This window comes from Trachurus trachurus (assembly GCF_905171665.1).
Source record: "Trachurus trachurus genome assembly, chromosome: 2".
In the NCBI taxonomy this organism is placed as follows: Eukaryota; Metazoa; Chordata; class Actinopteri; order Carangiformes; family Carangidae; genus Trachurus; species Trachurus trachurus.
In genome coordinates, this window is record NC_139914.1 from 8,187,685 (window position 1) to 8,323,946 (window position 136,262).

The 136,262-nt window shown below is 43.4% G+C and overlaps 1 protein-coding gene across 1 annotated transcript; it reads right to left on the minus strand.

The window, feature by feature from the left end:
* Positions 1-410: 410 nt before the first annotated feature.
* On the minus strand, positions 411-73,857 carry LOC311000293 (voltage-gated inwardly rectifying potassium channel KCNH7-like; the record flags this gene model as incomplete). The annotated part of the gene is made up of 16 exons (XM_083990971.1): positions 411-683; positions 1,506-1,698; positions 4,422-4,581; positions 6,555-6,839; positions 8,980-9,064; positions 9,782-9,987; positions 12,225-12,477; positions 16,468-16,667; positions 17,628-17,795; positions 17,891-18,122; positions 24,034-24,459; positions 29,918-30,132; positions 34,082-34,561; positions 49,088-49,243; positions 72,847-73,077; positions 73,782-73,857. 16 exons carry the CDS (start codon positions 73,855-73,857, stop codon positions 411-413), a joined length of 3,639 nt encoding a protein of 1,212 aa, XP_083847097.1.
* Between the last annotated feature and the right edge of the window lie 62,405 nt (positions 73,858-136,262).

Consider the following 136,262-nt stretch of genomic DNA (forward strand, 5'->3'; position numbering starts at 1 on the left):
AGAAAAGAAAAAAGATGGGAAACAAGATCATGCATATCTCTTTTAGAAAAAGCACATCAGGTGCCTGGAGCTGCTGGCAGTGTTTCTATTAGAAGTATGTACACAGTAGTAGATGACCATTTACACATGTTAATAATATAGTGTATAAATACCTCTGTATAAATGGACTTTATACATCTAAATCAGAGTAGCAGGGGGAGGGGAGGGGGGGTCAGGGGGGCTGGAAGGAATGGAAGAAAGTCTACAGTTTGTTTTTGTTTCCTTTGCATATTCAGTCTCTTTCTTAGACCCTGAGTCAAGCTGGAGAGAAAAACCTTCAGTCAGTGTCGAAGGGTTGGGGAGAAGTGTGTGTGTGTGTGTGTGTGTGTTTGGGGAGGGGGGGCAGGGCAGGGCAGCAGGGGGGTCTACTTTCATGGAAGCCCCGGGTAAGAAACTGGCCTGTGGAGTCCCAACGTCCCTGAGCTGCTGGGGACGTCGGGCAGCGAGGCCTGGCGGCCTGAAGGGAACCTCGCCGGCTGTTGCTGCTCTGTTGTGGTGTGTGCGTTGTCGTCGTGGTGCTGCGTCTGTGTGTGTCTCTGCTCCGCGTCGCTCTCCATTAGTCCAGCTAGGTCCCCGTCTGGAAGAGTCTCTGTGTGAACGAGGACCGGGGACGGCTCTTTGGGTTTGTTGTCTGGACCGGGGCTCTGAGGGAGACGGAGGGGGACACACACACAGATACACCACAAAACCAAGTCTTAAAGGGGACATATTATGGAGATATCACTTTTTGAAGGCTCTTTCACATATATTTGGGTGTTTGTCTTGCCTTCCAGCCCCTAAAATGTGGGAATTGACAAAAAATGTGTAATTTTCAGGCTCCTGAGGTTGAAATCCACGTGGTTTTACGAGCTGTTCCCTCAGTTTTCTTCCAGTGATGTAACTAGGATTCAAATTTGCATAATACCACCCCTACCTGGGACCGGTAGAAGGGGCGGCAAGCTTGCCGCTTGCCGCTTGCCGTTCAAAAGAGCTGTGATGATTGATCCTTGGGGTATTTTGTCTTTAAGACACCTGGGAACTATTTTAATTTGTGGGAAAGGGCATAATATGTCTCCTTTAAAGGTCCCACACAGAATAAAGGCAGTTGTCCATGTGTTTTTATTCATTTTAAAGCAGGTCTAGGTTCTATATTGACAACAATAATATTTTACCACTGTTTGAATAAAGCTGTTAATTTATTCAGCCTACTGTGTCCATGTCTGCATTTGGGTCTATATAATCTCTAAAACATAACACTTGTGGTATAAAACATAAGAATATAATCTAATATGTTCATTGACAACTTTAGATATTCAGCAGACAGAAATTAATCAGATCAAAAAAAGCTACAGTTGTGTTTCATTATGTTTCTCCTGATTCAATACAAATGTTTGTTTATTAATAACTTGCGTCATCTAAAAGGAGTCCATCCATCCATCCATCCATCCATGTGTATGAGTGTGTATATGAGTGTGTGTGTGTTGCACCTGTGGCTGAGCCGGAGCGGGACCGAGGCTGAGCTCCGTCTGCAGCGCCGCCGGCTGGAGCCTGACGGTGGGTCTGTGGTACTCGGGGCTGGAGGTGACGGTGCTGTAGGCCGGGGGGCCGGCGGCGGCGGTGGTCTGCCTCTGGAGGAGCTGCAGGATGGCCTGGATGTCTGCCGTCATCTGGGACTCCAGTCTGACACACACACACACACACACACACACACACACACACACACACACACACACACACACACACACACACACACACACACACACACACACACACACACACACACACACACACACACACACACACACACAAAGAAACAAACACCACAACATGAAAAAACAAAACTCATCAGTAACATCTGGTGTTGATAGTAACTACAGACCGAATGACGATGACTATTTTTATGATTATGCTCCGATTAGAGTCAAATCAGGGACTCTAATAGTCCAGTGTTGGCATTATGGGATGCTGGGTGGCTGGATGGCTGGTCAGTCTAACACCAACCACTAGAGGGAGACTCAAACCTTCCAACTGCAGATAGTTGAGTGCTGCAGCAGGAAATGTGGCTCCTCTGCTCCTATCCACTTCCTGTAAACCCAGTAATAGTCTTAAATTCATAAAATGTCCCTTAACTGATGTTTTATTGTATATCATTGTTTATATTGACTGCAACAGTGCATCCGTTGAGAAAATAAATGATTTTAATGATGTTGCTAATTATCACACATATAAATCCTTTGTCAATATGAAGATTTAAGTCGAAATCATAAAGGAAATCACCTGCAGTGAAGTCTACAGGTGCATTCATTTATATAATGTGCTGCAACCACAAACAATATATTCAATTAACAGGTTTAAAGAAAACAACATACATAGAAAATGATGTATGCTTCTCTATATTTTGGGATTATTGTCTCAGACTCTTTAAACTTTCACTTTATTGTTTCATCTTCCAGCGGTGACTGTTTAGATCCTGAAACTTGAGCTCATGTCAACTTAAAATAGAGGTAAACTAAAATACCAAATACCTGCAACTGTGTGTCATCGTCACGTAATGCAGCAAGTTACATCACATCATAGAGTCTGAAGGTGGTGAATCACCTTTTCTCCCCACACACTCCCTTTTTTTTTCAGCTCATCAGCAAAAAACAGTCAAGGAGGAGAGCCTCCTTGTCGCTCCGCCAGGCGCCTGTTCTGCTCTTTACGGGGGATTCAGTCTGAATCAACACTTTGTCTGTGTATAATAAGGAGTAAGGTGTGTCGTGGCCACTGGCGCCATCCCACAGTTCCACTCAAACACAAATTCCCCCTTTTTCCTCTGTAAATGCACCAAAAACTCGTGGTGCAACTTCACCGTCGACTCCACCGCTGCTCCGACCTCGCGGCGTGACGTCAAGACTCTTTGCAACTCAACGGCGCTATAAATAGACGCCCACTGACTGTCTGCCTGCCTGCCTCCCCCTCATCTGTATCAGTGCACCAGCAGAGAATCACACGGTCCGCTCCTCTGCATCACGCCGCTGTCTGCCCTCACGTGTCTCTGTGTGAGTCCTCAGCCAATTATAGGCACCGTGGCAGCGGCTGGTGTGGCGGGCTCTTACAAGACGACTGTTGAGATGAAGTTGGAGAAAATAAAAAGATCCCAGAGGTGTCTTTAGTTATCTAAAGGTCAACAGCAGCCTCATCTTTAGAAGAACACACCAGGGCTCTTTCTTTTCTTTTATTATGATTTATTCTACATTAAAGGTGCCATATTGTAATAAAGTGAGATGTCCATGTCATTTTGGCTCATGATCAGCTCTAGTGTCGATTATCAAAGCCTCAGTCCACAGAAAGAAACTGAGCCTCACAACCAGGCGTCAGCACTTCCTGTGACTTTGTGATGTCACAACACAACAGTAACCGTTCACATGCTGCACATGGAGCCACCACCACCCAACCAACAGAGAGAGGAGATCTAAAACTGACCTGATTTTATTCATTAAAATAATAATAATTATAGTTACACAATGGTTGATTTATTTTGAATTTTCAAAGTTTTGAAATTTAGAGGCGTGCTGTAACCCCACCTTTCAAGATGTTCTCAAAAATTCAATTTTTGAGATAAAATTCATAAAACTTCATCAACCACGACTCCAAAATATTCAATTCTTTTCAGGAAGATTGAAAATGTTATTTGCATGCACTGTAGGCTCAATTTTCAATAAATCAAAAATCTGTGTGGATTGTTTGTGGAGGACAGTCTGAAGATGCTCTCTAGCAAGTTTTGGTTAATTTGTAATGAGTTTCAGTGGACAAAGGTTTCAGCAGTATTGGGGCGATATTTTGGTGAAAGTTTCGAAACTGTAGCATGTACTGTTGAATTTTCAAAGCTTTTACATTTAAACGCTAATTGACATTGACATTTTTTCACTGATTATGCATGGGAAGTAGGATAGGATTTCCTCGGAAGAAGAAAGAATAAGAAGAACATTGAGGAAAACAATACCCTGCCTGGACCCTTATAATTATTTTAGTAATTATATAGCACCTTTAAAAACAAGGGTTTACAAAGTGTTTTGACATTTGCAACAACAGTTACACATAAGCCCTAAAAGCCAAAAAAAACCACCAAATCTGGTTCTTAAAAACCCACAAGACATACAGGAAGAGTAAGCAACATGGAGCCTGGCCTCTGTAACTCCCAGTAGCTCATTTGTTTCATGTTCAGTTCAACTTGTTATCACAGCACTCAGCTCCCTCTGGAGACGTTAAAAGCTTCATTAAGTGCTGCAGCAACATGTGGAAACACACTGTGATGTGTGACGTCAGTGGGCTTCCCCTCTCTGAAGGATCCAACAAAACCCCCCAGCCCCTCCTTTAAAGGGAATATCGGAAAATCCTCCTCCTAAGCGGACGTGTCCCACCTGTTGAGGTGCTGCTGCAGCAGGTCCAGCCGTTGCTCCACCTCTCCGTAGGTGAGGTCCGTGTCGCTGTCGTCCTCCCCGGCCGGCGTCTCCTGACACTGGGCCGACTCCTCTGCGCTCTGGCTGGGACGCTGACGCACCCACTCATCTGCATGGTGCTCTGAGAGGGAGACACACACACACACACATATACACACACACACAGGGGGAAAATGATGTGTGTTATTAGAGCATCTCCTCCAGGGAAGCCTCTTCCTGTGTTGTGCCTGCTCATCATTTAGCCTCACTGAGCTGTGATCAGTTTCCACCACGGAGAGAAGAACACATGCTGTGACCCCGGCTGCTGGTTGCTCCCTCGCCTTTTTACAGTTTGTGGGTAGAAGTCGAGGAAGATTAAATTAAATTGGCGTTTCCTGTTTGCAGCTCTCTCTCTCTCTCTCTCGCCAGGAATCAATATCTGCTCTCTCGCTCTAGGAGAGAAATCCTCTTATGACTGCAACAGCTGAATTATGGGATATCGCGATCAAATCAACACGCTGACACAGCTCCTCCAGTCTCATACTGAATTTAACTTGGCGGACAGAATAAAAGGGAATCCTGCAGTAAAGGTTGTTGTGTGTATGTGTATGTGAACTGCTGGTTGATTATATGGAGGATTTAAATCCCCGACACCGGGTCATGTGAGGTCAAGCTGTAGAGACAAGCTGGTGTCTGCTCAACATGCGGAGACGGAGGAAGCTCTCAGACGACCCACATGAAGCTGCTGGCTGCTCCGTCTGTCTAAACTGCGCTGGGATCAGCAGGGATCCAGATTTCAGACCTCGCGCTGCTCTGCTGTGTTGCGTTCAAATTTCACGCCAACTGAGCAAATAATTAAACCTCATCCCTCTGATTTCCTAAAAAGATTTAACGACACAACACGTTATTTTACCTCATGTTTTCACTAAACCCGTCACTTGGTCATGACCTACGATCAAAGTGTGTGTGTGTGTGTGTGTGTGTGTGTGTGTGTGTGTGACCCCCCAGGGCTGGCTGCTGCGTATAATCCTCTTACGTTTTTATTACTGAGGGGGGTTTTAGGTTTCACTATAATGACACATAATCCTTGTTTGGACTTTTAATAGGTGTGACATTCCTCCTCTGAGGCTTAGGGAGCCAATTACTATTAAGTAAAAGTTTAGAGGACACATTTACAGTCATGGAGATCCAATTAAATCAGAATGAAAACAGTTGAATTCTACAAAATCATTTGTTTTTTCATGTTTTGACAAAATAAAAAGTCTTATTTGAGTGACAGCGGGGGAAGAAAAGAAAAGCATCCAGCTATTACAGTTGTTCTCCATTAGTTTGGCTCATTTCTTGAAACAACATGGACAAACCTCCAAACCACTTGACAATTGTATTTCTCATTAATTTCATCAAATTAGTTCATCTTTGCAAATAATTAAGTACAGGTAGCTACAGTTAGCACAGTGAATAGATGTAGACAGAACGTCTAAACATTTTGACTTGCAGTGCTCACACAATGCCAAAGGGATGATGCATTTTGGAGGCACTGACTATTAATATGAGAAAGGAATTTAGTTTTGACACATGAGTGAACCGTTTTGCAAGAGATATCAGCTTTTGCAAGTGATCTATGGTGTTGTGCTGAACTATAAGACTGTTTTGCCAAATGATCTTAAGAGTTTTGAGAATGTAATTCAGGGTTACTAACTACACATTTGACATTACAAAATTCCAGACCTTAATTTTTCAGACAAATAATTTGTGACATTTGAGTAATTAGATGTGTATCATGTAAATAAATTATGCAATTAATCATTTTTTGTTTTCATTATTCTGAATGTGTATGCCATTATGTCATCAAATAATTTCCAGGACATTGTAACTAGGTACAATAGAGCATACAAAATCATTTTCTCAAATAACTTTAGATAAAACCAAACCCATATTTCCATACAATAGTTTCCATTTTCCATACTACCTGGAAATGTATAAAATCAAATTTCATACTTGCGTAGGAACCCTGGTGATTTCTGTTTCAACAAATGAGCCAAACCCAACGGAGAAAACAAACAAAACAAAAGAGCAACGTAGCAACAGCGACTGTAGGGCGGATGTTTCCATCACCTTTATACGCCTGGTCCTGTGTGTCGTCTGCGGCCTGCGCGTCGGGAGCGCCGCTCAGCCCGAAGCCCAGGGAGTTGTCCCTCACCACCGGGTAGCCCAGCACGCCAGAACACAGGGGCCTCTGCTCCTCTTCCTCCTCTCTGCCCTCCTCCTCCTCCTCCTCGTCCTCATCCTCCCCCTCCTCCGCAGCCGACTCCCTCCTCTCCTCGGTTGCCGGGGCGGCGTAGATCTGCCTCCCCTGCTTGGCGTCGCAGTAGGTGGCTGCCGGCTCCTTGTTGTGGGAACCTACGGGGAGAGAGACGAGAGATCAGGAGGAGCGCTGAGGGGACACGGAGACTTCCTCCGGGGACGTCTGGGCTGTCTCATTATCTTCCGACAACACAGAGCCGGAGCTTTGCTTCGGGGGTTGAAGTGAGGACAAACAATGTTAAAGGAGCATTTCACAGTGTCCCGACCTAATCGTGTTATGTAACCGACAGATACCGTCCATGTGTTTTTTTGACCGACAACAAGAACAACGCTGTTCGTGGCCGCATTCTCCATTTTTGCTTGCGTTAAAGGGATAGTTCAACATTTTGGGAAATTGGCCCATTGCCATAATTCCTATAGTTTTAGGGGTACAGTAGGTTCGTTACCTTTAATTGTCGGTGCAAGCTATTTTTAGAACGGCGGAGCAGAGCTGCGAGCTGCTCAGAGCTACGCTACGGAGGCTCATTGGATTTCTTGGTTTCCCTCATCAAACTCATCAAATACACAATCCAACAGCTCCAAAACGCTCTGGTGGACAAGTTGTGACCTGCACATTCATACATGCATGCACACATGCTATGAGATAATAATAGAATTAGCCTCCGTAGCGTAGCTCTGAGCAGCTCGCGGCCCTGCTCCACCGTTCTAAAAATAGCTTGCACCGACAATTAAAGGTAACGAACCTACTGCTAAAACTATAGGGATTATGACAATGGGTCAATTTGCCAAAATGTTGAACTATCCCTTTAAATCTGGAGATGGTGATACTGTATTCACATGGTCCGTAACCATGGTGACCAATTAGATTTGCCTGAATCAAAGCCAAAACGCTGAGTGCTGCTGTGTGGAGGCTCAGCAGCCCAAGTCCTCCAAGTCCCAAACCTCCCGGCTGTTAGAAGTCAAATTTCGGGGGCCGCTTCTCGCTTCTCGCTCGCTCCACGCATTCATCTGGAAGCTGCCCGGCGGTCTGAGGGCCAAGGGGGGGGGCTACTGCTGTGATTTATCTGCACTGGAACTGATCTAAAGAGTGAGTTTCTCACAGGGGGGGGTGGGGGGGGCACATCAGGATTAAACTGTTTCATATAACTGACTGAAGACGAGCAGAGGTTAAACTAGAGGTTTAAGAGGAAAGGTTTTATCCAGTCAGGTTGGGGATAGGCTGGTGCAGAGATCTCTACTTCACCATGGCAGCAGCACTCTGTAAATACTCATCATTAGTTAACTCAGAAAACATGTTTTTAATCAACTTGTGTCAACGTGCTGCAGACTGAACGAGCCTCCGTATGGTAAAGAGACGATGTGTAATTAAAAATGTGAGAGAGTCTGCAGAGCCGTTTAGTCATATGTGCACTGCAATTAAAATACAACTAATTAACAACACTGAGCCATGACATTGTCCTTGTAATGGCATTTTCACCAATTTGTTCTGTCTTTAAATGTCATTTAAATAAAATGTGAATTTGACAGACACCCATAAAAAACAGGAACAGAGACAGCGTGAAAATGTATAAATATTGTTTTCTCCCTGTGGCAGTGAACACACCTAAAACAGCTCATTGTGAATAAAAGGTGATCTGTTCCTCAGGTCCTGGTCTTAGCTTTATGCAACAGTTTAATCCTGGCTCATTTGAGACTGACTTTTCACTTTAAGCCCTGCTTCTCTGAACCTTCTTAATCAAACACCTCTCAGGCTAATTAAAGTTTCCCCTGGTATCCTTGGATCAGACTTGATTTAAACCCGCTTTTCCTTAAAAATAACAGTGGTTTGCTCCAGTAAGCCCGGTAATCTCGCTTTATGAAACACTTATGAAACACGCATCAGGCACATTTCACAAAGCAAAAAGAAAAACATACACAAACATGAGCCACAGAGTTCAGATAATTACATCCCACTGCTTAGATTGGTAACACTTTATAATAAGTCCACACTATTAAGCATTAGTTAAGCATTAAATACTGAATTCATCATGAAGACTCATTAGCATGTAGTTTATAAACAGTTAAAAATGTTTTACTCATCATTGATAAGCACTAACTTTATTTATACACTACATACTAATGAGTATTAATGCGTTATAAATGAAGAATTTAGTATTTATTAATGCTTAACTAATTCTTAATAGTGTGTATTTATTATGAAGTGTTGCCCTTAGATTACATGATTGTTGTCTCTGACCTGTGGAGGACTTCCTCTTGTAGGACACCCGTCTTCGACAGTTGACGTCGTCCATGTTGGAATCCGTTGCCTGTGGGTATGTCGACTGTAAAACGTAAAAAGGTCAGTATATGATCAGACTGAATCATGTCACATATGATGACACACACATGTAGCGTGTAAAAAAAAAAACTGGTTGACTTTCCTTGAAGAACAAAACTAATAGTAGCTGCTAGGATTAGAAAATATATAAAATGTAATATCGCTGTCCAAATATGGCCATAAAAATGGAGGGAAACAGTATTTCAGTGTTTCCTTAACTAAGCAACACAACCTGCTGCTTGTATCTGTGTTTTTGTGGGGTAATCCTCCCAGAAGCTTCTCGTGTGTCTGCACACTTACACTTTGAAGGAGATGAATAAAACAGCTGACTGGTGTCCGTTCTTGCTAACACGATGCCGCGGGGCCGGGAGCCGTGCGCATCTTTCCGCTACACCCGATTCGTCATAATTACCGCCGGCGACATCATGCCCTCAGTACGTAACGTCTGCCACTGATACGCTCTATCTCTCACTCTTTCCCCTTCCAGTGAAAGGCAGCTGAGAGAGAAATGTCTGAAATAGCCCTCGTGCTTTTATTCCCACTACCACAGATAAATGAAGTGAATTGATAATAAAGCTATTCATCCAACTTAAATGGACATGGGAGATATATGTCTCATGAATAGACTTTTTATTCTAAGTTAACGCTCTCTCTTACTATAACTGATTTATTCTGAAAGTCTTCAGTCCGTCTCGCTGCCTCTGTGCCGTTCTCTGGTTACCTTGGCGCTTTCGTCGCGGAGGTCAAACGTCAGCTCCAGGTTTGTGAGGAAGTGGTCATGGAACTCTGGATACATGTCCAGCACCTCCAGGATCTCCTCCCTCTGGATGGTGTGCAGGTCGCAGTAGCTCAGCGCCCGCACGTCCGCGCACGACTTCCCCGGCTTGGCGAACAGGTGGATCATCTCGCCGAAGATGTCGTTCTTGCCTACAGGAGAAAGACAGACAGAGGTGTACATTGAGTTAAAGGGATACTTCACCCAAAAGGCTAAAAACAGATCAAATGTTTTTTTCAGAACAACTTTTCCATGTGGCGGCTTCAGGACACTTGGGTCAGTACAGACGAGCAGTATGGAGGTATTTGGATGTTTCATAGTGTGTGTTTTGGACGATTCAAAAGTGAACTCTATCCGCCACTATTACATGAAAATCCGTTGCCGGACCCCCCCTGGAACTCCTAAAGCGTTTTGATGACTCTGAAACTTCTCCAAACCCTTCCTTGGCATGACGATTTTGGGTGAAGTATCCCTTTAAAAGTTAAATATTGAGCACCTGGTGGAGTTGCATAATGTGAATACACCAGCATGGATCCTACATGGGACTGAATCAGATGACTGAAGTGGAATATGGAGGAGGCCTAAATATTCCAAATTAAAGGAATATGACGACAAAAATAAATAAATTATAAGTGTAAAACATTAAAATGAAACTGCAGTTTCTTAAAAAATGATCAAAACCCAACTCCCAGCGTTAATATTTTATCCTTTTCTATTCTAACAAATGAATAAAACTTTATATCTAAATGTTACAATAACCTTGAGTTATGGTAATTCACACATTTTCACCACCAACGACTGAGTCTGTTCAGGCGCAGTGTTACATCATGTTATACATTCAAAACAGTGCATCAACAAGGTGGTATATGGAAATGCAGGAATCAGCACTTCTCCTGCTGGAGCAGAGGAAATGTGCTGAGTTGTGTGTAACCTGGTTCTCCCTCATCATGACCCTATTATGTCACCTGTTTTCTCTACACCTCTGTATGAAAAAACAGCCATTTAAAGACGAACCACAGCAGTAGGAAGGAAGCAACCTGCCAGATGCTGAAACTGACTGAGAGGGGGGGTTTATTTTAATTATACTTGGATGCCGTCGCCATATTCGCCTCTTCTCTCCCTCTGTCACTTCACTTTCCTCCTGGATTCCCGTCTTTCCTAAACTCTCATCGTCTTTCTCCCCCCTGGTCTTTTCCTCCCCCTCCATCCCTTCCTGCTTCTACTGTCATCCATCTCTATTTGAAAGCAATCATGTCCTCTTTTTTTCTTTTTTCATCAGCACATATCCTCTGTGTCCTCCCCCTCTCTCTCTCCTGTCCTCTCCCTTCATCTGCGGCTGGCTCGGGGGCCGTGAGGCAGCAATCACCGACTTCTTTGAAGTAAGTTATTACAACGCACCCAACAGGGATCTCAGCTGCCGACCGGCCACATCACAGCTCAGCGGAGCCGTCTTTATTCAGCCAGCCCACCCGCGTCAGGTGAAGCTAGAGTCCTGGTCTTCTGTGTCATCAGCAGGAATCACAATGAGGTTTTGAGATCTTTTTTTAAATACATTACCAGACTGATAAGCTGCTACAATCTTCCTCTGACTGCTCTTTCCATCTCACCATGGTGTTCACTCTCACTTCAACAGTCAGGAGCATCGTACCAAACTAAATGTCTGAGGTTTAAATCGGGAAAAAAATCTGAGTAACAACGTTCAGATCATGTGCACCTGATGTGATTCAACTAATTCAATTAATCAAGAACGAAAGTGAGAGGGTGGAAACCAGGAAACCAGGTAATCCTGGGCAAGTCGACCACTAAATAATAATATCAAAATAACTATAAAGACAAAACAATATTTTTTAGCAAAAATGGACCCATTAACAACTATGAGTAATGTAGATTCAGTTTTTAATGCAGCTAAATGCCAGGCTAATTAGAAAGAAACAGCATAACCCTTTTTTCTTTTTTATCTCCCACACGCAGATGTCCATCTAAGTTTGCCGTCCTATATAAACGGTGCATTCAGACACATCTGTAACCGACGCCATCAGTTTGTTCTGCAACATAAGTTTCATCATGAGATGCCTTCAATGTACTAAAGCAGCTGATATTACTTTACACTGATAAGAGACAGGACGACTTTCTAAATACTGACAGACTCCAGCTGCTCTCTTGTCTTTCCAAACCTTTTTGCACCTCCTGTTCAATAGCCTACTTATTCCCTACATCATTTCACTTTTACTTAATTTATGGACATAAATGTTTGGATTTCTTTGAATATATATAGAATATAAACACAGATAACAGCATGATCTACCTCCATAAATAATGGAGGTATTAGGTCATTTTTAAAGTAGCTTTCAAGCCGAAAAACGTTTGTGCATCCCTGTGGTAAACTCACCGAGGATGGCCACGACCACGTCATCTTTGAGGATCTCGATGGAGCCGCGGGAGACGAAGTAAAGCGCGGTGAGGACGTCTCCGCCGTGGACCAAGGTGTCTCCGGGCGGCGCGTGCGTGGTCTTGAACCTCATGGCCAGCGCCCGCAGGCAGCCCTTGGTGGCGCCGCGGAACGCCTTGCAGCCCTGCAGGAGGCTCTGGTTGAGGTGGAGGCAGATGTCCGCCTGCAGACACTCTGGGAAACCCTTCAGCACCTGAGTGAGGAAGACGGGGCCAACGCACACACAGGATCATGGTGACTACATGGTCTAAAGAATCTCTCAGTGTTTTTAATAATGTGAGTTTTGGTTTTCGAGGTGAAGTTGGAGGTCGAATTGTCTGGATTTCCAGAGAGATTTGCTACAATTGCCACGTGTGTTCTTTCCTTCTTCTCAAAACCTCAAAATCATATCCTGCAGTAAAAATAGCCTGCAATGTTCTTCTTTCTCCTTATGCTTCAAAACTTACAATTTAGTCTTCTACTGGGTCTTTCAGCAACTTTTGATGAGAGACGGGACAGAACATTCAGAGACTGAGAAGCTGCAGATAATTGACAGCTCCAAACTCCAAACACGGGGCTCGGTGTTTGCTGTGTCTGCTCTCTGTTTGAGATGCTTTGGCACAAGTTTCACTGCCTTTACTGTATGTACTGCCATGATGAAACTACCTGGAATATGCAAAAACCACAAAATTCAGTCTAGTTTCCTACAACAGAGCGCCGCAGGAACGAGTCCTGAAGCCCTAGAGGTAAGTTTACATTTCACCACTTCCTGTTCCCTCATCCTCAAATCTCTGTTTTGTTTTTTTAAAAATCAGTTTTGGTTCGTGACTAAACAAAAGTGACTAGGAGACAACAGAGGGACGTTACTTCAACTTTAAAGCCTCGCACTCTCACTACGCTTTTTTTTAATACAACACAAGTTTAAATTTATATATATTAGGGCTGTCAATCGATTTAAAAAAAATTAACTAATTAATTTAGCAACAAATTAAGCCTGAAGCCAATAACGAATATTTATTTATGTTAAATCAGCAAATAAATGTAGAATAAACACAAAGAAAGTATATTTAAAGTCAAAGACAAATTTTAATGGCTTTCTTTAGACTCTGAACACAGTTTCTCACGTTAATTGCGTTAAATGTTTAAAATTAATCGCCAAAATGAACGCATTAACTTTGACAGCACTAATATATGACTTCACTGCACTGGAAGATGGTGATGCTAGTTCCTGGTTGGCCTATAAACATACGTCTTCCCTCTGGCAGTCGACACTCTGACCCTCATTTTGCTTTGTTGTTCTCAAGAAACAGAGAATTAAAATATCATTAATATTAAAACGTGACCCAACCTTATATATATATATGTATATATAAGATATAAGAGACATTTTAACATTTTATTTCTATATATATAAAAAAACAAACTTACCCTTTGAAAGACAAATAAACACAGACCACTGACGAAACTAATGATGGATCGACAACATAAAAGCGATTGTTAATATCATTTTCTTTTCAAACCGTGACACAACAGACACTAGAAGGCAGGGAAAAGGCTTCGAGGACACATTAGGGAGAGTCGAAACAAGAAAACACAAATCTTATCTTTTGTCATTTACACATGAAACACAATGTGTTGATGACAAGAGGATTGCAGGGAGGGGAGGGGGAAGGGGGGTAGGTGGTGCAGCCTGAACTGCTTTTCTGGCTCTGACAGGCTTTTTTTTTTTTTTTTTTTCTTTTTCAGAACAAAAACTGATCAGTAGATTTGGAAAGGAAAGACTGAACAACATTTGGCAAGCGCAGGTGCCACCACGGAGCGCGCAGCCAAGCCTCCCAGTCGTGGGAGGGAAACCTGGCAGCGCCCGGCGAGGCTGTGCCCACTCTCACAACAGGCGTGATTCACTCTGTCTCTGGTACCAGATGAATATCATGGGGTTTGTGTTTGAATACACAGATTTCATGCAAAAGAAAGGGGCACCTCGAGGCAGGCCACATGCAAGTCTCTCCACTGGTGGACTATTACTGTGGCCTGCTAGGGAGCGTTCAGTCACTGTTAATGCATGTTTGTCTTCTGGGCATGCAAAAGTTGATCCTGCAAATCTAGGCTGTGGCGTCATGTCCATGTGAGTAGAGTAGAGTAGAGTAGAGTAGAGTAGAGTAGAGTAGAGTAAAGTAAAGTAGAGTAGAGTAGAGTAGGGGTTGCATGAATTCAGAGTTTTTAAAGTCGACTCTAATGTTATGAAAGTCGAGTCCACGTCAACTAGTCGCTGATGACATCATTCATATTTTTCCTGTCATAAATAAAATCACAGGAGGAGGGAAATGCTTTGCAACAATCTGTATTCACTGTTTTTTAGGTGATGGGCACCTGTTTTTACCTGAAATTGCACTTTGTAATTTAATCATGGTGACTGTCTTTTAAAATCTTTAGTCTTATGATTGTTGTTATCATACCCTTAAAGCAGAAGTAAGCGATCCGGTCGTTTTGGCTAATGCTGCGTTCCAGGCAGGCTTTTGAAACCGTAAATTACAGCTTCAAGTCACAACTTAGGACTTTGTAGCGTTCCAGGCAACCCACTTGGGTTTTTCCGACCTGTTTTACCTGTGAAAGTCACTATAACGGCCACTGGTAACACGAGTTACGGGTTGCCTTGAATGCACCATAACAGTCCTCGTCCCTACGTCACCACATTCACGCGCATCCCTTGGCTGCACACACAGAGAGGACTGCCCCTTTATGCCATTCTCTCTCCTCATTGGATAAAACTTGTAGGATACGAGAAAAGTTTTCTCCTCGGCTCAGAGCAGAGCAGAGTGACTGACAGACCCGTGTTTCAGTCCAAACACTCTATGTACTGTAAGTGATTGCTGTCGGAAGATATAACTATTTAAGACTTATATTAACACAAAAATATCGCTTACTTCTGCTTTAACTGTGTATTTCAACCTGCACTTATAGTCTATTTATGTCAATGACTACAGATGGAAATTAACGTTCTTGCTAAATCTGCACGCTGCCCTGTTATAAACTAATTAAACTAAACTAAACTGACAGACAGCTCAAGCACAGAAATGAGTACACAGAACAGCAGCTATATAAACAACAAGCTGTAAATACACTCCTATATATAAGTGCAAAAGAAAATACAGTAGCTACTGTCCGTTAAACAATTAGGGAGGAAAAAACAACACGCAGTTTGTGTTTTTTTTTGTTGTTGTTGTACACGACATAAAGCTGCCTACGCAAGGTGAGTTTTTTTGTTTTTTTGTTTAATTGCCTGCTTATTCGACTGCGGTGGTGCGCTAGTGTTTCTTTTAATAAAGATAGAAGAAATAGAAGACAGTTTTAAGCGATTAGGGTGACAGACTAGTTTCATTCAGTCACTCAGCTGTTTTAAGCGTCTCTCCTCTTGAACTGCCAAAATAACATGATCAGCGACTAGTCAATGTCATGCTCAAAACGTCATTGTGGAGCAGTAAAGTCGACTAATTGATATAGTCTGTGCAACCCCTAGAGTAGAGTCGGTGGTGTGACAGATAAAACACTGTGAGAACGTGCTCTCTAATAACATGCATGTTTTGGACAATAATGAATCAATTACAGATTAAAGCTGTATCATATGTTCTGTCTTCTGCACATTAAAGCTAAAAAACAAATGACTCTGAGCATTTCAGACACAGCTAGATGAAGCTCTACCACCTAGGAACATGATGGACATTAGTTGTGTTAACACATGTACCTCCTGCTCTTACCAGAGTGGTGGGGGTCAGTCCATTTGACATGAGGCAGACATGGAAAAGACAAACTGATATAAGTACCATGAACAGTATCACGATGAGAAATGCAACAGTTCACTGTGTTCACGCAGTAACTGTAGCTTTCATTCAACTTGTGGCTATGACCAAACATCGCACATTATACTGTATATATATAAACCGTGATGAGAACAGTGCGCTATGCCGGCGACATAGTGAGTTTGCTTGACATCGATCGATGTGGTGTGAGCGTTTTTCATGGGGGGAAGGGGCTGAAACTCAGCAGACAAACGGCGATCGAGACATCAAACTCACACAAGTGAGTTTGTAAAGGAGAGAGGAAGCAACAGAAGAAAGCAACGATAAACTTAAAGTTAAACACATTTTCTTGAGCTATAAGTACTGCACAACACACACACACACACAGACACACACTCCTCTCGTACCATGTTCATGTCAATGCCGTTGGTGTAGCTCCAGGCGTGTTGGAAGTACTCCTCCAGCCTCTGCCTCAGCGGGTTGGGGATCTGGTGGAAGCGGATGAACTCTTTGACCCGCAGCATCTGGAGGTGATACCTGGCCGTACCTGAATACAACCTCTGGATGATGGCCGACACGTTCCCAAAGATGCTGGCGTACATTAGAGCTGGGAGAGAGGCCACACACTGATCACCCACCCAGAACACACACACACCTACCTGACTCAGGGCTGCATGAGACACTACAGGTGAATAGGGTAAAACATTTACTAACAGATATCACCATGAAACCTCCCATGTTTATCACTTACATTAAGACAAATATATTTTGTATTATAAGTTTTTTGTTTAAATATGTAAATGAGGCAATATCTAATTAAATATGCACTCATTTGCATACATTTCCAGAACAGAAGTCTGAACAATGGATAAAGCTACTTTCAAAATTCTTGTTTTACTTTGACATATGAAAGATTTTGGATTTTCATCTCTTTATTTCACTCTGTAAATGAGAAAGTACTGTCACCAGCCATGTTTTTAGGAATAAAATGTTGTATAAATCAGGTTGTGAATGATATATCACCAATCCCCGCTGTAAAAACCTTCAGAATATAGAAAGGAATCAATCTGGAAAGTTTGGTGTCTGTAAGTGCTGCTGAAGTGGAGATTTCTAGCTTCTAAACTCATTTTGAGGAGATTTGTATAGTAAAATCCAATAAATTGTTATTGTCAATCATACTTTTATGATCTAATGAGTAGAATCACTTCCTGATCATCTCCTGTATGCAACCTGGATTTTTAACATACACTACCGGTCAAAGGTTTTAGAACGCCCCCAATTTTTCCAGTTTTTATCGACGACAAGTGCCACACATTTATGGGAACTTAGTTGGGAAGAACCTTTGATTTCCATTGTAGAAAGAATGCCATTAGGTGTGTTCAGCTGTTATATCTGGACATTTTAGTTTATAAATTGACTCTTAATCACTTTCTAACTTCAATTTCATCATTTGCTCAATGCTTTCATTTCATTCAGAGTACAAAGAGACTGGAAACATGGGGGTGATCTCTAACTTTTGAGCGGTACTGTAGTAGTAGTAGTGAACTGTTGCCCTGCTGTGACTCACATCCAATGAGCATGACGCAGATGGAGAAGATCTTCTCAGAGTTGGTGTTGGGGGAGACGTTCCCGAAGCCCACGCTGGTCAGACTGCTGAAGGTGAAATAGAGCGCTGTGACGTACTTATCTTTGATGGAGGGGCCTGAGCTGGGGTCGCTGTAGTTGTACTTCTTTCCTACAACGAATCAAAAAAACAACACGAATGTCAATGAACAGCGGAAAAAAACATTGACAAACTGAACAACAGACAAGAAGAAGAGGATGGATCACCTATGGACACCCCCAGGTTGTCCAGCCAGCCGATCTTGTGCTCCAGATACGGCTTCTCCACGTTGCCGATGGCGTACCAGATGCAGGCCAGCCAGTGGGCGATGAGGGCGAAGATGCACATGAGCAGCATGAGGACGGCGGCTCCGTACTCAGAGTAGCGGTCCAGCTTGCGGGCGACGCGGACCAGACGCAGGAGACGCGCCGTCTTCAGCAGACCGATCAGAGTGGTGGTCTGGATGGAAGAGAGACAACAACCCGGCACGTCGGTACGTTTTAAAACTCGGAAGGTCGGACGCAAAGTGAACAAGATGTTTGTCGCCTCTCGGAGTCCGGGGGTCATGGATTAAGGTCACACAAACATGCGCAGCTTGGCTTTATTCACACACAACACAAACTGAACACGTCCTTCAAGGACTCAGCGTCCCTCACTGTCAGCAACAACAACAACACAACTTCACTGACAAAGACGTTGGACGCCGGCGGTGGCGGCGGCGGCTCTTCAAATCGAGTCTGGGCGTGGTGTGTAAACCCTCGTAGGAGAGTTTCAGCGTTTCATCTGCTGCCTGATGATAAGACGCTTCTCAACAACTGTGAAGTCTGTGATGACGGCAAAAATGGAAATATCAGCAGCTTGGATCCTTTGCCAGAGCGCTGACACACACATAGAGGACACAAACAGACTTGCATGCATACATTACAATGCACACACACACACACACACTTCCTTCTGTTCTGCTTAATTCGAAAGCACTTTAATCTTCCCGTCTCCATTTTCTAGCCAGACTAAATTAACACACAGGCAAGAGGAGGGAGGGTAGGGGGGTTAGTGCACAGCCATGACACAAGCTCCGATCTACTGTATTAGTGGCGCGCTATCTGTAAACACAATAAGAGAGACTTTGAGAATGCTAATAGGGCCTAGCTCTCCCTATCTTACCTGGCAATTATCCTAATATCCCGAGGGAAATCATGGCCTGCAGCCTCCTGTGTTAATTGTGCTTCGTCACGTCTCTGCTCTCATGCAGGTGAGAGTAAATACTACACAGGCTGTTCCAGGTAAGAGCATGAAAGAGAGTTGGTTGGTTAGAGGGTTTTTATGCCTTTGAAGAAGATTCATGAGGTGTGTGTCTCAGTGAGAGGGAGTGCTGTATCTGCTTCTGATGGGGCCATTAGAGAGCCTCCGTCTTCCCAATCTCGCCCCGAAATCACCGCCATCATTCACCGCCGCCCAGCTTGCTGCCTCGCCGCCGACTGTGAACGGTGAATAAATCGTATATATATGGCAGCGACGGGGGGAAGAAGGTTGTCTGTGTCTGTGAGAACGTGCAGGTGTAAAAGTGTGTGAGTGACCCGCACACGGATGACACAGTACACGTTGTACAGTATGAGGCCGACGCAGTGTGATGTTGATTAAAATCTGGGCTTACAGTAAGTCAGAGGCGTTTCTTTTTTTTTTTGAGCTGAGGGGTAAAGATAAAGCTTCCATTAGCAACCAGCTGTATAAAACATATCCGCTCAATATCCCTCTGGCCATCTGCCACGGTGGCCGTCCAGGCACGGCCACTTTAAAACACTGACAGTCCACCAAGGCTGTACTGTACCACTCCTTCTCCTTTAGTTGGATTTACAGTGGCATGTGCAAAAGTTTCTGTTCAAAATGTCTGTTAATGTGAACAGTTGAGCAAGTTGAAGATGAAACGATCTCCAAAAAGTTAAACATGTTAAACCAGAGGTATCAAACTCATTTTACTTCAGGGGCCAAATTAAGTGCAGTTTGATTTCAAGAGGGCCAGACTGGTAAAATAATAGCATAATATCCTATAAATAATAAGAACTCTAAACTTTTCTCTTTGTTTTAGTGCAAAGAAGCACATTATTAAGATGTTTACATTAAAGAACTATCCTATTACAAAATATATTATGACCAACCTGAAATTTCTTGAGAATAATACATGCAATTTCAACAACATAATGCCTCTTCTGTCTTCTATGTAATTTTTTACATCTGGTAAATTCATCCCACGGGCCGGATTGGACCCTCTGGCGGGCCGGTTTTGGCCCCCGGGCCACATGTTTGACACCCCTGTGTTAAACACTCTTTTGCAATAGTTTAATCACTATGTAAATGGAAATCGTATGTACAAAGCTATTGCTTCAGCCTACTGTACACCTTTTGGTTGCATGTATTACTGACCAATCTATGCATTTTAATCAATCAAATGAATAAATAAACTAAACTAAACTAAAATATCAACGTATTATTTTTGTTTTCTACAATTTTAGAGTGAAAAAGGGAAACAAAGCAGCAGCCTGCAAAAGAATGGGAAACCCAGGAGACTTGAGCTCTCAGATAACTTATCAGGTATCAGACAAGATATTTACGATTTACACACTGTGATAGTTTCCAAAGGGTGGGCTTCTTTTGAAAATGTAAAATTATATTGTTTTAAATGTAAAGGCAATGTGTCATCTGTAACTGTTCATCAACTGTTCACATTAACAGACATTTTGACCAGAGGTGCCCAAACTTTTGCATGATGACACTGCATACTGTAGCTGCACGCTGATGAGCTGCTGGAGAAATGAGCTAATTATATAGACAGCTGCTCTGTGTGCTCCACTAAAAATAGTTGAAAACTGCTTCTGCCAAAAATGACAAAATGCTGAAGTGTCCAGTGGTTGTTCTGAGGAGAAACAGAGCAGTGACCTCCACCGTGACCTACAACACACGTTCAATAAAACCACAAGAAGAAGCAAAACAGGATTTAAAATCTGAGCATCACATTTTCTCTCTCTGACTCATGGATTGTCCTTTCTTTGATTTCCTTTTAGTTTTTATTTACCTGGGCGTATCGTCACACAGGGGTATTAGACAGTGTAGAGCTGAGATCAAAACTGCAGTCTGTGACCAGAGTCCAATTCTGCTAGTCTGAAAATATAGATTAGTTCAGCTTTGACCACACTCCTCTCCCCCTGAAGCCTTTTTTTCCAGCTCTCTATGCACTGCACAGGTGAAGGAACAAGTCGACAACACTGCTCTGCTCTTTACTCTTAATCTGAAAAGACAGAAAACAAACTGCACACAGGGATGTCTTTGTTTGGGGAATAGTTGTACAACAAAAAAAACACAACTCTGACTGTGTGCAGCTGTTTGGTACAACGACCCTGCGTCCTCTTTCTTTGTTAAGCAGATTTTGCTGCAGGTTTTTTCGCAGCAGTGTATTTTTGCTCAGTCCGCTTTAACCAAAAAACGAGAGCAATGCACATTTTACTTGCTGATGTGTGTAGGGAAATCAGAACTGATTAAAAGCTGTTTTAATTATCTGTTTGTGCATCAAGCTTATATAATATTCATGATTTGTGGTTTCACTGACAGCCAATAAAAGCTTTCTACTCACATTAATGTCAATATGTGACTGAGTGCTGGTTTTTCCTCATGCACAAACATGCCTGACATTTGTTTAGGAGTGAGCCTGTCACAGAAATCAGATTTACATTCTGGTTTGGAGCAGTGAACCTACATAATTTGCAATAACCTCAGATTTCAAAGCCGTGTCCATGTGAGCGCGGTCCTCACAGGCAAATCTCCTCATCGTCTAGTAACAACAGGCCATTGATATGAAAATGACGGAGGAGCTCAAATGGCTTCCGTAGGTAAATTCGGCATCCTGCGGTGCTGACAGAGTGAGAATCAAACAACAAAAAGAAAAAGAAAGAAAGAAAGAAAGAAAGGAGCTCTCAGGGGAGATTTCAGCCTCAGCGAAATCAGCAAAAAAAAACTTAACATATTGTCAGAGATGGTTTCCAGGCAACAAAGGTGCACAAGATTAAGTCTAAAAATAGTCCCCGCCTCTGCAGCGAGAGCTAAAATACCACACCTTGAAGACGGCGAGCTAAAACTGTGCGTGTGTGTGTTATTTTTACAGTTTCCTCTGAACGTCTTTTCTGCCGCTGCAGCAGCCATGTCGCCGTGTGATGATGATGATGATGATGATGATGAGGAAGAGGAGGAGGACGCGGCGCATCGTGCCACGGCGTCGCTCAGCTGTCGGCTCTTTTTCCTCCACCTGCCACTCACTCCCTGCCGGAGGCCACGGAGCCCCGCACTCCCAACAACACACACCTAATGGTTAATAACGACCAACACACATCAATCTGGGTGTGTGTGTGTGTGTGTGTGTGTGTGTGTGTGTGTGTGTGTGTGTGTGTGTGTGTGTGTGTGTGTGTGTGTGTGTGTGTGTGTGTGTGTGTGTGTTACGTCACATATCCTGGCATCTGGCATCTTTACACATATCAGAAGAAGTGTGCATCTGCTCTTAGTTTTAAAAGTTATTCAGAAATCACAGCAGTGTTGGCTCACGCTGAGATTTATGTTCCCCCCTCTGTTTGCTCAGTTGTTATTGCTCCATATCTCTCTCTCTATATATAATATATATATACTGCTCTCTTGCTCAGCCCATCTCCTTCAGATGTACATGAACAAATTAGTTTCTCCCAGGCAGAGTGGTGAGGGAGGCTGAGACCTTTTCAACAGATTTGGACGGCCCGGGGGCTCCAGTCTGGACGGCCGAGGGAGCAGATGTGACAAGCAGCGAGCGTCAGATGAGTTTAGCCGTCCAAACATTCAAGACGAAAAAAAAAAAACAGCTCAGGACGACGACTGCCAGAGCCGTGTGGCCTCGTGTTGTGACGCAGCAGCGAATGATGCTTTAAAGTTTAAACGCCTCTGCAATTAAGATGCTACCTACTCCCTAATGCAGCAGCGCAAAGTAAACAGTTAATCTTCTGAGGGCTGGGGCCACGAAACTGAAATCTAGGAACAAATTCTGATCAGTGTAATTTATTGTATGAATAACTCAAATCTACCACAGTGTAGTTAAACCCTCACATGCCGTTACAGTCTCTCTCATTGAAATGTATCGACCTATTTCATATCTTGTTGGAATTCCTGCGCAGGTGAATAATTTATTTTGCTCGAGTTCAAGAAATTCAACAAGAAACTACACAGAATACGGAGGAAACTGATCGTCCTCTGGTTGGTCGAGCTGCCAAAACCCACGGTGGCTTCGGGAAATATTGAGACTGCTTCAGCGAGATTGTACTGAAGATTTTTTTATCACAAATGGTTAATATTGAATTTTTCTCACTTCTCTCCACTCTTAAAAATCAAACACTGCTTCTCATTAACAAAAGCGTTCAGATCCTTTATCCAGCTCTCTGTAGAGAAACTCCACAAGCTTCATCCAGGGGACATTTTATTCTACTCCTCCATCATGTTGGATGTGCAGCATCTGTAAAGCGTCTCTGCAGATCTTCTATGGGGTTGAACGTCTGGGCCGCTCAAGGACGGTCAGAGACTTGTCAGCGTGTCCCAGACTCCAGGTCTGGAGCACAAACCTCTTTGTATTTGGCTGCTTCCATCACTTCTAACCCCGTCCGTCCCCTGCCAGGTAACATTTGGAGCTCTGCCCGACGACGGGTTCAGTTTCTGTCTCGTCAGACCTGCAGAATCCTTTTCCTCCTGGTCTCCGTCGTCTTTTGCTGTTTGGCAAACTCCGAGCCTGGCTGTTCCGGCGCCGTCTGTCTCGCCACTCCACCACAGAGACCCGATTGAGGGGACGCTTGTCCTTTCGGCAGGTTCTCTTCTGAAGCTCGGTGACATCTGTACTATCCCCGGCCAAGTTCCTGTGTTTGCCTCGTTACTCAGTTCTCTGCAAAGAGTCCTGCTTCTGCACGTCGTCCATTTCACAATTAATGAGACCTCTGTGCTCCAGGGAAAAGGCTTTAGAAATTATAACCTCTCCTTTTCTCAACTTCCTTGGATTTCATGTCGTCTTCTTTGTCCTTGGACACAGTATCAACTATGAGACCTTGTATATATATTTATAGATGTGTGAACCTGCCAAATGAGTCAATATATTTTTCCATAGTCAGGTTTTAGCCCCATCTCAGGGATAATTAGAGGATTAATAATAATAAAAACATACTGCACCACTGCAGGAACGTGTCTGAATAGGTTTGTTAATGAAAAGTTTTGTGAAAAGTGTGAAAACGTTCAACTTTATATCGTTCTCTGAGGTTCGGTTTAGTCTTTCTGCTTATTTCTGTCGAATTCAAATCGATTAACTCATTTGTTGACTCACCTCATCTGATCCGGAGCCGAAGATGAGCAGGTCGAAGGGGATGGCGGCCACCATGTCTATGAGGAACCAGCCTTTGAAGTAGTGGATGGCGATCTTGGCCGGGTGGCTGACCACCTCCTCGTTGATGTTGACGTACGTGGTCCTGAAGTTGATGAGGATGTCCACGATGAACATGATGTCCACGATCAGGTCCACCACGTTGAGCGGCGAGCACGAGTAGCCGCACTCCCGCCGCCGCTGCTCCTCGATGTCGTTGAGGAGGAAGGCGGCCGAGTAGGGCGTGAAGATGGCCGTGTAGATGACCAGCAGCAGGATGAGCCAGTCCCACACCGCTTTGAAGGGGCTGTAGTGAAGGATGGTCCACTTGTCCATGCGCGGCGTCTGCAGCTTGTACTCGGGCAACACGTCGGCCCCCAGAGACAGAACCTGGAGAGGAGGAGGACGGAGAATTTGTCACTTGTTACTCAGTGAGATGTTGGAGGATTCATTTCACTGCTTCATATCTTAGAGAGGAGAGAGTGTCATCTCACCTTTTTTAAAATTTTTAATTTCAATCACAATTCTTATTCACTGCCAAGGTTACTGGTATAAAGGGATAGTTCAACATTTTTGGCAAATTGGCCCATTGCCGTAATCCCTATAGTTTTAGTAGTAGGTTTGTTACCTTTAATTGTCGGTACAAGCTATTTTTAGAACGGCGGAACAGAGCCGCGAGCTGCTCAGAGCTACGCTATGGAGGTTAATGGGATTTCTTGGTTTCCCTCATCAAACTCATCAAATACACAATCCAACAACTCCAAAATGCTCTGGTGGACAAGTTGTGACCTGCACATTCACCACGCTATGAGATAATAACAGAACGTTACCAGACAGAGTTGTTTTAGAGGTAAATGCAGAGACTGTTTGCCGAAAAACTGCCCCCGACGGGAATGCGCATCGGTGGTTTTGCATGAATTTACCTCTAAAACAACTCTGTCTGGTAACGTTCTGTTATTATCTCATAGCGTGGTGAATGTGCAAGTCACAACTTGTCCACCAGAGCATTTTGGAGTTGTTGGATTGTGTATTTGATGAGTTTGATGAGCCTCCATAGCATAGCTCTGAGCAGCTCGCAACTCTGCTCCACCGATCTAAAAATAGTTTGCACCGACAATTAAAGGTAACGAACCTACTGCTAAAACTATAGGGATTTGCCAAAATGTTGAACTATCCCTTTAAAGAAGCACTTTGCCAAGTTTGCATAATGAGGATTAGTTTACTCATTATCATGAAAGAGGAGTGCTACAAGGATCAATACTAATACAGCCACCAATACACTCACACTGCTTACAGACCTGAGAAGGTTTTAAATCAGTGAAATTCAGTGAAATGTAAATGCAGGTCAACATGAGCAAACATGAACTGGCGTATCTGTGCTTTTGCATTGTTAATAAGCAGAATGACATTTGTGGCACATGGTTAGGTAATGGTGTGTAATAAAGGTCATGCTTGTTGATATATGCTGCAGCATTGTGCCTACTGTACGTACTGTACAATCCTAATGCATTTCATTGTTGCTGAAACAGAGAAGCAGGTGACCTGAGGCAGCGATTCTGCTCTCCTCAGATATAAATCATTCATGTGGTAGGTGAGGGATGAGAAAACTGCTTCTAGTCTAATAATTTCAGAATTTAAACTATGCATTAAATCTATTTTTTTTATTCAGGACCAGGCAGAAAGTCCTGAGATTACAGCGATTTATCGTGATGGGATATGTGGGAAGTTGTGTGAGGAACTGTTCAGGAGTCTGCACCGACTGTCTGCAGAAAATCACGTTTAGCGTCGAGTGTGGAAGTCGCAGCCGTCGACGGAGCGACGACGAGCCTGTGTCACCGTCATTATCTCTGTTATTGCAGTTACCATATACACCCCGACGGCTTTTAACATCAGTATTACAGCAGCACCACGGACCATTTCGGATAAGAGTCTCAACGACTTGCAGGTAATTACAGGTGCGGGCAGAGGACACATCTATTCATCTAAGTGCCTGACACTTCAATAGGCAGTAAGCATTTTTTTTTCTTTTTTTTTTAAGGCCGTGGCTCCTTTGGCTGCTGATTATTGAAGCTCTGAGGAGGAAACCAAATAGAGAGAGAGAGAGAGGCAGGTAAAACGCATGAGCTGCAAGGGCAGAGAGACAATAACAATGTGGCAGGAGGAACTTCCACTACATTGGCATCCATCATCTATCTATTGTACTTTACCTATTTTATTCATTTATTATTATTATTATCTTTTTTTTATTCTATTCTAATTAATTCATTCTTACTCTATTTTATCCTATTACACCTATCTATTTGACTTCATTTTATCTACTCTAGTGTTTTCCCCATTGCAAGCGATTAAGTGTAAGATAGCGTTTCCTCGATGCCTCTAAATTCCAATGTTTTAAAAATGATTGTGTGAATGTGAATGTATGTGTGTCTCCCAATATGTGTCCCCTATGTTTATTGTTTTTATCATGTGAAGCACTTTGAGCTGCCTGATGGATTGACTGATTGATCACTCATTGCATTGCATTGTCTGTTTATCTCTGGCCTGTTTGCCTTCTCAACCCCTGTGACTGAGAGGAGACGACTGATGATGGGGATGAAGATGAAGATGATGCCGTTGGATGTTAACCTTGAAATCGACCGGAAACCACGAGCACAGGCAGAGGGGAACGTGTTTTTCATAATTCATTAAAAAGCGACTGCTTGTTTCGTTACAGTCACAAGTCGATTCGTAATCGCTATTGACTTTTAAATAAGTGTGCTTGCTTGGATTTCTTGTTTTCTCTAATGATTTCTGTTAGAAAAGACAAATTATGAGAGGAGAGAGACATCACGCTTCAGTCCACTGCAAGTTTAGCATCAATAGTGATGATACAAACAAAGATGGTCATTCTTGCTTTGCTCCAGCCTGAGGTGCATACATCAGCCCCTCGGCCTGCTGGGAAGCCTGCGAGGACTCGTTTGGTTGGCAGAGCGTCAGTCCTGGATTAACGTGTCGTAGCCAATGTGTGTCTGAATAAAAGATCCCCCGTCTTAATTATTTAACCGCCCTACTGTAGCTACGCGCGCCTGGCGCAAATGAACTCTCTGGTGGGATAATGCGAGGCTCATTCTGCGCTTGGCTCGGCTTCAGACGACATGCAAATGAGCGTTAGCTTTCTCCCCTTCTCCGGTTCTTCTCGCTCGGCCTGCATGGTCGGGGGCTAGGCTATTATTTATAAGAGTGGAGCTGTTTCATGTTTCTGCGCTCCGTCACGTGGCGTCCCCCCCCCTCATTAGATATGTGGTTCGCACTGATTCCTGATTCGGCTTTAGATAACGCAGAGATGTTTAGATTAAATGAGGACGTTCGTGGAAAGTAAGAGGGACGGCATCCAGAGGGAACAGCAGGTGAAGTCTGCTTTCTTTCTCAGTCGTCCAGCTCTCCGTCTGTTCGGCTCTCAGACGCCTCCATCTCAGCATCTGAGCTGATTTCAAGACATCTGCGTTCCTCACAGGCAGGTGTCTGTCTCCACACCCCCAAAAAACTGTGCAACACGGGATTACACGCAAATCATCCACGGATTATCTCTCTGTTGTTAGTTATCGTCGGTATAAATGCATCACAGTGTGCGTGAGCGTATATCCTCGGCAGCGTGTGTCTGACGCCGCTCCGCCTGACAATCTCCAAACAGAGCAGTAATTGTATACACAAGGAAGGAGGAGATAACAGTGTGACAGCACATTAAATGGTATATTAACAGACAGCGCAGAGTGACAGGAAACACGGTGGAGGAGGAGGAGGAGGAGGAGGAGGAGAGGAATGAAGCGAGTATCTGGCTGCTGTTTAACTGTTCAATTTGGGCGCAGTTCAGTGTCAGCTCTGATCCTGCTGCTTCTTATCGTTGGAAATAAAACTTTTGGACAGTCAACCAGTGACTTTCTACTTGTTTTTACTTTTATCTTGTTGTTCTACAAACAGCACAAATAATATTTAAAGCGGCAAACAATTCATTGCCTGGTTATATTCTGAAATGATTCATCAGAAGGGAAGGGGGTGTGCATAGAGCCCATTAAACTATAGAAAAGTTTGAATGTTCAAACATAATCCAGTTCAAAAAGAAGTACAAAGAAGATTTGGGTATTTACTTGCTCTGTTGGTGTTACCTTCAGTTTGTCTTTGTATATGTACATGTCTATATATTAGAGATAAGAGATAAAGATTAGTGATAATATATTAGAATAAATCCAGCTAAATTAACTTATTGTATAGATTATAATGACAAGGAAGCTTGATAGTTAATTTATGAATAGGGGGTGGGAGTTTTTTCAATTTTCAACTATTTTTATTTTTCATGTGTTGTCTTTGTAAAGTATTTATTGTTATGTCTGTCCATTGCTGTATTATTTCTTATTTCTTTTATTTCAGAAATAAACTGAAACTAACTAACTAACTATTCTGATTCCTGTGAAATTAACAGGATTGAATAAACTCACACCACCACCAGCAGCTGGTTTTCATTGCAGCTCCTCTGCTGCTGCCACATGCTCCAAAGTCCATTAAAAGCACATTAACGAGGCTGCCCCCTCTGCTGCTTAATAACTTTGACTTTCATGCTGTGCGGAGAGGTCGGTGCAGTCCGCTCCGTGTGTCTGTGTCTGTGCCTCTGGGTTCCTTCGGTCTAGGACCTTCACCTGCAGCTGCAAACAGGGGTCGACCTCCGCGCCCTCTCTCTGTTACACCGGTTAATGGGCAAAATGCAAAACCGAGACCTAATCAGCGGTTTGGGGCTTCGGCGTCGGCCCACCCCTGAGGATACATTAAACTTCCAGTCCCTACCCAGCATGCAGCGGCGGCGGCTCTCCGCCCTGACAGGGAAGGTGAGAATGACCTCTAACCTTGTCAGTAACTCTAGAGTTGGTGGCCTGAGCTCTGCTCTGATGCCGTCTGGCAGCAGTAAGAGGATCCCTGGTTATCCGCCGCGAGAGACAGACACCTCCGCCGTTTTACGTATCAGACCCCTTGAGTTTCAATTAATCATTCTGAGGCTCAAATGTGTGTGTGCGGTGTCACTGCGAGTGTGATTTGTGATGATAGTAATTGATACTACTGTATGATGATGAACACTGTCGCTCCTCTCCAGTCTGCGAAAAAACCGCAGATGGTCAATAAAACGGTGGAAAATGAATCATAAAGTAAATTCATGTTGAAGTTTTACTCCTGTTACTTTTTAATTATTTTCTATTTTTAGCTCCAGGGAACAGAAAAGTCTCCATCATAACTACGACGAGAAACTTTAATCCGCAAACAGATGGTCGGATAATGGGCTTTATGCAGCACTGATGATAATAATAATAAGAATAAGAATAATAATATCATGAGTGGTGTGAGGGATGTTTTTTCTGGGCTGGTGTTCATAGAGATGGAATATGCTTCATTTGCTTCTTTCCATTTATTTGAGAGCAGAACTGACTGACTGTGTCTGAGCTTGTCTAGTGCAGGTGGTGGGTGTTTGGGCTCCTCCTCCTATTTCTTCTTCCCTTCTCCCTCCACTTCCCCTGCCAGGTGCTGCTTTCAAGACATTTGTGATTACTTTAGAGAAAAACAAACAAGCCGGACGCAGCCAGACAACGCAGTGTGTCGGTAGCTTCTGTTGAGGGCTAAAGCACTAAAAAAATGTGTCAAAAAAAGAGACATAAATCTGTTTTGGTGAAATAATATGAAATATTTTCTTTCCTCCGCTTCAAAGTTGGAAGTATGACATCTGAAGTGCCTCATTTTTACATATTAAAGTCAGTATGTGAGTGTTTGCTAGTTGCTAGTGTATAAAGGGTTGAGTATGTCACTTAACACTGAGCACAGTGCTTTTTACCTGCGTGACCTTGTCGGCTACGATGTGTGTGCGGTCTTTGACTTTGGGGGCGATGATGGTTTTTTCCGAGGACGGAGGCGAGGGGCACTTCTTCTCGTTGTTGGCCTCGGAGAAATTGAGCGTGATGAGGGGGATCTTGTTGATGGTGCTGTACTTGTTGAGGTTGGAGTCGGAGGTGGAGCCCAGCAGGCTGGATTTGATCTGGCTGAGTGGCCCTGAAAAGAAGAGAGAGAGAAAGCGTCATTGTTTGAAGAAAGCTGCCGTGTCTCTCTCGCACCACGCTCGGGCTGCTGTTGATCTAACAGGCTTTGTCTGTGATTTGCCGACACCAGAGCACGGTGTGTGGTGTTCGTTCGATTGTTGTGACATGGCTCGTGAGGATGAGGTGGCCTTTACTGCTGGAGCGAGTTCAACCACAACACGACAACACTGAGAATAGCACAGATACTGAAATACAAACTCCACACCCGCTGGTTGACCCGTCTAGGATGAACAGGCCTTTTTACAGTTTCTCATTAAAAGATGATGAGGAACACCGTCGGTGGAAGAAAAGGAATGATTCAATGAATGCAAACGTCAACTCATCGATCTGCGTGATGGAGCCTGGACGTCGTCGTGAGTGACAGTGTTGTTGTTGTTGTTGTGCAAGTTCACAATTCACAAGAGCAGGATCTCGGTTCAGTTCACACTCATAGGTCACTATATTTTAAATTTAAATCTATTCCAGAAAATATGAAATACAGAACAATTTCATATTTTCTTATTTATTTATTATTTCAATAATTCTGCTTTCAAAAACATGCCCGTTAGACCCGTTGAATCAAAAACATCTCTGACATGACACATTTCATAAAAGTCTGCTGATTATTCCCTGAAATAAAAAGAGTTGCACAAAACAAAAAACCCTCAAACTGAGTATCCCTAACCTCTATCTTTAACTGCATAAGGAAAACGTTTATGGTAATAAATTCATTAGGAAAATCAAGCTTTTAGAAGATTCTGTAAAACACCCTTAAATAAATCCCTTAGCCCACAGACAGATTAAACCTGAAGTTTCAAGGTGTTTTATGCAACTGGGCCTTAGTCTTAAAATGTTGGTATGAAGGAGGGTTATTGTTCACTAAATCTAGCCGTGAAAAGATAATTTAGTATTAAATATTTAAAATGAATTGAAAGCTACAATGAACTATGCAAAACTAAATTAAAACTGAATTGCATTATTTTATTTGTACTGGTATTATAAGATTTAGGTAGATAAAAGTAGATATATCGTGATGAGGAGTGATGGGAAAAGGGAAAAGTTAATCGCTTTCTCTACAAATCAAGGCTTTCCTCAAATAAAACCAAACTAAAACGGCTTAATCACTTAATGAAATAAAAAAAGAAAAGCAAACTGAAAAACTAAATAAAAATAAAAACTAATGAAAACTTTAAAACTATAATAACCTTAGTATATGCAGTGACTGCAGTTGCACCAGTAGCTGCACTGTTTATACTTAAAGCTGGCTAGTGTGCTGCATAATTTCATGTTTTCAGGACAGTTGTTCCAGATGTTAACTCCTTTAACAGATACACAATGATTTATTTTTTTTTTACATTGGTTTGAGTCTTTGGTTTTTCTTTGGTTTTATCTGGTCTCCCTCATTTTAAACAGGTTTTGGACATGTGGAGGAAGAAGTTTGTTTATAGCTTTGTTCACAGTTTGCATTGTAATAATAATCAACTAAGTCCTTGAATTTTCAGATAAATAGTGGTAAGGTTTACTACTTGTGATTCTTTTGGCTTTCTTTTGCAATGAGCATTGTTCACTCTCACCGCAGTGAATAACACTCTACTAGTGCATTCATTCAGCATTCATGCACCACACTGATGAGTGTTAGAATAAAAAACGTGATGATCCCACGCAGGGCAGCATCATAAAATCTGACTCTGCCTGTTGTGAAAGCATTCAACACCGCAACACGTACGTGACAGCACTACAGACACTACACATGTGGCCTTAATTGAAGGTGATTAAAAGTGAAAAAAACAAAGAGAGATTTGCTGATTCAACCCCTCCTCTCCCCTTTCCTTCCTTTTCACAAAGTACAACACAGTGATTGAGAGTCAAGGACGGAGAAACAGACAGCTGAGGATGAGAGAGTGCATGCGCAGCGTCAATACATGCCACAGTAAAGAAACATCACTGCAGTGGTGAAAGAATAACTGAAAAGGAAAAGCTGAAGCCATACCCCCAGCCATCCAGGAGCGAGACACTGGCAAACCAGGAGAGAAAGAAATAGGAGGTAAAGGGGAGAGTGGGGCGGTTGGATTGCAGGGACAGTAATAATATCACATTTATGCATTTATCAGGAGGAGTCCACACACTTGTATCATCATTATTGGTCAGTTAGAGATAAAAAATGAAGAAGATCCCAGAGAGGAAGTGACCATATTTGGTTATCAGGAGATATAGGATGAGATGCATGCAGCGTAAGCTCTGCCACAGTTCCCCTGCATGTCAATACATAAATAAATAAAAGGAAAAAGATGAAGAGTGTGTAGTAGGATTTAAATGGAAATACAGTCGGGATTCTTTTTCATTCGCTAAGAGACGAAAAACAGAGGTTGCAGACAGTGGGAAGTTTCACGTTCATTGATTTTCTTCAACGAGCTAAAGCAAGAAAAGGGATTTAATGTGTGTTGCTCCATGCAAGCGCGTGCAGAGGTCAATGTTGTCATCGTTTGTTATTTTTTTTGGTTTTATTTATTTAGTTTTTTTTTCACTGAGCCTTTCCCCCCCGGGCGCCTGGCTGAGGTTCAGCAGGACACGTCGTGCACTGGGACTTAGTCATTTAGTGCTTTCGCGTGCGCTTCGAGGCTCCAAAACCAAAAGAACTTCACTAACACACATACACACACACGCTGTCAGTCATCCACCGGGGGAATCTGCATTCAACATAAACCTCAGTGACGCGGAGCAACTCATGCAGCAGGCAGGCTTCATATCTTATCCAACAGGCAGTCAACTCAAAATGCAGCAGGCAGCAGCTGTTGGTGTTGTTGCGTTACCTTTGATATTGCGGCCATTGTCTGCGACGACGACGGCAACACGGCATGGGGGAAGAAAGAAAAAACAAGAGGGAAGGGGGGAGTGGTAATGAGAGGAAAAAAATCTCTGGGTTTCTATCATGACAAATGGGGTCTGGCATTAAACTGCCACTAGTGTCCCCATGAAAAATTCATTACAGTGAAGTAGATGTATTACTCTGTCACCCACTGGGAGCTATCTGAATGAGGACGGGAGATAAGGGGGTGGTTGTAGGAGAAGCCAGGCCCGTCGGCGACACCTCTACCCTTCAACCAAAGGAAGGCCAAAAGGCTAATAAGTGATTTAGACTCAAGGGAAGATCGATAGCACCCAGTGCAGATGATCACTCATTAAAAAGCTGATTAAGACGCCATATCTCACATCTCCTATTCTTTTTTGGTCATTTACTTTTATAGATTTTTGATTTTGTATATAAACAAACAAGCAATCAATCAAACAATGAACACAAAGACCTATAGATAGGAAAAATATCAGGGGGAAAGTAAAAACGTACATAAAGAGACTGGTAAATACCTCCAGTCAAAAAAGTAAGCAATAAGAGTAAACAAAGTATATAAGTATTAAAGGGATAGTTCAACATTTTAGCAAATTGGCCCATTGCCATAATCCCTATAGTTTTAGGAGCAGGTTCGTTCGTTTTGCATGAATTTACCTCGAAAACAACTCTGTCTCGTATCGTTCTGTTATTATCTCATAGCGTGGTGAATGTGCAGGTCACAACTTGTCCACCAGAGCGTTTTGGAGTTGTTGGATTGTGTATTTGATGAGTTTGATGCAGGAAACCAAGAAATCCCATGAGCCTCCGTAGCGTAGCTCTGAGCAGCTCACGGCTCTGCTCCGCCGTTCTAAAAACAGCTTGCACCGACAATTAAAGGTAACGAACCTACTGCTAAGACTATAGGGATTAGGGCAATGGGCCAATTTGCCAAAATGTTGAACTATCCCTTTAATGATAGTACAATCAGAGACATATGTAGGCCTAATCCATTTTTTCAAAATTTTCAATAAATACCTCCTTTTTTTCTAAAGTAAAAGACGACATGTGGGTGTCACTGTCAGCGGGAGAGCCCTACCTTCACTCGCATGTCTGTCTCTGAACGCCGACTTCGAGTTGGACCCGAAGCCCTCTATGTCGTGTACCGACGAGGCTCTCCGAATGCTGCACACGCTCTCTCTGGAGGCGGTGGGAGTGAGGCCCGGGATCGACGGAGGAGCAACAAACGTGTCGTCCCGGCTCTGCTGTTGGGTCTGGTCAATGGCCTGGTCCGGGTATATCCTGTCCCAGGGCCCCTTGGGCGACGAGTGGTCCAGCGGCCCCGAGACGGGCGTGGAGCAGTGGCTGGGGCCGATGAGGGCGCGGGTGTCGTTAGCGTAGGAGGGGCTGCAGCTCTCGCGGGTGGTGGGGAGCTGGTAGTCGTGCGTGGCCACCGAGCCGTCGCTGTGGCGCGGCGAGTCCACCATGACGGCGTCCGGGTCCTCCTGGGGCAGGGACTGCTTGCTGATGCCCAGGAGAGGTAAGGCCGGGAAACGGAAACGAAAGAATCTCCCTTTCCCTGAAGAGCAGAAGAGAGAGAGAGAGAGATGAGAATGAGATTAAAAAGTGACACACTGAATATATTACTGTCATATTAATCCATACCAACGCCGCATCTGACAACAGTTTATGGTGACCAATAACACCGAGTGCGGAGCGCCCTTGAGCGACATCATCGTCACTCAATTATCATGAAATCATTTGGTAGCAGTGAGACCAAAAAAAAACAGTGCGCTGTGGTTTTTAATGAGCCACTGGGATCCACATAACCCCCACTGACCTTGTGTTGTGTTTTCCGTGGCGTGTGTTTGTACCACAGCTCGCTCGCAGTCTTAAACATCCCCGCTGATAACTCGCACTTGTTTGCCAATAGCACGGAAAAAGTCTGCCAATGCGGCTTTTTCTTTAAAAGACCCTGGCAGATCAAAACAAATGCCCACTCCGCCTCAGGCATGAGTTCAATCTTCAATTTCCCTCAATTATTCATGAAGGAGGACATTCGCTGAAATATTATAATGGGAAAGTGCACTGAGGAGTCAGACCTATAACGGAGTATGTGCCGGATTTTAATGAGTGATTGATAGCTCCTGGGGAGATGAAGGAAAGTGCAACGGAGACAAAGTGATATTTAAAAATACTGCTGGCTTTAACAGTCAGTTGTTAACGCAGAATATAAAAGTTAAAGCGTCTTTAAGTGAACACAACGGCTACATACGCACAGTATGCACAACGTTCACATTCTCCATTTGGCTGTATATGTGGCGATGTATGCAAACATGTCATGAGAGAGAGAGAGAGAGTCACGCTCACAGGATTTCACATATGGACGGCAAGCCATGGCCTGCATGTTGTGAATCATTTAGTTGCATGAACATATGTCCTACATATCAGAATCCTTTCACAGTCCTTCAATGCAAGGAAGCAAAAGGAAGAGCATATTTAAAGAATCTAAAGCTCCTTTAAAGGATGAAGTGAGATGTCAGTGTCTTTTTTTTAAATGTATCTATCATAAATAAGCTCTAGTTTCTATATTATTACTGTGAAAGTATCAAAACCTCAGTCCACAGAGAAATGCACACAGCCTGTATTCAGATACTGAGCCTTTAAAAAGGACTTCCTGTGACTTTGTGATGTCACAACAAAGTAGTGGCCACGCCCACACAGAGCCATCATCCAACCTTGCAGGATTTGGTTACTCTGATTTTCTTTTTTTCTTGCTTTACTTATAGATCTGTTCTGTTATATACACACCTGATCTGTGAGCCAATCAGAAGAGAGGCTCAGAGCCCTCGTCTCTTCTGATTGGCTCACTGACCCTCTACTTTGAGATGGCCTTTGCTCCTTAAAACCATCAATATATCGTTGTATGCATCACCACTTTAAATACAATTCTGGAAAAGAGAAAGATCTGGAGTCTGTACAAAACTATAGATGTAAAAAAGGCCAATCTACCTCATGTAATTTCTTACTCTTTTTGGTTAGCAGTTCCTTATTCGCTAACTCAGCTGTCAATCAGTTAGTACAGTCAACCAATCACGTTACACTCCTAGTTGTCTGTCCCCGCCCACCATTGCTGTCATCCATCTTGATCACGGAGACACACGGCGGCCATTACAGACATCAGAAGGGTTGAAAGTTTTCCAAAGTGTTGTGCGTGCATGAAAAATGTAAGTAATAAGTTTTGGATATTTATGTGCAATGTGATTGCAGCTTTATGTTATGTAAATGTAAGTTTTGTTGTTATCAGTGATAGTCACGTTTTTGCTAGCTTAATTGCTATGTTTAGCTTACTTTATGCTAATGCATCCACATGCTCAGTTCATGTTAAAGATTAAGGGTCTTATGTCATTTCTTTGCATTGTTAATTCGTTTCTTGCAATGTTTCATTGTATTTCAGAACCACATAAATCAATGCACTGTGGAAACTACCCTACATAAAAAAATTCTGAAACTCTACTCCAATCGTCTCTGTCTTTCACTGGACAACCGTCAGCGTGTCTGAGTTTGGCAATAATCAGCATTAAGTAACGGGTGAGAGCTACATAAGCTAACCGTACAGACGGGTGAGGGCTACAAAGGCTAACCGTATTTTTCATGGTCCTTCGAGCCGGATTCAGACTCACTGCGGATTGACATGGAGTATTCAGACGAAGAAGAACTTACTGCGTGCGCCGCGCCGCAGACATCGTTCGCCACATCACGGGACGACCGTGACCTAGGCCAGATGAAGCGTTCATCACCACCACCACGAAGTCACTACACTGAGGATGAAGACGAGTGGCAATATACAGCAGGCCGAGCACCATCATATCCTGTAAGCCAGGCCTCGTACTCACCACCACGATGGGTGACAAAGGATAGTTGGGACACCACCAGAGAAGAAATGAGGCAGGAGATGGAATATCTCCGTCGCCGGCAAGACGCCTTGCTGTTAGAAATGGCGAGGATGGAAATGGACCATGCTGATCATCGAACCCGGTCCAGATATGACAGAGAGGAGCCGTCATATCACTCTTGGTCCTCCTCCACACAACCAGTCCCAGCTCCTCGGCAAGGTAAGCAGGAGGCAAGGACAGAGCTAAGCCGACCTATTCCAGCCCCACGAACCAAGAGACCCAACGCTACCCCTGCACGCTCAGGCAGCCCCGTCTCAGAAATCGGACAACAGGAGCCGGTAAAGGATAGGTCATCCCACTACCATCGGGACTCCTCCAATTCTCGTCGATCCAGTGCTGATCGTTATAGGCAGGAAGCACCCAGACGGCGAGACTCCGCTCACCATCGCGACTCTCATCGCTCTTATCGCCAAGAACGTTCAGTGTCCCCCTCCCACCGTGGGTGTTCCCAGTATCGATCGCTAAGTCCCCCCTCCCAGAGTAGCCATTTGAGGCTGTATAAGGGACCCACTCCAAGCATACCGGACTTCACTCAACCAAATCCCAGAGAATTCTCACGGATGAAAATTGCCCTGGAAAACCTCCTCCCCGACGACGCCAATGAGAGATTCAAATTCCAGATCCTTATGGATCATCTCAAGGTAGAAGAAGCCTTATTGGTCGCTGACTCCTACTGTAACTCAAAGTATCCTTATTCTGATACGATGGCCGCTCTCGACAAGCAGTATGGGCAACCGCACCAGCTGGCCCTTCAGCGGATCGCTGAACTAATGGATGGTCCGAATATCGCCAGTGGTGACATCAAGGCCTTCAGGCTGTTCGCTCTGCGGGTGCGCTCACTAGTGGGACTGTTGGAGCAGCTGGGCAGGAAAGGTAAGGTGGAACTTGAGTGTGGATCACACGTCTCCAGACTCCTGGGAAAACTCCCCCATGACTTAAGATCCAGCTTCCGCCGTTTCATCCATCCACTCCGGACGCCCATTCCCACTCTGCTTGATCTGGCAGACTGGCTGGAATTTGAGATTCAGGTACAAGAGGATAACACAAGGTTCACTAACAGCTCGAGGAAGGAGCCCCAGGCAAAAGGTCGAGACCAGCGAAAGGAGCTCAAGCATGCTGTCCGGGCAACCACTGTACTCCTCGGCACAGAGACAAAGCCGCCAGGTGCACAATCGAAAGCTCCTGCCACTAAAGACAAAGTGAAAATGTACTGTCCCTACTGTGATAACGGGAACCACACGCTCAATACTTGCTCCAACTTTCAGCGGTTAACCCGTGAGCAGAAGGAGAGCTGGGTTAAGGAGAAGAACGGATGCTGGCGCTGTGGTCGAGACCATCACGCGCGGGAATGCAACCTTAAGATGCGATGCAAAACTTGCAACCGCCGACACTTAATGGTGCTCCACGAGGTTTCTGATAGAGTTCCTGAAAGGCCGGAGAAATCCCAGGATCCCATTGAGGCTGCCAACTCTGTCCTACTCAACACAACCAATGAAGTGCTGTACGTTGACAGGCCGGCTGCGGGTCGCAAGGTTCTCTTGAAGCTCAGTAAGGTCCTGCTGAGGGATGGAGACAGAACCATGGAGGCTTTTGCGATCCTGGACGATGGATCAGAACGCACAATCCTCCTCCATGCGGCTGCACAGCAACTTGGGCTCAAGGGACAGTCAGAAGACATAACCCTCCGCACAGTGCGACAGGAACTACAGGTACTTCATGGGGCGGCAGTCTCATTCACCATCTCTCCTGCTACAGAACCTAAGAGACTGTACCACATCCGGGGAGCGTTCACTGCGAAACAGTTGGGTCTTGCCAAGCACACTCACCCTGTTAGCGCCTTGCAACGCAAGTTTCGCCACCTGCAGGGACTGCCATTACAGCACTTTGTCGAGGCCCAGCCATTGTTACTCATCGGATCGGATTACCCCCACTTGATAACGCCAGTGGAACCAGTCCGTCTTGGACCACCTGGAGGGCCAGCCGCCATTAAGACGCGCCTTGGATGGACGCTGCAGGGCCCCGCGCAGGAGTTAAAGCATGGTTTCACTGAGCAGCAGTGCCTTTTTACATCCACTCTCCCCTCATCTGCGGACCTGTACAGTCAGGTTGAACGACTGTGGCAGATGGACGTGTTACCATGGCGTAGTGAGAAGGCTAGCGTCAGATCACGTCAAGACCAGGAGGCCATAGACCTTCTCGAGGCCAAGACTGTGAGGGTCGAGGTGGACAGAGTTCGACGATATGCAACCCCCCTCTTGCATGCCAAGAATATGCCTCAGTTACGAGCTCCAAAGGAAGCCGTGCTCCCACAGTTAAGAAGCATTGAGAAGAGGCTTGCTAAGGCACCTGATCAAGCAGAAGCCTACAAGGCTGAGATCCAGAAGCTGGAGCAAGCTGGCTATGTGGTCAAACTGGCACCTGGCGCTGAAGAGGATACAGCTACTAGCTGGTACGTCCCACACCATATGGTGCAACATAACGGCAAGAACCGCATAGTGTTCAATTGCTCATTCCAGTTCCGAGGAAATAACCTCAATGAGCTCTTGCTCCCTGGGCCTACCCTAAGTCCGTCTCTGCTCGCAGTTCTCCTCAGATTCAGAGAACATTCGGTTGGGATCAGCAGTGACATCCGTGGGATGTTTCATCAGGTGAGGCTCCTCCCTGAAGACAGGCCACTGTTAAGATTTCTCTGGAGAGATATGAACCGCGAAGAACCACCCAGCGTTTACGAGTGGCGTGTCCTCCCGTTTGGCACCACATCCAGTCCCTGCTGCGCAACATTCGCCCTTCAACAACATGCCAGGGACAGCAGCCACTCGGGGGATGCAGTCGTAGAGGTGGTCGAAAGGTCCTTCTATGTGGACAACTGCATGTTGAGTCTGACTTCTGAGGAGGAGGCCAAAGCGCTTGTGGATCAGCTTCGGAACCTCCTAGCTGAAGGAGGCTTTGACTTGCGTCAATGGGCGACCAATGTCCCCTCAGTGATCCATCATCTTCCTCCTGAGGCAAGGTCAGACAGTGCTGAACGCTGGATAGCGCAAGGGCAGGCAGACACTCAAGAATCGGCACTTGGGCTTCACTGGCACTGCCAGTCCGACACTCTGTCATACAAGTCCCGCTCTCCCGACTGCCCTGAGGTCACCATGCGCACCATCTACAAGGTCCTGGCTAGCCAGTATGACCCGCTGGGCTATATCGTTCCATATACCACCAGGGCCAAGATGATAGTCCAGCAGCTCTGGGCCAAGAAGAGAGACTGGGACGACCCCCAGTTACCCGAGGATCTCCTCCAGTCATGGAGAAGGTGGCAGAGTGAGCTGCCAGACCTGCAGCAGATAGCCCTTCCTAGGTGCTACAGCAGTCAGGAGATGGACTCTCCCACCAGTGCCAGAGATATACACGTGTTTTGTGATGCGTCGGAAAGAGCCTATGGCTCGGTGGCCTATCTCCGAACAGAGGACCCCAGCGGCAAGGTCGAGGTGGCATTCCTGACTGCTAGGTCGAGGGTAGCACCGAGGAAGCAGCAATCAATACCTCGCCTCGAGCTATGTGCTGCACTTACTGGGGCACAGTTAGCTAAGGTGCTTTGGACGGAGCTCTCTCTACCCATCCGCCAAACCATCTTTTGGTCCGACTCCACCACGGTCCTTACGTGGCTCCAGTCAGACTCATGCAGGTTTAAGGTATTCGTCGGCACAAGGGTAGCAGAGATCCAAGATCTGACGGACCGCGATGCTTGGCGCTACGTGGACACCTTGAGCAATCCCGCCGATGACATTACTCGTGGGAAAACTCTTGCTGAGCTGGGAAAGCAGAGTCGGTGGTACCAGGGTCCATCATTCCTACAAGGGACTCCTGAGCAGTGGGCTAAGAAGCCAGTCACTCCACCTGCAGAAGGAGATGAGTTCCGGAAAACCCTTGTCTGTGGCCTCACCACTACTGCATCGGCTCTGGACAACCAACCCAGTCAGTTCACCACCTTCGGCGACCTTCTGAAGGCTACGGCACGTTCTAGTCACGGGGCGGCTGAGGGAAGCCCCTCTGCCAGTGACTTCAAGGAGGCAGAGATATCTCTTCTCCAGCAAGCCCAACAGGATTGCTTTGCCACTGAAGTGGCACAACTGAGAGCAGGAAAGCCAGTACCCAGTAGCAGTCGCCTGGTCACCCTTGCCCCAGAGTTCGACGATACCACTCAATTGATCAGAGTGGGAGGTCGCCTGCGACACAGCACTCTGCTTGATCAGGACGCTATGCATCCGATCGTGCTTGACCCCCAGCACTGGATCACCAAGTTGATCATCAAAGACTTTGACGAGAAGTTATTGCACCCAGGTCCAGAGCGAGTATTCGCCGAAGTTCGTCGGAAGTACTGGGTCATCCATGGTAGAGAAGCTATACGACGTCATCAGCGAGGGTGTGCGGACTGTCGGAAATGGCGTGGAACCCCCCAAATTCCTAGAATGGCTGATCTGCCCCCTGCGAGACTGCGACTCCACAAGCCTGCATTTTACTCTACTGGAGTAGACTGTTTCGGCCCCTATGTAGTTAAGATCGGCCGCAGGAGCGAAAAAAGATGGGGCATCATCTTTAAATGTATGACGACGCGTGCAGTCTACATCGATCTCCTCACCAGCATAGACGCTGACTCTTACCTGATGGCACTCCGGCGTTTTGTGGCTCGGCGTGGGAAACCATTTGAGTTACTGTCCGACCAGGGGACGAATTTCAGGGGAGGAGAACGGGAGCTGAAGGAGGCTTTCGCCGCTCTCCAGCCCGAAGTTCAAGCCCAACTTGCCAGCCAACAAATCCAGTTCGCCTTCAACCCCCCAAGTGCGCCGCACTTTGGTGGTTGCTGGGAAAGGGAGATCCGCTCCCTCAAGCAAGCTCTGCGGGTAACCCTAGGCGCTCAGTCAGTGACAGAAGAGGTCCTGAGGACGGTCCTCATCGAGATTGAGGGGATCCTCAATTCAAAACCACTGGGCTATACCTCCTCGGACATCAGTGACCCGGACCCAGTAACCCCAAATTCGCTCCTGATGGGGCGGCCAGACGCGTCACTCCCACAGGTTGTGTATCCGGAGTCAGAAATGTTGAGTCGGAGGAGATGGAGGCACAGTCAGTTGTTGGCAGACCATTTCTGGAGACACTTTCTGAAGTACTACCTGCCCGGTCTCCAAGCACGTCAGAAATGGCAAACAGAAGCACCAGATCTCCAGGTCGGCACCCCGGTCATGATTGTAGACCCACAGTTGCCCCGAGCGCTCTGGCCCGTGGGACGGGTTTCGCAAGTCCTCCCTGGATCAGATGATCGGGTCCGGACTGTGAAAGTACAAGTTGGGGACCGCAGCTACATGCGCCCAGTGGCCCGGATCATTCACCTCCCTGCACTGCCTGATTAGGATCTCCCCTAATTATAGGGCCTTTATGATGATGTGCAGATTTCCATAAGAAATCTGGGGGCGGCTGTAAAAAAGGCCAATCTACCTCATGTAATTTCTTACTCTTTTTGGTTAGCAGTTCCTTATTCGCTAACTCAGCTGTCAATCAGTTAGTACAGTCAACCAATCACGTTACACTCCTAGTTGTCTGTCCCCGCCCACCATTGCTGTCATCCATCTTGATCACGGAGACACACGGCGGCCATTACAGACATCAGAAGGGTTGAAAGTTTTCCAAAGTGTTGTGCGTGCATGAAAAATGTAAGTAATAAGTTTTGGATATTTATGTGCAATGTGATTGCAGCTTTATGTTATGTAAATGTAAGTTTTGTTGTTATCAGTGATAGTCACGTTTTTGCTAGCTTAATTGCTATGTTTAGCTTACTTTATGCTAATGCATCCACATGCTCAGTTCATGTTAAAGATTAAGGGTCTTATGTCATTTCTTTGCATTGTTAATTCGTTTCTTGCAATGTTTCATTGTATTTCAGAACCACATAAATCAATGCACTGTGGAAACTACCCTACATAAAAAAATTCTGAAACTCTACTCCAATCGTCTCTGTCTTTCACTGGACAACCGTCAGCGTGTCTGAGTTTGGCAATAATCAGCATTAAGTAACGGGTGAGAGCTACATAAGCTAACCGTACAGACGGGTGAGGGCTACAAAGGCTAACCGTATTTTTCAATAGATATAATATGTTCTTTAGTAAACAAACATCAATTAGACTGTAGTTACACAACAACTTCGACACTTATTACATTTGCATTTATCAGGGTTTCTTTGTATAATACTGTAAGGCTGTGACCTTATTCTGCCTTGAGGTAAAATATGTTATGATTTAGTGCTACACAATAGAAATGAGGGTCATCACTAAAAGCTTCAGTGGAGTAGAAAACCTTGGTGTAAGTACTAAGTGCTTCATCTATTCATTAAGTGCAAAGAGATCAAGTGTGTTCGTATTAAGAGCCAGACAGGCATGTTAGGGTGTTTGAGGTGCTCTCAAAGAGGAGAGGAGAGGAGACTACAAGAGATTCTTGAAGACAGAGAGGGATCCTGCTCCTGCTCTGATCCAGCCTGCAGCTTGTTCAAAGTCAGTCTGGACTGAGACCGCTGCAGAGCCAGTGATGCCAGACCATGTTCCCCCCCGACTCGGTGTCTGAGCAGCAGCATCAGGCTGAGTGTTTTAACTAAATTAGACTGTGTAGAGCCAGAAGTCAGTCTAAATGCAGCATCATTGACTTGAATACAACTCAGGAGGGCAGCACAGGTTGTCCACTATCACCCCAGCTCCTGCATTCAACACCGAAGTGTCCAAAACACTCCACACTCCTCATTATCACCAGCTAGATATAACAGATGCAAAAGATGCAAGATATTTAACTACTGGGTGTCTGACTGAGCATCATTTGGTGTATATAAAGTATCTAAGGTTAATTTATTCTCTACTTCTAATTACAGCCTAAACTGATGTCTAATTAGTGCATGACTGTTTGTTTAGGTCGTCTAATTTGAAACAAAGAAGTTGGGCTATTTTAGCCCAACAAAGAAGTTGGGCTAAAATATAAACCAGCTTTCTCACACCTTTTGTATTAAAAAAAAAAAAAAAAAAACTACAGCAGACTGTATCTGATACTACAGTGTCTGCTGCTGAAGATGCATTCAGAGACACAATAGGCGATAAAAGAGAAAATAAACTAAATGTTGGTGCTCAGCGGGAGCAGCATCTTTATCTTTCTGTTTTCTGAGCCGCCTGCCTGACACATAGCAGAGAGAAAAAGACTAATTTTAGACAAAATGCTCCCAATCGGTTTGGGTCAGTGGAGTGTGTGTTTACAGAAAGTCTCCATTTGCATTTAACTGGTGGCTCAGTGCATGATCTGAACCTGCTGCTGCTGCTGCTGCTGCTGCTGCTGCTGCTGCTGCAGTGTGACCAAACCAATCATTTACCCTCTGAAACGAAGTTGTGTTGGTGTTCAAAGTTTGAAGTGAACAAAAACACCACCTGATGACTTCATTCCTTAAGCAGCAAACCCACTTTATATGCCAATGAGTCTGCACAATGCATCCGCCAGACCCTGTTTAGTGTGCAGTCTCATGTTCTCTGCAGCTCCGAAGAAAAGCCGCTCCCTCGTGCACCAACACTGACATTTATAACAAGTGCAGCTCTACAGCATTTCACATTCCTGACAGCTTCATTCAAACCACCACACCAGACCTGACTGTTCAAATTACAGTTTACCATAAAATGACTGGTAGCTGGTGAGCAATCACACGCCCCGAGCCCTGTGCCGACATATAATCATTTATTTATATATATATGTATATATATATATATATATATATAAACATATAAGCCATAAATCCTTTAATTAACTCATAATTCTGTCATGATTTCGTGGCGCAGAGAACATTGTACACATCTATATTTAGTCATGGTATTGAAAAGGCTAGTGCTGTTACTGGGCTGTGTGTTTGTGTGTGTGTTGCCTCTCGCTCACCTCACCCTCTCCAACCCTCTCATTCTTTCCCTGCAAAAACTCACCAGCAGCTTCTCACAGCCAATGGACGCACGCAGAGTGGCCCTTGTTGCTATGATACCGGGTAGTAATATTTGCATCGAATATTAATTGGGCCCCCTCAGATCCCCGTGTACCGTGGCGGCCGGGGAGCGAGATGTGCCTGCTTCCTGTAATGTGAGTGTGATGTGATTCAGATGTCATCAAGGGGGAAAAAGTAAGAGAGCGAGAACAATGAAACAATAAAGCTTCGTCCTCTGGTTAAAGGGGGACGAACACGGCTCTGTGTCCTTTTGTCTCAAAAAACAAAAACGCAATAGTGCAGTTAATGTGCTTACACACTGATTTGCATGAGGTGCTCTTTTACCTTAAGGAGTGTTTACCTGGGCTCCCAGTTCTCCTATTACTCACCGGCTCCAGAGAATAACACATGTAATCCTGCTGGGTCCCTACACTCAGAAAACTAAAGTGCGATTGCAAACCACAGTTAATAGCAGCTCGGCTGTTTTAGTGCATTTTGGGATCGAAACGGAGACAACAATCTTGTCAGCAATTAAAGACAAAACACACCAGCACTACTTCTTCTTTTATGTGTCTTGTGAAACAACATTTCAGCCTCTGCGTGGTTGAAACGCTGTCATGCTCTCCTCATAACACATCGCACAAATTTGGTGCGAAGGAGAAACAAGCAGGAGGCACAGTGACAGGTAACTCTGTCACTGTGCCACGCAATATATAATCACTTGAGGGGAAAATTAAAGCAATTATAATTTCTTTTTTTTCCCTGGTTTGACAGTGGAAAGCATTTCCAGCCTCTCTGCTGGTTACAGACACTAATAGATGTAGCACCATTAACTAAATGAGCTGACAGATCAGGCCCATTTGTAGCTTGTTTGGCCAAATGTCACAGAATATGAGTTTCTTTTTTTCTTTACAATGAACTCTATTTAGTCTTCACCAGTTTACATTTCAATTATGCTAACATCAACAATGCATGTTAACTCTGAACACTTTCATTTCATATTACTAGTGATCAACTCAAGACAGATAGGCTAAGTATCAGGTGTTGTCCACAGACTATTAATCAAAAGTTTAAAGGTTATAGCTACAACTTTTTCATCAAAATTATAATTTTTTTCAAAGATAATACATCCACAGAACATCTAGAGGGGTGCAGAATAAAAGTATTAAAAGGATACTTCACCCAAAACCGATAATTCACCAATTTTCTACTCAGCCGTCATTCTTTCTTTCTTTTGTTTGTTCGTTATAAAGCCCAAAACAAAAACTACAACTCATTGCTTTTAGCTGGTGATAGATAGACGGTTCAGTATCAACACTCGGGTTAAATCTGTGTATTATGCCTCTCTCGTCATTTTCTAATCCTCCACCTTCATGACTTGTTGATTAAAACACATTTCCACTTGCATAAGCATCAGGATGTTTATAAAGGAGAGTTATGATAGAATATCCTGCAGCCTCAGCTCAGAGCATCCCAGTTCCATAATAAAATATATAAAATGCGATGCATATCCTGGTGTTCCTTGTGAAATCAGTGAAACTTTTCACACTCCCCCCACCGAGCCCACTCATCTGGGCGCCCTCAGTTGAAACTATGAATTAAATTGCCTGCAAAAAAAGCCACATCAAAGCACAATGGGAGAGCTGTAGCCGGGTTCAGAATGAATGGATGGATGGTGGCTGAGCGACAAAAGCAATCAATAAGCAGCGGCTAATGCAGCGCGGCTCATTCCCCAGAAGGAGCTCAGATAATGCAACACATGGATCATCCACCGGCTCCATCTTTACCAGACTGTGGAGGTATTCCTTCAGAGTCGCAGCACTCCAGGTTTCACCGAGTTAAATTTACATCTGTACCAGTTTCTTGCTCTCTGATGTTCACTTTAATTATGCAGAGTTATTCATAATTTGTGACCTCTGTCCATCTGCTGGTTAAAAAAGAAAAAAAGTGCAAGACTAGGTCTCTGGATTTCTCTGACGGAGGGCTGAGATGACTCGAAGCCAAGAAATACACACTCAAATACAGACTCTCTGGTGGCAAAAGGCTGTGTGTAGGCAGAGGGAGAGAGGCGCCAGGTTCGCAAGAGCCCACTTTAGATATTATTAGATAATAGGGACCGTATTTTATGCTTTTTATTACAAGAGTTGGTCCATGAGCCAAGAAGATATATTTGTGGATTTAAAAACCTAAAAACCTTGTCAATGTAGTTTTACATCTCCTCTCTTCAAACAAAGGGAGCTTTGAGCTTCTCTTCTGATTGGCTGACTGTTTTTTTCAAGTGATAAAAGAAAAAATATAGAGCAGCGATGTCTTTGTTGAGACCTCACAAAGCAAACTCAAGTCCTGTTGGCTCAGTCTCTGACTGACTGAGCACTTATTAGTATAAATATAGTAGTATAATCAAACACATAGACATGTACCTTTACACAAGATGGGACCCTTGAGACATAGTCAGCTGAGCAGTTATTTCCCTTAAAGGGATAGTTCAACATTTTGGCAAATTGGCCCATTACCATAATCCCTATAGTTTTAGCAGTAGGTTCGTTACCTTTAATTGTCGGTGCAAGCTGTTTTTAGAACGGTGGAGCAGAGCCGCGAGCTGCTCAGAGCTACGCTGCGGAGGCTAATGGGATTTCTTGGTTTCCTGCATCAAACTCATCAAATACACAATCCAACAACTCCAAAAAGTTGTGACCTGCACATTCACCACGCTATGAGATAATAACGTAACGAGACAGAGACCAAGAAATCCCATTAGCCTCCGTAGCGTAGCTCTGAGCAGCTCACGGCTCTGCTCCGCCGTTCTAAAAATAGCTTGCACCGACAAATAAAGGTAATGAACCTACTGCTAAGACTATAGGGATTATGGCAATGGGCCAATTTGCCAAAATGTTGAACTACCCCTTTAAAAGAACAGAACACACAACATAGAGCCAACCCTGCTCATACGCCTCCCAACTCTTCACCACACACCCCATGAGACAACATGTGTGTTAAGGGCCTCATCCAATTACAGTGATCCAGAGGTGACCTCTGCTCCTCCACTCTGCTGCTTTATATGTCACACACATCAAAAAATGGAGAGAGGGGGAGAGAGAGAGAGAGAGAGAGAGAGAGAGAGAGAGAGAGAGAGAGAGAGAGGAAGGATCAAAAGCATGCTCAAGAACACCACTGGGGAACGGCATTATACACTATTACACCGACAGCTCTGGGAAGCTGAGTGGCCCCCAGCACTGCTCCGCCAGTTCATCAGGCCATCCTGGCAGCCTATGAGCTATAATTGGGCCAGACCTTTGAGATGATGGCAGGCTAACACATCAGTGTCTGCTAAACGCCGGTGTCAACATGCCAAGAGGAGCTGTCTCGCCAGAAAACTCCTGCAGCTGCACTTCGATGTGCGTCGATGTGTACACATTTCATTATGTGAAAGCGCTGTTTATTGACCACAGCTCTGCATTCAACACCACAGCCCCCTCTGGGCTGCTCACTACATATTGTATGAAGCCATACCTGCTTTCCTAACCGGCAGACGGACAGAATCATTTCTATACAAATGCTGTTTAAATAATTTATAAGTTTATAGTAATCAAGAAATCCGCTTAGTGTTTTTTTTTTATCTTTATACAATAGAAAGAGCAGGGTGAGGGAGGAGAAAGTGGGCCAGAGGCCAGCAGCAGGGATGGACATGGAGGGTCTTCACAGCAGGTCAGGAGCAATTATAACTAAAAGTCCTAGAGTGTCTCTGTTATAACTGGCTGAGAGAAAATATCGATAGCATAAAAGGGATTTTGAGGTTAAATTCTACAACAATTTCACAACTACAGTGGTTATGTGGTTCTTTAGCTGCTAAGGAGAAGTGCAATTGAATGTGAGAGGATGATAAATCACTCAAAAGTCCCCCTCACACTCAAAAGCCCCCCTCACTTCTAAAATGATGGCTACGCCCCTGTATTCTTATATTTTACACTTTAAGACACAGTAAGACATTTCACTGTGCATTGTAGTATGTATAATTGTGTAACTGGAGATCACAGTGTTAATATACAGTAGAACTTAGACCTGCTTCATAATCAAGAGGACATGGACATGCTGATGTGGGGCTTCATGTACCACATGCACCAACACAGTCAGGAGGATGGTAGGCTACTGTACTGCATATGAAACTCACGCGGCTCGGCTTTGGAAGGTGAGGTGTGATTGAGTTTCTCCAGCGAGTCGCTGCTGCCTTCGTCCAGGATGTAATCGAAGTTGAGGATGAACATCATGACCACGCCCTCCTCGTTCTTCACTGGGATGATGTGGGTGGCGCAGAGGAAGTCTGAACCTGTCCAAGGAGGAAATAACACACAAAAAAAATGACTGATTTGTTAAGTGACGCCGCTGAAATCACAAAACCCCATCAATCTTAAGAGGAGAAGTGTGCCTGATTTAAAATTCATAACTTTTCTATGCAAAACAAAGAGGATCAAACCCGATCAAAGGCTCGGCAGCTTTTCAGATACAGTACAGTTTGACCCTGGAGCTTTCCATTAACACTCTTTGAGATTCAAACATCTTACTCTAGATAAAGCTCTCAGAGTGTACTGTGTGTGTCTGTGTGTGTGTGAGAGAGACGAGGGTGAAAAGGTCGAGAGGTCCACTGAGAGAAGAGCTTGTGGAGCTGAATGATTTCATTTATCCAGACATTTATCCCCCTGCAGTGTCCTGCTGATCTGTACTTCACCTCCAGCTAACATTAGTGTAGTGTATCACCCAGATTCATTAGCATGGATCACTGAGGCCAAGTGACATGATAATGAGGGGTGTGCGTCCATGACTGTTGTTTTTAACCATGTGCAAGATGACACAACATCGAGCGTGCTGCGTGGCTCCCATTTGGCAAAAACCAATCAAAACACATCCATCACATTCACTGAGGACATCATGACAAGCTGTGATTAAGTAGCTGCTGCAAACAAGTCAACTACTGTACTAGAGCTCATTTATATACCATCATCTGTGAATTAAAGGGGAATTACGCCCCTTTTTAAGTCTGCACGTATGTTAAAAATAAATAGATAAATAAAAAAACACGATAGTAATCGGTCAAAGAAATTGTTATCAGTTAGTTGGTGAGTGGGTGAGCGAGTGAGCACTGCAATCGATGTCACGGTTTAACCCCAACACTACACACTGAGCCTTCAAGGTAAAAACAATCTTGCGTAGTTTCCCTTTAACCAACACACAGAATATAAAGAATAATGAAAAGTTGTGGGAGTCAGCCGTCGGCCACGACTGACACGCAGAGATACTGGCTCAAAAAATATATAAAATATATATTTATCAGCAAATTGGCTAAAGACTTCGACCTATCAACACATTTTTTAAGGGATTCATCAATGTATCGATCGATATCTGCAAACTGCGCCCCCACAAAAAAAAGAAATATAGAAGATATTACTTTTTTGTATTAGAAACTTCTAATTCCTCCATTAAAAAACAAAAAGATGCACCACACCAGCCTTAAGTGTTTCTAAATGACTCTCAATCAATTATTAGAGTCGCTTTCGGTTACGCGGTGGGAGGTAAATTAATGCAACACTAGTTGGGTCTAAATGTCCCTCATTTATCAAACAGCAGACAAGGAGTTAACAGAGGAGAAGAGGCGCTGCACTGTTTATAGCAGCTGCAAATATAAGTCTCATGGCAGTAGATAAGGTTCACTCTGACTGTATTGATGAGTTTAGGACGAAGCAGTGACATCACACCTTGGCAGCGTTGGCTAAATGAGCTGTGCAGAGGCTATAGGACCGGGATTACTCGTGGAGAAAATGAAACGTATATTAAGTTTTTAAATAATGAAGGCGGAAGATGCTCAGCCCTCACATTAGGCTGTAAAGTCCTGCTGTCACCACCGGGCTATTTATAGCTCGCCCAGCAGGCACCCGGCCTACGGCGTTTCTTTTCTGGGCGAAACACTGAGAGACACACAGACACACTCGCTGCATAAACACACATTAGAAACTGAAATTCTGATGCATACACACACACATAGTATATATATATATATATACAGAAAGCTGCCACACACAGAAACAGAACAATGGCAGGATGCTCGTCGTTTCGCTCTCAATTCTTATTGTGACGCAAAAATAAAAAAGCAAATGCTTCACCGCACTGGGGTTTGATTTATGTATCGGGGAGCCCTGATTCCACTGGGCTAAGCAGTACGCTGCCCCTAATAGTACATCAGTGTCACCACGAGTGGATGGAGCCATTAATTTCAGTCAGAGGGAGTAAGGAAGGAGGAGGAGGAGGGGGTGAAGCAGTGTCACGCCTCCTCTGCCTTCAGTAACAGTATGCAAAAGAAGTCCGTCCTGCAGGAGTGGCCTTGCTCATGTGTTGTTGTTTTATTGTTTGAAGGTGTGGTAGCTCCGTAGGATTCAGAGTGGAGCCGACACGGCCTTGAATGTCACAACTGAGGATTTAAAAAGAGAGAAAATGAGAAATTAACCAGCTCCAACTTACATTTTGGTAGAAAAAAAACAGACTTTTTTTTATCTCATCGAGCATCGAGCCCCTTGTTTTAAAAATACACATGAAAATACAAATGTGTCTGTCTCCATGGAAACAAGCGAGCTGCTCCAGAGGAGAGCTCGACAGCAAAGTGGGAACATTTCATTTCCAAACTGTACTTTTCCTTTCCAAAGTTTGTTAACTTTGTAGGATATACAGAGGTAAAACATCGCAACTGCAGCGAGTGTGTAACTACATCAGAGGTCATTTACCCTGCAGCACGCACACACATACACACATACACACATGCAACACAATCTCTTCTAAAGATATAGAATTTGCCATGTGTGAAAGTTACATACTCATGTTGCGGAAAACATCTTAATAATGAAACTTGTTCTTCTGCACTGAAACAAAGGGAAACATTTAGACTATTTATTTATAAGTTATTCTGCTTTTATTCTACTTGAGATATAGTATAACGAGTTTGACAGCCCATAATGTAGCCTACCTCCTCCCATCACATTCACATTTATCATTTAGAGAAATAAACTGTGCGTAGCGTAGTACAGAAGGTCCACATGCATGTTACAGCAGGGCCTCCGGAGGGGACATACCCAGCTCTGTAGAGCCCTCAGTGTGTGTGTGTGTGTGTGTGTGTGTACTCTAAAAATAAACCACTTGGAATCCATAGGCATTTATAATTCATAGGAGCTAAGTATTATGTTCTAGAAAGCATAATGGTCGGGCTTGTTTAGGCTGTAGAAGAATGAGAGGAGGCTGGTTGTTTCTGCGTGTGCGTGCGTATGTGTGTGTGTGAAGGACACGATAGGGTCACACAAAACAGACCCATAGAGACCGATAAAAATAAAAAAAATTCATTCACATGTTGTGTGGGTAGAGAGAGTGGATGATGTGCACGGAATATGCAGGGCTTGCATGATTTCATAATACCCACATTTTCGTAGCAAAAATGTCACATATACGTATCTTCGCAGAAAGTTGAAAAATGTTGCAAACCCCGCGAAGAAAACATGATGAAGTCTGCAAATCAGCAAATAGCTACCTGTGTAAAACAGGAAGCACACATTGTATTTTATTGTTTAATTTATTCATTTTTACAGAAGTTGTAGCGTTTTCTTTTTGTAAAGCTACAGAACTTGTTTGACTCATCAACGTTTTGTAAGTTTGAGTGACGTGTTTAGTAAGGTCTGATTTTTGCAAATTCACATAAAATTGCATAAATATGTTGCATATTCCATTGCCTTTTTTAAGAAAACATGCAGCATAATCAAGGATTTTTGCCCGCAACGATCAATTTTTCTGGAAGGACTGTTTATGGGGATGAATGGGAGGTTATTGTGCTCGGTGTGTGTTTGTACGTCAGACTACAGACGGCCTCTGTCACACTATTACAGTCATTGATCTGTGGGTTCAACACAGAAGAGAAAAGTGATTCTTCATCTGAGGTCGGGTGAGCTGCATCCTGCTCTCATCCTCTTCCTTATCTGGCTTCCTCTTGGCCTAATATTCACTAATATCAGATTATACTGTATGATATCTATTGTGAGCCCACTCTCTTCTTTTGCAAACCAACTCCAGAACAGAGATCAGACTCACACCGTGTAAATCTTCAAAGACAAACTGTACATGAAGTGTGACGAGGCGCAGCAGAATGAAGCTGACTCAGAGTTAAAAGCTACTTGTTAATATCATTCATCTTCTTTCCCCCATCATCACTCACTTCTTCTCACTCACTATTTTTCTCCTCCATGTCCTTGTCTGTCTTTCCCTCCCTCTGCGCTCTCTCTCTCTCTCTCTCTCTCCTCCTGGCTCTCTTGTTTTCTCCCTCTCTCTTCGTCCCTCCCTGAGAAATGACAGAGCGGCCGGCTCCTCTGCAGGAAGGCCACCTGACGTGTTAGAAGTGGACAGATCAAACAGATCCCGGTGCTGCTGCTGCGGCTGCTGATGCTGATGCAAATTTCTGCCTGTCTGCCTGCATATCCAGCCTCAGCAGAGGGTCAAAGACACACACACACACACACACACACACACACACACACACACACACACACACACACACACACACACACACACACATACAAACACACAAACACAGCCATGCAAACAGAAATAACATTTACATTTCTCAGTCGCACACTGGCATTGAGAAAGACAGCCATGCACACTCACACACACACACACACACTAATGAGGTTCACAGATCTCTGAAGCAGCCAAAGACGGATTCTGGCTCTCTCTCTCTCTCTCTCACACACACACACACACACATAGAAACGCACAAACACACAGCCTGCCGGCAGCATTAATTAGCAGAATGTTCTCTGTCCAACTAAATCTAATAAGCAGGCGATGGAGCTGGTTTACACGCTGCAGTGTAATGAGCGAACGCACCTTTGAAAGGCACTAAAACAACTTAAGTCTCTGACCTGAATATTTATACAGGAGCTGCACAGACAAACATAGTTAATGTGATACATCAGGTGCCAGAGCTCGTCTCCGTTAGTCAGACATTTAGGAAAAACAAACCATCACTTCACTTTTTTTCTTTTAAAAAGGAGGATCGTAAAATAGCATGACTCAGCAATCTCCTCCTCCTCCTCCTCCTCCTCCTCCTCCTCCTCCTCCTCCCCTGACTCAAATCTACAGTCATGCCTGGTTGGACTAAAACAGAAGAAGAGAAACAATCTGTTCTCTTCTGGTCTCTGAGGGTGGCAGAGAGAGGAAGGAGGCGCTGACTTGCAGTTTGGGAAGAAAACGGCGAAGAATCTGAAACTTTGCCGAGGTGAAAGTTGCTAAATGTCACTCCGTCCGTGTACAAACAGGATGTTTATGCGCTGCTGCTACAGTATAGCACATTGTTGCAGTGCGTGTGCTGTGTCAAAGTCAAGCCACCAGCCTTAAGCCAGAGTGGAAACGCGGGTCTTATCCTTTTAAACATTTTCCACTCGGCTTCATTTCCTCACAGCCCACCTGGATTAACAGGACTACCTGGTAATCTGTTGCTACACAGATGGCTCGGCAGGATGACGGCGCAGTATGGCATCCAGCGCGTACACAGAATATGCCAGATCGCAGCGTGTTAAAAGGGGGGGCGGAGGGCTCTTTAATGTTTCCACACCAAAGCTGTGTGTTATTGTTCACGTCTTTTGCACAAGGAGGGGGGGGCAGGGTCTTCTTCAAACACAAAGTCACCTCCACGCCAGTCGACTCATCCAAACCAAACACATTAGTCATGGAATAAACACAATTATCCGCGCAGGCAGATGGATGAATGTAGCAGCACATCCCAAAAAGAAAGAAAAAAAAAACACAGGCCGAGACAAAAGTCGATCATTTGCATAAGAAACATTAATGAAGGCGATGTAACTACGGTAACTCTCTCTGTGTTCGACCTTGAGGTGTTGGACCGAGGTTCAGATGAGGACGGCCTCATGTTGCACATGACACACCACGGACCAACTGCTCCCACAGAGCCGCGTCTTCATTAAAGAGAGCTATCCAATATACACCCCCCCCTTATGAAAACACTACCCTGCTCCCTTCAGCCTCCTGCCACCTCCCATTCATTTCCTTAACGTTATATTAATTACACTCTATCAGAGCTCAGCACTCCTCTGTGGCTCAGGTGATGCACTGACTCCTCTCGCACTTTCCTCTCACTTTCATTTCATTCATCATCACCGTGATGACAGATTTGTTTCTGAGGTTCAGGTAAAAGCTTTCAACTTCGGCTCTTTCAATAATAAGATAAATTCTTTTTTTTTCTTATCAATTTTATTAATCTCATTTAATCTCTCTTTAATCTCATTAAAAAAGAAAAACTGAACATATCACGTGAACACAAGTTCTCATAAGTTTCTTTTATTCATCTCTGGGATGGTTCTACACCTTCATTTGAGTCCAGATGTGTTGAATTAAATAGTTTTGACATGATCTGGAAATGCACATCTGTCTAAACAAGACAGTATAGAAACAATTGTACCACTCTGACTCCATCGTGGATCGTAACCCTTGTTATTTACAGTATTAAATACACAGTGGTAACCCTGAATTATCTTCTTTATGACGACACCACCAGTAATGCCATTTTTAGGTGATGGTTCATTGGTATAGGAAGAGAATTAAAGGGGGGTGGGGGTTTAATTCATAATAGGCCTGCACGATATCAGCAAAATGTCCGATGTGCGACGACACTGTTTTGTCACTTACGATAAATAAGCAAACTCCAAACATTATAAGTTGGCTAAACAGGAGAAGTCGTGTCAGAATAAATATGACAATCGATGCCGCGTGGATGCGTGGCATCGATGGTGTATTAGCGCGAATGAACTGAAGGCATGGTGCCTGTAAATAAAACATACTCATCACATTTCAGACAACTTTTTGCAACGTTTTTATCGTGCATGTGTGACCGATGTTGTTCTGGCCTGCCCTGAGTGGGTTTCGAACCCGGGGACGCTAGCCTTTTCGCCAAGAGGTCAATGACCGCTTGGCAAGTGGATTAGCACGTCTTTTATGGGTGAGTGAGTTTAACTTCAGTACCGCTAACCGCCACACGCTGTCACTTCTCCTTATTGGTACCTCATAACTGTGACTAAACCGGCGGACCTCCATTACACATGTTGATATCGTGAAGACCATGAAAATAAGATGAACTGGTCGGCCCTAATCCATAACAACACTGTACATACAGCTGCACATACCAGTCTTCAGATCCAGGATCTGTTCTCTGGCCCCATCACTCCGCTAACTTTGGTACAAATTGGTTCAGTGCATCGTTTTACATAATCCTGCTGACAACTGAGTTACTTTCCACCACCGACTGCTGCTTTTTATTTAGTGAATCCAGGCCACATCACAGTGTTGGACAGAGAGGACAGGACTCTGCACACGGCGGGCAACCACCTCCATCACACACCAGATTTCTTTGTTACGTTGTTAACAAGTACATTTTGCCCCCACACGACGAGGAAACTTCAATAATTGAACAACAGGGATTGCTGAATGTGTGTGTGTGTGTGTTTGAACATAGGCAGCACAGTGAGAGGAGTTTTAGTTTCAAGATGCTGGAAATTTCATTAGATTCTATTTCCACTATCAATAATTAAGACAGTGGAGCTCGACATGCGCTCGTTCACGGTGGAAGTGCAGACCACGGACCACGGACATACTCAATGGATCCATCTGAGCTTTTTCTCTCTCTGTCTCTCTCCTCGTCCAGCACTTTCCAATAACTTCAAAAAGGACAAAAGGCTAAAATACCAAACTCACAACAACAATGGCGGATCCAGATGTGGTTCTCTCTGCTCTTGAATCTCAGCTGCATCATCTTCTTCACAGTAATTCCCTATTATTTGGAAGGTATTTTGGACAGCCAATCAGCTGGAAGCATCCACACCAATGCCCGCCAATCACTGACTCGTCCTTGCGTACAATCGCCCGTACAGTACAGGCCACAGTGAGGAGACACAATAAAAACGACTCAACAGCATTTCTAAAATTCAATCAGACCTCTCCACACACACACACGTAGCAGTTTAACAGCTGCTGACTGGTTGTGTGTGACAGTGATTGTGTGTGAGTGGCATATGGGAATCCTGATAGCACTCATTTGCAGTCAAAATCATTTTAAATTGCAGCCTGTGCTTGTTTCCCCGGCCTCACAGACACCGTGTGTGTGTGTCATTAGGTGAGTGAGTGCATGTGTGTGTAATGTGAGTGACACTGATGTGAGCTGAGCCTCCTGCAGCAGGGAGCTGTTGGTTGGTGCTACGCTGCTGGAGGGGTTACGGTGACACCCCCTCCTCTCTCTCTCTGCAGCTCAGCAGGGAGCTTCTCCAGCTTGGCAAAGCTAATTGTCATCAAATCAACCTCTGTTACGCTGCGCCCGTGTGTCGGCTTGTCACAGCCAATCACTGCTGCAGCGTCGCTGTCCTCACCTCCGTGACTCTACATCAGGAGGGCGAGCCAGACATCTTCATATTGTGGGTGATGACTCGAGGAATGTGCGGCCACAGAAAGTCCTGTTTCAGCAGCTCACTTGAGTCGACACACAAGCTCATTAAGGTGGACAAATGAAAAGTTAAAGAGGAGAAGTGACCTTCTCTCAGAGCAAGGGAGGAAGGCTTATGTTTTTGTGCGCCGTTCTGGGGAAATGTGATCCTTTCCCCTTCTCCCTCGGGAACATTCGGTCGTACTAAGAGCTGTTTAACTCTGATGCCGGCGCTCTAATCCAGGAGGGAAAATGCTACCTTATCCCCAGGGTTACAATATCATCAGCGGCATCAGTGCGGCCTGGCTGGCAGTTCGACAGACCACGCCGTCACACAGAGAGGTCACATGTCAGGAAACTTTGTCCGTCAACAAAGCCCCAAAACATCTGGCTCCCTGGTCCTGTGAAAACTGTGAACAACAAACAAAAATATAACAACTACAAAAAAATTTAGATTTTTTGACACTTAAGGGATATTTCAACATTTTGGCAAATTGGCCCATTGCCATAATCCCTATTGTCATAGCAGTAGGTTCGTTACCTTTAATTGTCGGTGCAAGCTGTTTTTAGAACGGCGGAGCAGAGCCGTGAGCTGCTCAGAGCTACGCTACGGGGCTAATGGGATTTCTTGGTTTCTCTCATCAAACTCATCAAATACACAATCCAACAACTCCAAAACTCTCTGGTGGACAAGTTATGACCTGCACATTCACCAACAGAACGTTACAAGACAGAGTTGAGCATACATTTGCATAAATATCCTGCATATTCCATCACATTTTTTTTTAGAAAACGTGCCGCTTAATCAAGGATCTTTGCCCGCACAAAATAACTCATTTTTCTGGAAGGACTGTGAAAACAGCAATGAAAGTAATTGGGTCGAATAATCAGCTTCTGCCCTTGCAGTCTGTTTATGAGAGTCCTGTAATCAGAACCCTGCAGGACCCGTCTCATGTGTTGTTTTCTGAATATGAACTGCTACCTTCAGGTAAAACGCTATAGAGCCATCCGTTGTAAAATCAACCACTTTAAATTATCCTTTCTCCCCACATCCATCTCTCTTACTCTGTAACTCAGTGGAAAATGGTTGGTTGCTTATTAATTTTTATATATGCTTTCATAAATCCAGTCATCAATATGTTTCCTCGGCTTAATAACGTTACAACGACCAATTACAACAAAATACAAGCATGAATGAACCGTAAGAAATTGGTTATAGGTAAAAAAGAAAAAAAGAAAAAAGAAAATCCATATTATAGTGTACATCTCTATTCCCATATGCCACTGTGTAAGTGAACAGGCTGGACTGATGGGACCGGTGGGCGTGGCAGTGATCCACTGCAGCCTCTTGGAGGACATGAGCACCAGATCCCAGATAAAAATAATCAATAATGGAAAAGGACACGACTGGGGAGAGATCCTGGCACCGAGTCCAACTGACGATCGAATATATTTTGGGAAATGCAAACTTCAAGGTCGCTGCTGTTCTTGTTCTGGTGTCTGTTTAAAAGGCACTAAGCCGGACGAGCAGCAGAACTCATTGAATTTCAATCACTGTAATGTCAATATAATAAAATAGGATAGGATAGGATGATTCAAAACGATATAAAAAATTAAAATAAAAACATAGATATATTTAAATGTCTAGACTTCACACACGCTGCGGCGAATAAATGGTAATTTCAGCCTTAGAAACAGAGGATGAGTCACGGTGAGGAGCTGAATTTAGTCATCGCTTATTTGTCCTTGATTATGCTGATGTTGTTTCTCATCAGCCTCACTGTCTGGATTTAATGTACTCTGCTGCATTTTTTTTATTTTCTACCTATTCATCATTTCACTTGTCATTGAGCTCCATCTCCGTGTAAACAGGAACGCAGCAACAGTTTGTTTGCTAAGCTTATAGCCTAAGGAATTAGGACGAATTACAATTAAATGCGTGAAAGTGAAATTCGATTATATATCTTTTATTTTCCTTTCTATGCATTTTTAGTTGTGTATTACTGTATGTACGAAGAGTGGGAGTGTGTAGGCCCCATCGTCAATACAAAAAAAAGGCGTTGAAATCCCATTAATGTGTAAAATAAACTGTCATGTGCATTTGTGGCGGTGAAGGAGAAGAGGATCTGAGGTCACAGAGGGATGGGAAGCTATTCTTGGAAAAACAAGTCAACACCCAGGAATAATAATAATCTGTGGGGTTACCTAGGAGACCACGGATGCAAATTAACTACCAATATGTAGACGTGACAGATGGCGCAGCGAGCTCCTGTAGATGCCACAAACTAAAGTGACTTGGATGTGTAAATAATAAAGTTAATACATGAATATAAAGACAGATGTCTGCTTGTTAAGTTTAGACTCTAATGATAGTTGAGACTTTTTCGCTTTTCTCAACATTAAGCATTTTTAAATAGAAGAAAACAGCAATGAAATCATGTGAATCAATAACAACTGCAACAAAGTAGATTTCCTCTTCTGAGACTACGAGCCTTGGTCTATAGATTTGACTGTTTTCTGAACAAATGCAATAAAATAAAGGAGATTTCAGCTATACACCCCTGTAGGGTTGGATAGTGGGCGGGGCTTGGGGCATGGCTGCTTTGCTTTGTGACATCACAAAGTTACAGAGGTCCTGACAGCTTGTCTGAACAGAACCGCAGCATGTTGCAATAAATTTAACATCACTAAATATCTATAAAGACATGAGTATGACTACCCAGATCCAGAGAACAACTTCTCCTCAGAGCAAACTGTTTGCCTGAAGAAGGTCACAGCACTGAAACGTTGCCACCTTTAATTTTTCTATGCACGTATTGCAGTGTGCAGGAGTCTCTATATTCTACAAATAAATTGCACAAAGTGTGGTGATACTCTGCAAAGTCCAAATCCAAACAGGCTGAAGCAAAGGCAATTACAGTAACAACAGGGCGAGGTGTGAAGTGCTCCTACAGGCCAGAAGCTGAAAGCTGATGAAAGACCACGTTAAAAGCTTCACAGGCTCCGGTTCCTGTCTGATCGCTGCGCCGCAAAAAACCTCAATTACTTTTGTCAAATTATAAAGGAACCAACAATCTGTGCTGCAGACAGGAGAGCAGAAACAACAGCAACAATAACAGCCGTGGTGTGTCTCAGCTGGACAGACGCTAAGTCGGGGTTGGACCACCCTCATCCAGCACCACTTGCTGCTGCGATGATGAAACAGGCGCCATCAAAGCCACTACAGTCTGGTGCCGACACCTGCCTGGCGTTTAGAGGCGGGGCTTCTCCTGATGAGCTTTCACTTAATTCATTCCTAATTATTGAGTCATCCGGATCAAACAGTCGAAACACTCGGCCTGGACTAACATTAACATATAAATGACCTTGAGGCAGCAGAAAATCTGCCCTGACGAATCAAGGAGGGTCGGAGAAAATCTAATAAACATCTCAGACGGGGATGCATGGACCAAAAACCAAACAGCACCAAGATGAATGAATGAATGAAATGAATGAATGAAAACAATCAGGCCAGAACGTGATCTGATCTGATCTGATCTGATGAATGAGAGGCTGTTCATTCACAGATGTGCTCCCGGGCATATCCAATCTATGAATGGGAGAAAAGCAGGGATCATGAGCTGAAATCACCTACAGACAAATACTGTATGAGCGGCGACTGGCTGGGAGGAGAGAGAGGGGGGAGAGGGGGTGGGGGGTGAGTCAACATGTTTACAGCATGAATAAACCTTTAACTGTAACCACTTATGTGAGACTCTTCATAAAACGACGTATAATCTGAGGGAATAATCTTTCCTGCTCATATTTACCCCACAGTAAGGATGAGGAGGGGGAGGACGGGGGGCTGTCAGACTGTTTACTGTCTGTGTGTGTGGTAATACCATCACATAATGGCAGCATGTGTGTGTCTGTGTATGTGTGTGTGTGGGCTTAATCCATAGATCCAGCATCAGAATGACCTACATTTATTCACTGGCACGGTGCCTGCGAGCCGAGGGCTGTGAAGTAGATTTCATTAGAGCGTGGGGAGGTTAAACCGGTGGGTGATTGATAACGGCAATAATAAAATAAAAATATTGCAGATCAGACAGACAGTTACATGGCTGACTGCTGCCGTTATGTCCACGCCTCTCTTCTTTACGACTTGTGATCAAACTTTACATTTTCTGTTCCTGATAAATCACTCTCCTCTGCATCTAGTAAAAGATACAGAACCTAGAGCTGCTTTGAAAGAAAGAAAAAAGACATGGACGTCTTCCTTTAAGGGACCTTTAAATGACTTTGCTAACATCTTATGCCCCAGTTTTGTTCCTTAAGAGATAACCGTCTTGACCTGCAGGGCCGTGTGTGCAATCTTTTAGCTCGTTCTAACGTGTCAGTTTGACCTTCTTGAGGAAAACGAAGGCAGATCTGTGACATTAAAGAATGACCCAGGAAGAAGGCAATCGAAAGGAGATGGCCATTGACCGAATGGTTTATTGATCCCGTGGAGCTTCTTACAAATTAAGTGCGAAGTCTCCTGAGCGCCAATACAAACAGGCCAAGGTGGAGCAATCATTCATCTGTCGGTGGAGACTCTCCTTATTTTTCATGGAAGGCGGCCACAGGTGCATTACTCACTGCAAACTTTACCGATCTACAAAAGTCAGCATGAAATGAAACGTGAAATTGCTCGAGGAAATAAACAAACCAGAGACGTTCCCATTACCCTTAACTGTACCGGTACATGCTGCGCTTCAACTGGTCACAGCAGAGTCTGGTAGCTCTGAGTTTTTACTAGTATTTTTGTTGTGTTTTTGTCAACTACTGATGGAAACTTTCTGTGGGTAGTGGAGTTTGTTCAGGAGAAGAGCTTCTTACATTGAAAAACGGAGCAGGTTGAGGATGCCTCCCTGTTCCAGCTGAGATGAAGAGATGTTTTCGTGGTTGCTGTGCTGCAAAGGTTAAAGTCCCAGTTCTCCTCCCTTAACACAAGCACTTGGTTTTCCAGTGGGAGATACCAGTTGAGGATGGAGTAAAGATCTTTTCATCACGCACTACGTTTAAAGTCTGCACCCACGGCCTCCCCTTGGATTTAAGGGGCGGGTTTAAGGGTTGAAAATCACTTCTCCTCGCTCTTAAAAGAGTTGGGACACCCTGCCCCAACACGAGAACGTGCAAAACCGAGTGCTAGGGCTAAAATCGAGCAGAGGTGGCTGAAATGTAATCGTGGCTCAGCAAGCTGTTTAATATGAGCATCAGGTCAGGCAGCGTGGCAGAGAGCATTTCCCTCCCCCTGCAATGAGAAAATGAAAGGAAAACTACGAGGTGTTTTGTGTTGCTAACTATTTAATAATATGAGGAGGCTTCAGTCATCTTTCCCTGATGGACTCACTGGAGGACGTAGATGGTGATCGAGGCTATTCCACTTCATAACACCTTGATGGATGGAGAGATATAAAAGATAAAAGATGGTTTGTACCTGCAGGGATCAGGATTTTTAATTCTTCTGCAGACGGTACAGTAGATGAGCTGCCAGACAAATGGATTGCTCTTTCTAATCTTATCTTATTAGTACATGTTAGGATGCTAACAGACTACAGGAAGATGACTGACAGGTCAACATGTTAGGATATTGTGTCGAGCCTTATTCTAGTTATTTGAGCTCCTGTTGGTCTGTGACGTCACCGTGGCTCTAAACCAGCAGCGCCGAGTCAAACTGCTCAGCTTTAGTTGTTCTTGGCAGATGAACTAATCGACTCTGCTCCGGCATCGATGGCGCTTTCAGGCTCGACTAGCAGGTCCCTGTGGTGCTGCTCCATTCTCCGGCTTTCAGCCCCATAGGCAGACACGCCAGGATGAGTTTTAGAGCTGCAGTGATATTTCAAGTCTCTTTCAGTGGTTTCCAGGACAACACTATGCTTTACTTCACAGAGAGACTTTTTTTTTCCACAGGCGGGTGTGACAGACAGGAGGGAAATCATCTGAATGGTTCAGAAAGACGTGGAGATCAGTGATGAAAATGTGACCGGACTAGAAAAGCAGGGGCGATGTGTCTACTGTACATCCCCACAACAGTTTGTCTCCTTTAAACCACTCCAGTTTGATAATGACAACAACCAAGCAGAGTAACTACAAATCAGCTTTTCTTGCAAACGACCAATCTGTTGCTGTGGAGCTTCTCCTTCTTCCCAGCAGCCCCGGGAAACCATTAAACAGGCACATTATAAATGAGATCCACCGTGAGGCATGAGCGTAGAGGAAATCGAAGCCTCTGCTACAACACAAATCTGTCCGTGTCACTTTAGATTGAGAATAGGGTGTGTGTGTGTGTGTCTGTGTGTGTGTGTGGGGAGGGGGGCTTGTTCATTACGCTGCTTTCTCTCCGTCTCATGAGGACTGATGGGAGCGAATTGGACAGCCACATTCAAAGTCTTGCATCGTTTGTCAAGCGACTCCTTTATTTGTTTAATCCTTTATTTGGGTTCGGTCTGTGTTGGACGTGGCGGCGATGATGACGGATGTGATTTTAGGGCGGCCATGTTTCCGAGGTAACAGCCTCCTGGAGACAGAGCCAGGGCCGATGATGATTGAAGCTGCAGGACTGGATTCAAGTTTCTCCTCTGATATTCAGCAGCCCCTGACACGTCAAACTTACTTTAAAGGGTTAAGACTCTGTGTTGCTAACCCTCCTCTCGGCCATGCGCATTTGTTTTCAAAACGCATCAAAACGCTTTAGGAGTTCCAGGGGGGGTCCGGCTGGCAACGGATTTTCATATAATGGCGGTGGATAGAGTTCACTTTTGAATCGTCCGAAACACACACTACTACTACTACAACAACAAGGCTAAAAACAGAGATCAAATACATTTTTTCCAAACAACTTTTTCATGTGGCGGCTTCAGGACACTTGGGTCAGTACAGACGAGCAGTATGGAGGTATCTGGATGTTTCATAGTGTGAGTTATGGACGATTCAAAAGTGAGCTCTATCCGCCGCCATTATATGAAAATTTAATCCCCCCCGGAACTCCTAAAGCGTTTTGATGCGTTTTGAAAATAAATGCACATTGTCAATTCACCAATCAATTGACAATTTTGGGTGAAGTATCCCTTTAATTAAGGTAAAAATCCTACATAGTTCCTCTTTAAGCTGAATGTTCCTTCCTACTCTCTGCCTTCTCTCTTTGCACGCATTTCCGGTGATTCGTGCACACGCCCGTGGCGGACACCAACTGGTTGCCGTGCGCTCTCAAACACAGCTGCACCTGAGGATGTGGACGAGACTACGGGGCGAAACAGAATAAGAGCTTATCTCGTTTGCACAGCGGCCGGATCGCCAAGAGTTGGCTTCACAGAGAATGGCTTCCATCCAGTCACATCACACACACCCCTCGAACTCAGGTTGCCCCAGACAACTCCTATCATGATCAGTCATTATGTGGAGCTGGAGCCTTATTGACGAGGGCGTTGCATCAGCATTAGTCATCAGCCATTAGTTAAAACACTCAGATATGTAGCTCCATGACAGATGAATCCCTTATTGCATCTCTCTCTCTGTCTCTGCTGCCTCGTTCTGACGCCTGACATCAGGCACATGCAAAGGAAAAAGAAGTGGTGACGTACACAGAAGCACGTTAGATCAGCAACACGGCTGTCATGGAGGCTGACGTGTGCTGAATCGGCCTAAATGATCCCGCTTCCTCACATTTATTTCATTTCACAGCTGCCTGGTCGACTGCTGTGAAGTGAATTCAGATTTTTTTAAAACGTGTCGATTGCTTTAATAGTTAACTAGCAGCAGCGTGTTAAAGTAGACACAGTCTGACAAGGACTTGTGTGCAGCGCCTCAGCCTCCCACCAGTGTACAGTTACTATTAATTCCACTGTGTTGTTTGTACAGCAGCAGCAGCAGCAGCAGCAGCAGCAGCAGCAGCAGCAGCTCAGTGAGGAGCAGCCACAGATACGGGATGATCAGGAAAGGGTTAATGGACGTGACAGAGCAGGAACACACTCTGGTCTCTGGTTTAGGTCGGATTCTGAGGAGATTACACAACGACAGTGGCAGAAATTCTTGAAATGCAAAAAATTACATGCTAGACTTTCCGTCGGAAATGTGTCGGCCACGAAGTCGAGAGTGATTGCTTGCCGATATAGTTTATTTCCACTGTGCATACAGTATCTCATATAGCGTTTCCATTGTTTCAGTCTAACACAATTTCCTTCAAGTTCAATATACTTTGATTAGTTTGTTTGTTTGTTCATTCATATTGGTCGATAAAAAAAGAAGATTTTATTTTATTAAATCAAATCAATGTCATTCATGGCGCGCGTTCCAAAACAAAGCAAGTAGCAGCATCAATAAGAACTGAATTAGCACGACAAAAACAAAAACGACTCAGCTTAAACACTAATGAGAATAAATAAAGTTTTGAGATGAGACAGCAGCTGCTTGTTCTGACTGATTCGGTGCAAACTGTTTTGTTTGATTGGGGGTAAAACCAGTAATCTGAACATGTCACATTAGAGTCTAGAAGTAATGACTTTTTGTCTTGTCATTATTATTATTTGGAAGAAAAATGCAAATGAATTAAATAAATAAATCATCCCAGTACTTAAGATTTTAGAGACGTTCAGATTTAACTGTGCTCGTCACATTGTGAAGCTTCTGCAGTGATTTTAAAGGCGACACTGACAACACTAATCTCAGTGAGCATCACCGAAGCACGGGCAACTTTCATCTATTTATAGCGTGACATTTTCTTTGCTATTTGCGAAAGTGAGAGCTTTAACCATGCGCTGAGCTTATGGATTTCTTGATACACCAAGAATACCTCCAGGAGTATGTGATTATTCCATCTGAACCGGCGAACGCAGAGGCAGACGAGAGGACAAGTGTTGAACTGTTTATTTTCACTCGGAGGTTTTTGAAGCTGTCATTAAAGACCAGGATTTAAATGCTTAATCCCTAACTTGGCCAATTTATTTGCAGATTTGAGCCGAATGCATTCATTAACGAATAAAACAGCCCAGAAGAAGCAATCGTGTAAAAAAAAGAAGAAAAAAGACAGACGGGGTTGTGTTGTTTAAGTTGAGAACGGATCATCTCTTTACGAAAATCAGATTTCTCATCATGTCATTGTCTCGCTCCCCTGTGAGGCAGCGGTGTTTTAAACAACCAGTCATGTGTCTGCACAGGAAACAAACCCCTAATCACGCCTGTGTTTATTGTTCAGCCACATAATGGATAATTTAATGGAATAATGGAAACTAATTATTTTTTCCGTCCAATTCTCTGATGCATTTTAAAACAGACGAGAGGCTCTTCATGAAAGTCCCAGTAACCTGCTGTTGTGCTTTGTGTTTTCTTCCATACGTTCTCTGCAAACTGGATCCATTATGAACTGTTATCAAATGTGGGGTTTTTTTGTTCTTTAAAGGGATAGTTCAACATTTTGGCAAATTGGCCCATTGCCATAATCACTATAGTCACAGCAGTAGGTTCGTTACCTTTAATTGTCGGTGCAAGCTACTTTTAGAACGGCGGAGCAGAGCAGCAGGCTGCCCAGAGCTACGCTATGGAGGCTAAAGGAATTTCTTGGTTTCCCTCATCAAACTCATCAAATACACAATCCAACAACTCCAAAATGCTGTCGTGGACAAGTTGTGACCTGCACATTCACCACGCTAATGGAACGTTTTGAGACGGAGTTGTTTTCGAGGTAAATTCATGCAAAACCGCTGATGCGCGTTGCGTTCAGGGACAGTTTTTCAGCAAGCAGTCTCTGTATTTACCTCCGTTTCGTAACGTTCCATTATTATCTCATAGCGTGGTGAATGTGCAGGTCACAACTTGCCCACCAGAGCGTTTGGAGTTTTTGGGTTGTGTATTTGATGAGTTGGATGAGGAAAACCAAGAAATTCCTTTAGCCTCCATAGTGTAGCTCTGAGCAGCTCACGGCTCTGCTCCGCCGTTCTAAAAAAAGCTTGCACCGACAATTAAAGGTAACGAACCTACTGCTATGACTATAGCAATTATGGCAATGGGCCAATTTGCCAAAATGTTGAACTATCCCTTTAAAATAATGACTGGCGACGAGTTTGTCCTTCGCTCATTTACTGTAATTGTGTGATTTTTTTTCTTTGCCATCATCTGTCTTCAACACATCTCACGTAGTGCACCCACAGAGAAGTCTGCATCTTATATACACACACAGACACACACAGACGCGCTACATTATGCATCATAACTAAGGTCTCCTCTTATTCTCTCACGCAGACACAGCTTTATTTCTTCTCCCTGTTGCATTACTATGTGGGATGATGACAGAAAAATGCAAAACAAGATCTCTGTGTCTCTCCACATGTTGACTCATAGACGCTGTTTCAGTAATACATCGTATTATTATCCAATACACTTCACATACGGCTCAGCCTGTAGTAGTGAATATGATGCAATTTTATAGCTTTTTGTTTATACTAATGTAGAATAAAATGAAATAAGAGCACAGTGAGGCACTTGACTGAAAATCAAGACGATGCAAAAAAAAAAAAACAGCTCAGCATCTAAATGTCAAGAGCAGAGATTCAGAATATATATTTAACGAGAGCTGCAGCTTCTCCTGTGGAGGTCACAGAGAAACGTCCACTGGGATTAGAAAAAAAAGGAGGCCAAAGTTTCAACGAAGGCACAAATCATAAAGCATTAAGATTGTGCTGACGAGCAGATTCTCCTTCGCGGACTGTAGAGGACAGTGGGCGACGCGTTTATGAAGACCCCGGGTCACTGGCTTACAAAGAAGAAGGAGGAGAAGATTGCCTGGCAGAAACCCCCAGCGGTCCGCTACACGAGAGGAGCAATCAGCCTCAGCCTGCCGCAACGACATTCCCCTGGAATTCCAACACGGGAGACAATAGAGATATGAGCTGAGTGTGTGTGTGTGTGTGTGTGTGTGTGTTGAATAGAGGCCTCCCTCCACAGAGCAGTGAGCATATCTGCAGTCGTTTGAGGTGTCATAGTCCTACAGAATGTTTCCCGCAATCCTTGCTCTCTCTGCCTCATGGCTATATGTGGGAAGAAGAAGAAGCAGAGAAGCTGCTATAGTGAGGGACATGCAAAGTATAGTTGAAGAAAAACCTCTACGTCTCTACGCCACCGGAGCCACGGCGATGTAGTAACGGAAGAAAATGAAGTAGATAAATCTGAGAACATCTGTCCTCAAGTTCTTCTCCACTTTCATCCGTCTCCATCTCCTGGTTTTTATTTCTGCTTTTGTCAAGATGTTTCTGAGAGTCACAGCGAGGTCTTTTAATGTTAGTAACGTCAGACATGATCCACGGCGACGCTTGTAGCTGCAGCTCAGAGGGAACTGGGAACCTGGATGATGCTGAAATGCTGATTGGAAGATAGAGAGCGGTGGGTGGAGCAACAAGCCAAAACCACAAAATCCAAACATTATGGCTGCCGAAACTGCTCGAAAATGACGTTCGAATATTCGCTCTAAACAAGAAAAACATAGGTTCTTTCCACGGTTTTTGTCGCGTCTTACTTTCACTTTCAGCAGTGAGCGACGCTGTGCAAGTGCAGCTCCTACGACGACGGGTCGAAAATTAATTTTCATTTTCGAATCTCTGTTTTTTGTAAATATTCATATTTTATTTCTGCAAATAAAATCTGTACTATTGTTGTCAGCTAGATCGGTGTTCCAGATTAACATGATTCCTCAGTCTCTGGTGACATAGTTTATGATTACCTGCCATACATTTCTTACATATAGCTCCTTTAACTGTGTTGCACCTACACATCTGCTCCTGTTTTACTCTCATTGTGATCCACTCTTTTTCAAAGACGTGTTTTCCCACTGGAGCTGCTCGCCTCTGCAGTCTTACCTCAGATTTTGATCATAAGAGTGTGGCACAGTGAGAGATATAAACGGTTACGCGTATTAGAGGAGCGTGATACAGGATGACATACAGTAGATGCATTATAAAAACACAACATGTGTTTGTATTATCCTTCTGTAAACTGGTGATCTATACCCTGATGAATCGTACAGCCACACTTGCCTAAGACGCGGGGAGATGAACGGAGCGGTGCGGCTGGTTGGAGCCGGTGGACGACCTTCCCTGGGGAAACTCTGAGTCAGGTGAGAGGAAAACACTGAGATAATTAGAGGGACTGATAGAGAATGGTAATGAGGCCTTTCCCCCCCGCCCCACCGCCCTGCTGTAGGGTCCAGCAGTCAGAAGCCCTCGAGCTCTTTTTATCCAAGTCTCCAGTGGGCCGGCAAGTGGAGGGAGGGCATCTGCCCGTCATTGATTTCCCCCCCTCCGATGTACCGGTTTTGAAGATCAATGCAACATGAAGGTATTTGTGTCCTCATTAATGCTGTTTGCTCAGCGGATCAATGCCGACTCAACCCCCCAGCACGGCCTGGCTGACAAAACAATGGCCCAGAGAGCCATCAGACCTGTAAGGGTCAAGTCTACAGATTGTACCTTTACCTCTATGATAAACTCCATTATCAGAGTAAAGTGACAGATTATTTTCAGTAAAGGTTCAGTTTATATCCGTCAGCTGGGCGTCATGTTCCCCTGACCTTGTCTTATTGACTTCAAAAGAAAACTGTTGTTTGGTTAATTAACTCAACAAATATTCCCACGAGGTTCCTACATCATGTTATGTTGTTGTTACGCAATGCACTTCACTAATGGGAGCGTTCGCTAATGTTTCCTGTATTAAAACCTTCCTCCAGCAGAACGGGTCCAGATAGCTGCTCGAGCACGGTGCAAAGTCTAAGACAATGTACTCACAACCTCATACAGTAATACGTTGTCAATACTACTATTAGTTAAACCGTCACAAGCTGCTTTTTCTGAATTATGTGTATTATTTTGATAGCTTAGTATACAGTAGTACTGAATGCACAATAACAATGTATGTTTATGGCACAAGGCCCAGTTCCATATAAAACACAATTTTATACCATATATAAAGTAGGGCTGTCCCTGCTCTTTGGCCCCTGGTCTAGTCTATATCATATTATATAATAAACACTATATTGATCTTCGTCTGCTGTTGCCAATCCATAACCCAGAACTCTCCTATATTATGGCGCTATCATCATCATCTACCATGTAAACAGCAACTGCAGCACCCAGAGGAACATCGGTGCAGTAAAAACAAAACAAAAAGTCTCTGAAATATAGAGGAGTATTGATGAAAACGACTGACTGAGCTTCTTATTTGGTCATTGTGGTTAAAGGAGGGTTGTGTGTGTGTGGGGGGGGGTTGTATATTGGCTCTCTCAAGGGGAACAGGCTAAAGCAAAGCACTCCACTCAAAACACAGTCTGACATCTCCACTCTGCCCGTTCTCCCTCAAGCATTTCTCTGCAACTTTATCTGGCTCTCTCTGGACCTTTGACCCCACACATCTCTGTCTCCAAGGATCCTATCGTCTGTAACTGTTCTGTAAAGCCTAATCTAAGTTACCTCTGGCCCTCTGGGTTTTGTACACCTATGGATTACACACTCACACACACACACACGGCTAAATGCAGTCCATCTTGAAGGAGCACGTGGTCAGAGCTCCTGTCACACATCAGATGTCAGGAGAAATCCTCCAGGCAGCATGCTTGGAACAGGTTCAGTAATTATTGTCTCACAGTTTTGCCATTACATTACATCTGTACTGGTCTAAATTATATGCCTCACCCTTTTTTTGTCCACTAACACTGGCTGGTGCACAGAACTCCCTTCTCCTTAGCTAATCTTTTTGGTTCTGCAACGATAATCAAGTGCATTCAACCTCACAACCTCATAAAAAAACAGTTAAAAAGCTGTGAAAAATGTTGTTATGTGATTAAAAGTACCAAAACACACACACACACACACACACACACACACACAGGCACTGCAGGATAAAACACAATAAAGCCTGGTGGTTTATTTCCACTGTGGTCCACTAACATACAAACAATAACAGCAGACGAGCACACATAGGTCTTATAAAACTATTAATCCTCATCTCTGCCACGGTGAAACTTCACCAGAGCCTTAGGCAGCGTTACGTTACGCAAGGAAGCTTAATCATCTGAATACATATGTCATTGTTGGAGGTCACTCTCCCCGAGCCGACCGGTTTAAACTTTCACTCCGCCGCTCGCCTTGTAACTCATCAAAAACAATAGCAGCTGTCACGCCGAGTCATGATCTGCAGGCACATGCACGTCGACGGGAGATAGATTATCTAAACCGTGGGAGAGGTGTACGGACAGATGTCGGGGCTGAATGCTATTTTCTGGAGACGGTGAGAACAGAAACAGAAACAGAAGAACCACGCACTTGACTGTCTTCGCGTTTAGTCTTCGGGGAAGTGAGCTACATCCCTCACCCTACATCCCTGCACGGTGCCCTGTGCAGCACAGGCTAATGAACCTCTTCTCTTTCTCAGCCACCCAGCGCCTGCATCACTTCAAAACTGGACTTCACAGCAGAGGAAACCATCACAGCTGCTCTTCCTCCCCTCAGGGTACTGAATGGGTGCACTCGGTGATTTGCTGCTGCAAAATGCTCCAGATACTGTAGAGCCGACTGAGTACTAAAAATTACTCACTGTGTACCTCCAGTGTTAGACATTGTAAAAGTCACCCATAGCACATTCATCCTACAGCTGCAGATCTTGCATTAACATGGCTAAGTCTCTCAGTGTGTGTTTTTTTAAAGGGATAGTTCAACATTTTGGCAAATTGGCACATTGCCATAATCCCTGTGTTAGCAGTAGGTTCGTTACCTTTAATTGTCGGTGCAATTTGTTTTTAGAACAGCGGAGCAGAGCTGCTAGCTGCTAAGAGCTACGCTACGGAGGCTAATGGGATTTCTTGGTTTCCCTCATCAAACTCATCAAATACACAATGCAATAACTCCAAAACGCTCTGGTGGACAAGTTGTGACCTGCACATTCACCACACTATGAGATAATAACAGAACGTTACCAGACAGAGTTGTTTTAGAGGTAAATTCATGCAAAACCGCTGATGCGCGTTCCCGTCGGTGGCAGTTTTTCGGCAAGCAGTCTCTGCATTTGCCTCGAAAACAACTGCATCATAATGTTGCATTATTATCTCATAGTGTGGTGAATGTGCAGGTCACAACTTGTCCATCAGAGCGTTTTGGAGTTGTAGGATTGTGTATTTGATGAGTTTGATGAGGGAAACCAAGAAATCCCATTAGCCTCCGTAGCTTAGCTCTGAGAAGCTCACGACTCTGCTCCGCCATTCTAAAAACAGCTTGCACCGACAATTAAAGGTAACAAACCTACTGCTAAACTCACTGTAGTGATTGTGGCAATGGGCTAATTTGCCAAAATGTTGAACCATCCCTTTAACAGACCGCGGTGACGGCCTCATGTCATGTGCAGGTGCATGTCGAACTCACCATCCTTGCGGTGGTAGGTGATCTCCACCTTGCGCTCATCCGAGCCCAGCAGCGCCTGGGCCATCTGGGCCACCGCGTGCCGGCTGGTGAACTGGCCGTGCAGGAAGTCGCAGGTGCACGGCTTCTGCATGACGTCCGGCCGGGAGAAGCCCGTCATCTCGCAGAAGCCGTCATTACAGTAGATGATAGCGCAGTTCTGCACCCGAGCATTGGCTATGATGAATTTCTTATCTGTGAAGATTGGAGAGAGGGAAGGAGAGTGGTGAATAAACACATTAACGTGAATATGGAGAATTACAAAAACATCAATACAGGTGCAGTAGCTGGGTGTAATGGGTTTACACAAGATTATCCTCCATTACATCCTAAGCCCCTCCAGTGAAATCATGAAATAAACTTCATACAAGCAGGTTGAAGCGCTTTATTAAAAAAAATATGTGATGTGAACATTTGTGGTTTGCTTACAGTATATTTGCCACTTTATTACAAGTGGTCAGAAGACCCAACATAAGTGGAGGATTTAAAAAAAGAAAAAAGGGCAATAAAGATATTCTGGTGATATGATCTCAAAGTAATTAAATCCTTTATAATCCTTGTTTCCTATAAGCAAACTGCAATTTGCAGCAGAGGCGCAGGAGGAGAGCACTTACTCCACAGCACAGGACTATAGCCATAAAGAAATAAAAAATATATAAATAACTCCTACCCAGGTGTTTGATAAGGCAGCAAGCAGCAGGGTAATTAACTTAGAATAATGACTTCCAATATAGACCTCTGCAGATGTAAAATGTGTGTGACACATCTACATCACAAGCCTTGTTGTACAGTAAAAGAAGGATGTAAGTAATTGCTCTCAGGATGCAGCAGGAGACACAAAAGGCGGCACAACACAACACAGCACAACACAACACAGCCAATGATAGGTATCTACTCACTTTGTCCCTCGAATTTACGTATAATTACTCCCAAAAATGTGTTTTGTGGCGCAACATGCCCCCTCCGGACAGGCATGGTTCCCCCTCCTCAAAGAAAAGGTGATGTAAAAACAAAGAGAAAGGAGAAAGAAAAAAAAGGAAGATCTTTGGCTGTCCAAGTCAGATCGAGCCGGTCCCCGTCCTTTCGCCAAGTTCCAGCGGTGAGAACCGAAGCCAGAGGGGGGCTCCCCGTTTCCTTTGTCACCACTCAGTCATCCTTGTATTGGGAAAATCTCTTCCCCCCCACCCACCCCCTACTCTGTTTTTTTTTTTTTTTTTTTTTTTCTTAGGTGGCTTTCTCCTCTCCCCCCCCGTGTTTCCCCTTATTTCAACTCCGACGCGTCCCCGGTTGAACGCATCGCAGAGGCTTCCCCGCGCTGCTCCCCGACAACAAGCTGGAAAGAAAGGAGTCGATCACCCGCAGCTGCTCCAACATCTCACCGCCGCTCGCTCCTCGAAAGCGCTGTGCGCGTTTGTTGCGGCGCGTGAGAGTGGACGTAGGCTATGATGTGTGTGTGTGTGTGTGTGTGTGTGTGTGTGTGTGTGTGTGTGTGTGTGTGTGTGTGTGTGTGTGTGTGTGTGTGTGTGTGTGTCTGTCTTTTGTTGTGAAGGGAAGACTGATGGTCTCTGAGGCCAATGGCTGAGAGGCTGACGCACCGGAGACGCGCAGCACCGACACCGCTGCTGAGGGAAAACCCACATGGACGCGTAGACAAAGCGGCAGACGGAGATGTCTGTAGTAGAGAGAAACACGGCCGGTAACGGAGTAGATACACAGTAACGCGTTACAGTGTGTTTTCTATCGCAGGCTAGCACATCTACAGTATAACACCATTAATTTATCATAATCACCTTATCCCCTTATATTTAGCCTAATACATTTAAGTCCCAATTATGAAAACAGCTCAAAGCCTATACTACCTTCCGTTATTGTCCACGTGCAGCGAGTATGTTAAAGCTTGACTCATACTTTGATATTAATAATATAGAGCAGCAGCATGATGAGAAAAAAACAGAAACAAACATTAATGGAGGTCCTAGAACTAATGAGACATTGCTTTCGACACTAATTTGATTTCATCTGGCGCACCTGTGACTTTTTTTTTTCTTCTTTCTTCTGAGTCACGAGCCCAACAGCGCCCACTGTGAGGGTGACGTCAGAGCAGCACGCGCAGGTGTAAGCTATGCCATATCGCGTGTCGTGTGGTGTGTGTGTGTGTGCCCCCTCCACGGCCACGATGACCGTGTTTCTAAATGTCTTCCGTAGCCTCCAGTTTTGCGCTTTTTACGCAGCCGGATGAAAGGTGACAGGGAGAGAGAGAGAGGAGGAGGAGGAGGAGGAGCTGACCATGGTGCTGCCGAGGCTTCTCACTTTTCCTCGAGGAGACAAGGGAAGGAAACTTGCGCAGGAGACAGGAGACAACAGAGGGAGGGGTCTTCGTCATTTTGGTTCTGTCCAATATCGTTGTTATAGACTGAAGTTAGATTTATATCTGGGCTTGTGTGTAACAGAAAGGGGTTTTCTGCCTCAAAATGACTTTATGTCACTCACCAGAGTTACATTTAGAAGATCTGGCCTTAACCAGTACTTTTTACCACTTAAAAAATGAAAAAGGGCCATTGCAACTCGTAATTTGGAGTTTTACACCTAAACAACATGATGGATGACTATATCACTGATATTTTGAGCATCCGTGGAAATTTGATCAGTGATCACTGTTATTGTCATTGCACATGTTTCCTTTGCATTCGCATTTTGTCATTATGTAAAGCACACTGAGTTGCCTTGGTATGAAATGTGCTATATAAATAAAGATGCCTTGCCTTGCCTTGCCTTGCCCTGTGTGTGTTTATCTGTCGGAGGCAGGTCTGCATCATTATGCCCTCACTTCGTTAGCATAAAATGGGATGTTGGGGAGAATTATAGATGATTGTTGGGGTGGTGGTTGTTGTGGTGGCAGCACTACATTGTGATTCAATGAACAACACAGAGTGAATGTCTTTTCTTTTCTCAATTTTTACTTTACTAGTGCTGTTACCACATTTTAAAGAAAAAACAAAACACTGGCAGGTCATCTGAAGTGGACCAAACTCCTCCTCCTCATGTCTCCCTCTCAGCAGGGACGTGCACATGACTATAGAGGGGCAGGGGCTCAACATCAGAAAAGGGCAGTATGTAAAATTTCAGGCCTTAAAGCAGAAGTGAGTGATATATTTGTGTTAATATAAGTCTTAAATAGTTATATCTTCCGACAGCAATCACTTACATAGAGTGTTTGGACTGAAACACGGGTCTCTCAGTCCCTCTGCTCTGCTCTGAGCCGAAGAGAAAACATTTATCGTATCCTACAGTTTTTATCCAATGAGGAGAGAGAACGGCATGCAGGGCTGTGTGCAGCCAAGGAACGCCGTGAATGTGGTGACGTAGCGACGAGGACTGTTATGGTGCGTTCAAGGAAACTCGTATTTTTCCGACCGTGAAGTGGTACCAGTTCGATCTGGTACGAGTTCACCGGTCGGAAGTTACGAGTGGCCGTTATAGTGACTTTCACCGGTAAAACAGGTCGGAAAAACACGAGTGGGTTGCCTGGAACGCTACAAAGTCGTAAGTTGTGACTTGAAGCTGTAATTTACGATTTCAAAAGCCTGCCTGGAACGCAGCATTAGCGAAAACGACCGGATCACTCACTTCTGCTTTAATATCAAAATAAATAAATTAAAATAAATTACAGTCACTATTTAGTCGGTAGAGAAAGCCTGCACGCCTTCAGGACTGCAGTCAACACGCTGGACCAATTTCCCAACTTCCCGAAACAGAGTCATGACTTCTGAACTGGTAGGCCAATATGGTATTGGGGGCCCATTAACATTGCAGAAAAAAAAATGTGTGCAAGTGCAAGTGCAAAATAGAAGTAGGCTAAGCCTACAGGTTACACACACAAAACCAAGAAATGACTACTGTGACTGCTACTGTGCATATTTCAGAACAGCAGCAATATTTACAACAGCAAAGTCACAATTACCAGTAACTCAATATCTGGAAACAAATTCAAATAGTCAGTGAAATCAAGCTGAGTGAGTGATTCCTCCTGTTGCTGTTGTGGTTCACTACATTCAGGACGGGGTGGGGCTTAACTCTTAACAAGCAGTTAGCTAAACAAACACAAAATATATACGAAATTAAGCTTGTTGAATAAGTGGACGGCGAAGTCTCTCCACTGTCACGTCTCATCTACGTGCGGCACACACAGAGTTATCGATGAGGCAGCAGCTTCTACTTCTCTCTCTCTCTGGACGTGCGTGTGAGGGAGCGCGCACCGCGGGGCAGCCCCGCCCCTCAGTGAGGGACAGAGCGGAGCAGCAGCGGACAACACACACACCAACGTACATACACAATACCGTGTATATTACAAGGAAACGCGTACGGTAGATAACCGAGGCATTTTTACAGCGCGGTTGTTATATCCTCATGCACAACAGGAATGCATTTATTGAAAAAGAAAACATTTTAAAAAAGGGCACTTTTTAATACGAGGCAAAAAGGGCAGGTGCTCAAGCACCCTTTGGGCCCTATGTGTGCACGTGCCTGCCTCTCAGACATGCATGCACAACAAACACACACACACACCCAGACTCTAGGGAAACATCTGTCCTGCTCTACACTATAACTCTCCCTCCATCTGGTACATTGAGAATACAATGCACATGGAGGTGAGGGGGGGAGAGGGGATGGAGAGAAGGCAGCATATGTTGCTTTTACAACCTCTGCTCCCGATCACACACAGAAAAGCTGTATTTGTATCCGCCTGCAGCTTTTGCAGAGACTATTGTTTGCTTTAGCGCATTAATATGAATTAATCAACAACGGCTATAGTTTCTCATCACACTGTAATGACATTTGAATGCACGACACATTTTTTCCTTTCCATTTCACCCCTGTCACACGGCCAGCACGACTCACTGACTCACAGCAGTGCAACAGTAAAAGGCTAGGCCTGCCCTTGAGTCATATCCACAGTAAATGGAGTGACAGCATTAATTAATTGTATTTTAGCTCATAATATGCTCCCTGAACGGACAGCTGGTAGCAAAGAACAGCAATTCCTTTAGAAGACAGGAACACCTGCACACATGGATCAAAACCAGTGTTATTATTTGTAGAGTGCAAATAATGTAGGTATTCAATTTTGGGACCTTGCAGAAATATGTGCACTGAATAAAAATGGTGAACGACAGGATAAAGCCTCATTCAAATCATTTCTAAAGCCATTTACAAGATGCATGTGAGCCCCTCCGGTCCAGACCTCCATTGATAGGTTTTTATTATTTCATTACCTACAAGACAAGGCTGTGAGAAGACAGAAACGCACGGCCCGGGGAAACGGGAGCACAATGCTCCAAAAGAAGATATAGAAAGCTGCAACCTGCAGTACCAAGGCCATTTCCAGTGTTGCTGCTGCTGAATCCCCATTGGCTGTCGCTCTTTCCAAACGATGAACCTCGAACAGTTTTATGACATCATTAGCAGGCAGCAGATCCATGACCATTTTTCTCTCGGATAGCGACCGGGGCGTTTATTGACGTCCAGTGCAGGAGAGATGAGGAGAGAACAAATCTTTATTAGACACAGGGAGAGTGTTAGGCCTTCGTTGCTAATTTTGTGTTTTAGTGCAAAGCCTCGTTATATATGTGCAGTTTTACGAATCTTGATGACACTTTCTCTTCAGTTACTGAAATGTTTCACTAACTATAAACTATAAACCATAGACAGATATCCAAATCTAACTGGTGGTGTGTTACTGCATCTCCATAAAGTCTTCTCCTTCCCGTTAACCCCTGAATATCTCCGACCAGATGGTTTATAGGAAGTGTATTGGCTATAAATAGATAAAAGTGTATTTACTCTTCATCTGTCGAGAACATCACTTATCTGTTTACGGCCTTCATGAGGCTGCATCCTCCCTGCCAGGTTTTATGAGTTATACGGTGAGAGAAGGAAATTAAACTTCATCCCTAAGATGCTGTTAAAGCTGTAATTAAGTATAAAGTGAAAATTAAACAGTGCAAGCGGGAACACGCAGGTCGACACTCAGGAATGCTGTTGGAAAGCCAGTAAAGATATTTGCTGTGTTATGAGTTTACCTGTGTTTCATTAACAGCAACAAAGTGATCAACACCAAAGCATACATTAAAAAACTAGAGCCTTTTAGTTTCACTGGAAACACTGTGTGTCGCCGCATTATCCTGCAAACCCTACAACTATACACACGCTGAATACATGTGATATAGGTTGTAGAGGCTTGGTGACATGTGGATTAATCATATTAGCTGCGTTTCCATTAAGGAAGTTCCTGGTAAAGGGACAGGAACCGTTGTGTCTTCTTAAAATTATTAACCTAAACTTCTGTCCGGCAAATATCCTATTATAAAACAACCATGTTGACAGAATTCATGGAGTTTAACATAATTCACCAACATGCATTTTATGTTTCAATTCAATTCCCAGCTGTGTGGCCCTTTACTGACTCCATCGACGTCAGTATGAACCCTCTGGGAGAAAAAAATACTGCCCACTGGCCAATTGTCTGTATGTGTATGTGTTATTCAGGGGGGACGGACGTCATCTCCAGAAGTGAGAGGTGAAGGGGTGTCACCAATGAGCTTCTTTTAAGGACTGTATGATTACCCAATGCTACTTTTAATTGGAGGAGTTCACACTCCAACAGAGGGAGGTCAAAGATGATGAATTTCTCCGTCAGAGGTCAGTTGACTTCGACATACAGGCAAATTGCAGCAGTTGCTGTTAAAAATCAATTTAATTTGCTGTTAAAAAACTTTGCCAACAACCGGGGTTGAAATGATGGAGTACGTCTGCGGCCGTGTCTTCATTTAAAACAGGGATGGATGTTATTCACCGAGTTGTGGCGTTGCCGTACGTGCCTAAGTTGAAGAAGGATAGAGCAGAGCTAAAAAAAAAAACAGCCACTTTATAATTGGAGCTGAGTCAGCAGGCGAGTGATTACAACGCTGCCCTATGGGATCATTACCATCATTATTGGAGAAAGAAAAATGGTTATTACTGTGGAGTGTAACCTTGCCTTCAGCCCCGCTAATTAGGTAGACTAATACCAAACACTGCACGCTTTTGACAGACTGCCACTCTCGGATAGCAAGGAGGTCCACATTCGGCAGAGAAAGCGCTCCATCCACAGCTGCTCCTGAGGGGCGTGGCCAAACGGGGGCTTCCTTCCTCCATCAATCAATAGAAAAAACACACACACCCTTCCCTTCCACTGAATCATTTAAAATTAGTTTTGTCATGCAGAATTTAGAGATGCCACCTGCCAGGACGTCAAGGTGAGGGTCTTCAAAAAGGGGTTCGTTCTCCAGCTTTTGTGAGCGTACCAAAAGCTAACATGGTTAATTAACGTGGGCCGCCGACAAACCAGCAGTGATTTCCCCTGGTGGTTGTAAAGGATCTCTATTACTACGAGGCATTTTCTCTGACCTCAGCTCATGAGAGAGGCTCGGCGTGCTGCTGCTGCTGCGGCTTGTGCAGCAGTCATTAAATAAACCCGGCCGGCGCAGCCTAATCCACTCAACATCAGCTCATTCATGACTACAGAGAGGAACGGACAGCATGTGTGTTTGAGAGTACGCATATTTATACATATCTGGTTGTATCTGGAGCATCTGGGAGTCCCTCTACTGCAGTATTTTAGAAATGCTAAATTTAGGGTGGAATAAGGTGAACGTAGATTATGACCATGCATTTTTTATTGCTTTCTATTCACATTTTGTGCTCTTAATTCCTTTGACTGATGTCTGCTGCTGCAATACTGTATATTTTTCTGATCTTAATCTTAATCTGACACTCCAACTCAGAAGATTTTGGGCACAGAGTTGTTGTTTGACCAGAGAGCCACTCTGTGCGTGCAAACATTGAATAATCCCGAAGACATAATGAACGTTTTCAGTATGCAAACATTACGTTCAAACATTCACATGAAAAGCACACATGAAACGTTGGAACGATATATGAAAACCAAGGTGTAAACAGACAATTCAGCTGTCCTGTATGTTGCATTTAAGTAGGCTGCACCTTATAATCTTGTTGTTTACTGCCAGGTAGCATCATCTTACTACTTAGAGCATCAACTTTGCTGAAGGACTGAGGACCACCACCATGCAGGTGTTAAGCTCAAGGGGAACTATGCAAATCCGGTCGCTTTGTCACTGTTTTGGTTGGCAAATAATGCTCAGAACAGCACCATACTTCAGCAGCAGTACAAACAGGGTCCCATCCCATCCCATAGTAAGAAGCATCAAACATCGGCTAGCTTTGCCTGGTTTCTATTGAAAAGAGACGACAAAACAGCTCACCCACTCCCCTCCAGCAGTTTGCGAGTTGTGCAGTCGATTACCGAGTGCAGTAGAGTTCCGCAGCTCAAGGATGAAAATGTATGATTATTACTCCATGGAAATGCAATCAACGTTCCTATGTGTCTTGCCTACCAGTTTATGACAGTTATTATCGAGTGCTGACAGGGAAAAGAATGGAATTGAGCATTTCTAACTTTAGGTATTTGGAGGAGAAAATCACATAAACAAACGCGAGATTAGATGTGACGTCACGGCCGCACTGCCTATGCACATAGCGGTCGGCAAATTTGATCTCTTGAGAGGAATATCCCTTTAAGTAGCTACAGTTTGCTACAAAGGAAACACTGACAACTGCTGCTTTGCTTTGTGTGCTACTGAATTAGCTGAGTATGCTATCTATAGCATGCTAATTTGATCTAATCCTCCTCTTCCTTTCTTTATAGAGCGTTTCATGCTACCGTCATAAAATGCACTAATCCGATTCATCACATAACTACACACTGACCCATCCACCGCACACATTATGCTTCACCCAATAATTGTTCCATATGTCCATTGTTGATTTTATAAAAATAGAAGCCACACCCCCTGCAAAAGAAATGATACTGTGCAGTAGAAGTCCTGAAATGTTCAATTAGTGATGTTGAGGATGATGGTAACGATTAATAAATCATGATGATGATGATGACAGTGTGTCAGAGCTGGGTGATGATGGTTGTGATAAAAACAGGAGCATCAATGAGTCCTATTAGCGTGTCTCCTTCGTGAGAAAATAAATTCCCCTCTGTGTTAATCTCCCCACTGGCATCGGCCTGTAGCCTCCTTGCTGCTGCTGCTGCTGCTGGGAGTGTTTTTGAAAGGAGAATATCCCCCCGTAAGCCCGACTCTATCAGCTCACTTGGTCCATTCATTTTTAGCTTAATCTGTTCAGTATGTGGAGCAATTTAGATCAGGCGGCCGAGGCCTTGGCCCCTAATCCACGGATGACTCCCGGGGCAAATGGCTGCCTACACCCAGGAATGACCCTCTCATTCTCTCTCTCTCTCTTTTCTCTTTCAGTTTATTTCTGCCTGTTCATGTTTTTGTTGGCCTTTGATCTCCGCTCTGCCAGGAAAATCTAAGACATTAGGGCAGAGCAGAAAAGAGTTAAGAGTTATCATTGACGATGCATGGACTTGGACGCATCCTCCGTCCGTCCGTGTCTGTCTTTTTCCACAGCCTGGCCTCTTCCACACAGATAAATGTCTCACCTTTCCACATCTCCTGCCTTGCTATCTTCTGGGAGCTCAGTGGTTCATGGGAAATACGCGGCGGGGACGCGGTGTTGGCGTGCCTCCGATAACCCCACGTGTCACTCTGAGATACCGGGGCCGGCGGCTGCCTAGCAAAACCCGTGGCTTTGTGTTCTGTCAGTGTCGCCATCACAGCTAAACGCCTGTGACTGCACAGCTCATCGCCACTGAGAGGTGTCATCTCAGAGATGTATCACCCCACACATGTCCCCGGCTCTTTGCGCGTCCACTCCGGAGGTGTCAAAATGGAGTGACTCTGACTGAGGGGTGGCGTGTATTATGTGTGTGTGTACTTGTATGTCCTTTCAAGAACAAATCAGTGTTTTTGTGCATGGACAGCGCGGCCATCTTGGCTTGTTATCACTTCTAAATGGAGCCTGATTAACCTGTTAAAGGCCTCTGGGTAGACATTAGAGATTTCACCTCAACATTTTCATTGAATTAAAGAAAAAACACAACACTATAAACAGCAGTGTGATTATAATCTTCTCCAAGAAACCAATCAGTGGTGCTATATTGGGATAATAACAACGCCAATGCACAACTACACACTACAGCTGTGCAGTGATCACAATAATAAGTATCAGTAATCATCATACACGCATTTAATACTATTTATGAGGAAGGAAACACATTCAACTCATGAAAAAAACTCATCTCATGACAGAGACTTCAAATTGAATGAGTTGATGACAAATTATATCAAAATAATCAAAGGTCATGACATCATAATGTTCTAAAAAAAATAAAACTTTCAGTCCATTATCAATGATGCGGAGCTAAACGAGTGGTAAGACGTCGCACTGGTTGAAAAATGTTTTCATTCTCTGAGCCATTTGCTTCCAATAGCTTTGAAGGCCTGTGTTTCCTTCATCCTGGCTGACAACATGTTTGTTTTTCACTATAATATGTAAAAATGATGAGGTAAGACACAAGCGAGAGATGCTGTGGTTAGCTCGGGTGCTAACGCTAACACTTTGGAAGTGCAGATTTAGCGCTCCGTGTCCTGGATCGATGGCAGGAGGACAGTAAGTAACATTATCTGATCAGATCAGTGAAAAAGCTTTGTTGTGCTTCCTGTCTTCACTCTTGGGTATCACTCTGGTGTTTATCTAACTTTAAAAAGCTACCGCCACAGGATTATGTAACGACAACTGGTCGATCCATCACTGCCACCTGACTGAAATATCTCAGCAACAATCGGATGGATTACAATGGCGGTTTGTTTAGGCACTTATGGTATAAGGTGTCCCCCCACTAGCGCCACCCTGAGGAGGGTATTTGTGGTTTGAGTGATGATGACATCATCTATCAGCCTTAGTTTGCATTTCCTGCACTAAACTCCAGTAATTGGTATAGAGGTATTTATATCGAGCCATGTATTATTAAACTGATCAAAAAAATAATGCAAATCTTTATCCTGTCACATCAACCATCAAGTCAATGATCTTAATCTCAAACTCCAAATTGCTCCACCTGCTGCAGAGTTGCATTAGCACACATCCCAAGTCAGGTCTCCGATTGGCTCCTTGTGCCAGTTCCTATGAGCATAGCACCCAGTCCTGTTTCTGCATTTAGCATTTCTTTGCCCTATAATGAATCCTGCTGAGAGACAAGCTCTCAATGAAGTCCTTTTGTCATTTGAAATTACGGCAGTGGCGACAAAGCTCCAGAGTTAAAGCCTTATTACCTCCCTCTGTCTGCTCCTGCACGTGCCACTCAACTTGTAAACGACAGATTTAAACACCTGAGATTTCCACTCATCATACACCTATCATGTGTGTAATTTAATGAAGCTGTGTGTCATCTTGTCACCGAGCTAAAAAAAAAATCACAAAACAAGTCACATGAATCATCCTCTGGCAGTAGGAGTTAGTTGGCGTGTGAATCTGAGGAAGTCGCTTGGCAGCACGACTAGTTTGAGCAACATTAAATTTTAAATATAGCCTACTTTCTGCAAAGATTGGGCAATAATAAAGTCATAAATGTGAAGTGAATATAGTCAATGGTTCCACTCTGAAGTCACTGAGGTGACCGATGGGATCTCTAGCATCACTTCCCTCCATAAAGTCTCCTTGGACAGAGTTTAAAAACAGTCTGCATACTCTGAGCACTATGCATTCTACGCACAGACATGATTAGACCAACATTATTATGCATTAGTGTTGACAGAGCACACAGGGAGCCAGATATTTATAGCTTTGTTTACACACTGAACAGCTCTGTAACCTGGTAATCCCTTGTATTTCTCTGATGAATTTGTGGCCCGTGCAGAAGGTTCAAATCTATCCTTTAAACATTTGGTGTGGTTACTGTGTTAGTTAAAGGGATAGTTCAACATTTTGGCAAATTGGCCCATTTGCCATAATCCCTATAGTTTTAGCAGTAGGTTCAAGCTGTTTTAGAGCGGCGGAGCAGAGCGTTGCGAGAGTTGTTTTAGAGGTAAATTCATGCAAAACCGCTGATGTGCAATCCCGTCGGGAGCAGTTTTTCAGCAAGCAGTCTCTGTATTTGCCTCTAAAACAACTCTGTCTCGTAACGTTCCATTATTATCTCATAGCGTGGTGAATGTGCAGGTCACAACTTGTCCACCAGAGCGTTTTGGAGTTGTTGGATTGTGTATTTGATGAGTTTGATGAGGGAAACCAAGAAATCCCATGAGCCTCCGTAGCGTAGCTCTGAGCAGCTCGCGGCTCTGCTCCGCCGTTCTAAAAACAGCTTGCACCGACAATTAAAGGTAACGAACCTACTCCTACAACTATAGGGATTATGGCAATGGGCCAATTTGCCAAAATGTTGAACTATCCCTTTAATAAGTCAAGCTAATGTGCAGGGAAAAACAGTGTTGTTCAATCAGTTTTGATCAACGTCACCTTTCGCAGTGCTGAGACCTGGAGTTTCCAAATACAAGACAAGAAATAAAATATATTACACACATGAGTATTTCCACCTTGAACTGCAGTGAAACAATGAGTCTCATTAAAAAAACAGGTCCGACAACCCGACAACATTAGCGCTGTGTCGGCCACGGCCAGTTGCAAGCTGAACCGTCTCCACAGCAGAAATATGAGAGTGACTCTCAAGGTGTGCTCGGTCTTGTCAGATGATGAAAGGCTTGATGGCCTCCGATGGCCTGGCTGTTCGGAGGTTATCCCTCTGGAGACCAGGGCTGCTTCCTGTGCGACGGCTCCATTCCTCCTGTTCATTACCATACTGTTGTCAGAAAGCTCTGGACGCACTCCAGCCAACCGAAGCCACCACCCCTCCTCCTCCTCCTCCTCCTCCTCCTCCTCCTCCTCTGGTGTCTCTCTCTCTCTCTCTCTTTCTCTAATTCTGTGCCAGCTCTAGCCGATCTGGAGGGTTTGAGGGGTGGGTGGGTGGGGGTTGGATCGGGAGCCAAGGTTGCCGTGGCAACTTGTCCTATAGCCCTATCGCTGGATGGATCATCCCCTCGGCTTGTGTTCCCCCCACAACGACCATCACAGAAGAGTCAACTTCTTCCCCTCTGCAGGATTTTCCCTGTTTAAAAAAAAAAAAGGGCAAAAGCTCTTTGATTCCCCTTTTTTTTATTCTTCGTGTGTCATTTTCTGTCTCCCGCTCCCCCCCGAGTCAGCAGGGTTAGGAGGAGGATGACGTTTTTGTGTTGCAGCCACAGTCAGATGAAATAAGCAATGGTGAAGTGAAGCCACGGGGTCACACTCCTCTGTGGGATTTCCCATCATGCCTCCTCCACTGACAAGGCATTAGAGAGAAGTCGTGGCGGCTGCCAGGGGTGAGACTCTCCAGGGAGGAATATGACATCTGCAGCTGTGAAGGGTTTTCAAGATTTATACCTGTGTACACACACAGACAGACACACACAAGCTTATTTCTTGCAAATAAAAAAGATCCCTGTACGCCGCTGGAGTTTGCTCAGCATCGTACGGTAAACAACGAGCGGCCCAGCGAGCGGCGTAACCGACCTTTACAACTGTGGCGAGCAGAGGAGCAGCTCAGGATGCGCCACACGTCCATCCAGAGTCCACGTCGGGCTGCGCCTCCGCTGCTGCTGCTGCTGCTGTCGGCCAAGAAGATCAATCTGAGGATGCGGTGGACGCTGGCTCACCTGGTCTGATGCCTGGGCTCATGAATCTCAATTTCTGCTCGGGCTCACAGACTGGTTGGATGGAACGAAAAACAGCATGAACCCACCGACCCAATCTGGCTTGTACAGGTCGGTCATGGTGAGGAATCAGTTCTTGGAGGCCCAGATTAGATTAGATCTGACCATGAAAACCACCAGGATTCATCCTCTGGTGGCGACAAACGTCCATTCAGACCTGAAAGTCAAACTGACGTTGCCTTCCCTAAAGACTCAGTGTATTTCCTGCTTAAAAAACAGTGGACATTTCATTAAGATTGATCATTACTTTAACCTCTGTCCATTCATTACCATTCAGATGTAGTGCCTGCTCTGTAAACACTCTGGTTCTCTCTGGCCTGTGCTGCCAAGTTTCCAAAGGCCTCCAGGTGTTATTAGTGATTTGTCCATAAATATATTTACACCCAGGTGCATTAATCTTCGAGGATGCTGGATGTATTAAGCACCGTGATGACCACATCGCTTGAGATTAAACCCGACAGCGCTGTGTGAAGTGTACGTGCGCCGGCATCAGCCACACTCACTTTAACCGACCCGAGTTTGAGCAGTAAACACTTCTCTCCCCACGGGTCCAGAGAAAACAGCTACATTTCTGTCTGGTTGCGCTTGACAAATCAAGTCACCTGGGGAGCTGGAGAAGTTTCTAAATCTGGCGTCAACATTTCTCTGCTTCTGAGAAGATGTTTGAATAACTCCCGACTGCCAGTGCAGAGTGCACGTTCCTGCGCCGTCTTTGCAGGGACCTCAATCCGATTCCTCACCCTGACTCTCCTCCTCAGGTCCAGCATCCAACACCAGCAGTATAGTGGGACCTGCAAATGTCCTAAAACAAACACACATACACACCCTTCATCGACCCAGGTGGGACAATCCATTTAAAAGATGTCATACAAGGTGAAGTTAGCCACTGATCAATCTCCTCCATTGATTTATGGCTAATGACATTGAGAGATGACTGCAAAAAGCTGCTACATTTAGCTCATTGACACGCCGTATCGAGTGACGGATGGCTGACTGTCAATCATTTGGGAGGAGAGTAGAGCTCCCCGCCAGCTAATTGACAATATAAAGGGCTAAATATAAGATAGGAGGCTATTTGTAGCACGTCTGAGATTGGGCGTCTCTTTAAAATGTGATCAGTGTGACTGGGTCCATTGCTTTGGTTTAGTCATTAATCCAAATGCATGAGGTGACGCCTGGATTACAGCGATAAAAGAAGAGTCAGTTCTTTTGAAGTGCCTCTGAGCAAAACACCAATCACTTTGATGTTTCCAGTGGAGTGGATATAATCAGCCAACAAGATATATTCACTCTAGAGCTGCAACAATTAATAGATTAATCGCACAAAAATCGATTATTAGGTTAATCGTCAACTACTTTTTATAAGATTTTAAGGGAAAAAAAGTCAAATTTCAGCTTCTTCAATGTGAATATTTCTGGTTTCTTTGTTCCTTTAGTATCTCTTGTGGTTTGGGAAACACTGATTGACATTTTTCAAAAATTTTTAACATTTTATTGACCGAAAACTAATCAATGAATTGTTTAAATAATCGACAGATTGATTGATAATGAAAATAATCGTTAGTTGCAGCCCTAATTAATTCAAAACCTCACTCACTACATTCAATGCCAATGTTTTCCTCATCTATGTGTGGAAGTCAGGCCCAGTGGTGGAGTCCATGTGATACTATACTCAGTATAAACACTGAAAATGCATTAATATTTCAGTACCACTACAAGCATTTTTAAATCCAGGTTAAAGACATTTCTGTTTTCATGTGAGCTCTTTGAAAGAACTTTAAATCCTAATCTTGGATTCACACTCTAAATCCTCTCAATTGTTTTAATACAGATTATGTTTTGGTTTTATGTAAAGCACATTGCCCCTCGTATGAAATGCGCTGTATATAAAGCTGCCTTACCCTGCCTACAGCAAATCTATCTAATAGTCTATGTGGTACAGGTATGAACGGTAACAAATTAGACTACAGTACCACTGGACAGGCCCATCCATCAACCCCCACCGTTGGTGCAAAAGTACATTTGCATTGGACATAATTATTATATTATCCTGTTATATACCCAGATGAACACAGAAATGAATGGGGTGGTGGGAAAAAAAATTAAGAATACGTTTTTTCCTGTCCTGAGCCTGGATTTATTGTTCGTCACTCTTCCTTTCTAAAAGCCAATAATCGGCACTGCCGGTCTGTTGAGTGCACAAGCAGCTTACTATCCCAACCCAAACGTCCACGCAATCGCTAAAGAACCGACATTATTAATAACAGTGGTGCGTTTTAAGGAGCCTTGCTCTCACGCTGAAAGTTAGTTGAAGATTGATTGATTCTCTTGAGGCGAGGAGAAGATTAGATCAAAGCAGAGCAAAACTAAAAGAAGAAACTTATCTTGCACTGTAGCCTACATGCTGCATACTGGACGGTCAACACATTCTGAGGACATTTCACTACATCTAATCAGCAGCACTCAGTCACAGTCAGTCAGTCAAGACGTCCGCTGCCACTGGCTGATTTCTAATTAAATGGACCAATTATTCATTTTGCCAGAGACACGCTGCTGTTTGCAGGCTGCTATCATTTCTTGTGCATCACCCTCCTTCCTACTGCAACAATAATTAACTCCCTTGGCTTTTTTTACACGGTGTATTGGTGTCTGTTTAACAAGGCTGAAAAACAACCAAAGCCAGGCATCCACACCGTGTCTTAGCTTACCCCAAGTTATAATGATGTAATTAAAGCATTTAATTAGAGCTTTCCACAGCTGACGCCATCGGTCGGTGTAACAGGAGCCTCTGCCTGCTGCCTATCGAGGGCAAGGGGAAACTATAGAAGCGTCCTATAAACTCAGACGGTGACTGCCAGAGCGCCAGCAGGATTCAGTTCCTCTTATAGGGCACCTCCGAAAGCAGCTGGCCTCATTAGACGCTACAAAGTTATGTAGAGGTAAGGAGGGAGGACGTCAGCTGGAGAATCGCCCGGGATCTTTTTACCTTTGCTTTGGGTTTTTTTAAATGTCAATGATGGTTATGAACCACACCGGGCTGCACCGAGTCATAACTCCCCAGATTGGTGCTGCTGCTACATTACACATATATGTGATATACCGCAGTGTGTGAATATTTAATGAGGTGGTTGTCAGTGCACGTATGATGCAGAGGCCGCGGGTGTCAAACAGTGAACTCAAACCTATAATATATATATGTGTATCTATATATATGTATGGAAGAGGTAATGAAGAGAGGTAATGAAAAGGAAAACAAGAACAAGAACAAAAAAAATGTTAGAAAAATGAAGAGTAAACTTTTCCACCTATAGTATATAATATCTCATCTCATAGAATGACTACTAGGTTCATATCGCCCCCTGCTGACGATGTGATATAAGCACAACTATCATATATCTGGTCATACATCACACGTATACTACTGCTGAATGATTCAACTACAAGCAAAACTCATTTGTTGTTTAAAAAGGGACTGCAAAAAACGAACAAAACCTCTTTTTGTGACACTTTTGCCGACAGAAACACCTGATGGATGAGAGTATGAAGACCTACTCCTAAAGAACAACACTAGACGTTAAGGCTATAATAGAAGAAACTCTCCATTCATTCAGCATTAAACTGACATTTCTAGACTCAGTGTCACAGATAAAGTGGTTCTGATCCTACATTAACCTCTGACATCTCACTCTGAATGATCTGGCCTTTAAAATGATGCGACTTTGACTTTGTATTGGTGATTTCCTGTTTTATTTTGAAATTCTTCTTTCCCTAATGTCCAGTTCCCTCCCTGATGTATTTAATACCTACAGTACCTCACAACCAAAATGACTCACTTCCCTGCATTTGCCCATCTGTCGGCTCCACTTAGCCCAGTGTTTTCCAACCTTTGGGTTGGGATCCCACGTGGGGTCGCCTGAAATTTCTAGTAATTTATAAAAGAAATTACTGATAAAAAATCTGTTTTTAACTAACACCACACACAATCTTAAACAACTGTATCTATACTTTCACTTTCTCGAATATAAATCAAGTTCAAATAAAAGGCAGCATAAAAATATCTGAGCTGGCATCTTGAATGACAGGGGGGTCGCCAGAAATTTGTGATGTCAAAATGGGGTCACGAGCCAAAAAAGGTTGGGAACCACTAACTTTACCATTCCCTCTTTGGTGCTAAAGAAAAGAAAACGCAGCCGTTTTCGTCCGAGTCTGGAAGAAACGTTGTGAGTTCAGCATCAGGCGCCAGGCCGCTCCTTTACACACCAACACTTCCACTTCCACTTGTTAACCAGTGTCTCCATTGCATCCTCTACACCTCCTGCCTTGTAAACTCAATCACCACCACCTTCTCCTGGTGAGACAAAAACACATTTAGCTGCAAAGACAACTCACAAACAGCCCGATTTAAGACAGATCACAATCAAGATGATGGGAGCAAGACATCCAGTAAAAAGAAAAACCTTTAAAAGCAGTTCAGTGAAAGGCCGGCATAAGTTGAACAGAGCCAGGTTACCTGTTACCTCCACTTTGCTGGCTTCATATTTCACAGATGGGTTCTCTTGCAAGGACTTGGACTGGAAAAGACTTGACTAAATATATTCAAGTGTTAAATTCCAGCACTGGAGCAGCAGTAGCATCATGTTTCTGACTGAAGAAAGCTCGGCTCACATTTAAACAACGCCACGAAAAAGTCCTGAGCAGCGTTCATTTGATTAATTGCGATCATTTACAAGTTGTTCTCCTGGAAGGGGGGAACATTATAAGCCATTATGCGACCCATCTGAAAGAGGAGCCGAGCGGCGCAAACACACAATCAAAGGCATCAGTTGACCTCGAGGTGGAAGGTCACGACGAAGCTTGATTTCACGACTTGACTTGTGTCTGGATCAATCATTTACCGCGCCTCGTCAAATTAAAGCTCTCTGTCTGTCATTAACTATATAACCACTGAGGTAAACGCAGGAGGAGCAGGGTGAAACCGGAGCAGAGAGAGAGAGCAACACACCTGCCTGTCTCTACCTCCCTCCCCTTTTCTCCATTACACATGTGTTGTCTGGTCTGTGTCGAGGACCCCCGGGTGAGATGAGCCCCCCGTCATGTCTGCACAGATCTAAACCACTTTAGAGGATGAGCAGCGGCCTGAGCTCCCTGCAGACGTCCTAGCGCAGCACTCTGTGCAGAATGAGATCCTGCAGTAGCCCCTGTTTAGCCACAGATAGCGGCTAAGTGCCCTGTTAGTTCACTCTATCTCCAACCCTTCAGGCTTGATTCCCAAGAGCCTCTTAAGAGATGCTGTGCAGGGTTTTTTTTTTTCCTTCTTCCTCTTTTTAAAAGCAGCTGAGCTCAGAAAAACACATTTGTCACACCGAGGAGCTTTACAGGTATCAACGCCTGTTACAGCCCATCATCCTGCTCATATAAGTTTATATGCACTGGCTGCAGTTATTAAACTACTAAATTAAAGCATTTGTTTTCTTTTTTACGACCTCTGTCCCCCAGTAGAGTTTTTATGTGCAGTGCTGTTGTGTGTTCCCATATTAAAATCAAACTGGTGACTTTCCCACCCAAAGAAAAGCTCAGCAACTTTATAAAACAGCTGGGAACAACTGAAGGTTGAACCAAATGTCAATCAAACAGGAAGAAGTAGTGCTTTTTAGAAAAAAAAGGGACTATTTTCCACTGCAGATTTGTACACGTTTAGGTTTCTAGTTGGTGTTTAGGGGTTGGCAAGATGAGCAATTCAGGAAATATCTTTTAAAAATGGTTTTAAAAGCATCAGTCATGTTGGTTTTATGTTATTTGAACCATTTTTTAACAAAAGCACAACTGATGACCCTGAAAATGTCAAATTGTGTAACCACAAAAGAGTGATATACAGTATATACTGTATATATTAAATATTTTTTTTAAGTTTACTTATACTTATAAAAAACATACTTTCTTCTGAAAACATGTCATTTAAATAGATGGATTGTATTTTGTTTTGGCTGTATTTCTATATTTAAATTTGAATGCATTTTGGCAACACTGAGCAGGACATATCCTAAAAACACTGCTTTTTTAAAATAAATAATGTGACAATTTATGTAAAAAGGTGTCAAGAAACATAGTGTTGCATTGTAAAAGTGAATTACATTTATTCCACATTCGAGTCCAGATTTATTTTACACCACTTGACAATGGGTTGCATCACGTCATCGACCCATTTACTGTTTGTTTTTGTTTTTTCTTTCCTGTTGAAACATGAAACTTGATATAAATGTTGCATTTGGGGTTTGTCTCCATACTTCTATTTAAATGCCCTACTTTCATGATATTATATCACTGTTGCATGAACTTGCATGTACATGTTCCATCAATTTCACCCGGAAGTCGAATACCCCAAACTTTTTGTGTGAGAAGTGTATATCTTTCTGGTGCATGAATAAAACATATCTGAATCTGAAATGCAAATACAGATGGAAATAAAAACAAACCGACAGAAAGTTAAAGCAGATATCAGTGGAATGTTTTTGTTAATATAAGTCCTAAATAGTCCTATTTTCCGTCAGCAATCACTTACATGAAGTATTTCAGCCTAAACACGAGTCTCTCCGTCACTCTGCTCTGCTGTAACCCGAGGAGAAAATTTTCCTTGTGGGATACAAGTGTTATCCAATGAGGAGAGAGAACGGCATGAAGGGCTGTGTGTGCAGCCAAGGGATGCGCGTGAATGTGGTGACGTAGCACGAGGACCAATTGATGCCTGACAAGGGCGGGGGCTGCCAACTCATGGTGCGTTCAAAGAAACTCGTACTTTGTGTTTTTCCTTCCTGTGAAGTCATACCAGTTCGATCTGGTACGAGTTCACGGGTCGGAAGTTACGAGTGGCCGTTATAGGGAACTTTCACAGACAACAGGATGGTAAAAACACGAGCTACGGGTTACCTGGAACGCTACCAAGTCGTAGTTGTGACTTGAAGCTGTAACTTACGGTTTCAAAAGCCTGCCTTGAACGCAGCATTAGCCGAAACGGCCGTGAAGCTGATATCTGCTTTAAAGGGTTAAACTAATGGAAATGGAAAGACACGCGTGTCTAAAAGGACAAGTGAGTGACCTGCTCTGATATCGCAGCTCTTTTCACTTGCACAGACTGAACTAACCGTCCGTCTCACCACTCGTCTCCGTAGGACAACCCTATATGGGCTATAGGTTTACGGACACCGATACACCTGGGTTACGTCTAAGTGGCTGAGGGTTAAAATGGCTTTTTTTTTCTCTTCTAAGAAGGATGCTTTTACTGTAACGCACTCTATAAACATCTCTATTTCCAGGACACGGCTCGGTTTAAAGGGACCTGTCAATCAAACTCTCACATGGACAATGTCTTTCCACTGATCTGAAGTGGCAGGAGGAGTCACTTTCAGGCGAATGGAGACGGAGGTGAAAGGGCAACCCGATCCCTTCCCCGTCCCCGGCGAATCGAGTCGTTGGGAATCTCCTAATGAGCTTCACTTAATGAGTAAAGATCAAACCTACAGACGGCAACTCACCGGACAGAAGAGCTTTCTGATTTCATTTCCTGTTTTATTTTTTTTAGGTATTTTACACCATCTTGAAGGAGAGTGTGTGTTTGTGTGCCATAAAGCAGGTGTTAAAGTAGGAAATAACTAAATGGAAAATGACAACACACACTCTTTCTGCTCGATTGTGTTTTAAATATTCATGCTGGGGAAACTCTATAAGAGGAGAATGGCCAAGTTTCCTTCTAGCCCGTCTGACGTTATCAACAAAACACCTACATTTTCATCCAGTTACAGTACAGCACAGACAGCACACGCTGCTCCATCAACATACATCTGAATGGATCCATCGTCAGGACTGTCACAACAAACCCACTTTGTATTAAGTCTCTGGGAAACGGTTACATCCTGAGTGTCAGAGTGTCACGGCGTGGGAGTCAGGAATCATAAATCATCCGGATGATGAAAGCACGAACAGAACAAAGGCAGGAGTCTGTTTTATGCTGGTGTCTAATATTAGCACTACACTACACTCTTTTCAGCAATAACATACTTTCTATCACTCACTGATTTGCACTGAGTATATTTTTTAAAAAGTTGAATTCAAAGACACAATGACAAGAGTTCAAAGAAAAGCTAAAAACCAAACAAGTTTAACTATTTCAGTGAAATATGAGGCTGTTGGTTACCATAACGACCAGCAGAGGGCAGTCCTACTGCATATATGATGCCCTGACATCCCACTGACCACGTTCAATCACTGCAGTGATTCAGTGATCAATGATCAGTTTTCTACCAAAGCAAAACAAACTAACTAACAAAAAAACTGTCACAATAGAATAAATAGACCTCCATATTTTATTATGCCAATTTTTATCCGCAATTTCCAGCTGGCTTCGGCCTTTTAGCTCAGAATATTCATAATAAACTCAATATTCAATGTGTTTAGGCTGAAGGTTTTAAGTTTCCACATCTCGTTCTTATGTAATATGAATATTTAATCATTAAAACTGGTTGTTCACATGTTAAAACAGACAAGAGTTAGACATTTAAGTCACAGCAGGAATTTAGGACACAAAAGACATAGTAAGTGAGTGATTTAGAGATTACATGGTGAGTTTACTGTCACTTAGGCTACTGTTTCCTTTCCAACTCTTATCATCAGTTTAGGACATTTTCAGTTACATCACTTTGTTTTCTGCTGAGTTGTTACTTAACAAACTTAAATAAAGAATCACTTTAGTTGTATTTGTGTCATTTTCCACTGTTCTTCTTCTCCTATGGGTAATTTGCGCTACAAACTGTTAATCTCCGAGCTTAATTTCTAATATTCAACAGGAATCTATTGACATTTACATCTTGGATTTAGTTGCAAACAGAAATCTAGTTTTTATCTATATGTTCCAATGTTTAAAGCCAATAAATGTCTCTTTTTCTACTTCTTCTTCTTCTTGTGTGTGTATATTATTAAACTATGTTCAGGGTTATACTATAACAGAGGCATAAAAGGTTCAAAAAAAGACAATTATTGTGTTATTTGCAATTATTTGTATGCCAATTATCAACTAAAATAATATATTGAACACTTTGAAGTGATCGGTTTCATGTTGAAAAGGCCTTTTCCTGACAGAGCTGTGGTCTTAACCCAGTTTGTCCTCAAGGTGGCGACAAAGATCAGCAACGACGGTCCAAACAACCACGACCATGATGGACGATCTGTTTCATTTCTCTCTCTTACATATAAGAAACTGAAAAGTCAAAAAAAGAATTAATTATTTAAAAAAAAAAACCTTTCCTGATCTCTTCCTGTGCAATCAAGGACGGGATGAAATTAAGAGCTCTTAATACTTGAAGCAAATGATACTTTATTTTAAATAAAGGCCAACGCATTCAACTGTGGCTGCATTTGAATTATGTAAAAAAAGAAAAAAAGAAGCAGACCAGAGAGTTGAGATGAGACATTTTGTTTTCCATCCTGTTGAAATCTCAACTTTCTTACCTAATAACGTCACGTCAATTACACCTTTTATTTATTATTTTTTACATCTCATAGTGTAAAATATGAATCGACTTCCTTGCATTGAGGTCTGAGGTCATCAATCGGAGTGTGTGTGTGTATGTATTCATATTGTGTGTTTCACATCAGTGAGGGAGGCGAGAACCTACAGGTGGGCTTTTTCTCCCGGGGCGTGGGAGTGAAGAAGGAAGTCAGGTAACTAAATCAATATCATGTGAATTATTAAGAGCTTCCTCCGTTGTCACGCACCGTGGATTCTCAAGAAAAGATACACTCCCTCCCTCCCTCCCTCCCTCCCTTCTTCCTTTCCTCCCTCCCTCCCTCCTTCGCTTGTTTTCTCACTCCCTTTCTACATTTCCCTTCTGTAAGTTTTCTCTTTTACCACCAGATCAACACACACACATACTCATGCATGTACACATAGCTACATACTATACGCCTTGTACCATTTCCACACATGTGCAGTCTCACACACACACACATGCACTGGTCTTTAAGCTCACCCTTGTTGGAGTGCTCATTAGTCAGTGCAGTGATGCAGAGTAGCCCTGTCATTAGCTGAGAGCTCTGTGTCCTCCACTCCCATCCCTCTGTTTTATTCTTCTTCTCTCCACCAAGGATTCGTCTTCATTTTATCTCCGAAGCCAGGGGCATTCCAGAGATCTACATGACAAAGATCTCCCTAATCCCACTGAAGTCTAAAATACCTTCTGCAGACCGTCTTTATTAGCAGAACTGAGATCAGGTATCCTAATTGCCTTTTGCCGTGTGTGTGTGTGTGTGTGTGTGTGTGCGTGTGTGCGTGTCACTTGTTACTGCTGTTAAGCTTAAAACTGAGAGGAAACAGAGTTTGTTCAACTCTGACTCTGTTTCCTCTGGTTCAAAAGTCTTATATCCCTGCTCCTCCTAACATTTCACTATTTTATTTTATTTTATTTTGGGTGAAGTGCTTATTTGATGTCTTTGGGTCAAAACCAGTTATTAAATGAAAATTTGGACCAAAGGAAAAAACTAGATGGTTCTTAAAACTTAAAACAAATTCATCTTGTGATAGATAGATAGATAGATAGATAGATAGATAGATAGATAGATAGATAGATAGATAGATAGATAGATAGATAGATAGATAGATAGATAGATAGATAGATAGATAGATAGATAGATAGATAGATAGATAGATAGATAGATAGATAGATAGATAGATAGATAGATAGATAGATAGATAGATAGATAGATAGATATCCGTCTCTCTCTATATACAGTTTGTTATCAATAATAAAATACATTATAATATAACAGTCTAGTAAACAGATCATCTGTATCTTTAAACCTCCACTTGTTTCACATCTGTGCTTTTTCTTCTCTTAAACACACCCGACCAAATGCAGACAGATTCACTTTGAGATATTTCCAGCTCGGCTACGATGGATTTTTCTTTTTTTTTCTTTTTTTAAATGTCAGGTTTGGGTGTCAGTCCTTCAGAATCAAAGACTAATGGCCTCTTTCATCACTGTGCAGCAACATTCAACAATTACAGAGTGAGAAATACATCATGGAGGAGGCAGTGATGAAATGTCTCAGCGGAGTGTGGTGTGGTGTGGTGTTGTGTGGTGTGGTGGTGTCTGTGATCCAGCATCCAGCACAGACCCAGGAGGCATTTGGAGTCGGGGGGGGGGGGGGGGGGGGGGGGGCGGGGTGGTGGGGGTCTTGACTCCCACTTTCACTGGACTTAAGGACCTCTTACTCTGATGCTGCGATCACTATAACTAATGCTGTCGCTCTCTGCACCTGTGTTTAGCCGGCAGCTGAACTTCACATCCATTTCATGTGAAAGGCATTCTGGGAAGTGTAGGAAATAAATAACTAGAAAACACCACACCCACCGACCTCCTGACACCGCTGCAATCTGATTTTCCCCCCAGGCACACTGGATTTTGACTCAGACCAATACATCATTTTCTAATCCGCCAATGAAAAATAGTCCCTGACCAAACTGCTCCTGTTTGATGTTTCAAAATAAAACTCCAGTTCACATCGTCTTCCTGTCGACCATGAAAATTGATCTGATCTGATCTGAGAAACTGATTGTTTCTAAAATAATAAGTGAATGAATAAGACTTTCTTTTAGACTTTTACTATTTGTTTGTTTTTGGAGCTCATTAACGGGATGGTTCAACATTTTGGCAAATTGGCCCATTGCCATAATCCCTATAGTTTTAGGAGTAGGTTTGTTACCTTTAATTGTCGGTGCAAGCTATTTTTAGAACGGTGTTTTGCATGAATTTACCTCTAAAACAACTCTGTCTAGTATCGTTTTGTTATTATCTCATAGTGTGGTGAATGTGCAGGTCACAACTTGTCCACCAGAGCGTTTTGCAAGCGAGTTGTTGGATTTGATGAGTTTGATGAGGGAAACCAAGAAATCCCATTAGCCTCCGTAGTGTAGCTCTGAGCAGCTCGCGGCTCTGCTCCGCCGTTCTAAAAATAGCTTGCACTGACAATTAAAGGTAACGAACCTACTCCTTAGACTATAGCAATTATGGCAATGGGCCAATTTGCCAAAATGGTTAACTATCCCTTTAACATAAACACATGCCATTTAGTATAAAATCAGGTTTTGAATGATTTCAACAGTAGTTAATGACGGATCATTGTCAATAAACTCACTGAGGATTTATGTGCTCCGTAACCTATAGAGCCATTACATCCTGGAATATAAAACACAGTTGCTGAGTTGGTGCATGCATGCACCATAAATGACAGTCAACTTCTGCTTCTGGAGGATAAAGGACGTGTGCAGCAGTAAATGCTCGGCCCCGTCCAATCAGCAGGGATCACTCAGGACCTTGTAAACCTATGATTTTCTGGCGGACACTTTGGTAGCATATCAGAAACAAGACTTCCTTCCCTTCCCTTCTCTCTCTCTCTCTCTCTCTCTGTCACTTCTTTAGCGCTTGTGACACTAATGCGTGTTCATCATGTTTAACCCCAAGAATCCATCACAACGACGAGACGTATTTATTCTTCTCAGTCGTCAGGAATCCCACCCCGCATCCCCGGTCCTCATTTGTCTGAGTGGGAGACGGCTCCGTCACGCAGACTGATGGGATACGCCGCTGAACACATGTTATCCGATCAGTCTTCCTTTCCCTTTTTTTCCTCTGGCTGCTGTTTCTTATCTCCCAGTCGGCCCTTCTTGTTTACCGACACCATCACTTAAAACACAACATCCTCTTATGTCTATTAAGGCTAATGACCGTGTTGTAAAAAATCTATCAATCTGCACACACACACACACACAGCCAGGGAGAGGTTGAGGAGTTGTAGAAGTTGTTAGAAAACATGCCAGGTAAATTTTCCGCAGCAGATATTCCTAACAAAACACGACTCTGAAGTACATTTGCCAGAATGAATGTAAGCTATTTCTGACACATAAACACCCATCACACCCAACCTGCTGTGTTACCAACCACCATCAACAATGCAATTAATGAACACAATGATGATAGCACCAGGAGGACAATCCTCTTTGCTCATCACGCATTCCGCGCTGCATGCTATTACAAATGACCAAACACTCCATATAATAGCACATCATTTAGCCGATGTCCTTCGCTGGCTTGGCTCCCCGCATACCCTACACTGGCCATCAAAATCTCTGTGATAGAGCACATTAATTACACCCATCCAGAGACAGCTATGATTACAATTTCACACGTTTGAATGGACTACAGCCATTTGCCACAAAACTGCAGAGGCAGAGCAATGACTTTGGTGAGGCGGGGAGTAGGGGGTGGCGGCGGTGGCGGTGGGGGTCGTCGGTAATTCTCCGGAGAACTGCAGATGCAGGATATGTGGACGCATGGATGCTGACAGCTCTGGCGTTTAAGCAATGTGCTGTAATTGCATGCAAATGGACCTGAATCTGTATCTTAACACATCTTCATTAGCCGGTTCACAAGTGTCTGCAGCTTAGATGGAGGGACAATGGAGGGTTGAAGTTAATTCTTAGTCGGCGAGTTCTGTTTTCATATTCGACAACTTTAATTAAGCGATAGATTAAGTTTTGAAGGGATGGTTTAATGCATTGAATCCCATGAGTGGTCTAATAAACAGCAGAATAGAATCAGTCAGTGGATATCTAATGGGGTTGAAAATACACACAGACATCTATATTTCATCAACCAAGTGCTTTTCCCCCCTAATTTAAATAGAACTTAAACATTACACTAAATGTCTTGGTGTCTTTCTGCTGTGCTGCATGTTGCCTCAAGAAATGTAATGATGTTTGATAATTACAAGAGGAAAAGTTCAATATGACTAATGTGTTCTCACTTTTTCAGAAGTTACGATATCATGAGTTTTACTGTAAAAGCAAACTTAAGACATATACCTTTTTCGCATGGCTTTTGATTCGATTTTACTTTTTTACTTATTACCTGTTTCTCCTATCCTTTTATTTATCTATTTTAATCGTTTAGTCTTCAGTCTTCTTAGCCTATTAACTAATGTTTGTTACCTTAGGTTGTTGGTGCAAGCTGTTTTTAGAACGGCGGAGCAGAGCCGCGAGCTGCTCAGACCTACGCTACGTAGGCTAATGGGATTTCTTGGTTTCAAACTCAAATCCAACAACTCCAAAACGCTCTGGTGGACAAGTTGTGACCTGCATATTCACCACACTATGCAATAACAACAGAATGTTACCAGACAGAGTTGTTTTAGAGCTAAATTCAGAGACTGACTGCCAAAAAATGACAGGAACGCGCATCAGCGGTTTTACTTGAATTTACCTCTAAAACAACTCTGGTAGCGTTACATTATTATCTCATAGCGTGGTGAATGTGCAGGTCACAACTTGTCCACCAGAGCGTTTTGGAGTTGTTGGATTGTGTATTTGATGAGTTTGATGAGAGCCATCCACATTGAAATGGATCTGGTCAGGATCGCATTTGAAAACCACCTCCTAATATGGCTTGAATCAGATTCGTACAAAAATCCGATCTCATGGAGGTTTTTGCCTATTCAGACTGTCAGAAAAAATTAACTAGATAAAATCTGGATCAGATTAGGAGTGGCAGTGTGAACAAAGACATAGAGAACAGGACATGCTACTATTCTAAAGTTCCTAAGCAACTGACTTGTTGAAGTCCACACTGTTCAACTAGCTTTGTATAACATTTGCACATTTTAACATGTGAGCAAACACACTAAGATAAACTACATATGACCCATTTTGCATGTTACATGTTATTAACCCAACATTGATTGATGCAGCTTTAAACAGAACAATAGAGGGCAGTACGAAGGGCAGGACGGATGTGTTTCCAGCTCTGATTTAAACATAAAGAACAGCTTTGGTGAGTAATAATCAGTGATGGGGATGAAGCATGTGGCAGCACGCATTATATTCATTCTCTGTAAAGGGTGTCTGGAATCGTTTTGACCTGTAATCCCCAAGATTATAGTGGCTAAACTGCCCACTGTGTGTTTTCTTGCTCTTTATCAACTCATGGTATGCTAGGCTGAGAGGACTGCTGGCCTCTGGATGCCCTTAGCCTGACATTCAGGGATCACAGGGGTAGCTTGCTGTGCGTGTGCACGTGTGTGTGCGTCTGAGTGTGTCCACGTGCGCACAGGCTCCACCGCTGCCCTTGGGGCGGAAACCGGCTCCTAGGAGGTAACAGTAGGTCAGGGGGTTAGAGCAATTAGGAAGCAGTTGGAACCATTAATAAGCTGATATATCAGTTACACTATTGTTGATATAGACTGCCTTTTCAACTATAGGCTGGAAGTAACCTCTGGACAACTCACTGTACTCCTATTAGGCTCAAGACTTGCTAATAATTGCCACCCACGTTTTTAGTTCACAGCCTTTAAATAACCCCAAATTTACACCGAAATGACAAAAATGCTCAGAAATTATAATTCTTAAAAAATAACAAATTAGTAAGTGAACCTTGGACATGATGGCCGGCGCGGAGAAAACTCTTTCAGCTCTTTGCCACGTCTTCAGGCAACATGTCTTCTAAATTCACATCAGGGTTTTTTTTTTTTTTTTGCTTCTTTTTTTTTGGGTGTCGGGAGGGTTTCACCTGTGAGCCGAGCCCACCTTGAGCAGTTTGATTTTCCTCACTGTGCCTCCAAGCCAGGCTGTGAACTTTCAAAGGCTGCGAGCAAAGCCGCTGTGAAAACTCAGACAGGGAGAAGGGGAGCGAGGGAGCGAGGGAGGGAGAGGTGTGGGGGGGTGGGGGGGGTGGATCTAAAAAGCCTACAAGCTCAGGAGCTCTGTGGCTGAAAAGGATGGTGGATGGATGGGGTGGAGGTTTCTTTCAGCCCGGGTTGTTTAGAAACCATAGAAATGCGGGTAGTAATGGGGATTGACAAGGCCACCCACGTGAGGGAAGGACGCGGCGGCTGCATGAGAACGACACGGCGTGCATCCCCCCCTCCACCTTCTCCTGAGCGCGAGGTGCTACCCCGGTGAGCGAAACACCAACCGGCCCTCCAGCTCAACAATAAGGCTCTTCCTGCCGCCGCCGTGCCTCTCTAACCCGCAAGCGGGAGGGATAAGCGGAGGAACACAGCGGCGCTCCCCAGGAGTAGCAGAGGCCATTTTGTCAAGCCACTGAGTGACTGACAGGAGCTGACGATAAAGGGAGAGAGGAGCGGCGTTGAAGGATAGCGGCCTCGGTGATGGAGTGCTCGTGGGGAAGAGTGGCTATTGAATCCTCTTTTTAATCTGTCTGTCAAGGTTATTGAAAGTGCTGTCTTCGTTATTGCACGCCAGCCTTGGAGTTGGAGGGGACATAAGTACGAGGACACGCCCTGTTCCTGCGGGCAGATAAACAAGCTGTGAGCGAATAGAATACACACAAATGCAAAACTTATTCATGTGCAATGCAGCTGAGAAAGTTCTGGTAAAAGGTGCTGAAAACAAGCCTGAATGGAGGGGAGCGAAAGTGCACTACATCCGTATTGAATCTTTAAACATTTGGGTGGCCCCGAACATTGATCCCATCAAACCCCGGTCCTCACATTTTTGATCCGCTCTTCACACCAGTGGCTGTTCTTTTTGCCCTCACACAATCTGCGTCTACCCCCTCCTCAGGTTAGACCGAGGGAGGGGGCTCCACTCCAAACTGGACCCCTCTTTTCAATCGATGTTCATCAGCGGGTCGGAGCAATAACTTGTCAATGGGATTCTCATTAGGATTCAAGTATGCTTTTGAATAATATTGTATAGTACTGAATCACACTGACAGATGACTGGGTGAGTGGCAGTTGAGAGCTTTGTCATGGAGTGAATTTTAATCAAAAGAGGGGACGGTGTCAGGCGGGAATTGATGTGTCTGTATCAAACCACTGATACTGCATGTTCCTGTTTGATCTGATAATCTTTAAAAAGGAGTTTATCACTTTAAATAGAGGTTCATACAAACACTTAGTCCCTTTAAAAGGATGAAGCTGCCTTTCTTTTCCCCATTACTGTATAAGGAGCCCAGACCAACTGCACATTACTCTGCCTCTTAACGCATCCTGACTTGGTGCCAGTTGGCGCCAAACCACTGATTGGTCACTGGATACATGCATTAAAAAGTTCCTAAAATGCTGTTTTTACAATAAGAAGCCCTAACACCACTAAAACAACACTTAGGGATAGTTAAACATTTTGGCAAATTGGCCCATTGCCATAATCCCTATAGTTTTAGCAGTAGGTTCGTTACCTTTAATTGTCGGTGCAAGCTGTTTTTTAGAATGGCGGAGCAGAGCCGCAAGTTGCTCAGAGCTACGCTACGGAGGCTAATGGGATTTCTTGGTTTTCAAACTCATCAAATACACAATCCAACAACTCCAAAATGCTCTGGTGGAAAAGTTGTGACCTGCACATTCACCACGCTATAAGATAATAACGAAACGTTACGAGACAGAGTTGTTTTAGATGTAAATTCATGCAATCCCGAGCCGTAAGTGTAGTTTTCACCGGTCTTTGGACAGCAGTGGAGCACATGGACACTCCGAGCTACATTCAAGGTTGATCTATACTGTTGACATTCGGAGAAAGACACTTATCACACACTGATCCTTTAAAAACGATGTCCTTATCATGTCAGCTCGGAGTGCAAAGCAAACTTCCTGTAGAAAAGAAACAATTCCCTCTGTTCCTTCGTAACATCCCCGGCTGTGTGAATTGCATGACCACCCAAACGGAACTAAATGTAATTACGATCTACTCAAGGTTAATTTGGTCAGTAATGGTATTACGTATATATGGAGTTGCCTCTTTTTTTTTTCCTTTTCTAAATACCAGTCCATTAAATCTCTGTTACGAGAAGATGACACTGAAATGAGACCAAGCATATACACATTAAAAATAATTAGTTTGTTCTGTATGTTTTTCTTGAGAGCAAGATAAGAGTTGAACTAAGGTAAGATTTTATTTTTTATGATTATTACCACTGATCGTCTCTTTGTTTGTTACAGTTCCTTTGTCGACTCCTAATATCCTTCTGGACAGACTGAGTTATTCATGCGCTCTGGATAAAATCGATCAGTCGACGTGCTCTTATTTGAGCTCCATTCAAATTACAAATAAAAGACGGTCTTTCAAAAATTGAGCTTTGCTAACCAAGGAGTGCTACTTGAAAAACTGGCATCTAGCCAAGAGAAATAACCTTCTTTTCTCTTATTCATTTCATTTTTAAAAACTTGGTCAGAGATTGCCCTTAAAGAGAATAATTTTCATATGCCAAAGGCGTCTCTTTGTTATCCCTTGTAAGCACAGTTTTCTATCAACAAAGTGGTCTGAAATTACCAAATAATCCGTCAAGAGCCGCTGCTTTTCAGAGCGCTCTACCTCGTATCAAAGGCTTACCTTGCCTTGTATTCAAATTTTTCCTGCATTATTTGACTATTCATTTCTTCGAAAATAATGAACCTCTGGAAGATATAAAGTCTCTAAAAGATGTATTCTAGTGCTGCAAAATCACTTATTTGCTCATGAGAAGCCGGCCAATTTGTGCTGTCCCTGAACCACAAATGGCTATCAAGAAAGACATAACAAAAGCTACTGTATATGATTCGCCGTCTATTCAACTCTTTCAGTCATGTCCTTTATTAATATAATGTACTAGTCTGACTGTTTAGAGTTTGAAAGGGAATGTCTTTCATGCTATGCAGTCGCCACTAGTCTCACACACACACACACACACATATGCACATATGGAATATTTGTTTAAGAAGGAGATTGTTATGACCATAACATTATCAGCTACAGTTTACACTCCCGCAGCAATTAGGATGTCTTCGTGTGTGTATGTGTGTTCCTTCTGTAGATGTGCACTGGTGTGTGTGTGTGTCTCGTCACAACATATGCCGGAGCCAGTGGGGAATAGTTTTCCCCAGAGAGTCTTCCACACAGCCCTCTAGTCAGTGTCTCAAATTAGAGGGAGCAGCGGCATAGCTGTGCCTCATCCACTTTAATAGCATTTTAACTGTTATTGGAGCTCTTATATATGAGCATTCAGTGATGCTGGTCATGCCGGCGTGCCTATGAAAAGGACAGTGCCACAATAGCCTCCAACTGAACTGTGACAGGCCAATTAATGAGCCTTCATTGGGAAACAGTCGTTACATAGGTCACCTAAGAAGTGTAATTAGAATGCGATGTAGATTCTTATTTTTATTGAGAGCGTTAAATTGAAAGAGGGAGCGCAATCAATGGCAAGTTGTTATAACGATGTGGGTTAAAAAAAAAAAAAAAAAAAAAAAAGGTGACTGTTTATGTTGGAGAAGCAAAGCAACTCACATGCAAGAGTGAGCACACACAACACACAGGCATAAATGTCGCCCGTGAGGCTTGATAGATGTGTCACAGTGGGGATGTGAATGGGAGCCAATTACATTTATAATGTCAAACGTGGTGCAGAAATTAGCTTCAGTATTATTATGTGGAAGCTAATTGCAAGGAAATGCTAAAATGATTTAAATCACCAGGGCTATTTCAAGACATTCAGACATTTTGAAGATAGCTACAGCACTAACAATTTGTACCACCCATTTTATAATTACATTTAATAGGTTGTCTTATCAGCGCTCTAAAAGTGGATTTGGATTATCGCAGGCAGGACCAGACCGAGAGAACAAAATTGTATTTTTCTTTTTCTTTTTTTTTTGAGCGATGAGTGCCGGCCATTCTGCTCATAGGGAGAAGAAGAGGAGGGAGAGATAATATTCTGGGGGTTAAACTCTTGGATTGCCTTCTTCAAAAGGTAAAACGGAGCGGAGCGCTATTGGTGGGCGCCGCGCTTTGTGTTTTCAAGAAGGCAGGCTGGAAGGTCTACTATTGGCATTCACCGCCACTTAACTACCCGGCGCAATAGATTTCCTACAGTATGCAAAGACACATACAGAGCATGTTGCCAAGCCGTGCTCAGGAATTGACCCCCATCCAGCGGCACTGACCTCACCATTGTTGGCGCTCTCAGCATTCAGATTGTATGCTAATAAGGCCAACGGATGGAGGGTAGGGGAACCAGAAGACGTGCTTTGTTACTAAGTGTATAAGCAACACTTAAGTTGCTGCTGCTTGTTAATGTTCAGGGTCCAACACCACAACCGCTTCTTTTCTTTTTTTAAACAGAAACACAGTATGTACTGTAAGTATTATCCATGAAGGATGAATATTAAAAGGTCAAAAGGAATTAAATGCAGTCTAGAAAAAAAATCTTGACAGAAGTTTTTCCCACCAAATTCATTTCACTTAACGGAGACTGTTCTGAAGGACACTCAACACTTTAATGTAGAGCGTTTCATTGTTTGAATACAAGATGGTGAGCCCAAGTTAGCTGAACGTGTCAAGTGCTGTCTGAACTGTGACTCGGAGTCACAAAAAGAGCTACAGGAGAGGCGTCAGGGAGGAATAATGACAGCGAGAGAAGTCGATGAATGAAGGAGGCGCGATTGGGAAAATGTGGGATTGTGTGAAAGGACGGCGTGGAAGAGGAGGAGGAGGAGGAGGAGGAGAGGTGGATCTGTATTCTGCCAGCGTGTATACAGGCCCGGCGAGGGCTTAGGGCTCTCTGTGTCCGCAGCAGCACCTCAAAGCCTTATCCACAGGTGTACAATCAGCAACATAAGCAATAGGCCCCTTTTAGCCTAAGACCACATCATCCGCGGGCCGGCCATGCAGACCCAGGGTGCCGCTCAGAGCTTAGCAGGAGATTAAGGTCTGGTTCTGGTGAAGGAGGAGGAAATGTATCATTCATAAAGCAACATTTCCTAATGGTGTATGATGTTGTCTGCACCACGTCTTAACCATTTAACCTCTGCCTCAAATGAATTTCCCTTTTTCTTTTTTTAAATCCACCTATATGCTACCTTTACATTCATCTGCAGGTTTGATTTTTGGTTTCTGGTAGGAAGTGGCTATTATTCCCTCCTACAAAACGACCTTATCTGCACAATAAGTAACGCATACGAGATGAACAAAGCTGTACGATTATCCAAAATACCGCTCTGCCGCTTGACTCCAGTTGTTTATTATGTGACGCAATAGGTCGACCGGAAAGTGGGCCGTATTAACCCGCTGAAACGACGCATATCGCCACCTAGTGTTGAGGAGGAGGACACGTCCCTGTCAGATATCCGATTTTCTCAGTTGCAGAAGTCCGATTAGATGCCAAAATCCTGTCCTATGTTTTTCCCACTGCTTCACTGTGACATCATAAAGTTACAGAAGTCCAGATGGCCTGTCTTAAGGCTCGGTTTCTTCTCAACAAGCTGTGTATACTTTAATAGCTACACAACCTTAGACCTGCTTTATAATGAAAAGATGTCTAGATGGCGCCTTTTTAAAAGCCAAGCAGTATTTTATTATTTCCTTATTCCCTACACTTGACTTACATTATTACAGTAATTACCAGTGTTAACATGCTGCACTGTCCTGAATTAAAAAGAAAAAACAAGACTATATCTGTTTTAAATGCTTCTTTATTTATTATTAATATACTTTTTGCGAAGCTGTGTTAACAACATGGCGATCTCCTTTTGTTGTGATTATCTGAAGGCTATGTGTGAGTACATGTGAATACTTTAGTATGTTGCAGTGAGCTTCACAATGAAATAATAATAAATAATGTGTGGTTGCGGGTTTGCATTGAGGAGAACTTGGTGATTCATAGAGTACGCAACAGGGAGATGTGTGTGTGTGCGGTGATGAGTTGGCCTTGATTTTTAAAGAGAGAGTGGCGGTAATCAAGCTCTGTGCGTTGTTAATTCCATGTTCCATTATGTGCTTACATGCATGGGCACACGGTGAACGACTGTACTCTGCACACATGGTTCAGCCACTCACCTCATCACACACACACACACGGATACAAACAGAGGCAGAGCTCTATACATGAAGCATCTCTGTCTCTGTCTCTCTACCTCACTGTGAGTCATTAGCCATTCCAGACGCAGGGTGATCAGCAGAGCCAGCCTGGCCTGAGACAATTAGAGACCCCAGAGGTGGCTGCACATCACAATGAGCCCCGCGGCCATGATTAAAACATCAGCCGCGCTCTATGCAACGCTGACGGGAGGAGAGAGAGAGAAGAGAGAAGTGGAGGGGGGGTTAGCGGGGGAGAGATCACAAAAAAAACACATGAAGGGATTGAGAGTTTAGTTCTATCAGCTCCCTATGTTCCTGATTAAAAGAGGTGTTTGTTCATCATTTCATGAGCTAGAATAAGTCATTAAATGGGGGTTGGGCTTCATGTATTCTTTATTATTCATACATCCCTCCCCCTTCACCACCACACACGTAACACGCACACATTACACAACTGTATCTGGGTGATTTAAGACACTCAATGTGCAATGGAGTCGTCTCGTCCGAGTTCTGTCCTTGTCGGATCGTTGATGGAAACATGTCCGCCTCCTCAACACTAGGTGGCGATATGCGTCGTTGCAGCAGGTTGATACAGAGCCCTTTCCATTTGACCTATTCCCTCACCTATTAAACAACTGACAGTTCATGCATGCGCCCATGTAGGCCTCAGCAAAATGTCCGATGTGCGATGACACTGTTCAATATCGCGATGACGATATGACTTGCAATAAATAAGCAAATGTGCATATTAGGGTTGCAACTGACTAAATAACTATCTGTCGATTATTTAAACGATTAATCGATTAGTTGTTTGGTCAATAAAATGTTGAAAAATGCTGAAAGATGTCAATCAGTGTTTCCCAAACCACAAGATGACGTCCTAAAATCTCTTGTTTTGTCCACAAACCAAAGACAGACCCAGTTTATTGTCGTAAAGGATAAAAGAAACCAGAAATATTCACATTTAAGAAGCTGAAATTGGAGAATTTTGACTTTTTTTCTTTAAAAAACTACCCAAACCGATTACTCGATTATCAAAATAGTTGACGATTAATTTAATAATTGATTATTGTTCTTTGATTGATTAATTGTTGCGGCTCTAGTGCATATTAACCACACATTTTCTTTTTATTGTTTCAATAACTAATGTCACTGCACACTGTCCTTTTTAAATAAATAAATGAATAATAGTTCCTGTGTCTTTCGAAAAACGACAATCAATATGCTGTAGTACATACACCAAGCCTGGAGTGGCGCTGTAACACTGCCACACAAATACACCAAAAACAGCCAGCCCTACACACAGGCATCGTCCAGTTTTCCGTCAGATTAAGGCGTAAACATGCAGAGGAAAATTGGTTTCCAATCGCATCATCTGGGCGTTTAAATGGATGTGGAGAAGTCGGACTAACACATTTACATGAACTCTAGTTGTTCAGTTATAGACGGATTAAAGGCCATAATTCGTTTTTTTTCAACTGTCATGTAAACGTAGCGACTGACTCCCTTCATCTCTGCTCACCTGGTTCAACAGTGACCTCAGGAAAAGATGTGACAATATTCACAGGCCATCAAACCAAAGAGAGAAGGACGACTGCAGCCGTCAGTGGATTACCACCGCTGCGACGCTGCTATCTCCTTTGACATTTGTGGCTTTGATATGTATCTCAGTGAAGGGAGATTTAGATAACAAATCCCTCAAGTGCTTCATTGAGCCGAGGTGCATACTATTCAAAAACCTTATGGAGCGGGGCTGGGAGGGGGGGGTCGAAATAACTTGAACACCACTTGAAATAGCACCTGACGTTTGAAGTAACCAAATCACAGTTACAAAAGACAAATCAAACAACGTCCACGTGAATGCGTCCATTCAGGCATTCCTTCAGGTATTTAATTCTCTTTTTGTGTAATGGAAAATCCAAAGATAAAGTTAAGTGTCTGTTTCAAGGTAGATTTACTTTACAATTAGGCCTACCTGTGAGAAAAAGTTTTGCCAAACAGAGTCCAAGTTACTTTCAAAAAGAAAATAACGGAAAGAGCGATAGAAGTTTTTCTATAGCTGCATATATTTGATTATTAGCAGCAATTTATAGTAGGAGAGCGAGTCCAGCATCAAACTTCAAAACAGTCTTTATGACTTTTTTTTGCAACACACTATAGTAATAAAAGGCCGGCTTTATTTTCTCAGAGAGACTGATGAAAGAAGAGAATGAGAGATAGCATTCAGTTGTAGAAGTTTGGTGGTAGTGGGGAGGGGGACATGACATCGTTACCACAACTTTCTGTTAGCAAGTAATTATAACACTGATTCGGTCCAGCAGAGTTGTAATTTATTTTGCTGGCCTCTGTTTGTTTACTTGTCTGTTCATCTCTCAAGTTGGCTTAATGAAGTGAGCAGGACGTAAATAGGCTGCTGCATGAAACAGGAAGTCAAGGCGAGGCTCCTCCTGTTCACTTGACTGGGACGCCACATTGTCTGTTGGTTTTTAAAGGGCCAACTCCACCTGTTTAGCATTGGATGACGATGAAACATGACTACACATTTCCCATGGTGCAACTTGACCTATCTATCTTGGACTAGTCCTGACTCTGACGTCTCAGTGAGGTCATTTACACTTTTCAGGACGACTGAAATTTGTAATTAAAAAAAGAAAAAGAAAAAAGGTGTCATCAACTTTTATTTTGTCCATCTGCTACCTGCTACAAAGCTTGGTATCGCAGTAACAAGAAGTCTTAAAGGTACATTGTGTAGGAATTACTCCCATCTAGCGTTGCGGTTGTATATTGCAAACAACTCAATCGTATTTTTCATGCTGCATTCATGTGAAATTGGGCAGACCGCAGAGCCTCTATGTAAACAAGTGGTCCGTCAGCACGAGGCAAAACAATACACGTGACAATATGTTGTCATGGCGATGTCGTATTGTTTGCCTGACCCACGTTTTACCGGCTTTCTCTCGACTTCTGTGACTAAAATGACATCTGGTTTGTTACCGACGGCCGTCTGCCCGACTGCAGGTGAATGCAGCATCAGTGTAACGCTCCGTTCCTTACCGTAACACTTCAGTTTGTTGATGGGGGTGATTACTGATTAATGAAAAACATACTTTTTAATGAAATAATCGATTTTCGTGAATAGATAACAGGAGAAGTTACACAATGTCCCTTTAAGTGTGACATTTTTAAGAGAGGCTGAGTGGGTCAACACAACACTGAAAAAGCTTTAACAAGACACTCCTCGTCTGCTCTATTATTAGCCAGCCTGAGAGCACACACTCCCTCCAGTCAGGGAAAAACCAACCTATTCACTGGTATTCCCACTGTGCTGTGCCCCCGTATTCCCAGTCCTCGCTGCCTGGGCCGACCCTCATCTCCCCCCTGACTCCTCCTCCAGCTCCTGCCACCCCACCCTGCTCCACCTCCCCTCAAGAGCCCGGCTGTCCTCTGATCTGGAGCGACACCACCGCTTACCCAAAGGCAGCGGTCCTCCCGGAGAAGGCTGCAGCTCTCCCCGAGTCCCTGCGGTGCGCGGCCCTCTGTCCCTCTGTTCTTATGGTTCAGTCACCATTGAGCAAGGCCACATGGGAGCTCCACTCCAGCACTGTGGTCCCACCACGGAAACTCCACTGTTCACCCACTGTGCAGCTTTCTGTCCCTCCGTGGAACCTGAGGTCTGCGGGTTGGACGTAAACCTGTTCGGTCAAAGGTCAACAGTGCAAATATTTCACCAAAAATTCAACTTCAGATGAACCAAGAGAGAAGGAATAAACAAGATGGACGCAACATCTATTCGTGCCTCTGATGTGGCTCTGAGGTTGCAGCTGCCGACGCTGTCTCATTGCATTTAGGATGTTGCTGCGTCCCCCTCCTGTTCTGACACACGCTACAACAGCTAATTATATGTGATAGCTGGTATTATTCAATTCAGAAACAGTCGTACCTCAAAGAGCAAAGAAAATTACAAAATTGATTTGATGACAGCTAAATTGCGAGAGAAGGCCTTGATTTAACCAGCCAATGTAAATGAGTCCAATTTAGACACATGTAATGCAGCGGGCAGAACGCGGCAGAAAATGATCAGGCCGGCCAGTCACAGATATTAAAATGAATTATATCTAATCGGAATTTTAGTCACGCTACATTAACTAATAGAAAGTTATTAACATTTCAAGAGCGTGGGGGGGAGGAAGAGGAAGAGGAGGGAGGCGGGGGAACAGAAAAAAAAACGCTTTTGCCTGCAAAATTAACAGTGGCTGGGCTGACCTGTGGGCTTGCGGATGTGAACACTGTAATGACAGCATAATGGCATATTTACATTTAAAACCTCACTGGCTAATATTCAGATTCAGAACAGACGCTAAGTCAAGGAATATTTGGTTTGGCCTCCTGGCCTCCCAGCAGAGGGTTTCTCTGATTTCAATAGTACAGTCTAACTTTTAATTTCTTTTTTTTTCTTATTTCTGTGTCTGCTTTTTTTTTTTTTACGACTTGTCTTTGGTATGGTCTCCGTACAGTACGTCTTTAATCTAGGATGTTACAGGAAAGTGCCAACTCCTTCCCTTGTTATTTCCTTCATCTTTTCATTAGAGCGTATCTATAGAAATATTACGCGTCTCCACTTGTGTTTGTCTTTGTTTCTCCTCCTCCCCCGCCCCCCTCCTGATGATCCCAGTCTGTCATTAGGCTAAGAAGGCCATCCCTGACAGCTATTTTACCTCTGGCAACGGAGTTTTGTATTTTAAGTGTTTCACTTTTATATGTTTTTTTCTCCCTTTTTTTCCACCAATATGACTTCAGTGTCTTATGCTTCTTCAATCCACTCTGTTTTTAAGTTCAAGGGCTGCGGAGAACACAGAGGCGCGTTCAAAGACGCTGCGTTTGAGACGGTTGATACCTGCCAGGTTTTGCTAATTGTCAAAGAACACTGAGAATATCCATAATGAAACGGCGCCCACCAGTCAGCCAAGGACGGCGCGGCATTCAAAGGCGTTTCATCACTTATCACACAACCACCACAACTGAGCCATTAGTATTCACAACATATTAGAAGCTTCATGGACATCATACAAGACGGTTTCGGATAAACTCAAAGCGTCGTCAATCCTTAATAAAGGCGTCAAAGTCTTTCCGTGCTCGTGAAGTTTGTTTTCCCGACCGGGGGGTTATTCAAATTCTAGTGTTTTTCAGTAAGTGAATAGAACAATTTACATGCACACAGTGTGAATGTGTGTCTGTATGTGTGAGTGTGTGTGTTTCTGTGTTATTGTTTCTGGGTTTCGCCAGAGTTGGGCTGACCTCTGGCTCAACACGTTCAGCGCCAGACATCACCGCTCCTCTGCTCTCCTCATTTCCACTCCTCCGCTTGTCTGCAACCGCTCTGTTCATCCGCAGCAAGCGATGAAATTTTTACCCAGGACAGACTGCCTTTTTTATAATTTAGCACTGTATGGGGGGGAAGACAGCTCCTAGTATGGTGTAGCGATGCATTTAATGTTTGATTCTTCAACAAAAAAAAACAAAGAAAGAGCTGTACTGCTGCTGCGTGGTGGGTTGTCATTGTGGTATAAAAAAATACATTCAGATCTAAGGAGGGGTTAGTGTGTGTGTGTGTGTGTTTGCATGAGGGTGACACACACAGGATGAGACAATATCTGGGGTTCACGCGTGTCAGGATCGAATCATAACATGCTCCCTTTACGAAATGTACCATGGTATTTGAGGAAAACGTGAAGCCTCGCTTCTCTTTGTCCTTTTATTCTGACACTTTTAGCTTTTGACATTCATATGGTCGATGTGTGTGTGTGTGTGTGTGTGTAGGCTACAGTAAGTGTCTGCATCCGTCCCTGCAGTGCTGTGTTTAAAAATTTGAAAAAAAAGAAAAGAAAAAGCAACAAAGACCGTCTCCAGCTCTGACGTCCAGACTGCAGACCTTCCTCTTAGCCCACCATCTGCTCCCCAGGTCACCACCACACACACATCCATGCTGCCTGCTAACTTAGTAACCGTTTCAATATGCACTGATGTGTTAAATGCTAAGAGACTGCATGAGCTCTGATTTTTCTGTCTGAGGAACTTCCCCAACATCCACATTTTAAACACAGAGCAGGAAATTGTACCAAACGCTTTCATGTCACATCATCACCTCACATTAACCTGGGAGGGAGGAGAACAGACATTTGATATTCTTTAAGACGCAAGGAGATCCAGAGTATCGTCATGGATACAGGGAGCAGAATTGAGTAGCTTTGTGCGTTTACGATGGAAATGACATGTACATAAATACAGGACCAGTCTCACTTTACGAGTCGACGCCATATGACAGAGGACAGGAGGCAAGAATAGAGTCAGGTGACCAAAACAAAACAACCACACAGCTACATCCACAACGATGTTGGGTGTGAAAACAACCACATATTCACATCACAGATTAACTACAGTATGTGCACATACATCAGGACCTAAATTGTGATTATAACGTGGAGAGCTGCAAAAAAACTGGCAACTTTCACAATGCAATTACTGATCTGATGATTGGCACCGACCAGGCGCACTTACAAGGTTGTGTAAAATAACTGCCTTTAGAAAATTGGAGATGTTGACACAGCACATTAGATACAGTCTCTGCAGACGCACGTGAAACCAAACCATCAACAGCAAACAGACAGGCCAACCACAGCAGTCTAGAGATTTAAAGCAGATAATATAACATCTACAGCAAAGGTCTTCAACAGGGGGTCATGCAATTTTTGGTTGATTATTAGCCTAAACTTTGTATATTTTTTTGTTTCCACATTTGCATATAAATACACATTTTTATATTATTTAAAGTAGGGAGTCCCTGCTTCATCTCTCCATTAGTTTGGGGGTCCTTCACCTGAAAAACGTTGAAGACCCCTGATCTACAGTTTGATCCATAGAGCACGTAAAGTGAAGACACAACAGCCCAAGTGCAAAGCAGCAGAACCAGACACCGGAAGTAACAACTAGGAGCGAACCACGTGATTACTAATGGGGGGAAAACACCAGAGGAGAATCCATGCACAACCTTACAGTCTATGTGCACAACACACACCTTGAACTTATGAACGGAGCTCTCTCTCCCGCTTGCCTTGCTGCAGCTGTTAGCATCGTTAGCATCGCCGGTCTCCCGCTGCTGCGTGGCTCCTCCGGCTCCCGCTCCGTCTTCATGCAGGTCCTTCATTTCCTGTCTTACATGATTGGACACACTGATTAATCCAGGTGTGTCGCTAAAAAGCTACAGGCTAATGAACAGCTGTTAGCTTCTCTTGTTTTTTGTTTCCGGGGCTCCACGTTCAGGTTGCTTAGTGACGTAGCCTACGTTGACTTCTGACCTCTTCAATGAGGTCGTGATTGTATGTCGCAGCCAAAACACACCATATATATTTTTTCTTTTTCACATTTAATCTCGCGTTCGTGCTTTTTATGTTTTATTTGATGCATTTCATGGCTTTATTTAATAAGACAGTACAGAAAACAGAGTGAGAGAGAATGAGGAAGTGACGTTATATTGACGTAGTGACGTAATAGACACTACCAAAACAAAATAGGCTACTTAACTTAACTGTAAATCGATTATTAATGTCAAAAAAATACACAGAAAACACAACACTACACATAATAGTAGGCTATTATCAGGAAATAAATACAAGTTTATTTATATTTCAATATTTAATTCATGGTTTCACATCTTTGGAAAGTGCTGTCTACACACCCATGAATAGTTTGCAAAAAAAAAAAAGTTACAAACCCAGTGAACATGAAGCATTGTTCGGCAAAACATGTGCATTTATTGCATACACCTCATAATGACAGTAAAAAGAGAAGGTATCTGATATGACAAATGAATAAAAAGCACCTTGTCATACATATACTTGCAGGATAACACAAAACATTGATTATGAGTCCATTTCTGGCTGTTCACAATGCGTTGGCTGTGTTGCTCTGGTGATAAATGATAAAACAGACCAAGGACAGCTTGTGTCAAATGTGTTTTTTAATATCTTGTTGCAACACTCTTGAAGAAGAAACAGCTGCAACGTAAAGTCAAAAGCCTCATCCTCCAAGAAAGTTTCACTTTCCAAATCTTTGTTTGCTACTTTGCTGTGGTAGTTAAAGAACAGCAGCAACATTACAGCAGGTAGCTGGTTTTAATGTTGTGGCTGATCACTGTTTACAGCATGTTGCTGTTACTTTATATAATTAGACTCCCTGTAATGGCAGGTTGAAGGTCTGCAGGAAAAACAGAGTAGAGGAAGTCAGTGAGAGTGTGGGCATCTGCTGGTTTATGTTTTATGTTCCTGTGGATGTGTGTGTGTGTGTGTGTGTGTATCAGACCACACATAGAGCATACATGTGAGCCTGTATGTTTATGAGTTGTTGTGTCCGAACTGAGGTGTCTGTCTGCGTCTGTTCGCACCCTGTGGTAAAAAAGAAAAAAAACACACAAAAAAAAAACAGTTTGTCTCCCCCCACCACTTTACAAATGAAATCAGTGCTGTGAGGCTGTGGATTAATATCATAAGGAAGGCCAGAGTGGGCCATTAGAGTGGTGTAATGTTGCTCCGGGGCCTTGTGATGGATGGCCATCGGCGCTACGGCCCTATTTGCACACAGTCACCTCTGTGGTGGCCGCCATTAGCAGGACATGGGAGGTAAGGGCTAAGGGATGGTGGTGAGGTGGCTAGACCAAGGTTTTATTAGAGAGGTGCGAGTGTGTGTGTGTTTTTACTTCACTGTATGTGCCGGTGCGAGTGTGTTCATATCTGTGTGTTTGCAAGCAATTATGAGTGTGTCTGCAAAGTGTGTGTGTGTGTGTGTTTCGACTCTTCAACAGACAGATGTTGCGCTCCCCGCCCTCCACTCTATCTAACGTGTCTGTCTCTCTCAGTGGACGGCGGTGGTAGGCAGCAAACACACTCAGTGTAATTAAGACAAATTAGCCCGGATGGCAGCTCGCAATAACAGCAACATATGTTGGGAGGTTTGTGTACAGAAGATTACAATCAAAATCATCATTAGCAAACCACTTATCACAAACCTTGGTAGATTAATAACGCCTCGATTTCTTTTGAATTATTTATCTCACTCTTCTTTTACTTACACACATTTTTTTTACTCCATTTGCTCTCTTTGTTTTGTTTTTTTGTCGTCTTCCTGTTATTTCCATCTCTCACTTTCAGAGACAAAACTGGCTTCGGATTCTCCATCTCTGGTCCTGGACTTTGTCATCTGAAATGATAAATGCCACAATTAGATTCTGTCAGGAGGCGTAAGCTAATGCTGATGCTAACAGTAAAACTTTCTGGACCGACGTTTTTTAAATTAAGAATATTGCAGCCAAAGCTACGATGTAATGCTTGAAATTAAAGAAATTCAAGGAGGCCTTATTGTCATTGCCACAGCATGTGGAGAAACAAAATACAGTTTTCTCTACACTCCCACATAAAACACATAATAAACATGTAAGACGTTTAACATTAAAAAGCAACAATATTAAAATCAGATACGTTATTAAAGGTGCATACTGTAAAAAGGACCTGCAGACAAAGTCAGTGCACAAAAAAGCATAGTGCAATGCATCATGTAATGCTTATAAGCTTATCTTCCACCTTGGAATTGAATTAGGAGGATCTATTGATTTCTTTTGATGTAAAGCTGCAGTCTTTGCCGTTGCTTGTTGGTTGTATTTTCCACAACAAACCAACAGCAACACAGTTAAATGTGTTTAGTGGAGCTGAAACACCATGAACACTATGAAACACGCTGCTAACAGCTAACAGCTCTGGCTGACTTTGTAATGTTTCCAGCTGAAAGACTAAATCTCTTTTTTTTCTCCATGTTGCAGCACGACAGATAAGATGATGTGATTTCTTTTCGTTTATTTATCTCATTCACTCTCCCCATTCGCTTTATTTAATTCTCTTCCTCACTTTGTTTCTCTCGTCTTCTCTCCTCTCCTCCTCGTTCCATCTCTCTGTCTTGCTCTATCGCTCTCCATGTCACTCCCCTTCTCCTCACTTCTCTCTCCATCTCCCTCAACATTTCAAAAGAATGAATTACTTTGGGCTGTCACTTGGCCCTGGCCAAGAATTCATTTTTGTGGGTCAAGTGTTTCAAACTGTCATCTTTGACAGGAACCATCTCATACAGTAACTACATGGATGGACCTTGACTTGGAGTGCTTTCGTTTTTTTTTTTTTTCCTTCCTTTCTTTCTCCCTCCTCTCTTCATATGCATGCTAAAAAGATCTCGGCTATTGTTGGTACAGAAAGAAGGAGGGATAGCGCGTAGCCATGAAAAGGGCGGCAAAGCAGAGATCAATACTGGATTAATAGATTCAACTCCACCACATGCAAAGTTACATGAGGTGTGAAAATATCAAGGGCTCCAGCCGAACACTGAAACACTCCAGCGTGAGGATAAAAGACGTCACTTGACACAACAGGAGTGCAACGACGTTTAGCTGCACCAAGGTTTTCAACACCATGGATTCATTACAGATAAGAAAGATGCACAGAAACACAAAAAAAACCTTATTAGTGTGTGATGAGGTAAAGATGAAGTGAACATAAAGTGCATGTGTGTGCATGTGTGTGTGTGTTTGCAGGGAACAGCAGGGCTTCAATGGCATTGGACTTGAGCAGACAATCTATTTACAGTGTGCTCAGGGGAGCTTATAAACAAATGTTGAGTAATTTCAGCCAGGAGTAATTACCCTTGCCGTTGACAAGGAGAGTGTGTTAGCACTCCCCTTCACCCTCGGCCCTGTCCAGAAGGCTTGGAGCTTGTGCGCAAACACACACACACAACACACACACACACACACACACACAACCGTACACACAACTATGGACGTGCAGATGCACATCCACACAGAGGAGAACTTCCTCGTGTATGTGTGGCATTTGTCCAGCAGTCGATACCACAAACACCTCTTCAGCTTTGTCGCCCGCGTATCTGAGAGTGAGCTGATGAAATATTCCTGTCTGCTTTGAAAAATACTGTTTATTTATTTCCACTGGAGCCTGTAATAGACACAGTGTTAATAAGCTGCGTCTGACATAATCTGCCTCTGGCGGACTCTGTGGTTTTTTTTGTTTTTTTAACCAGCAAAAGGCAACGCTCCACCTGAAAAACATGAGGCTCTGTAACAGTAAAGTTGTACAAGTTATATATTATTATTCTAATACTAATATGTTTACTGATCTATATAAAGGCTTCATTTTAATATTTAACTTTTGTGTTTATAAGACAATTTTAAAAATGAAATACATTATTTTCTAGGTAATTGTCAAGAGATGTATTACTATTTATTCATTTTATAAGGACCAAGCCAAGATAGTGTTGTTTCCCTAAACTAGGTTAAGCTTACTACTTAGGTAGTAGTACGGTATGTGAGTTAAGTAGATTTTGTGAGTAATTGTGGAAGCAGCTTAGCAAAGACTAAAGGTTTACATGGATGCGAGTGGAACAAACGTATGCTAACACTGCAGCTACACGTAATGTCAAATGATACGTATCAAATCAGAAGAATTGAGTCTTTTTTTTAAATGTTACATAGGAAAATAAATGTTAATGTCTGGGGATTAAAACAACAGTTTCTTCTTTTATAATAATTAATATGATAATTTAAAATGAAAAATAGCAGATTAAACAAAGGATAGGTTTGTGTTATCTCACTCACCTTCATTATAATTCTGTGGACGCGGTCATCAGGCCAACAGATCATGTTATTGAAAAAAAAAAAAAAAAACAAGCAATCAAAGTCACATTCATTGCTCCATTGTTTTACATTTTAATCATTTGCAAGACTTAATTACAGGATTGAAATGTAACTAACGAACAAGCAAATTCATTTTCACCTTAACCTCTGAAAGGCAAGCGGGGCCAGGACGCAGGCTTTATCCCATCTGATCGATTATGATCTCTCGGCTCAAACCGAATAGATTCCCATGCAAATTCAGCCGGATCAATCCGCATCCCTGCCCGATCAATGAAACAGCTTTTCCAGACCTTCCACAGGCAATTGTACGTACGATTAGGAGATGAGATGATAACGACTGGAGAAATAACACAGGATCAGAACAGATTAATTAGATCAAAACAAAACAAAGAAGACCTGCACATAACTGGTGTGTAAAAAAAAAGAAAAGAAAAGAAACTAGAGTGGAAGAAATGCAAGAGAAGGCAACTTCTTGTGTGGAGCTTTAAAAAGCCACAGCAGAGGCCTCTCTCCCCCTCATCCCTGTCTCTGTTCTCACAGCCTTTGATTCCTATTGAGCAGGGTAAAGATGTGAGAGAGGTGGCTGGCTCCCCTGACGCCCGGCCGTCATGTGTATTCTGCTGCTGAGACTCGGAGGTTCGCTGCTGTGACAAGAACAAGCTCCTCGATACACAGATTGAATTTCTCCACCACTTGAATGTAACAACTTATATATCAATATGTTTTCAGCAATACACCGATTTGATTTCTTGCTATAGATGAGCAGATTGACGCCTTGATTGTTATTTGTAAGATAAGATAACGTAACCATTAATCCATAATCAATGCCATCTAAATCAGTTTTTCACCTTTAATGTCATGTTTTAGGCTTCTGCAAACTTCTCTTTGTATGATTATGATCTGAGGTTGAGTTGAGTTATCTTAAAGGAGCTATACGTAAGAAATGTATGGCAAGTAATCATAAAATTACTCAATATGTCACCAGAGACTAATGTTTATGTTTTGATTTTGTGGTTTTGGCCTGTTGCTCCACCCTCCGCTCTCTATCTTCCAATCACAAAGTCAGGAGCATTTCAGCATCATCCAGTTTTTCCAGTTCCCTCTGAGCTGCAGCTACAAGCGTCATGGATCATAATCTGACGTTACTAATGTTAACAGACCTCGCTGTGACTCTCAGAAACGTCTTGACAAAAGCAGAAACAAAAACCAGGAGATGGAGACGGATGAAAGTGGAGAAGATGACACACCTTTGAGCTTTTTGCACAATAATCTGTTTCCCCAGTGCATGTTTACAGCTTTATCCGCTTAATTTCCTTCTGTTACAACTGCAGCAACAGTTTGTCCACACTCTTACATTCTGTACAGCTCTTTTAAATCTTTTGCTCTCCACCAATTCCACAGACTAAATGCATGGTCAGGTCGCAGCTCTAAAATATTACTTTTTTGAGATTTCATTTGACATTCAAAGCTTTTTTTTTCTTTCTTTCTTTGTCAAATTTATTTTGTCATTTGTAAAACATAAATTCTTCATCAGGCTGGTCAAAGCCATGAATACCTGGGTCTAGTTGGTTCAAACACGTTGGGTTCAGCTTCAAGTCTCGAAAAAACCTTTGCACATGGTAGAAAGAGAATTGCATCAGTGGTATCAGCTGGGAATAAAAAAAAAAAACTGAGGTCAGTGAAGAGAAAGTCACATTTTCACATTTCACTGAAGCATTTCAATGTCAAACTTCTCTGCTGTGTGTCCTCCACATCATATATACACTAAGTCCTCCACTTTCCATTTGCAGAGAGAACATCATTTACATTTAAACACACTCGCATGCGTCACATGTGCGATATCGGCGTACGTTTGTGCATATGTGTGTGCGTGATGTACCTGTATATGTATACAGTTCTTTGTCCTGTCTTTGAACAACTCTTTTTTCCTCCCAGCTGATATAAAATGCTGGGAGGAGGGTGTTGGTGGTGGTGGTGGTGGTGGGCTGCGTTCAGCACCATTGTGTTGCCGTGTTGGCCGTGGACTGCAGGAAGTTGCGCTTGGCACCAGGCCCAGAAGCAAGGTGAGGACAAACCCTCCCTACAACAAACACACACACACACACACACACCGACACCCACAGAATTACGGACGTGTACGTACAACATTGTGTGCGTGAGCAGGTCTACCTTTCATCCGCGCTGAGGTTTTGGAAAGGCTTCACTTTGCACAGGCTCCTTAATTCTCCCTTAATTCATTTGCGCTCCAGATTCACTTGGCTGCTGGGATAACCTGGGAATGATAATGAAGTGAAGGGGGGATAGAGAGAGAGGGGGGGGGGCATGAAAACATCATAGCACATGGCTCCTTCTTCTATCTCCCCTTTGACTGTGTTCAGAATGGATTTAGGGCTTTTCACCGAGTCTTTTAAGAGAAGATGGATCTTATTAGAGCTGATTGTTAGTCATAGGCCATTTCTGCCTCGGGAACCCACCTTACTTAACCCTTTCAAGGATGCACCGGGAATGTATCATGGCTGCAGTTGAGCATTTTATCAAATCTGAATCCTTTCAAATGTTTTATCCATTCTACTACTGGTTTTAGGCTTAACCCTGTTTCCAGACAAGAATGCTAATACATCTGGATTATTATTCAGTTATTACTTTACCTGCTCTCTCTCTATAATATCAGTGTGCAGCATCTCCTGTATGATTCATGTCAGTTGTTGCAATTTAATTATGGCTAAAGGAGCTACTTCGGCTACATAGTTAGCGTTAACAGCCAAGTTAAGCATCAAACCTTAACAGATGTTTTTTGTTCTGCTTCTATTCTATCATGTCTTTTCTTGTTCCCGGTATCCTATAGCACTTGTGCTGATATTCATAATGAGAGGCATTCTCACTTAATATCATAATATAATGTTATTCAATCAACAAAATAACACCTCCATCAGCCCAAGCTACAGTAAAAGAAACACTTTTTCCCCAACTTGCAAAGAATGGCAACTATATATAAAGCCAGGGCCGTTGCTAGGAATTCTGGGGCCCCTGAAAGAATACTAAAGTGGGCCCCTGACTTTTCCACTTTTTTTCTTAGACTACATATGTATTATCATTTTTTATTTAGCCTACTTTGTTTTGATGCTAATGCAGCATTACTATGAGTATTAGTCAGGGTCTTATGCAGAATAATTCAGTCATACAAAGATTAGACTACTGGGGGTTTTTGTGGGCCCTACTGGGCGTTGGGCCCCTAGAGTATTCATCACCTTTCTCCCCTATACAAGAGCCCTGTATAAAGCTCACCAAGTTCCCATATTAACACAACTTTTAATTGTATTTCTTTAAGATTGAAAATGGCTTTTAAGCATAAACTATAAATAAAAGACAGTATCTCAGAGGATCCGATGCTGTCACGATATTGAACTTTCAAAGTGCAACGATTAGTTCTACTTTTGAACAATGGATCATTTCGTTACAGAAAATCACCTTGAATCTTCTGGCTTCACTTAATTGAGCTGTATCCAATGTCTTGGCTTAAATAAGTATTCAGAATGAGTCAATTACTTGTCTGTAACTAATTGATCTTGCCTGAAACAATGGCAGCGGAGGAGACGTCCCAGCAGGACGGAGGCCTCCCCCTCCAGGAAAGCAAAAGTAAACGCTGCCACTAATTGAAATTATTTCGATTAATACGGAGCCTAATCAAGGTTAACTACACGGCATCGCAGCGGGTCATGCAGGCGGAGTACTGCCGTTCCCTGTGTCTCCTTTTTGTTTTGACCCAGAACCTCTGTGTTTTGACAAATCTCGCCCTCCTCAATACACAAAGTAACAATTCATCCTGCGGAGAAGACCGAGCAGACACGGGGAAGAAGAAGGAGAGAAAAAAAAAGCAGCTTGGAGCAGGGCCGATCGATAAACAGAGTCGGAGCTGTGATTTATTTACCGCTGTGTGTTATGTAGAGCCGAGAGGAGGGAGAAGAAAAGCCTTGTGATATGGCCACAGGCAGCCGACATAATGGGGCCCTCTCAATCTTCAGTGAGTGGCTTGTTGGATTGTCAGGCAGGTTTCCGCCGGTGTTCAAAAGTGCTATCCGATCAAACCCCCGAGACGCAGGCGACCAGACAGATGATTACTCACTGTAAACGATCCAGGAGGAGAGAGAAAAAAAAGAGGGAGAGAAATAACTACAGCAGATATTGATGACTCAATAGACTCCCTGACAGACCGTTCCATTTGTGTCGAGATAAAAAGTGTTGACTGTCTTGGATCACACGTAATCTGGGGCCTGTTACTGAGCATAAAAACCATCTTTAATGTCATTAAATCCAGATCGAGCTCCTCACCTTCCTCACCCCTCCTCCTCCTCTCCCTCCTCCTCTCTCCTTCTTTCCGTGTATCTGGCAGCTTGCTACAGTACAAGCATTTGAGAACCAGGGAGTGGGGGGATGGGGCTATGAGTTGTGTTGTTGTTGGGGTGGTGAGGAAGAGGAGGAGGAGGAGGAAAGGCATGGGTGAACAAGCGGAGATGGGAGAAGAAAAAAAGAAACCTCGGAGGCAATCATTTCTGGCAGAGCGGTGGCAGTCAGTCAGTCTGAGTGTGTGTTTCTCTCTCTCTCTCTCTTTCTCTCTCTGTCTTTTTTTTTTTTTTTCCCAGTAATTTCAGACGGTTCGGACGGGCCCGACACTCAGCGAGGGCCAACAACAGTTTACACACTGCTGATGTCATCACATTTTGACAAACTTCTCAATCTGGAGTGACCTTCGTGGCGCTCACACACACACACACACACATACACACACACCTCTCTCTCTCTCTGTGCATCTACTCTACTCCCCCTCAGCTCTGACTGAGCACAAGTCGCTGGTAGCAGGGGATGTTTGGCTTTATTACAGGGATTCGACTACTTTACATAATAACCTGCTTTTACACAGTAATGAGGAATATGGGCTGGAATGCAGCTTCTGAAATCCTGAGGGAATAAAACAAACTTAAAGAAGGAAGGTGATTTGTTTTTTTTGTTTTTTTTTTAATCAAGTGTCTCAGGGTTTGACATAATTTTTAAAGGGATACTTCACCCAAAATTGATTATTCACCAATGATCTACTCACCATCATGCCAAGGAAGGGTTTGGAGAACTTTCGGAGTTCAACGCAACGGATTTACATATAATGGCGGCGGATAGAGTTTTTTTTCATGTGGCTGCTTCAGGACACTTGGGTCAGTACAGACGAGCAGTATGGAGGTATCTGTATGTTTCATAGTGTGTGTTTTGGACGATTCAAAAGTGAACTCTATTCGCTGCCATTATATGAAAATCTGTTGCGTTGAACTCCAAAAGTGTTTTGATGACTCCAAAACTTCTCCAAATGCTTCCTTGGCATGATGGTGAGTAGAAAATTGGTGAATTATTGATTTTGGGTGAAGTATCCCTTTAAGGCTACACATTTCTATTCAATTATGGTGTCAAATAGGTCCTGATTTCAATTTAATTCAATTCAAATATCATCAGTGGACCATGAGAGGAGGTGGCAGTGTTCATCTTACATTAGATGGACTCAGTTACTGATGATTAACTTGCAAATTAAGCATAAAAAATGTGTTTTACAACAATAAAATGTTTTAGTTATAAAAGATACTGAACATTTGCAGATGTTCTGATGTCTAAAAATGCAAATCAGCTGCAGCAACCTGTGGAGGAGCTCAGCTAGGACTGACACTCTGGGTCTGTCCTCAACAACCCTTCACCCCCTCCCCTGCACATCTCCTCCTTTTCTATCCCCTCCCCTCCCCTTTGCTGCTGGAGGCCTTCACCTTGGGGCCCAGCTGACTGACAGCTGTTGATTTGGATCTCTCCATCACACGCCAGATAAAAGAGGGATTCAGGACTCATTCGTGCTTCTCCCTCTCCGCTCGCCGTTCCTCCCCTGCAATCCTCCGCCGCAAACGCAATTCCCAGGCACCGGACTTCAACAGGGGCCTCCTAATGAAGTCATTCCCAGCACACATGATTGGGTGAGATTGCCACACCACCACCACCACCACCAGCAGCAGCAGCACCAGCACCACTGATGCTGCTGCTGCTTCCTCCCATCCCCCCACCTCCACTGAGTGTACTCATGTGGAAACAGCAAGTGGTTGTGTGCATTTTCTGTGTGCATCCACTCCCTCTCTCCCTCCCTCTCTCTCTCTATCACGTGCATGTGTGTTTATACATTTGCGACACCTTTGCGCGCGTGTATGTGTGTAGGTGTGTGTTCCTTAACTAAGCTAACACAGCCTGACTGGCTACTAATTGGATGTCTCCATCGGCGGTTATACACACGGCGACGTGCTGGCATTACGGCTGAGAGAGAAACCACATAGGAAACTATATACACCTCCACCACAATGCACTGTGGGAGAAAATAGAACAAGTGGGATTTTCCTTCACCTGGCAGTTAGAGAGGAAATATCACATGATGGTGGTGTCGGTACAGGACGTGCTGCGATCAAATCAATCACACAGGTAGAAGAGAAGTGCGTTATTTCAAGCTGTCCATCACTGTCACACTTTGATGAGTAATGATCTGAAAAAAAAGGTAGACAGCTAATGAATCACCATCTAAAAAAAACAAAACCGACCCCACCCACGCATCCACATCCACACACCCAACAAATACAAACAGCAGCGTGTCTTGGTGGAGGTCTTGCACAGCCTACTGCACATCACAGTCCCTGATAGTTCACTCAGCGACACCTCCTCAGTAGGAATCCTCCAGAGACAACCTCGCTGCCTGTCAGTCGGTCGGTCTGCCACTCACTGCTAACGCGACAGCCCGTCCCTGAGAGCCTGTGAACACTCCACAAGCGCCGCCAATCTGACAACACACACACACACACACACCAAAAAAAAGAAAAAGAAAAAAAACCCAGAGAGTGTTTCTGAAGGTACCCTCCTGTGACGCCCGAAAAGGCTTGTTTCAAGTTTTTTCCCCTGCTGAGGGAGGAGGGCATCGGAGTGAGGATGACTCAAGTCTGACTCCCTGTTAGCGAGGGGGCTGAGCGATCAAACACAACTGATTTTTGGCGGCTTTGAATCTGGATGATGGCGCGAGAGGTTTGTAAAGAGAAAAACGCCGAACTGATAACAGCCAGCTGTTAAAACCTAAAGAACATCTCAGATCTCTGATACCTCCCAGATACGACGGCCTGGGCTTTATTCTCTCTAAAGGATGGATGGATATTTACAGTTTAATTAGAAAATCGCATTATTCTTTATATTCTATCAAACCCTGCAGGTTCATTCCTGTTGTGATTTAGATACTGAGATAAGTGTCAATTAATAGGCGTCTAACATATGATTTGCATAAGAATAAATGCAATGCATTATCAATATGCCAACATCATGCATTATTAAAGATGAACACCATTAACATAATAATATATTAGCATAATCAAGCCCATCATTTGCATGGGAGATGTTCTTGTAAACCACACAGGATCTCCACACGTCAGCAAGAGGTGAAGCCAATTCAGTGTGCAACATCATCATCATCTTCATCATTCACATTGAACATTCATTTAATTAGGGACGTGTATGTTTGTTGGACTTTAACTGGAAAAACTATAGTCTCTATTTACTCTTTAGTATAATTTATTGTTATCTAACTTTCCAATAGTATAAGACAGGTCATATTAGCTACAAACCACTAATTGGGATCATACAAGTAGTTTTCCTTCATAAAGAAAAATAAAAAGTTTACTTCATATATAATAAAACACAGCATTGCTCACTTGGGGGCTTTGTTGCTACATGGTCTTTAGGTTATGGTTACTGTCAGCTGATGTTAGCTATATAGCCATAGCAGACATTATTGAGTCCATACATTGATTTTAGCTCCTCTCTGAACTTATCCCATACATGTCACTTCAGGCCACAGCAAAAGTTCCAGCTGTGTTTTTTAAAAGTTTGGCAACACACCCGTCGGCAGATATCACAGCTCACAAACCCTTTTTTTTTTTTTTGCTGTTTGAGATTGCGGAAACTTCACCCTCTTTTTCTGCAGATCACTTCAGCTTCTCAGATATTTTTCTCCGGCCCTGCACACACAGCTGGTTTAATATCTACTTACAGATTTGCAGTCATGTTGCAGGTCAGGGGACTGTGAAGGCCGTTCCAAAAAGCTGCAGTTTGTGCTTCTTGAAGTAGTTTGTGGTTCACTGGCCTGTTGTCCAAGTCGGCCTCTCTTCACTTGCTTGACTGACTCCAGGACATCTGCATCCAGAATTTAGAGATATTTAGTGGAGCTTATTTTTCTCTTTTCCCCCTTCTACCCACACGCAATGTTACCTGAGCCACTGGGTGCCACACAAAACATTCATGTTTCCACCCCCATGCTGTCAAGAGAGATGCAACCTACCGAAAACTGACTTGATAAGTTGGCCAAGCTTTTGCACAAGATATAAAATACATAAATAGATAAATAACAGTGATGAACATTAACATTTAAATAAAGTTGTATAGAAATCAACAAAAAGTGCAACCCAAGGCCTTGCAAAGCTACATTACACTTACATATTCATCTTTAAGCTGTTATTTTCCCATTCAGCAGATGCCAAGCATCACTAACATAAGTGCTCCACTCTGCTCAGCAGCTGGTTGAAATGCCCGTCGCCTACTTTCACTACAAAAGGAGCAAATTCAAAGTTTTTGCTGTAGCGACGTAGCCAACGTTAGCATGAGCAGCTGTTTACGCTGCTGTGAGTTCAGCATCAAACTTCAACTGCTTCACTTGGCCAACATCTGTCTCCAGCTGTGGAAGGCAGCAGCCCTTTAGTGGTTTTGTTTCTATTTACATCACTGCTGCTGTGTTTGTGTTAGTGTTTGAAATGAATCAGCTAGTTCTGGCCTGCAAGGTTAAAAAAAACCAACTCTTATTTTGAAATTTTCAAAATGGCCGAAGTTCCTGTCACCAAACGGATGCTAATGCTAACAATGTAGCACCAGCAAAACCTTTTAGGCCCAGGCCACTTTAACCTCCTGGTTCGCTTCCCTAATAGCACTAGCAAGGCAAAGATAATAAACCACTCTGGTGCACTCTGTGAAATAACACATTTAGAGTTTGCAGATAATAAAACAAAACAAACAAGAAAAAAAAGAAAAGAAAGAGCAATACCCAGATCTTTTCTGCTTCTTACTTGCTCACCATGAGGAAAAAACTCAACATCTGCAAGAAACAGCTAACAGGCCGCAGACATTTAATAAGGACACAAATATTAATCTTATCATCATGTAGCCTAGGTTTTAAAATACCTGGTAGCTATGTGGAACTGTCCCCTTACCGACTACCAGCTGCCTGCAGCCCAGGTCTGAAACATATAAAAACAGTTCATATGACACACACATCTGAACAATAGGCTATAAACATCTGAATATAAACCCATGTTGCTTTGTTTGCCTGCTTACCAGCATGGCGTGAGGTGTGCACCTGCCTAACTGCCCCGGCCGGAAACCAACAGACACACCTTTGTTCCTTCTGCAGGTCGACATATTCCTACCCGCCTCTTAATTTTTGCACCTAGACCTTTCCTACTTGGTGCCACCTGCCACAGCACATTGGCTACATGCTATATGGACAGCTACAGTTCAACTATAGTTACTTGGTTGCTGGTTTGATTGATTCCCAGCTGAGACTTAATGCATTGATCTCATCACATTAAGGCCAAAATGTCCCAATCTATTGTTGTGGTCATCTATTTCCCATAGTGTTGGTCTGCATGGACATTATGTGAACAGGAGATAGACAATATAATTAATTGCAATTGTACCATTTGGAGTTTTTGTCATTAAATCAGAAAGGTATGGGTTTTCAAGTTCAGATTCAAAGTGAAGCAATGTGCCCCTGATAAAATAAAGCAAAGGCACTTAGCATGTGTTCTCCTAGTTAAGATTCCCTCTCAGCAGTAATACAATGTTTCTGAGTGTCTGCTGGAAAACAAGTGGAAGGTCAAGAACACGAACAATAGATGTTGATTCCAATTATGTGTAAAGCATTGAACAAGATGCGCTAATGATGGCGTTGTCGGGAGAAAAAAAAGGTGTTTATGTGCTACTCTCCTAAAGCCTGTGGAACAGTTTATTAAGCAAAGGCTTTATTTCCATAAAGGCTGATAAGACTTCAAATGATTCACTGAAAAACAGTCCTGGCATCAGCACAGCGAAGCAAAGCAAAAAAGCAAAGCAGCGTGTGTATTTATCTCTCCCGACGCCGGGAAGACAATCAAGACAAAGATGATAGCACATTTTGAAATGCAGCACAGAGACATAATGAGATTGCAGCTACTTCAGGAACAAAACCAGACAAAATGTTTTTTTTTTTTCATAAATGGCTCCTTGTTTTATTCACTCACACCAAAAAAAAGGCCATCGTTTTCAATTAATGAAGCAGGGAATTGAGTCCGAGGTCCTGCGGGATATGGATTAACCATGATGGCTGGAGGGCCCAATCTCACACTGAGCCGTTTGCATGGAGGAATTTCTCATTCAAGGCCCAGACCCCCCCCCCCCCTTAACACCCTCCACTGCCCAACCTCCTTCTACCTCCAGCTCATCCATCCATTCCTCATCCTAAGGTGAGTTGCTTCAGTGCAGACCGCTATTAGTGGTAGGGGGAGATAAAACTGTAAGTGTTGCTCCCAATTAGTGCATCAGTGACCGCTCTGTGCCTCCTCCACGGCGAGGAGGGAGGCAGGGGAGGAAGGGGAGGAAGGAAGGAGAGAGAGAGATGGAGAGGAGGTGGGTGGGGGTGGGGGGGGGTCCACAGCGGGTGAAAGATTGGAGGAAAGGATGACAGGAAAGGAGAGAGCGGCGTGAAGAAGACGACAAGGGGCTTTGGAGAGGAATGAAAGAAGGGAGTGGGTTGGAGAAGGTATAGCTGAGATAAAGAGAGGATGGGAGATGAAACAAAAAGAAGAGAGTGGTGGTAGGCTACAGACTACAGAGGGAGGTGTGGGGGGTGGGAGTGACTAAAAAATGGCTTAAGCATTCATTTTGAGTGGCGAGACAGGTCCTATTAACATTTAACAGCGTTTGCGCAACTTGGTGTGGAGGTTAGGATGCAAATGAGGAGGAATTAAAACTGGCCAGAGGTTTGTCATTGATGGATTGCAGTCCGGCGCTACTCACCACTTCCTAGTGTCCATCACAGGCGATTACTGTATAATTAAACCTTATTTCTGGACTCTCTGGCGCATAATTACTTGTGTGGGAATGTAACCATCATCTAAAAGCTCCAGCAAAATGCTTTAGCATTTAGTCTGGCAGGCTGCAGTCATTTCACAGTCCAGTGACAGATAGAGCCATCTGATGATCGGCAAAAGAACAGTCACTTTTAATAAGAGGTGGGAAAAAAATATTAGGCGACAGTGTGCTGATTATAGGAAAATTAGGCTTTCAAGTGGTAAAGTCCTTTGTGTTATTTGCATAATTTATTCCAGCTTTACCCCCCCACCACCCCCTCTGTTCAACCACCACCACCTCTCTCTCTCTCTCTCTTTTTTTTTTTTTTTGCGAGCTGTGGGCAATTTCCTCTCATATTTGAATAGATTGCACATTTAAGACTACTTAAGGAAAATGATCACTTAGCATATTTTAATTGTCGTGCAAAGAGCGAGCGGAGGTGTGTGAGGCGAAGCTTATGGAGCGAGGGCCCTTTAAAGTGAGGGAGGACGCGGCCGTGTTGTGGCAGATAACCTGGAGGATCACGCACACACACACACACACACACACACACACACACACACACACACACATGCACTGACTCATGCAAACTTATCACGCACAACATTTAAATTATGAATAAAGGAGCCCAGTTTGTTTCATATATTTCCTGTATCATGTGATTCATGATGTGGGACAGCATCTATAGAACTAAATGATCAAAAAAATACAATAATTGACAAAAAAACAAAAGCTTGTACTGTAAATGATTACTGATCATGGCTACTTTATGTTTCGATGTGGAGAAATAAAAGACGACAGCAGCCCTCTGCTGCTCTCTAACCTGTTGTGAAGCATCTGAGTTCTCACAGATAATTATAGAGGCTATACAGCAGCTTCCCACACCTCACCACCACCACACCGTATATATATATAATGATAGCCTAGAAGTGCGGTGGGCAAAATGCACATCATTTTCATTAAGAGTGCTCACATAATCCAAATTCTTTGTGATGGAGGAAGATAATTAATGCTTTAATGTTTTGGTCTTGCCACTCTCGCCACAGCAAGAGAAATGAATTGTTACATTTTAATGAGAGAAGCGACAGCTTTGGCTTCTGTGCAACACGGATGATTTTATAATTGCACACAAGGGTGACTAACTCAAGGCTCATTAAGGTGATTTTTCAGCTGGGCTATTTTTTGGCAGGACAATACATTTATTTTTCCATTCTACTGATAAATCATAATATAATAATTCTGATGATGATAGTATTTCTTGATGACCGGAGACAGACAAACCAAAAAAACAACATCTACAAGATATAATCTCCCAAGAAAATGTCTTTAATGAATCGTTTGTTGCTGCTTGTACCTCAGATTACATGAAAATACATTTAAGTTGACTGCAAGTATGGCAACATATTCACACATATAAACAAGTGGTGCATTTGTATTGTATGTATAGGTATGTACAACAGAAACACGTTACACTCTGGTTTAAAGTTGTGCAAGTGTGTTATATATACTAACAATTTATAAAATTCAACACACTAAATAAAAAAAAGAAGAGTGTGCCCACGTATATACACATTCACACGCGCACAACCACAGTAGTTCACAAAAGATTAAAGCAAATGTATTGGATTATACATTTCCAGGTCACCTTTAGGTCGACCCCAAACTCCCCCCCCCCCCCCGTTCACAAATCGCTTGTGAGTGTGTTTCTGACGTCAGTGTTATGAGGTGTGTGTGTGTGTTTTGCCTATAGCTCGGATCTGACACACAGTGACAGAGACCCACACACACACACTAGGCTATGCTGCAGCCTGCGGTTGCACCATCAGCTAAATGTTTAAGTACAGTCATCTGAGGTAGACTGCGCAAAATTTTATGGTGTTATTCTCCCCACATCTTCATCTTCTTTTTTTTTTTTTCTTTTCAATGCATTTTTCACAAATGTCTGACATTTGGAAAGACGTAAATCAAATACCACGTGTGTTTTGTAGCCATGAGGTAGAAAATGCTTTAAAGAAGAACTCTAGCGTCCATTTAAGGAAAGTTTTCAAAAGGAAAAAAAACAAAAAAACAAAAAAAAAGCTAGATTTAAACACCATGTAGAAAAAAGATCAAGACACAAAAAGAAGAGACCACAAAAACACGTAACAAACAAGCGTAGCATTGACCGGTGTGTTTCAAGTCGTCTGTTTGTCGGCGCTGGGGAGCGGGCTGAGAGAGAGCGCCTGTGCTGTTGTTGTGTGCTCTGAAGTGCATTAGTAGGTTTTTCTGTCTAAAGGGACTCTCTCTCCAGAGGATCTGCTGACAGAAGGAATTCTGGTACAGATTGTTTTGAGGGTGGTTTTCTGACGGACCACTCTGCTTTCCCCTTGTGCTGCCGCCCGCCACACCGCCACACCGCCTGGCTGTCTTTGCTTTCCGTCAGTTTTGCTGATGCTCAGCAGAACTCCCCCCCCCCCTCGCATCAGGTGCCTATACTAGAGATAGCAACAGAGAGGGCCTGTATGGAGCTCCTACGTCAACAGAGATATTCTATAATATATAGATAGATATATATTTTAAAAAAAGAAAAGAAAAAAAAGGGGATGTACGATAAAAAAGTGTTTAAATTGTCATCGAATCAGATAAATGGAAATCTCCTTCAGGATAAATACCAGAGAGACAAACCGTCAGTGGTATTGAGACATTTCAACAAAACGATATTACACACAAAAATGCTTTAGTGCACATACAATAATCTTAAATACCTCCATGCCACAAGTAGAGCTAATGGACAGCTTCTTACAGAGGCAATACGGAAGAGACAAAAATACATTCCAATGCAATACAATGGGCAACAGATAGAAGACTAGTGCCAAGACTCCCCAATCATGTTACAAAGCTTTTCAGTAAACTGAAAATGCACTTACGAGTATGTGCTTCATGACATCTGTTTAGATACAGTGGGAAAAAAACTGACAATACAGTTACAGAGGGTATAAAATGACTGGGTTTGAATTGGATTAGTTAGTCTGATCTGTTCTTTTTGGATTTAAATGAACTTTTATGATGCAGCCCCATTAAAATAACGCAAGTTTTTCCACATAAAAATTGAATGAATGTGAGATATGTATTAGATTAAGTGGCATGGCATTTCTATAGCTAATCCAATTCAAATACAGCCAATCAGCGTGCGTAACAAGGCAACTCTGCAAAACTTCCAACCTCAATATCCGTGTGGTGCCACCATCAAATCCAACTTAAAAACTAGGAAAAAGACTGACTTGAACTTTCTTGACGCTTGTTAACTCACACAGGAGAACACACGAGCCGCTGACTGATTATTTTATCCAATGCAGCATTTAGCATTTTACTACAGTGAAGTAGACAAGTCAAACATGTAAATTTGAGACCCACACAGAGAGATACGGTAAATTATGATTGATATTAGTGTGATTTAAAACACCATGTTGACATTTTGGGGAAATATTATTCACTTTCTTGCTTAGAAGTTAAGATGAGAGGGTCGATGCCGCTCTTTGTCTTTTTAGTATTTTCTGCAAAATTAAACTACAAGTTGGACGTTGTTTAATGGTTTAGACATTGAAGCCTATGAAGCGTATTATATCCAAATGGTTTGTTTTCAAATTTTAGTTTGCAGACGGTCCCGTTGGTGTCTTTTATTAACTTTTTGAATAAAGCAGGTTTTATTATTGGCCTGTTTTCTTTCTTTAATGCTTTTTGCTAACACTAGATTACCGGTAACTGGCACTAGTTTGGAGAGCGAGTGACAGCGATCCTCTCTTCTAGACAAAAAAGCAGACTGAAATATTTCCCAAACTATTCTTTTTAAATCATTTGGAGGCATTGAATTGAAGCATCAAGTTCCTCCGCATCTTCCCCGTCACTAAAACAACAGGACAAATGAGCTATTTGAGGTATTTTGCGCAGAAGTTAGCTGACTGATGGGACCTCTCTGCAGCCTAACCATACAGTAATATAGCCTAGATCACAGATTATAAACAATGTTGATTATGGTTGTTTTTAATAAATATACAACTCCCCTGGCCCCCCCTCCCCCCTCCCACCCTCCACACCTCAAAACCTGCCTGTCTCTCAAACAAACCCACATGTTTTTTTTTTTTTAAAGCGATGGAAATTGGAAATAAGCTTCAGGATTGGTCGAGAAGAAACATGTAAGGAAAGCACAGATCTGCTTAGAGGGGGACAAAAAAAAAACAGAAGGAAAGAAATAATGTTTTTACTCTCACTATAGATGATGTCCCGTCGATCCGGGACACATCTCGTACATTCATCGTCACCTCTTTGCTATTTATCCTATAGCCAGCTGAGGTACACCTAACACTGCTGAACTGCTGGACATGAACTGCCAAAACCACCTCGGATCCCTCTCTCAGGTCTTAGTGCTTTTCGTCAAGATATCTTGAGGTACTGTACAATTCACAAACGCTTTCCTGAGTTTTGTTTGTTACGTTTGTTCGTATGTTTGTTTTGTTTTTGTTTTGCAGACACGGGATCAGAAGAGATGAGTGTGAGTAAGGGCCCAGACTGCCGCTCTGATGGATTTACTGCTCTTAGCAAGACAAATACAAGAATGATTGACCACCGGCGATTGGCGACTGTCAATCTGTTGTTCAGACTCACTGCTGAAGTTTTTAAAGCTCTTAATAATCATCAGCTCATGCCATGAATGTAGATTGTGAGGCAAAGAAAGAAAGAAAAAAACCAGAAAGCACCACTTCAGGCACTTGGATAGCCAAACTAAACCTCA